The following is a 132,431-nucleotide window of genomic DNA, read 5'->3' on the forward strand; positions in this document are numbered from 1 at the left end:
GTTTTCTGGAGGGTGACATCTTTGAGTCTTCAGCACCAAAAACACTGATACCCCCCGACTTGGTCACAGGCCTTTTTTATACTGGAACGCGTCGCCACTGATTATCTTAACGTCTTATCAACTTCAGGACAGGCATGACACGTCGTGCAGGGGTACGTAACGGACTAAATCGAGCCAGTTCTTGCTTGGACAAATCCAGTAAACTTTGTAACATGCCCGATCTTTCATGGACTTTGATTTTGGGAGAAGGTACTTTGTGAGCAGCAGCCACTGCCACTAAATTGGAGGGTCCTGTCAATGGGGAAGTTCTTTTTGGGGTCATCAACGGAGAAGTTCTTGGTGTGATCAACGTCTCCAAGTACTCTTCAGTTCTGGGTGTCATCAACGGAGAAGTGAATGAACGTGAGGCTGCCAGAGACGCAGTCACCGTCGTGGCAGGTCGTGGTTTGCGAGTGTAAGGTTGCGTCCTGGCCGAAGTGCCTCTCTTGCGACTAGTTTTCTTCTGTGGACTTTTCTTTTTCTGGGGACTTTTTTCTGTTTCTTTTTCTGGGGGCTTCTTTTCTTTTTCCGGGGTGGTGTCTGGTAAGAGGAGGGTCCCGCCACTTGAGAAGCTCTCCTTGGGGACCTGGTCTTTTTCTTCTTCTTGGAGCTTCGTTTGACTTTTTTCTTGGGGAGAACTTTGGGGGCATTAGGATCCCATCTTAAGAGAGCGAATGATGACCCCTCCTAGAGTACCGCTCCCTCCAGGTTTCAAAATGATTTGTTTTTTGGTTTGAGTGTCGATGCGGGGATCGGCCAGTTGGGTCAAAGCGACTTTGTTTCGATCAAAAAAGCGTTTGGTTTGATGAGGAATCTGAATGATCCCTTGGAGTAATTGACGTGCTGTCACCGTGAACCATCGTAAGACTTCTTTGAGACTAGCTTCTAAGACACGAGCTCGTATTTGTGGATATTTTTCTCGACTGATGCCATACAAGGCACGAATCAGTTTGACGGGAAGATGCGACTGAAGGGACGTCATGTTGACGTTGTGTGAGACAGACGAAAAGGGTCTGAGGTTTTTATAGATTTTTTTGTGGAGTGAAATTAAGTCGAGGACGGAGACGTGTACAGGACAGGCCCTCCGTCTTGGCACCAGTGGGTACGAAATCGCAAATCATCGGGGGTCATAGGTTTCAAATCGACGAGTAAATAGGCGTGTGGAGTTTGAGTGGCATCGTCGTACGCCTGAGTCAGCCAAGGCGTTCCTAACTGTTTGGCTAAGACTTGCACTTGCGATTTATCTCGAGGGCTTTTGAACAAGACCACATAATGCGCATTGAGAATGATGGTGCGATGGGCTTTACTTTGTTGAAACAAATTTTGGGTGATGTAAACGACGCTGGCATTATGGTGATGCCCTTTGCGCGTGAACCACAGTTTAATTTCTTCTTCGTCTTCTCCTAACATGTCGTCAAAAATGACCAAATGGGTTTGACGGGAGTCAGAGACGATGCCGTCGTCTTCTTTAGGAATGCCTTCCACAAACACGATGGAATCGCCTTGACTTTCTCGCAAGAGGTTGTACGCCGATTGCCATTCTTTGTAACACCACACAATGCGTTGAGGTGGCCGATCGATCAAATGATGTTTATGTTCGATTATGTTTGACGAATATGGTTTTGCCTGAACCGCTAGGTCCAGCAATGAGTATGTTAAAGGGATGGCGAAGATACAAAGCCTCCCAGCTGGCACGATCTAAGTGTTCGTCGATGACTTTGACAGTAGAGGAAGAGGGAACAGAGACAGCAGAGGTAGCCATAGTGTTAGGAATGTCACTTGTGACACGAAAACAAACAAGACAAGAGTTTATATACTTTTTTTCAGGACACGTTTATTGAATGTTTTAAACATGAATACGAAAGACAAAAATACATAAAAGCCAAAGGCTTAAGTACAAGGATAAAAGGCACATGATAACCATCAACGTGGAATAAACACAAGTGTCTGTACAACATGTTTTGGGTAATGTTCTGACCAGTTCTATAGAGGGTAAGGTCACACAAGTGTTCTCCCGAAAGGGAACCTGTCCTGTGTGACGGGTTCTTCTGGCACCGTCACTAACAGTGGTTGAAAAGTAACTTTTTTCCTTGAACAACTCTCGTGCATACTGGGCCACTTCTTGGGTCCAAGCCTCAAAATCCCATTCTTTCCAGGCACGGACATCTGTCCAATGGGGGTAAAGTCACAAGCTACACATACATCGTCATACACGTCTTGGGTAGCTAAAAGTTGACGAATCTTTTTTTCCCGTAGAGGTCGAGAAGTGTCCAGATGAAAACGTAAGGCTTTGAGCAAAAGGAGTCTTTCGTGACCATTTAAGGCCATTGAGGTGGTAAGTACTGTTCGTAAAGAGTCCACAAAGAATCGGCTGGTAAACGAACCCCATGATGCATCATCAGTTGTAAAACGAGTTACCGAATTCATGTATTTCTTGTTGATGTAAAACGAATCCGTTGCAACTCTAACTGCAGTGTGAGGGAATCTATTTATCATCGATAGCAAATTGATGGAAACATAAGCTAGCGTTGAAGACCTTAAATGAGTATACTGAGGTGACTCGCCATCAGTATAACTTACAATTGTACCCAGCCGAGTTCCGTCAGATAAATAAGCTTTTTCTCGACTTACAAATATACCTCTCGCAGTATTCCGACAAACGCACAGGAAACGAATATTCGTCATTTACGTGTTCGTTTTGATGAGGGTTGGGTGACATGGACAGGAGTTTGCTCAGGGCTGGATGACATCAGTAGGGGGGTAGACGTGAAGGTGAACATCCACCTTTAAAACGAAACCCAGTAAAATGTCCAAGAGGACGAGCGGCATCGCTTTCGCATCCCTCAGGTTTGACACGCACAGCATCACTTTCCATGATAGGGGTAGTGAGAACAAAGTTCCCATGATGCTTTACGGCATCGCTAAGGTCACAACGTACAGCATCGTTCCCATCGCAAGGCTCACAATCGCACTCGTCTGCAAACTCCGTTACGCAATTACAATGGTAACCACATGGACAATTGCAGTTTCCTTCCGGACATTTTCCGTCGTAATGCCTGGGTCTTATCCATCCAATATTAGCCACACTAGAGGAAGATACAACTTTTTTACAATCCCCAAACTAGAACGATGTCTCTTTCAAAGTATTCATCTTGTTCGCTTGGTCGTCACAATGAACTATCGATCTTGACCATAGTCCCTTTTTATACTAGTCGCAATGCAGTCTCAAGCTTGTACATCGTTCCTTTTTTATGTTTTTTATGTCTAGTTTTGGAAGGTACCGTCTCTAAGGTGCCGTCATCATTGTACCGTAGTGCCATGGGTGGAAAGGCCATAGAAAGGTAAGGACAGTGCGGAGACCATCGAGTATGTTCCAGAATAGCTGAATCTTTGTAGATACATAGATCCATTCGTAACTTCAGTCCACAAGCGAAACACTGTACTTCGTATCCCAATTCTGACTCAGGTCCCTAGTAGACAAATCCTGTTCTTGCTAAAATATGCGAAGAAGGTAATCCTTTCCTATGCGTAGGCCATGCTTGAAACGTGTCCAATCGACGGGAACAATCACAATAGTCAGGCAAGAAAACCGGATAATGGTAGGATTTGAACTTGGAGTTCTCACTGGATTTCTCACTCGATTCTTGCTGTGGCGAAGTCATACTTCTGGTGGGTGGCTATCCTCTTATAACCAATGTTTTATACCGACATGTCCATACGGCAATGTAAAGTGATTGGGAAGCCGCACTCGCTTCTGGTACATGATTTGATAGACTTTTTCCAAGGGTCTACTGACGATGTGGTGAGTGGGTAAACGTACAATCTTGTTCGGTTGATAGGTGGTCACTTTAAAGTGTTCATCCTCTCCCGATTGCAAGGCTTGTTGACCACACGACTGGTACGATAGTTCAGAGTCAATCCTTTCACTTTACACTGCGTGTGCACTTCTCCTTGTGGGTCCCGGTATTCGTAACCGTAATTTTTTGGACCGCCACTGACGAAACTTAGAATCTTGTCGTCGGGATGCTCGTCTGTCCGGCTCCTAAACGGTCTCCTTCGATGTCAGGGTGCTGTTGAATCGGGTGATGGATGTAAATGCAACTGCCCGTGTCAAAGTACAGGACGCGTTCCCCTAACAGTTCTAAAGCTTCGTACAATTTTAAGCGAGCATGAGCTGTCACGTAAGCCGCAATGATGACATTTCCAAAAGGTCGTCTTGTACAAAGTCCAGATCTTCTTCGTAATTGACCAAGATCAAATCCTCGCGAACGACGTCCACGTGTTTCATGTATTTGGTTTTGTAGTGAATCATCTGAAAGTAGCGGGAAGGTTCTGTCAAATATTCCGTCTTGGGTAAACACGGGTGTTGTGCCATTTTACCCCACAAACAATTTAACATCACTTTGGCAAACGATCGCCTGCCTTCGTTTTTCTCGATGTGGTCTAAAGGGATGCCTTCTTGTTCATAGTATTTCTCTTTGAATGTCTTTTGGTCTTCGGGAGTGTGACACCAGGACGGATAGCCACTGGCTTCTTGCTTCAGTTTCAAAAAGGCATCCACGTAGTCTGCGAAAATGCCTTTCTGCGTGGGGTCACCCTTGTGGTATTGTTGTGTCTTGGGAAAGTGGCAAATTTCGTACACTTCTAACAGATGGTATCCCATGTCCAGAGCTTTGAACAATTCCACGCTGACCCACGTCCCCGTCAAGGTCCGTTCTTCCTGGGTGTGATGGCAAGGTTGATCTTGGTTGCAAGTTTCGGCACAAGTACGGCACAAAGGAAACATCAGTTTGCCTTGGCAATGGTGAGGTAACACGGGATGGTACAAGTCCGTGGGCGGCAAAACTTTACACTTGATCAGACCTTCGTATTGTCGAACGTTTTTCAGGTCGATGTGTTCCGTCAACAATTGTGGGTGCCCTACAGGAAAGCGACAATATTTGCACACGTAGGGATACAGCGAACACACGTCCAAGTATTTCATTTCTTCTCCTTTCTCTTCGTCGGCTTGGTACAGCAAACAGGTGGCATTGGTCCTTCCTCCATACAAACTATCCCTCGGGTTCAGCGGGTCCATGAACTGGTAACTTTCCACGAGGCGTTTAAACTCGGGATCGGTTTTCAAACGGTGATCGTATTCGTGTTCCCACATTTCCACCACTTGGTATCCTTCCTGTTCTAACTTTAGGCGTCGCTGACAAGTGGCCTGGTACAAGTCTTCCATGGTTCGTTGTAAAAACTGATTTTTAGTGTCACGGTCAGGGTAACAGACGGGACATCCGTGAAATAAGCAACTGTTAAACTCGTACACGATCTTGGGGTTTTCTAAGTCCCAGCCATCGACCGAATGCGTTCCGATGGTCTTTTCGCCCCCTCCGTTGCGGGCATGCTGAATCCACTTGTCTTCCTTGTCGCACAAGTAATGTAACCAGCGTAGGGCTTTGACCGAGTAATGACGTTTGACATAGTTGGTCGTTTGAGGACTGATGACAGCTACGGTGTTTTCAGGCATGAATCGTTGCCGGTACACTAAGGAACACGCTTTGGCAATGGTGCAAGCTTCTTTCAAAGGATCGACCCCTCCGTGTTCCATGAACAGTTCTCGAAATTTTCCACAGCAACGTCGTAAAATGTCCACGTCGGAACGACAATACTTTAACATTTCTTCCTGAAAGTCGAAAGGGTCGGAGGCGTGAGCCTGGTACCAAGCGTAGAAAGCTTCTCGTTGTTCGGTACGCATGTTGTCGGGGTCGTAATAGTGAGCCTCAGGTAAATGGGGTAGAACGGCGTGTTGATTGGTTTCCGTATTGAAAAAGTGTGGAAAGTACCCTTTAGCCATTTCTGTCATTCCAAACGTTTTAGGCATTCGGCTCAAAGGCATGACCAAGTAACTCATCGAATCTTTAAACTGTACTTGTCCCACTTGCATGAAAATGATTTTGGCTCCGTTCAAAGTCACTTTAGGACCCTCGGTGCCTTGTTCCGTATAGTATCTCAAAAGAAACTGTCCATCGTATCCGGAGAAATTGTGAGCCATCACCGTGGCATGACGATGACAATCTCCGTAACGTTCGATGTCCTCTTGGCTCCACGTCTTGTCGATGGGGTCTAAGACCCATTGGGCAAAATCGGCTAACGTGTTCGGTCCTCGAAAGATTTTTTCACGCCCTCCGGGAATCTTGCTGCAGTGAGGGCAATGACTGGAGATAGGTTCCTGAATGCACTTCTCGCACGCTCGATGAGCCACGCAGAAATTAGGAATGTGAATGTCGGTCTCTTGCATGCATTCGAAATCGAAAAAGATGAAATTGCCTTTCTTCTTGTGACCGTCCTCTTTCTCTGGTGGGGATTGGTATTTTTGCACGTAGCACTGGTGTTCCAAGTCCACGATGTGATGACAAATGTGACATTTTTTCTTTCCTTGACATACGTGTGCCTTGACATTATTGGCACGTAGGCCTTGTCCACACGTAGGGCACAATCTCAGGAGTTGACAAGCACATTTCTGCTGTGAACCTTGCGTCTTCAGATGTTGTTGGTAACAGGCAGGGCTGACAAACGTGCGCAGACAAGCAGGACAGTGTACTCTTTCTTGTCCTTCGCTCAGACAGGGTGGAGAGGCGAAACATCCTGAGCATTTCAATCCAGAATGTTTGTGTTGCTCTCGATTATTATAACCATGGTCACATTTCTCACAGTAATAACCGTATCCCAGGAATGCAGTGATACTGGTAATGGTATCGAAATGTTCATCGTGACAGTAGAGATGAATGTATTTTCCGTCCTTAAAGTCTTGGCCTCGAAACAACAGAGGCCCACGCACTTCTTGAGGGTGCACTTTCAAGGTGCAGCGTGGAGCTAGGACATCTTGCAATTTTTGCATTTCAGGAATGCCGCAGAGTGTGTCTTTGGATAGGTCAGCTTGTTGCAACAGGAGTTCTGCTTCATTTCGTTGTTTGGCTCGGTCGGATCGTTGAATAGTTTTCCAGGTTCTTTTCCATTCTACCGTGTCGTTCTTGTTGGCATAGGTTCGTCCCACCACGATGGCTCGGGCTAGACACATCTGGTCTTGAGAATTGTGAATTTGGACGAGGCTACGCTTAATGCTGCGAAGCTCGTTCACCAATAACATCTTTTTGCGTCCAGTCCCTTGAGGAGGAGAGACGTGGGTCATGTCCAGTGTGGCTTTTCCATCGGTGATGTCAAACTGGTCATTGGATTGTTGTACGTGTTGAATCTTGTCCATGACTTTGGAAGCAGTCAATTCTGCAGGGTTGCTAAACTCGATCCAAACAGGGGATTTCAAACCGTCGTGTTGTATGGAAAGTCTCAAGCGATCGTCTTCTTTGGGTTGACATTGTCGCTTGAGTGTGGTGAGCAAAGAATCCCACACCCCGGTGATGAACCTTTCTGCTTTCTCTAACGGTACGTCAGCCTTGAAATCTTTAAACTTCACTGTGTAGGTGTAAGCCGTGGTTCTAAATTTTCTAGAGGAGCGCTTTTCCGTCTCTCGAATGGAATAGTACTTTTCAGGGTTAACTAAGGGTGGTGAACTTTGTTTAGAGGGTTTGGATTCTGGTTCATTCATGTCCTCTTCAAAATCACTGGCATGAATTTGTGCCAAGACTTCAGCTCTGGTAGATCACGTTTCTGCCTCTTACTTTCTTCTTGTTTCTTCTCAAATGAATTGGATCGTTTCATCTTGTGTGAAAAACGTCAAATGACTAAAATTTAAACAGGATGGACTAATTTATAGTCATGGCAGACCAGCGTATATAAAAGGGTGTGTGTCTTGTCCTTTCACTATTCATTTCACTCTCTAACCGAGCACAACGATGGAAGAGACTAGCCAAATCGAACGTTTCATCAGAGCTTTGCGAGGGGTTATTAGAAAATTCTCTTCAGACCAGCCGACGGACTACTCTCCTTCCTTTCGAGATAAAAGTCAAGATACTTGCTATATCTGTCAGAAGAAAGGGCATTGGTCTTCAGAGTGTCCAGACCGTCAAAAAAGAAAAACAGGGGTTAAAAGAGACAAAAGTCAAGATACCTGTTATTATTGTCAAGAAAAAGGACATTGGTCTCCAGATTGCCCAAAAAAGAAACAAGAGGAGTCAGAAGAAAAGAAGGATTCTTCTTCAGAAGAGAGGGATTCTTCAGAGGAAGAAAGCAGCCAGGTAAAGAAAAAGAAACAGGAGAAGAAAGGAAGAAGGAAAGAAAGTGAAGAGGTAGAGGAGGAAAAGAATGTGACGGTGAAGAAATTTAAAAAACAGAGAGACTAAACAATGAGACAGAAGGAGTGTAAGAACTTTTTAAAGTGCTTTGTTGTGAATTGTGAATTGGATTGTAACTATTGATAAAAGAATAAATTAGCTATAAAAAGGTAAGTGTCTTTGAGTTTTGATTTTAAATAAGAAGCTACACTCACGCACTCATATACACGTACTATAGGGGTAAAATGGGGGTTTTTTTTGTTGATTTTTGAGTTATTGGCAATTGAAAGTCTATCTCTTTTCGAGAGAAGTGGGTGGCCCTGAAAAGGGCCTTTGGTTTTTGGTGTAGGGGTGAGTTTAAGCAATCAACTTTAACTGCCTTAAGCCTTTGCCACGGCCAAGGTCTACTTCTGGACTGCGTACTGTTGATGATGATGATTGGGTTGAAATCACTAAGGGTGGTACGGTAGGCTTAGTCACAGGGTTGACGTGTTTAGCTCGGGAAGGTCGTATTCTCTTCGGTCGTAATAAAGAAGTCTGATACATTTGTTTCAGACTTCTTAACTCCGCTAAAATGTCCAACAGTACCGTGACCGTTTGATTTTCATCCTCTTGTTTCTTTGCTGCTACTTCTTCTTGTTGTTGTTTTTTTTCTTACCTCTTCTTCTTGCTGCTGTTGCTGTAGGAGAAAAGCTTGTTCCGCTTCCTTTTGTCGTTGTATAAATTTCTCCAATTCTTCTTTCTGTCTCTGTCTAAAATTCTCCAATTGCGGTAATGAAGGTGACGAAGGTTCCGGAACAAATTCTTGCGAGGTAAGAAAATCCACAAAATCCCAATTTACCTCTTCTGAAATTAAGTCCGGGTTCCCTTGGGCGGTCTCCACTGCTGGTGCACCCCAATGGATCGTTTTCTGAGTTTCCGTCATGTTGAATCACTGTCGCATAGATTGACTACACACAGGCGCTAGCGAATCTATATAGACCACGTGACGACACAGACTGCTCTCTTCGGATTGGATGCGGGCTGACTGAATTTTGTAACGCGTGTTTGGATTGGTCAACAAACTCAATCCGTTTCAATCCTACCTCTACCTATAAATAAGTGCAGTTCACTGCATTGATTCACCTGTTCTCGGTGCCTCAAGATGTGGACCGATGTGCAATCTTCTACGCTTGTGTCTTCAATGATGTTCCGGACGGACATACCCATGTATGTCCGATCCAAGTGGACAGTTGTCCACAGGACAGACACTGTTCTGTCTCTCTTGCTCATTTTTCAAATTTGTCTTCAGTTTAGATATTACGACCCTTATAAGATTAAGAAGAAAATGAACGAGTTATATTACAATATTAGTGCTCATGGGATCTAAATATATTATAGGAGTACCATTATATTGAAAGAGATAGCCAGGGTAAACATACAATTAATTTAGTTGTTCCTGTCCCACTCAGTGAATATTTAAGTGAAGGAATAGCATCAGATTCTACTGACATTGGAGTGACAAATCTTCGGAATTCAGACATTATGAAAGATCTGGACCAGAAACATTCACATTTGCAAGAGCAAGAAAGAAATGAACGTAAACAGTTATTATTTGAATAGGAGCACCTATTTCCAGATGTCCCTACAAGGACAAACAGAATTTTCCATGATGTTGAAATTGTAAATTTAAAACCTGTTAAACAACACCTATACATGATGAACCCTCTTAAACAGGAAAACTTGAAAAAGGAAATTCGATATTGGCTGGAGAATGATTTTATAGAGCCTAATAAAAGTGACTTTAGTTCACCATGCATAATTTTTCCAAAACCAGATAAAACGTTCCGTATGTGTTCTGATTATTAGGAAGGTCAATTGTGTGACAAAAATAGATTCATTCCCATTACCAAGAATCAATGACTGTATTGATAAGATCGGAAATGCCAAGTATGTCACCAGCTTTGACCTTCTGAAAGGATTTTGGCAGATTCCACTAACGAAATGAGCAACGGAAATCTCGGCATTTATGATTCCAGATGGACTTTACCAATATAAAATAATTCCGTTTTGGATGAAGGGGTGGCCAAGTACATTTCAACGCCTCATGAATATAATTACCAGATGAATATGATGACATCATCTACAACGACACCTGGAAAGAACATTTAGCAACAATTCGGAAATTCTTTGACAGACTCACAGATGCATGTTTGACAATTAATTTTCTAAAAGTGAGCTCTGTCGTGCTAGTGTAACATTTCTAGGACACATCGTGGGACATGGACAAGTTAAACCTATAGATGCTAAGGTCAAGGCTATCTCTGAATAAACAGTGCATGTTAATAAAATGCAACTGATGCGATATTGGGTATGGCGGGATACTATTGAAAATTTTGTTCCAATTTTTCCATAATTGCTGAAACCCTGACAAATTTATTGAGTAAGAAAAACAAGTTCCACTGGACTGAAACATTTCAGGAGACTTTTGACAAGTTGAAAGCCACGCTTAATAGCGTGCCAGTTCTTACAGCTCCAAATTTCAGCCAATCTTTTAAATTGTCTGTTGATGCAAGTGATGTGAGAGTTTCTTTATCTTTGTTATTGTTTCTTCTGTAATTAAGAGATTACGATATTTGTATCCTCAAAACGTTATAAAGGTTTACATGATCATATATTTTTTTTTGAAGTTGGTGATCTATTGTCAAAACTTAAATGTTCACTTTCAGTATCATCAAATTCATTCACTTCAAACTCTTCACCACCTTTCGCCATTAAAAAAACCAACAATGTTATTTAGTTAGCTGAACAAAGAATTGATATTCGATCATGTGACGTTGTCCCTTCAGAACAAAGCTAGCCCTATAGGTGAGATTACGCTTCGCGATTTATCCATGACAATCGATTTATCCATGAAGCAAAAGAGTACAAAGTAGCAATAACAACTGAAAATACAAAATGATAACCGTAAAAGCTTGACTGTGTGTAAATGTGATTTGATTTTTAACGTAGCTTTAACAAATTTTCAGTCATATCGCTACGATGTCTCCAGTGTGCCAGTTTGTAGCGGTGTTTAGGAATGGGGCATCATGCCACATACATTTAGAACGATGCCCCACCTAGTCACATTATCATGACACCAGCCTGACCAGTCCTAATACTAACCTCTTAATGCTGAGCGCCAAGCGAGGCAGTTGCTAGTACCATTTTAACAAGTCTTTGGTATGACTAGACTGGGGTTCGAACCCGCGACTTCCCGCTTTGCCCACATGTGCAGTTTGAAAGCTTGACTGAATTGTTTTGTCATTGATACGTTGGCATCTTTGTTAGACAAAATTATTTCTTAGACAACTTGGTTAATTTACAAAATAAATTGAAAGATGCCTACATAACGGCCATTGTATTTGGGGTGGGGTGGGGATTGTATTAAAGGTAGGCTTGCCACTATTCGTGTTGAAAGATAGTTGCACAACATTTAAACGAGTATATTTCAACAAGACAACAGAAGGCTATGGGAAACATAATCTTCCAAAAAGAAAAAAGGATTAGCGTTTAAAATGTGTACATGTTGCTTTGTTCTTGGCACTTTATTCCTTTAACCATGTTCGTTAACATATTTAACATTACAAGAATATCTGACCTCCCATAACTACTTCCTTAAAAATATTTAGAGTATCCTTCAATCTGACCTCCCAAAACTACTATATTAAAAATGGTTAGATGATCGATCAAACTGATCTCCCTTAACTACTACCTTAAAAATGGTTAGAGGATCGATCAAACTGACCTCCCTTAACTACTACCTTAAAAATAGTTAGAGTATCGATCAATCTGACCTTCCATAACCACTACATTAAAAATGATTAGAGTATTGATCAATCTGACCTCCCTTAATAATGGTTAGAGTATTGATCAATCTGAACTCTATTAAAAATGGTTAGAGTATCGATCAATCTAACCTGCCAAAACTACTCCCTTTAAAATGGTTAGAGTATCGATCAATCTAACCTCCATTAAAATGGTTGGAATATCGATTAATCTGACCTCCCTTAAAATGGTTGGAGTATCGATCAATCAGACCTTCCTTAAAATGGTTGGAGTATCGATCAATTTGACCTCCCTTAAAATGGTTGGAGTATCGATCAATCAGACCTTCCTTAAAATGGTTGGAGTATCGATCAATCTGACTTCCCTTAAAATGGTTGGAGTATCGATCAATCTAACCTCCCTTAAAATGGTTGGAGTATCGATTAATCTGACCTCCCTTAAAATGGTTGGAGTATCGATCAATCTGACCTCCCTTAAAATGGTTGGAGTATCGATCAATCTGACCGCCCTTAAAATGGTTGGAGTATCAATCAATCTGACCGACCTTAAAATGGTTGGAGTATCGATTAATCTGAATGGAAAATGAATAGTTTGCAGATACTTAATCATGTTTCCTATTTTGACATTCATAGAAAATGCTTCGATTGTACGCAGATGTTGGAGACAGAAAGAGGGGCACACTTACTTTCTTCAGTATGCATGAGTTCCATACCTTTAATTACAAATGACACATATGAAATAAAAGATAACCGTACAAAAATAAGTTTTATGTTTAGTTTCAGTAGTGCTCCATGAACCTCCTTTCTTTCGCCTGTTTTTATACATTTTTCCTTCTTCCTGTCATTTTAATAACAATGTCCGCTCAAGACCCAAACACGTTGACATCGCCTTGTCAGTGATGATTATGACTGAAATGAAAAAAAAATTAAAAATAATTTTTTTTGCTGTTGCCGACAATGATCGAGTAATATTTAACCTGTCGTGGAACATGGATAGTGCAGTGCTTAAACATACTAACTATGCACTTCTATTGTACTGAGTTCAATTCTCGGTTTTGACTGGCAAGTGGTCGTCTGTCTGAGGTCAGTCTTTCTCGGGCCCTGAAAGATTCTCAGTATTCCATTGTCTTTCTTATAAAGTGTGTACGTTCATAGATTCTATTCAATTGCTTGAATTTTGCATCACTAATATAATTCTAGAAATTTAAATTTTGGACTAATTAAACCAGTTCAAATATAAATTCGCATCATTCAGTATGATCATTGCTGTGTTTTTATGTACTGATATTACAATTAAGACTCCTTGACTTGTAACACGTGTAAAAATTTATGTTATGAAAGATGCACCGTTGTATTTCTTGCTGCAATTAAAGTTTTTACTAATGTGTATGTTAGTTCCAATGCATTAGTTAATTACAAGAGAAATTTATTACTAGAATATGTCTAGTCACAATGGGAAAACAAAGGTCAAAGGTCAACATTACATTGGACGTTTTACGTTGAGAGCCGAACGATTTCAACCTTTACATTCTATAAAACAACCAAGCTTGTAGAATGGAATATAAGCAGATTTTCCCACATTACTCAAAACTTTGAATTTGAACAGGAAATTGTTGTTAAAGTTCCTCAAAAAATTAAAATCTGCAATTTTGATCTAAAATAATAATATGCATGCTCTTAGATTTTAATGATTAACAACGTATCAAACAGACACTGTGGAGTAAATCATTCTCGCTGTATGGTTTTATAAATATGTAATCTTGTTTGTTTTAAGTTTCTGGATCACACTGATACGGATTGCAAGCCTTGAGTTGTCCCAGATCAAATAATTACTGTTAACGCATTGCATTATGGGAACACAAAGAAACTAGAAATGTCGTCTGACGAATGAGACTGATCCAAGGAAATGAACGAATAATTTAACCCAGAACCCTAAAAATGGAATATATCATAGTTCTTCAGACACTGGAATGCTCAATTGATATAAAATAGTTTAGGAAACACATGAATATTGCAATACTTTAGTTACCGTGTAGATTTAAATTTGGCAAGGATTTTATCCATAGTTTCGATTCGGAGTTGACAGAGGGCACAATGAGTATTCGAAATACTACTAGGAAGGACACTAAAATGAGGATAAGGGCTTTCCCTGTAAGTTTGAAAATTGGGACCATTTAATGCATTTAAAATATGTCACTTGTAATTATATCTTTTTACAAAATTAGAAGACAAAGACGAGTCCTCCATCTTGAGTTGCAAGATCGCAATCGGAATATTAAATGCTTTTACTCGATCTTATTTTTAATTATTATCATTTTCTTTTTATATTCTCGAAGAATAGAGAAAAATGGGGAGAAAACAATCTTATGAGCATCATCAATACAGAGCAGAGGTCTCGCAAGGATTTTACAATTAGGAGTCCAGGACTCCTATTTGGTGAAAATAGGAGTTACATTAGCAAAAGTTGCAGTCCCCTCCCATAAGCATATTGGACATACCTGTTATGGCTAAATGTGCAGATGAGAAGAACCAGTGGTTGTCATTGAGCTTACTTTTCCAGATTCTTTACATCACTGATATATAGCTCATGTTTGTCCATTAGAATCGGACTGAGTTTTGTTAATTCAAGGAGAGACCTTATTCTAACACTAAGCCAGGCATCACACACTTTTGCACACTTGGCTACTGTTCCATCTAAACTATAATTTCTAGCAACTTTAGCACTCTTTTGAATTTTATTACAGCTTTTGTCAATTTGCCCTTTAACCCCAAAATAATTAAACAAATTTGCAAATGGCATTTTGTCTTAGTCTTGACATGCCTTGATTTCGAGGTCAAATGCACTACTTATTTAGCTACACTAGGAAATAAACAAGTTAATGAAAGCTAAAGACGTTCACTTGATGTACTTTTATAAAGACCACATGTACATTTCTCGGTCTTTATGCTTCTGAATTCAGTCGATGTAAATATCACCACATTTTCCCACCACTCAGCAGTTTAAGTCTTTGAACTTGCTGCCCAGCTATTGTGTCATGTTCTTTTGATGTACTCTTATTATGACATGTACGTCAGGGGGCCTTTAAGCCACTAAATTATGTCAATATAAATATCACACAGTTTTATCAACACATTTTCCCACTAAGCAGGTGATTGAAGCAGGACTGGCAAGCCTTTGAATTTGCCACCCAAATATTGTGTGTGTATAGAGGACTCCTGCACATGTGATTTTCTGCATTTGAGATATAAAAAATGGCATCCAAATACATGTATGCGTGATTAAGCCTTCCCCAGACTTCTGATGAGGATATTTGAAGAGCAAATTACAGTACACCAGTCATCACTGTAACTTGGCCCCATAGTATAAGATGTCTACACTGATATTCATATCGTTTGGATCTACATCTTAACCCTTTACCTCATACAAGCGTCTTTGGACACCTCTACACCATTCGCATGGAAGCACTTTTTGACGTCAGCTGTAAACATTTCTTGAACTGGTTTTCGTAGCGCCACCTTCGGGGAAAACCCCCCCATTAGATACTACATTCATTTCTGCGAATGATAAGTACGTCAGATCACATCGTCAGTGTTTATGCACTGGGTGATATCTACTATTTAAAGTAACTGGGTCGTAATCTCCACTCTTCAAAATGGCGGTCGCAGATTTCATTCAGTAATTACGAAGTTTTCACGATTAGAATCAAACTATGAAAGATTCAATAACTTGGGTAAAGGCTCTGATATTGATGTAGGCAGCAATTAGTTTTTATAAATTATCAGATTCAGACAAAAAACTTGTAAATTTCGAGTATGAGAAATGGCAGCTACATTGGTCACGCAGCCTCACTGACATGACATTGAACGAGTTCTCTCAAGTTTTCAAAACATAAAAAATTCTTCTGTGAAAATAATTACACAGCTTTGACAATCGGACTTTACTCTTAAATTTTTCCACATATAATGTGTACCAAAAATGTAAAATTGTTGTTAAACATAACATACACTACATTGCTTAGCAGTTCACAGGCAGGCCTATGCGTATGGTGTTGAAATGGTAACAGGTGATCTTAACTGGCTTGAAGCAGCTGTTCTGTTTTTTTAGTGCCATTTTCATATTTGTGCTTGTTGCCTGTTTTCATCTTCGTTATTGTGTTCATTATGTATTGGCTGTTAAATTTGTATGTGTTCCTTCATCTCCTTGTTTTGGAAATGAGAACAATTAGACTTTTTCTCAACTGTCTTGCTCCACTGTTTTTTAACAAACCACTATCACATGATACTCACCAGTCAACCCATTTATGCTACGATGGACCCTCATTAATTGCTTTAAATGATCACTCCTTGGCTCTCCACACTACATTGTGCTCTAGACTAAACGAACTGGGACTACATTCATCATTACTTAAATGTAAACAGTAGCAAAAAAAGAAACATTGTTTCAAAGCTGGCCGGCGTAGAACAGGAAGAAGAGTTCCAGTTATCTCCCTTATTTCGGCTCAACAATTTTAAAAAAATTTGACCATTAATTTAGATAACCTAATTCAAATCCCTATTAATTTGTCAACCTTTGTGTCGACTGTCCAAGAAATACCTCTGCGTATTGCATTATTCAATGCCCAGTCATTAGGACCACCGGAAAAGCGCACAGAAATAGTTAATTTTATCAGTGACCAGAATATTGACATCTTTTTCCTGACAGAAACATGGCTAAAAGCATCAGGCGATGAGCCCAAGTGTGCGGATCTAATTCTCGCAGAGGTGGAATTGCTGCCATCGCAAAGAACACCATGATAAAACGTCTTAACCACACCACATCATTCAATTTCGACCACACATCGTTTGAACTAGTCCAAACCACACTCACACTGGACCAAAGGTCAGACCATTTTTTCTGCCTATGCCACCCTCCTTCTAGTAGAAGAAACAAGCTGGCTGACTTTCTCTTTTTGGAGCAGTTTCAGAATCTCCTGGACTATGGAAATTTGATAGGTGGCAACCTGATTATTCTTGGAGATTTCAACTTTCACTTTGACTGTCCCAGAATTTCAGATACATCAAAACTCATAGATTCCATTAATGTTTTCAACCTCAAACAGTCATTTAACCAACCCACCCATAAACATGGTCACATTTTAAACTGGATTCTTCATAGATCTGATGATAACATTCTATGGTCCTCCCTGGTATCCCATGACTTTGCATCAAATCACCTATGCATTATATGCCATCTTGACATATCAGTCCCTAACCCTCCACCTTTATCTGCTACTAAGAGAAACCTCCATATGATAAATAGAACCGAACTAATGCACGACATCCAAGCTAACCTAACAACTTGCTTACCTCCTCTTGCAGAACAACTCGATAACTGCCTGCGTTCATTGCTTGACAAACATGCCCCAGCTACCAAGTGCAGAGTATCAATTCAAAAGTGTTCTCCATGGTATAGCAGTGTTAGGGACCAGCTTCACACTGCTAAAAGAGACCGCCGTAAAGCTGAGAGGTTCTGGCTTTCCACCGGACTCACTATTCATAAGCAAATCTATGAAGCCGCTAAGAAGAATGTCACAAATATAGTCCATGCAGCAAAATCAGCCCACTACACTACTAAGATCATGGAAAGCTCCAGCTGCAAAGAGCTCTTCGAGATTACTAACAAGCTAATGTCAAGGAACAAATCTACACCACTTCCAACTACCTTCTCTCCAGTCGACTTTCCGGACATGTTTGCAAATTTCTAACGTGACAAAGTACAAACCATTAGAGATAAACTTGACAACACAATTTTAATTGACTCGTTGTCACGATAGAGTTGGGATACAGAATTTGAGTGGCAACCATTAGCAGTATTTGAACCTGTCTCTATGGATTTCATACGTTCAGTCCTGATGAAGAGTGCACCAAAGTCATGTGAACTTGATCCAATTCCAGCATCACTGCTGCTTGAGTGCTTAGATCCAGTATTGCCTTCACTAACTGATGTTATTAATACCTCTCTCACATCTGGGGAATTCCCATCATTTTTCAAACCTGCCATTGTAAAGCCTCTGCTGAAGAAACCAACACTAGACCAGAACGATTTAAAGAACTACTGCCCAGTTTCTAATCGCCCATTCATATAAAAAAAAATCTGTTGTATGTTCGATCCCGGCAGAGTCATACCAAAGATTTACAAAAATGGTAATAACAGCTGCCTCGCTTGGCACTCAGCATTAAGAGGTTAGTGTTAGGACTGGTCGGCCTGGTGTCAGGATAATGTGACTAGGTGGGATGTCATGCTACATTTCTGCGGCATGATGCCCCAGTGCTAGACATCCCTATAAACTGCCATACTGCAGACGTCTTAGCGATATGACTGAAAAATTGTTAGAGCTACGTTAAAAAGTCCAAATCACACACACACATTTCTCTTTATGCCATGGTGAAAACTTTTGTGAAATGTGGATGTTTCTCATAGTATTTCCTTACATCCCCAGCAGTTTGTAACCCCCCCCCCCCCCAATTTTATAAATGAAAACCCTAAGTAATATTAACAATTCACAAAACAGTAATTTCATTCTTCATTTTGTAGCTTCTAACATGGAGCTCCTAATCTGTAATGAAAATAAGTTCTTGGTCCGGGCTGGCCAGCTTTACATTGGGAGACAGAAAGTTTATGTTACTGTGATTAGGCGGGTTTTTGGTGATTTTCTGCCAGGAAAAAATTTATTTAAAAAAGAAAGCAGTTTATATTTAAAATGTTTTTCTGTATTTTAAACACTTTACACTTTTAACCCTATTGATTTATTTTAAATGCATTTAACAGAACATTGGCAGCATTCACCTTGTAAAAGAAAATTTACTTCAACTTTGAGTGGTTTGTCTTCCTTAGGATTTTAGAAATTTACGTCCTTTCTTTGTCTTTTATATATCTTTATTTCTTGAATAGCTACATCAGTATTTTCAATGACATACCAGTTCCATGTGTTATGTGTATCGAATTTGTATTTTATTTCTTGACTTTTCCTAATGATTATTATGATATATACTGAAGTTCGCTGTGTACCTGACTTTGTAAGCAGCATAAGACATAGCTATTATTTCTCCCTGAGAATAGATTCAGTACTAGGATCATTATCAATGGCGGTAAACATGTTTATCTTAACCTGAGTCAGGGACTTTGGAATTCCCCAATGGGAAAACTTGATGTTTGCCAGATTCTTTATTATAATTGTACTAATATACCTTGTCTTTTTGACAACTTCTAATTTTCGAGAAATGAACTTGTGACCCTCATCTTGGTTCTGTTTTTGTGTCTTAGTTTTTTATATAATGTTGTTTACTTGAGAAATTACTCATTCCTGCTTTAACATCTTGAAGCAGGATCAGTCTTATTGTATTCAGATTTTCATTTGAGTGGAATTATATTTTCAAATTATTATTTTTCTGGAAAGACAGTCCTCAGTTATGATATTCTTGGATAGACACATTAATTTGGAATTAGAGTGGATTCAGACAAGAATATATTTGGATTATAATATTGTGATACATCAAAAGACTCTTAGCATATCACCACAACCCAGGCTATTGGCACATTGCCATGTTCAAGATTATAGGCACATCAACACGTTTATTATTGGAATACCACTGGAATTCAGTTGGAACTTTATATCTTTGGACTTGTGATAGAAATGATATGACTATTTGGGATTTAATTCATCATGCTGTAACTGTTTTTATATTTTCACTTTATTTTCTTGGGAAATATTTGTTGGATTTGACAAAACTTGTTGTTTTCACTCTTTTCTGATATTTAGTTTAAGACCAGAGTTAAAACACATATTGGACCTAACGTATTTTAATGAGCTCTGGCATTGGCTAGTTGATTTCACTTAATGTTTGAGCAATAACTCTTGCATCCTCAAAAGGGTACTTGTTATAACACAGTTTTAGCTAGCTTCATCTGTCAAAGTTCAGTATAGAATGAAATGGATCAGTGTCTTTGGCTTGCAAAGATGATTTGGAAAGTTGTATATGTCTTATGTGTGGAACATTGCAGGTTTGCTTTACATTGTTTGGTTAATCTTTGTTACTTATATGTTGTATTGCAGATGACTATGGATGAGAAGTATGTGGAAAACATCTGGGCCTTATTAAAAAATGCCATACAGGAAATTCAAAAGAAGAATAACAGTGGCCTCAGCTTTGAGGAATTATACAGAAATGCTTATACAATGGTTCTTCACAAACATGGAGAAAAATTGTACACAGGACTGCAGGAAGTTGTCACAGAGCATCTTATAAAGAAGGTACAATTTAGAAAAAAAGAATGTTGACAGATGAGGTGTTGGTATTAAAATGTTACCTGTATAACTGCTAAGATATTGACTTTTTCTAATCATTGTGCTAACAGATAGTATATGTAATTTTATAAGATCAGTTATCTTTAACATGGAACAAAATGAAAAAACCAGTGTATACTATAATTTCAAAATATTTAGGCATTATGACAGTTTTGATAAAGTTTTAAATATGGTGATTTCTTTTTTTTTTTTTAAGCCCAAAAAATAGAACTATGCTTTTATTATGAACAATTAAGGAAAGGGTAGGTACTATAATTTTCAACCCATACACATATCCAGATGAAACATATATAAGCAAAATGTACCCTTCTCTCTACCTTAATTATGTATTTTATTTTTTATCCAGGACTGCATAAAGGAAATTAACAATTAAATTGTTTATGATTTTCTTCTCAGAAGTGGAATGTACACCACTCCCTCGATAACTTGTGCCCTGATAACTCGTGAACCTGCTTATAATGCATGTGCGGGCATGGATCCCATTTTTTAAACCAGAAAATACCTCACCCACCTACCCACCCATTTATCCCTATTTACAGTGAACTTGAAGAAAATTGTGATCTGAATTGCTAACTGAAACGTTGATACATCGCTCGTTTTATGGTTTAAAAAATGGTAGGGAGGACCTGGAAATTTTAATCAACATTTTGAAATTATCAGCTTTATATAATGAGTCATATAATTGGTTACATTTTCTTTCCAAATGACTTTATTAATACACCATAATTAAAGATATTCAAGGAAATTTTGATCATTGAAAATGTCACTTATACCTAGCATAGGCAGTACATTAATATGTAAATGCCAATTAAATAATTTTTTTTAATTGAAATTTGTGCTTTACTTTCAAACTTTTAGTTCCTTTTATTTTTAATTATCATAAATGCAATGTGTATTTAAATGTAAAATGTGTCAGCTATGTCTGCAGGCATTTCTCTGAGAACCCAGTTAAGTTGCAACTGTATTTTGATAACTGACTTGTGGAAGTATTGGTTGTATTGTTGTACTGAATGAAAAGGTGACCTACTTTGTATTATTATCAGGGCCCTGAGTGGTCTAAAGTGTTCTCCGTTACGGATCACTGCCATCTCACCTGTCTGTGTGGGTTCGAGTCTCGGATTCTGCTAATGTGGGTATGTGAGAAGGCTTGCCAGTAGCTTCTTGTGGGTCGGTTTTTTCCGAAGATTTCCTGGTTTCTTCCTCCACCATTAATACTGGCTGCCATGTATAGCCTACCATGTGCTGCAAAATGGTGTTAAATCCTACAATAACAACAACAACTTTGTATTATCATGTCAGTTATGACTTTTGAATCAAATAGAGGATGTGGAATAAAAGAAAAGTCGAGGAGTCTGAGCATATGCAAATCCATCCTACTTAAAATTCTAGCTGTCCCGGTCGTGTGTCAGGTGAACTCACTTCATTTGATCACTGTTATAAATGTTATTATGTGTGTAACATAAACTACCTTAATTTAACCAACTCATTCATAATTGTAATCAAAGATAGCAAGGCAACCAAGCAAAATGAATACTTTGCAAAATAAAAAGCTTGGTTTTACAGATACGGACCATTGTGAGCAATCAAGTTTCCACTTAGAGATATCATCAAAGATGATAAGAAGTTCCAGTGTCACTTCCAATAAACTCATGACATGTACTAACTGAACAATACAAAATTTGAGTTTTGATGTAGACGATTGTCTCACAAAATAAATGTTGCTAGTTTTTGAAAAAAAGGAATCTTGTTTGGTTGTGTATCAACAGTTAGTCTAGTTTCCTGCTACTCAGACTCCTCGACTTGGCAGTGTACTATTAATTACCACTCCTGGAACCAGACTAATCAACAAAACAAAAAGCAGTGCCAGATATTTTTGCATCCACTTGATGATTGTTGAAACCAGTTGGAACGAACTTTCACATGTTGGACATTTTGAAAATAAATGTTATTTATACAGAATAACAAACAACTTCATTAGAAAAAGCTTGTTACACCATGCCCTTGATAACTCGCACCCTGATAACTTGTGAACACGCTTATAAAATACCCCAAAAATGTATCCCTGTTTGTTGAACTTGAAGAAAATTGTGATCAAAATTGGTAACAGAAGCTTTGATGTATCGCTTGTTTTATCGTTCAAAACGGTAGATAGGACCTGGAAATTTTAATCAACACTATGAAATGTCAAATTTAAAAATAGCTCATACAATTTTTTTACATTTTCTTTCCAAACGATATTCCTAGTACACCGCAATTAACAGTATGTAAGGAAATTTTGATCAATGAAAATGTCACTTATGCCGCGTGGAGGCAGTACTTTAATAAATAAAAATAAATTAAATTAAAAAAATTATCAATTGAAATTTCTGTTCTAGATCCATCTTTTAGTTCCTTTTAAGTGTAATCGTCATAAATACAATGTGTCCTCTTGTAATAAAACGTAAAATGCATCAATCTACCGTAACAGCTATGTCCGCGAGTGTTTCTCTGAGAACATAATTAAGTGATAACTGACTTGCGGAAGTATCTGTTTTATTGTTGCACTGATTTTAAAGCTGGCCTCCTTTGTATTATCACGTTAATTATGTCTTTTGAATAGAAAAAAAGGAGGTGGAATAAAAGAAAAGTTAAAAAGCACAATAATCGAACCAACTTAAAATCTAGCGACCTTGATCGTATGTCGGGTAAACTCACTTCATTTGATCAATCAAACACTGTAATAAACGTTATTGTGTCTGTAACAGAAACTACCTTAAATTCACAGACTCTTTCATAACTGTGATTCAAAATAACAAGGCAGCCAAGCAAAAAATGAATACTTCATAACATATAGAGCTTGGTTTCACAGATACGGACCATTGTGGGCAAGCGAGTTTCAGAGAATTCTTGAACTGGCATTTAGAGATATCCTCAGGGATGATAACCAATTTCATTATTACTTCCACTGAAATCATGACATTAACATTGTACTAACTGAACAATAAAAAATTGAGTTTCAGCGTAGACATGTCACGAAATAAATGTTGCATGTTTTTGAAGAAGAAAAAAAGAATCTTGTTTGGTGGTGTATCAACAGCTAGTCTGGTTCCCAAATTATGGACTACCGATTTGGCAAGATACTATTAAACACCATTACGGGAACCAGACTCATCCAGAAAACAAAAAGCAGTGACATAATACACAGATTTTTCACGTACATGTAATGGTTCAAACCAGTTGGAACGATCTTTCATATAATGGATATTTTGAAGATTTTTTTTTTTTTATTTAAACAGAATAACAACTTCATTAGAAAAAGCACGTTTTTAAAAATTATTATCAGCGTGATTGTAAAATGAGGATTTGGTCATTAAACAGCCCAGTTCCCTAATGCCCCCCCCCCCCCCCAGTTTTATCAATGTCAAAGCAATTTATTTTCTCAATTTTTGAAGGTCCCTCGGTAACTCGCACCTTGCTTATAGTGCGGTCTATGTTTGTGGACCCCATTGTGCGCGAGTCATCAAGGGAGAGGTGTATTAACAATTATGATTGACATTATTGTAAAATGAGGATTCAGTCATTAAACAGCCCTGTTTCCTAACCCAACCCCACCTGCAGTTTTCTCGAAGTATAGCTAAGAGGATTTTTTCAATTTTTGGAGGTTGATAACTCGTGTGCCCTTGCTTATAATGTGGATGCCGTTGTGCGCGAGTTATTGAGGAAGAGGTGTATATTGATATATTTTGCATTTCAGTGTGGTGTGCATAAATAACAGTCAGTGATATTGATTAAAGATGGTTTTTGTTTAGAAACAATGTATAAGCAGTGTATGTTTCCATTAACTTTGGTTAATTACCTCTGACACCTGCTTTGCTTTCACTTGAAATGATTCATGCATATATATGTTTAGTGCTGACTCAGATTCTTGCCAGAATCGTCATGCAAAAGACAATTTATTCATTTGTTGTCTATTTTCACACAAACAATGTAGTGAATACACTTTGTACATTAATGATAGAATGTTTTACTGTGTTTAGAGAAGAATTAAAAATGTTTAAAAGTCAGCAACAGAAGCTGTTTTGATTATGCATCATTCAGGGGATAAGCTTAGTTTATATTATTAATAATTAAAACCAAAATATTCCTTTTGATGATGATTGATCCTAAATTTTGATATTATTTCTATTAATTTTATAAGTGTGAGACAGAGTACAATAGCTGTACATTATACAACCTGTGAAGCACTTGTTCAGCATGTGCTATATAGCACGTTCTATTACTTCACTGACCCAGTATATCAGTTTTGAAATATTTATTGTGAAGATGAATGAACTGGCACTGCTTTCTTTTTATATATCAGATGGGTCTCCAAAATGGATGGCATGAAAAACAAGATTTACAGTAAAATGGATTAATTCAATTGTATTTGTTCTAGTGTGCAATGCCACCATACCAATGATCTTATTACTGACATAATTACTATGGTGTACCCAATTAGAAATCAATTGGAAATTAAGGATGATAAGTTATAAGCATTGTATCTTAACAAAGTTTGTGTTCTTGAGCCCTTGTACTTCAAATAAACTACTGTATTTGCTTGCCCACAAGTCAGTACTTTTCAGCTAGAAAATCTTGACTTTGTTTTATGATCCAAATTGACTTGTATTTGGATTGTCATTCAAAGCGTTCTATCATATTTCATATAATATTTTGTAAGTAAAAAAACATCTCCAAATGTGCGAGAAGTAATATGTATAAATAGTTATCAGTTTGGAAAAGAGATCATTTACAAAAATAGATAGGAGCCAATATTGAGAATGGTTTTAAAATATTGACATGATTGTCAGTATTGAGTTATTATGCTACGTCAGATGTAATTGTGCTAAAGTGACAGTCATTAGTAAATTTGGTTACATGTATGTGCATCAGAATAGACAAGTTCAGAAATGAATAACTATGACATAGACAGGTATTCCATCACATATTCCTTCTTACATCTCGTGATCAGATAAAATATACCCCAGTATGAGAGAGCAAGAGAGAAAGATTTCAGGATGATTGCAGTCTGTATTGTTTAGTTATCTGACAGTTGTGATCTTACTCATGTACATTGGCAATACTATGTTCCATTATGAATTAATACCACTGAGTAAACAATTCCATAAAGTTTTAGTTATGATATCCATTGTTCCAAGAACCACAATGCTTTGCAGTGTTATCTACATGTTAATTAAATATGCTAAACTGTGATCAGCTCATTCCAGAGCAAGATTCAGCAATCCTGATCAAATTAGTGAGGCTACTGATAGGTAAATGAAGCTACATGTACCAGTAGTGTATTGTGAATATGGTACTGTGTAATGTCAGGAAATGACAGGTGCTTGCTTTTTTAAGTTTCTTAACCATTGACACCTTTTGTACTTACTGATAGAACTGCAGCAATTTAAATTAACAACTAGCATGAGCAAAGATCAACACCAAATGCTGACTAACTACAGGAAGTGTATATGCACTGACTGATAAATGATAGTCTTATTTGATGGGAATGGACAGGTCATTGTACTTGCAAACAAAATTACACAGCATGCTAAATGGTCATTCCTGGGATTTAACCTAACTGGAGTTTATATGGATATAAATATTGTGAATCTTTAATCATTGAAACTGAAGGAGTATATTATGTATTTTAATAGTTTCCATTTATTGTTTAATTTGTTACCATTTTCTGTCTATGAATAAAGCTTTAGGTAAGCAAGGGCAGTAAGGTACAAAATATTATGAAGAGCTGAAATCTCTCATTGGGACATATTTCATTTTTAGATCATGAATTGCAAAAAGAAAAATGTCATGGAATACATATATCTTCCTCTCTCTCTCTCTCTCTCTCTCTCTCTCTCTCATCTAAACAAAACTGGAAAATACATTTTAGTACCAGTGATCCAATTTCCCTAGTATTGCATACAGTGATAATATTAATATTCAGGAAAGGGGAAGTTACTATAATTTCATTCCACACAGTATTGCTGATTTTATCCTATCTGTAGCTCAGGAAATTTCCAGGTCAACATCAGTAAATATAGCTGAAAATATCTAATTTATTTTAAATACTTCATGTGAAATGAATTAGGTACTTTTAGCTACATTTAATGATGTTGACCAGAAAATTTACTGAGTTCCATACAAGATCAAATTTGTGATGCTGTGTGGAAACAAAAAAGTTAAGCAAAGGTATCGATCTGGCCTTGTCTTATACTTGCATATACTTGTATATGGATGAAGGATGCAAAATTTGCAAATTTGGCTTAAACTCCACATGGACTTATTGGCTCAAAATATGATACGTCATATGACACTGTATTTCACGCATGTAAACATAGAACTAAACCTTGAAAAGATGTACACCACTTTTTTTATTAAAGTTAGAATGAAATATTGAACAGGAAAATCTTAAAAATGGCCAGAATGTTTTATATTTGCATCACTATGGAGTTACGCATAAGAAGAATTTATATACATTCATGTGTACATGTAACCGGCAGAGTGCATGCATATAATAATAATGAGGACTTTAAATAGCGCCTAATCTTTAGAAGCTCTAAGTGCTTTACAACATTAGACAACACCTATAAGATAAAAAAAAACATTTAATGATATGATTACAAAAACAAACACCATGAAATTAGAAAACATTACAAAAAACACGCTGAGAATATTTAAGGTAGGAAACATTATTAGGTCTTTAAGTTTGTTCTTGCAGTCAAAATAAGTGAATTTTGAGAGCACTCTTGAATGCGATCACTGTATCTTTGTGCGTAAGTTCAGTGGGCAATTCATTCCACGTTGCTGGGTCCTGGTATGCAAAAGAACGCTGTCCATTTGACTTTGTTTTCATAGTGGGAATAACGAGTACATGATTGTCAGAAGAGGAGCGTAAGTATCTTGCTTGTGTATACACATGGGTGAGGTCGGATAGGTATGTTAGACTAGAGTCACACAGTGAAACATAGCACAGAGAACAAATTTTGTGCTTAATTCTGGATCGAATGGATATCCAGTATAGGGTACAGAGCAGCGGGGAAGTGTGCTCTGATCGTGGTACTCTAAGTATGATCCGAGCAGCTGTGTTTTGAACTTTTTGAAGTTTCTGGAGCAGATATTGAGATGAACCAGACAGATTTGAGTTACAGTAGTCCAATCTTGAAAGTACTAATGAACACGCGAGTGTTTTAGTGGCATCAACTGAAAGATATTTTGCGAATGGAGCTGATGCGTCTCAGCTTAAGATATGCAGCCTTGCATATGTTCATGACGTGTTGGTGCATTGTGAGAGTACTGTCCAGAGTAACACCTATGTTTCGTGCTGATTGTGTGAATTTAATGTTGGTGTTGCTGATATTTATTGTTTGAGGTAAAAGATGTGAATGAGAAAGTCTTTCAGTTGTGATCCGAATGGCCTCAGTTTTATCATCATTCATCAGCAGCTTGTTACATGTCATCCATGATTTCACATCCAAAATGCATTTCTCTACACCTTGGATGATAGCATCAACTTCAGTTGGGTAGCTAGATTTGTATATTTGGGTGTCATCAGCGTACAATTGGTGAGACACTGGATGATGATCTATGACACTTGAGAGCGACTGAGTGTATAGCATGAAGGGAACAGGTCCATGTATGCACACAGAAAGAGTCCAGGTCCATTGAAACCTTTTAAAAAGAGGTTTACTCAACAATAAGGAGACATTTCTTCCAGTGGTTTGGTCCGCAATTGAACTATATGTTTATAATTTGATTTGGAAAAATGGGTCATCTATTATAGACTCTTTTTCTCCCAATTTTGATGATCCACATGTACATATACAATACACATACACATTTTAAGTAATAAAAGAAGACAGGTGTAGAACATTCAGAATCCAGCAGGTGAACACACCAGCAGAGATGCAAAAAATTGACCTTCAAAGGCTCCCTCCACTCAGTTTCTTTTTTTCAAATTTGAGCATTTTATTACTTCTCTCTCTCTCTCTCTCGCACAAAAGAATGGTCATGAGCAATGTTACGTGTTTAGGCTTGAATAAACAGTAACACAAGAAGAAAGAGTGAAAACAACAAGCTTTGTTGTTGTTGCTGTTGTAGGGTTTAACGCCATTTTTCAGCACACGATAGGCTATACATGGCGGCCAGTATTAATGGTGTGGGGAAGAACCCAAGAAAACCTCAGTAAGAAACACTGATCCACGAGAAGCTACTTGCAAGCTTTTTCACATACCCACATTAGCCGAATCCGAGACTCGAACCCACGCAGACAGAGGTGAGATGGCAGTGATCCATAACGGAGAGCGCATTAGACCTCTTGTCCACTCGGGGCCTCCAACAAGCTTTGAAAAATATAATAATTTATTTCCCTTTAAAAAATTCTGTAAAAATAAAAAAATATGAACTTGCGGTTTTAAGAATCAAGTCCCAAAAGTATTCCACTAATAAAATTGTTCGAGTCCTGACAAAGAATCCAAGATGGAAGACGATGACATGCTATAACTTGTAGTGTGTTGAAGTCTACAGTTTCTTGTAGAAACAAGAATTATCACTCTGGTTTTGGAAATCTGGATACATTTTTTTATAAGAGCTGTCTTTGTTCACGAATCTCACACGAGCACACATATTTTCCAGGTAAAAAGAATTAATCCTTTTGAATCCCAATAATTTGAAATGACTCCAAACATCACAAGTTACTTTCCACTGTAATAGCCCAACTGAGATTTTTTTCTCCAAAAGAAAGGTTATATCATATTCTAAAACACAGTTGCGAAATTGAAATGGGGGGGGTCACGTGATTGTGTTTATATCACGTACGCTTAACATGACCCTGATGAAAACCAAACATTTTACTGTGAGAAATAAACTTTAAAAAATTGTTTACATATTGAATCAAGTAGTCCCATCATGATCTCAACAACAAACAAATCATTTTAAAATAAAAATAGAACTTTTTTTACATGTTTCTGCTAATTTTGAATCAAGGTCAGGATCTAGGTCAACGCCTGGTGTTTACTAAAATGAACAGTCAAGGTCAAACTATTTTCTGGAAAGCTTATCATCTCCAGTTAATAAATTTACATTATAAATAGCATGTAATGAAAAATAGATAAAAATTAAAACTGACAAACAAATAATTAAATTGAAATATATATTAAATCAGATATAATTAAATCATATATAATTAAGAGCAAAATATTGTACTAGTCAGCACCGGGAAAGAGTCAAATGATATGCAGTAAGCTTGATATTGAGAAGTGTAAACAACCAGTTGAAGGAACATTATTTGTTTAAAAAACAATTGCTTTGTGTTATTTTTTTTGGCTAATTCAGATCTTTGGATAAATGATATGAGGAAAAACAGAAAGAAACAGTACAGAAAAACAAACTTAACATACAGAAAGAAATAATAAAAGAAAACTTATTTATACAAAAAAAGAAAAAAATTATGTTTCCACTGAGGCTCGAAATGCTGACTTACATTATTGTGTTAGCTAAAAACATCATATATTTTATCATTACATGAGTTTGATTCCGTAAATCCATAGCAGGCAAATTATTGTATATATGGAGCATGTTGCTATGTGGGGTTCTTTTGAGTTAGGCCAGTTTGGTCCTAAAATTTCTGTTTTGCCTTTAAAGAAAATATACATTTTTTTACACATGTCTTTGCATTACAAGTGGAGTAAAATTTATAACAGTAATATACCTCTTCAATAAATGCCTTTATAACTTTTGCATTGTTTTTTTTTTCTCGCTCAATTCAGTGTCAGCTGGAGACCAAAATCTATAGCTGACCTGCGCACCCTCCGTATTTAGTATGGGGGAAAATATTAAATACAGAAATACGACGTCATGAGCTAAATCCAATTTTGTGCAAGGTAAAATACGGAATTTTTTTATTTGGCAAGTATGGAAAAAAAGAAAGGAAAGAAGTGAGAAAATAAAGCCTCCATTAGTTGACTCTTATGACATGCAGAAGAGTGCTTCAAGCCTATTCCACATCCCAAAGCCTGCAGTGTGTGGTGGGGCAGATATGAAGTCATCAAGTATGAAGCCTCAATTAAAAATTAATTCAGTTTAACTGTATTTGTTACACATTTCTTGCAAATTGACAAAGGTCATGCCTAGAAAGTTCTTGCCTGATACAGGGCTTGATACAATTTTTTAATGATCATCTTGAAATTTTTATTTTTTTATTTGGGACAATTTAATATAAAGCCGAAACAATTCATTCTATCACATGCTTCTCAGCCCTTTTATCTTGCAGTCAGAGTCACAGTCATAGCAAATCGACACTAATGTTTTGGTTAAACTTTGTGCATGTGCATATATTTCTTAAAACCCTTGATAGGTTCTCCATACTTGGCATGGATCATTACAAAGCTAAGATGATTCATTCTCTCATTGCAATGTGTGTATGATAATATTTACAATTAATGGGTAATAGCTTTGTTTTTCATCATGTGACTGCTGTTTGCATTTGTCAATTGACCTTCTTATGCAGTCACAGTGAATACAAACAAAAACTCTGATTTTCTGCTGATTACATCAAATTCATGGTGACCCAAAACTCTTCATGTTTTCCTGATTCCTCTTGTTTTGAGACCAATTGTTTAGGGCTTATCTTTAAATTAGCTTACCTTCCACATCATACCTCAGGAACAAATGTAAAAGAAACCATGGATTTAAAACAAGTCATGACAGACACAGATTGGGAACAATTGACTGTCCAGTCACATCAGTATAAAGGGGTTATGAAAGAGAGATAAAGTAGTCACTGCTGCCTTTTGTTGTCCATTTCTTAATTGAAGATCTCATTTACTGACTTCATTAGTGTTGTGCTGATCACATGTAACACATACCTGACTTGTGCATACCTTATGAAGGGTAAACCTCAGCCTGAGTGCATACTTTGCCAGTTTCCACTGACAGTGGAACATATTCAGGTCAAGTTTATTAACTTACATCCTGTGAGACAGAAGTTTTTATGTGCATTGGATTAAGCAACTTAAGGATGAACTACCCAACAAAGTTATGGACTTTTTGAAGGCACAGGGTTTATATAACTAGTGAATGTTCTCCAGTTTTTTTTAAGTTTCATCAGGATTCAACAATGTGGCATTTCGCCATCAACTTGCTTTTTCTGATTGTGAATTTGAGAAAAAAAATCTTGTTATGCATTGTGTTGGACAGGAAATTTCATAAAAAGGTACAGAATTTTGCATCAGACATTGGCACAGCCTCATGTCTGTTGCAAAATTGTGATGTCTGGATGAAATTTAACTGTCCTGCAACAGAGCATATGAAGGATTTGAGAAAGATGATGATTTAATGAATGTGGAGGCATTTCCTCCCATCTGTTGGGGTTGTCTAGTTATCCTGGTCCTGGACTGGTTTTGTTACTCATCAGAGGGAATTAATTTGGTTCATTCATTTGTTCAACTAATCACTTTGTCTTGTCAGTGAGAGGTTTGTATAGCCCTTTGGTGCTGATGCAGCCATTCTTGCTACGTGTTAGTTCCTGTGAAAATTGTATTGACTAGACATATTATTGATCATCTGAGCAGTGTCAAATGATATCATTGTCTTTACATGGGGATTCGGCTAAATGGATAAAACATAATTGTAGAGAACTTTGTTTTCAAAAGGGGCATAAGCAAAGAATCAACTAAAAAAACTCTTTTGAATGTTTGGTTAGGTTACAAACACATTGTTTTCTGTATTGTAGATAAAGTTATTTTTGTAACACCAAGCATCGGACTGCCATACCATTTATATGTTGAATTAATGTCTGCTGGTGTATAATATTGAGAGTGTATATTTAATTCATATGGCATTATAGTTACCTACAGGGTTGACATAAGGACAGATTATTATATTGTCATAAGCAGCTTTGGAAAACAGATATTGTCATCGGACGGTATCTAAGTTTCCCAAAGCTGCTTATTGGGTTCTACAAAAGCCTAGTTGACTCCATTTGTATCAAATGGTATGAGATTCCAATCCATTGTTGGAGTCAAAAGTCCTCAAATACATCCTCTTCTTGAGAAGTGGTATCCATATAGTTTGGGTGCATAATCCAGTCTGATTTATTCAAATCATTGCTTTTCAGGTTCGATATGATGTCCTGGAGTCCTTGAACAACAATTTCCTGCAGACACTGAACAGCACTTGGAGTGATCATCAAACCTCCATGGTGATGATTAGAGACATCCTCATGTACATGGTGAGATATGCTCTGCCTAAGTTTCACTTCCTTGATTTAGTCTTGTGCTGACAATTATGCCAGATTTCTTATCTCCCGCATAATGCTATATTTGGGTTTAAGTCCATTGATGTCATAGTGTCCATTTAAAAAAATGAGATATTTTGATCAAATAAATATCACATGTTTTTAATTACATTTTAGATGCTTAATTATTAATTTTATCTTATACCTTATTGGGCTAAAAAGTTTTGTAATGGAAGGTCGTATGGGGCTAAATTGTTTGAGGAAAAGTGAATGCTGCATTCTACTTTTAAACTGTTGGTATTTTGATTAGGCTTGGTATTCTGCCTTTTCAGTATTTAAATTCTAAATACAGCTGAAAGAGGGACTGACCTTCATGCCGTACATTTTTGTCCATCTAGCATGTGCATAGAACTTGTATTAAACACCAAATATCATTTTTTAGTTCAGAATCACTTACCGGTACCTTCATTACACTTTTCCAACTTCAATAATCTCATATAGTTCATAACATCAAAAATCATTGTCATTGTCACTATCATCAGCAAGTATTTGCCAAGCGAAATGGACTGAAGATGAACAAAATCGGAATCAGCCGATTTGATATTCTAGGTAGCCATGTATTTTAAACAGAATTTGGAAAACTTCCTTGGTGTAAGGTTCAAACTGTTACAGAAAGCTTGTACCGGGACCAAATGTGCCAATCAAATTGAGTTTTAATAACCATTCATGTCAAGCCAAGAACCCTGATCGGTGTAGTTTTATATATGCAGCTTTAAACTGCTTGATGCCCACATTTCACCATGAGGTATAGCATAACACTGGAAATAACTGGCTAGGTTGAGAGAGCATCTCAAAACACTCACCGACACTTGATGTACATGTAAACAAATCACAGGGCAAGGTCATTTTTGCTTTCCTTACAAAACAAGGCAAAGTTTTCCGTTTTTAAGCAACTTAGTCAACCACTTCACCTGATAGCATGACCCCTTCAGTGGATGCAGTTGCTCACCAGTTTTTATGCCAGGGGATCTACTTATGGTATATATTATTTAAAATCACTCATTTGGGGTTATGCAGAGATCTTTCACTTGCAGAGAAAAAAAACCCCATAAAAGCTGGTAAAATATTTAATTTTAGAAAACAAGATGTATGCATTTTAATTTGGGGCCCTGAGTGGTCTAAAGTGCTGTCCGTTACGGATCGTTGCCATTTCACCTCTGTCTGCATGGGTTCGAGTCTCTGATTCGGCCAGAGTGGGTATGTGAGAAAGCTTGCCAGTAGCTTCTCGTGGGTTTGTGGTTCTTTCCGGGGTTTTCCTGGGTTCTTCCTCCACCATTAATAATGGCAGCCATGTATAGCCTATCATGTGCTGAAAAATGGCGTTAAACCACACAACACAAACACCAATACATTTTAATTTGGCTATTGACAAAAACAAATTAAGAAACATCAGGGATTAGAAAGCATGCTTTGTAATTTAAACTGAAGAATAATACAAAATAGCAGTACAACTTGCATTTCAATAGTTCTTGATCTATTTGAAGCCATATACAGATTATCTTGAAATCATATGCATGTAATTCCTGTACTCCCAGTTGTATTCCTGTGCTTGTTTCATGTCCCTGGTTGGGGCCATTGTGTCATGCTTTTTGATATATTAACTTCTTGAGTAATGACCTTTTGTTTCTTAAAACACAGTTCTTATTATTTTCTTCAGTTATAATGGCAAATCCTGCTATATTATACAGATTCAGCAAGTTAATTATACTTTAACATGAAAATAGAAACAGTTCCAACAGTATTACTTTTGTTTCATATTACATCTATATCTTATTAGCTTGATCAAGGAGATGCCTTGTTACCCTTTGCTAATTGTTGACTGTTTCAGATAAAGCTCCAATTTCACAGTTTAACATAAATTTCACCATTGTTACAATCTAATTAAATTTTAGAAGAAAGGAAATAATTTGTTAAAAGGCTGTCAGACTTGAATCATTTTTTGAAATTAAATGTTAGGTTTAAAATTTGTTCATATATTTAGTTTAGAAATAAGAGGTGCCACCCCTTAATTCACTCACCGAAGTTGCCTGTAAGTCTGTTCTTTTTTGGGAGTGTTCCAGAAGTAGTGATGTGATACATTCAACAGAGTTTGTAAATGATTAATAACAACATTTGCATGTGGCTGACAAATTGACTTGAGAGGGAATGAAGAGAGACAGGCCTTTTTTTTTTTTTAAAGTGGATCTGAGAAGAAAAGGCATGCATTAGATAAAAATATTGAATTTTGGTGATAAACTGGGTGCACTGGAATGCTTTGAATGGAGAACTTTTGCTGATGACAATCTGACGTAACAAGTTGTTAGCTTCTTATGTATACAATGTGGACATTATCAAATCTTGTATTCCAGCTTTCGACTGAAATTGGTTTACCCAACAGTGTCACTGATCAACATTGGATTAATTCATACACAAGTGAAAAATGGTTCAGTTTCTCAGTTCAAGGGAGAAATTACATGGTTTTAATGGAACCTAGCAATGTTTAGGACCAATGTCTTTCAAGATTCCGTGTTAAGATGATTTTGCATATATGACCATTTGCCCATAACAGTGGCATTGGGGCTTTAATAACTGGTTAGTTTTGTGCCAGTAGTATATATCTTGTCTTATTCAGTGCAGAAATTAATTTTTAAATTTCAGGATAGGGTTTATGTTCAACAAAACAGTGTGGACAATGTATACAACCTTGGTTTGAAAATCTTCAGAGATGAAGTAGTACGCCATCCAACTATCTGTGATCACCTGCGTCACACACTTCTAGACATGGTTGCCAAAGAAAGGAGAGGAGAAGTTGTGGACAGGTGAGACATTTACTTGTGCTATATTGTTTTTCATGCAATAGACAGATTAGTGTCTTGTTTTCTTCATTTATGCTTTGTAATTCCATGGTTCATTAAATGAATTTAGCATTGACCTGAAATTTTCATTGTCTCAGTTACACAAAAATACGACATGGATGATCTTTTATGCACTTACATTTAGTATAAGATTGCATTTTTTAAACCTTATGGCCACATTTTACAAGACCAGCTGCCTTTCTCCATTCTGAATGTTTTAATTGGGAGGGGGCAGCATTTTAACAAGCTTTGTTGGGGCTTTACTGGGGACTATTCTAGGATGGTAGCTAATTAACGAAACAAATCATGCCAAAAATTAATCTGAATGCACTAAAATTTGGCATAGTATGTTTTAGTTCTACTTTGATGACTTTATTTACCAACCCCCCACCCACCCCATTAAAAAATTTGCATTTTATCTTCTAGAAACACAAAAGTATTTGTTTCTGCTATTGTTACTAATGTTGATACCCTTTATTCTCTGCATACATGTATATCACTTAAAGATAAATAGATGATGGACAGGATTTGTTTAACATGTATGTTTGCATATGATTGCAGTCTTGAAAGAAAGCAAATTTCTTATGATTGATTTTAATGATACAAAACCCTGCTTTTGTTTTCTGAAAATGTTTCTGTTGTATTTTGCAGAGGAGCTGTTAAGAATGCATGTCAGATGCTGATGACCCTAGGCATAGATTCCAGAAATGTTTATTATGAAGATTTTGAAAGACCTTTCCTTGAGGAATCCAGAGACTTTTACAGGGTGATTTAACCGTTCTTTTTATGCCCAGTGCTCATGTGGAAGGGGCATACATGTTTCACACTTGTCTCTAAAATCTTATTGCCAATCCTATAAAGGTATTGCCAATTAATTTTTTTATGATGCCACATTTTGGAGCCAAATTACTGTCCTGAGAATTGCCTCTGTGTATTGGGAAATGTGTTGGTTTTCTCCAATCTTTGGGTGGATGGCTGATCCTGCTCCTTACTGTTTTTTGTCAGCAGTGTCATTGACATCAGCTGACTTACAGAGTTAAAAGCCACATGTTTCTGTTCCTTACACATAGAAGTGCCTGGCAGCAAGTTAAGTTTTCTCTTCCATATTATACACTGCTCTCAGATTGGTTCAGAAAAAGTGAAGGATTTATGTGAACTCTCAACATTTATCTAGGTGTTTCACTTGATGTAGAGCAAAGTTGCTTCTCCATTCTGTAGAAATAGGTAGAAGTGACAGGGTAAAGTGGGAGAAGTGAGATGAGGTTACTTATAATGGAAATAAGAGTTTGTCAGCAGTGAATGTTTATGTCAGTTCAGCAAGGGAAATAGTATAAAACAGAAAATACTCAAATACTTTAAGAAAATAGCACAAAAAAATGGCATGAATCAGAACACCTGATGCATAACTTTGTTAGCAACATAGATGGTCAACTCAAAATTAGGCAACTGTTCCTTGAAAAAAAGGTAACTACTTGTTGATGGTTCATTTCACATTGTTTTCATGTGAAGTGTTAGATATATTTATTAATCTCTTCATAGTTATTTGTTTCCAAATTAATTTAAAGACACAGAATTTTGTTTTGGGATTTAAAACCTTGTGATTTCACATTAGTGACAGGCAAAGTTTTACAGAAGAATGTTTTATGAAGATATTTGTAGTTAAAGACTAAAATGACCGATAGTTGGAGCATCTTGAAAAGACTCCCAGTATGCTTTGAATTGGGGCTTGCAACATTTGGGGTGACATTTATACCATGAAAAAAACTTGAAGGAAGATGGTTTAACTAAAATTTTCTAGGAATTTGTGCTTAGAAAGGCTAGACATAGTAGTTGTACTGTTCTCCATGGTTATCAGAGGCTGTCTTTTTTAAAGTTTGAAAAATCACTTTTAATACTGTGATGACTTTTCACATAGCGTCACCATGGAATATATGACATTAATTCATATACCTTTCATAAAATGCAAAAGGTATCATGTATTTGCAATATAATACAAGCAAGAATTGTAATTATGATCTCATTGGTTGACCTTGGAGAAGTTAATGTGTATTGTAACGTGTCTTGCTATCTGTGTGTTAAGGTCAACAACTTGCATGATTTTTAGCTCTACTGACAATTGTCCAGAAGAGCTAATGGAATGGCTTTTTGTTATCCACATTCTGTGTATTAGTTAAGACAAGTTTATTATCACTACACCTAAACACTGGGGAAGATTACCATGAAACGTTACACACACTTCTCATGGTCTAGTTAGTCCTAAAGTAAAATTAAGTTGATCTCACCTCAAAAATGGCTACCATATTGAAAATCATCTTGTCATTATTCCTTCCAAATGGAAAGTCATATTGACATAGGGTTTTTACTAAGGCTGCAAAAGGAGTCTAGTTGGTCCAGAATGAAAGTGATGTTGAGTAGGCATCTGATATGGTGACTGTCTTGAAAATCATGTTGCTCCTTCACTGGAATTGGTGGTCATATTGATATAAGATTTTCTCCAAAAGATTTTTATTATCTAAATGAACATGGTGCTTTGCAGACATCCATTATTGTTGCCATGGTGAACATGCTGAAAATCTTTAAACTAATTATTTTAATTGGATGGTCATATTAGCATGGGATTTTCACCAAATGTCTTTCAATGGTGTTTGGTATATCCTGAAGGAAAATGGTGCTGATCTTACTTCTAGTATCGTCACCACAGCATCCAGTTTGAAAATCTTATTACGAATATCAGAGATGGTTTCAGCACTTGGCAGTTGAAGGGAAGAAATAATTTTGTCTTGAATTCCGTGAAATTCTTTTTGTACACTTCAGAGGATGAAGAAGTGTAAGAATCCTTGTGTCTGTCCATCATTTTGACCAGCACACAATCTTGTTCATGTAACTAGACCTGCAGTTTTGATAGATTGCCTTAAAACTTGGTAAACATATGGTCATCACCTGATAATGCATATGTTAATAAATCACTTTTCTCTTGCAATTTCATTTATACGAGTTAATGCCCTTTTTGAATTGCAGCTGCATGTAGTATATAAAATATCTTGTGAATGAATCTGATTTCAGTTATCAATGGAGTGACACTAAATTTCGTAAACATGACGTCATTAAGCTAAAATGTGTTGTGGACAAATGTTTGTTCCTTAAGTTTTGTTAAAGTTATTGCCTTTTTTGTCCTGTAGCTTAATGCTTAGTATTACAACACGTTGTCTTGTCCTGGAAGTGTTAGCATATGGGATGTTTTTTATTCCAGTGTCATTCTGTCTGTCCATCCATCTGTCTCTTAGTGCAGGCTTGTTATCACTGCTATGCAAAGACTACTTAGAGAAGATTGTCATGAAACTGTACACACATTTCATCCCATGGTCTAGCTGGTCCTAAATGAAAATGGTGCTGCTTGGACATCCACTATGACTGCTACAGCGATCATCTTGAAAATTTTATTATGGCTACTCTTTCTGGATGGATGGTCATATCAGCATGGGGTTTTCATTGAAAGACTTATTATGAAATCACTTTGGTCCTAAATGAAAATGGTGACATCCATTATGGCCATCTTGAAACTGGTGTCAATCTGATATGGCCAGCGAAAGTCTATATTATGTTCATCAGAAGAAGATATTCCTGTTGACCAGTTATTGCACTTGCACTATTTTCAAGAGATGGGCCCATTTTAGACTCAGCTCCATTATCAGGTGTGAGTGGAAGGTCAGAGAGGTGGGGGTATATCACATCTACCAAACAAAGTTGTCCAGCATTCCTAAAATTAAATTCATTAAGTTGCATCACACCCTCAGCATTATTGTATATTTTACATATTATGTCCAAATTTCTAGCAGTGATTCTCCAGCAGTAGTAATTTATGCAACAGGGCCTATGCTTACACATGGCATATCACACATGGGCAGTAATGAAGTTGCAAAATTAACATCTCTTGATTTATTCTGATAAGGCATAAAGTCATTAAATTAATTATGCACTTTCTTCCTTATAATTGTGTACAGATTTGGATATTCTGCATGTTTTGAGAATTGAAGTACAGTGAAAGCCCCACTATAACATCATGGTCAGGGTGCACAGAGTACCCTTGTGTTATGTTATGTATTGTGCAATACTGCAATAAGTAATTTAACGGAATGAAAATTATGCATGCTTGTCCACTAAACTTTATAAATTGGGGGTTGTGTGCGGACGTAGATATATGAATTGGCACAAAGCTACATTCTTCAGTGGCACAGTTATCAAAAATCATTGCATATTAAATTATAAATAGTGAAAACATTAATTGCATATCTAAATTTTGATTTTTAGCAGAGAACTATGTGTTAGTGCACACGTGTAGCATGAATACCTAAAGTGTTGATACACCTACTCACTGATTTCATTGCATATATAAGAATGAATACATAGTAATCCCATCCTATCAGAAATATGCTCAAAGAAGTATATGTTTTAGTCATTTCAGCATAGATAACGATGTATCTGAGTTCATTGCATTAAAAAATATATATATAATGAGGAAACTTGAAGAAATTTTCCACAGGGTTCTCTGGGCTACCGAAATCTGTAATTTAAAAAAAAATTATGCAAACTTTTAATTTTGCATGCATGAACATTCCAGCAGTCAAGTCCTCGGTATGCTTGTTCTTTTGGCGAATGCCTCTTATTTGATCAGTTTGAAGAAATCAAGTTTCAGTTGTCTAGTGTGTGGGTTATAAAGCAGATGCCAGGTGCTTGTAAAGGGATTAGGTGACATTGCATAGGCAAGAACTTAGTACGTAAAAATATTAAGACACCTGTTAATTGTTTTGTCAGTCACAAGACAAATCACAATTATGTGTTTGACACCTCATTTGATAAGCATCACCCAAGACACTTGAAGTGATGATACTGTAAATCCTTCTGTGATGTTAGGAATGCTTGCATTTTATCATATGCCATATTTAGAAACTTAGTGCTGAGATTTTGAGACTTATTTTGTCTTTTGGAGAAATGTGCACATAACACCAAAAAGCTGCATGTTTTATGATGATTTATGTCAATAGCATGGGAGTACTTTTTTTTCAGACAATGAGTGTACATGTAGTGGTACTGTTAAGCATTACTACATATATCCATATATTGTTGGAGAAATAACTACTTCCAAGCTAATAGTCATAAAATGTCTTAAAACAAGCTTTTCTGGCATCATGCATTTATACTTTTGTTTTTGAGTAATTATAATTGTGAGACATGCTGACATTTCTCAGGCCAAGATAGGCTTATGCATGGCAGCTAGTAGGGGAAGAGTTGGAGGTATAACCCAGGAAAACCTCAGTAAGAAACACTGATCCATGGGAAGTTACTGGCAGCTTTCTCACTTAGACCCACATTGTCCAATCCCATGACTCGAATCCATGCCATCAGGGTTGAGAATGCATGATTGGTAAAGGCTGGCACCTTAAACGACTCAGTCACTTGGGGCCTTTGACAGAAAGTAGGTAATGTATCGGGTCATGATAAGAAAATGGAATACCTAAGAGACTGAGAGATTCTTTGAATGAATTGTTGTTGTTGTGGGGTTTAACGCCATTTTTCAATACACGAAATGCTATACATGGCAGCCATTATGAATGGTGAAGGAAGAATCCGGGGAAAACCCCGGAAAGAACCACCGACCCACGAGAAGCTACTGGCAAGCTTTCTCACATACCCACATTGGCTGAATCCGAGACTCGAACTGGCGCAGACAGAGGTGAGAAGGCAGTGATCCCTTGTGGAGAGCGCTTTAGACCACTTGGTTACTCGTGGCCCCCTTTGAATGAATCATAGTATATGACATTTGCCATCAGCCACAAGACCACAAAACAATGGGATATTATTAGCTCTGGCTACATCATGTCAAGACTAAACTACTAGATGATTACCATGAAACTTGACGCAAACATACATCCCACTGTCTATTTGGACTTAAATGAAAATGGTTCAGTATGGATTTACGATGTGGCCACCATACTTGAAAATCTTATCGCTACTTCTCCAGAATAATGTTCATATCAATATGGGGTTTTCACTGAAAGACTTCTTATGATATCTAGTTAGCCCTGCAAAATAATGATATCAGTCTGATGTCAAATATGGTCACTACAGCAGCCATGTTGAAAAGCTTGTTGCAACTCTTTCTGAGCATACAGTCAATGATCTAGAAGAAATGGTGCTTATCTGATACACATTATGGTTGCCATCTTGAAAATGTTTTTATTGTTACTGATTCTGAATGAATGGTCATATCTGAATGAAGTTTAACCTGAAAGACTTTTTTTAATGTCTGATTGGTCCTAATTAAAAATGGTATCAATCTGATGTCCAGCATGGCCACCACAGCAGCCAGCTTGAAAATCTTTTTTATTTATATTTCAGATTGAAAGGCAATTTCAGTATGGTTTTTTTCTTTTCTTAATACTAATTATGATGTTTAGTTATTCTAGAATGGAAATGTTGCCGCTTGCACATCCAAGATGGCCACCCAGTAGCCATTTTGAAATATTATTGCTACTCCTGCATGGATTGTCATATCAGCATGTTTTTTTTTTTTTTTTTATTAAATCACTTCTTACAATGTAGAGTTAGTCTTAAATGAAAATGACACCAGTATGCCTGCTACAACCTTCATTTTGACATATTGTTATTACTATTTCTTGATGAATAGTCTTATCATTATGGGTTTTTCACTAAAAGAATTCTTATGATAACTAGTTGGTTGTAATGAAATTGGTGCTGATTTGACTAATAATCTTAGTATCACTACTTCTAGATGACTCTTCAAATTGACCTTGTGCTTTCACCAAAAGACTTCTTATGATGTTTGGTTGGTACTGAATTGAAATGGTGCCAACTCTGATATCAAATATTGCCACCATGGTAACCATCTTGAAAATCTTGTTATTGTTACTCCTTCAAAGCAGAAAGTCATATCAACATGTTTCCACCAGAAGACTTCTTATAATGTCTTGTTGAGCCTAAACAATAATGGTACCAATCTGACATCCAGTATGCCCACATCAGCAGCTAATTTGAAAATCCGGCTTTTTCTGAAGAATATCAGAGATGGTTTCAGTACTCAATGGTTAAAAAGAAGAAATGGTCTTATGCTGAATTTCAGGAATTTTTTTCAGCCAGTAGAGCGTCAGTTTCTTTGAGGGACTGTTTAACATTATTCACTGAAAGAAAAATAGTGTAGTCTTCTTGATTTTTTAAAGCACATTCTTCCAGTTAAGTTAGAGTGAGTCAGCATTAAGTTTTATTTGTAAAGGCGGATAAATTTAGTAAAGAGGTAGTCGATTTGGGAATAATGGTCAGTGATAAAAATGACTGTAGATATGATGAGTCTAGTGAGCTAACTGGTAAATCCTACAAATGCCTAGACACAAGTAGAAAAGGAAGTGAAACTTTGTTTGAGAATTGGATTCCAGAATGGTGGAACCAAAGAATAAAAATGGGCACAAACACACATGCGAGAAATCTTTTGATTGCCTAAACATTTAAAAAAACGAGGACTATATAATGTTGGATGGGCATACAGTTGTAGACTTTGACATCTCCAAGACTGTTAGAGTATGTTTGGCTGCATCAAATGGGAGAATCTTCAATTAGTAAAGGTTGAGGGCAGTTGAGTCATACTGTAAAATGGACTACGTTATTATGATGTTGGTCTGTTATGACCACCCACTGTTTTAAATAAAGGGTGTCAGTTGGCTCTATTTGACTCAACCTGGCTGTAACACACTACAATAAAGATAAACACAAATGAAACTTGATGGCTTTATTATTGATGGTTTAATAATAATAATTACATTACAAACTGACAGTGACTAAATTGTCCTTGACATATGAAATTGTTCTAAATATTTTTCTAATTTGTGATTTGAATTAAAATCCAAGCAAACGTTGCCTTCTTACTAACCCTTGGTACTTATTTTTGCAGAAAGAGAGTCAGAAGTTTTTAGCAGAGAACAGTGCCTCAATGTACATAAAGAAAGTGGAAGCTCGGATAAATGAGGAGGCTGAAAGGGCAACGCACTATTTGGACAAAACTACAGAGGAGCCGATTGTTAAAGTATATATAAGAATAGATTTTCATCTTTCTTTTATTGCATCTTGGTGTGACAGCATTTGGCAGTTTTTTAATTAACATTTTAAGCAATTATTCTGTAAATCACTATTTCTTTTTTACATTAAATTTTATCAAATCTTTGATTCTGAATCAACCCTGGTGGAAGCTTGACATTGCTATCACTTTGGCATTCATATTCATGTTCATTCATCTGTCCACCATCCACACTCCATTTTCAAGTCAGTTTTTTTCTGTAAAATTTAGTTTGCTTGCAAAAGCTTCAGAACTTCTGTACTTGCTAAAAAAATTATTTGCAGCAGATATTATAGGATGGTTTTGAAGAAAAATATAGTATTTCTCGGAACCCTTTTTCTTCATGAAGTTAAGTATTATCTCACCATCAAGATATAATGGGGATATAGCATTTTGCCTTTATTTTCTTTGTTTATGTTTCTTTGTGTTTTGTTCCATAGTGCATCAAGATCTTGGATACTGTTTCACCTACATTAGAAAATGTTATGTGGATGCATATCATTAAGAGTAATTTGTCCATATAAAACCTCCATCACTGTGATCTCGGGGATCTAGAATAGGCCAGATGTGCACTTCTTTTCATTAGAGACGACTAATATAGGTGATCATTTTGCTCTTTTTCTATGATTACGTTGACAGTGAATAGGTCTTGGATGTTTTAATATAGGTTTATACCTAATTTGACTTGGGAGTGCCTCAGCTTACTCAGCACTAATACCCAGGATTTTGCAGATAAGTCATCAAACTGAATAAAACATACCTATAATTGTTATCCTTGAGTGACTTGTATTCAGGGTAACCTTTTAGCAATGGGATGCGTCATATGATGTTCTAGCTGAGAAGGTCTTGAATTTTTACTTGAAGGACTTGACCTCCTTCAGTTGGCATTATCTTTAGGTTTTGTGGATACCTAAATGTTCTCAGCACTGTGTAGCCAGGAATGTGCTGCTCTACCATTAAACTTGATACATACAGACAGATGTTGACTTTTTTCAGCCATTTTTTATTTCTTACTCTCATAGTATCTTGAACCCTGTTTTACCTACATCATTAAAATATTGGTATTTAAATGCATCTCAGCAAGAGTAACTTAGCCACATCAAAGCTAAGTCTCTGTGACCTAATTTCCACTCTAGTTATTTATGTCTTTTCAGCTGTTTGTTATGACATACACAATATCTTGGACCCTCTTTGACCTTCACTCAGGAAAATTGTTATGTGGATATATTTTAGGAAGAAAAACTCAATTTTTTTCAATCATATCAAAAGTAGGTCATTGTACCATAGTTTTAGGCTTGAGTTACTTTTCTTTTTCAGGCCATTTGTTGATTACAACCTCAGTATCTTGGACCCAAATACTCTTATCAAAATTGGTATGTGGAAGCATCTCAACAAGTAGTTGTACACAGTGTTCTGCTCTTATCAAGGTTTAGTTTTCTTAGGGGGGGTAAAGGTCGGGTTATAAAGACTATTAAGGAAACAATAGTTAAGAAGATGTTAAAGAAATTATAGTTCATCATGTTTTACTTTATTGCAGGTTCTAGAAGAAGAATTGATAAGCAAGCATATGAAGACAGTCGTAGAGGTATGTAGACCTATATGCCTGTATAGGGAATATTATAAATGTTTTTTATTTGCTGTGATGTATATCACTTTTTATTCCACAGCCATATTGTTACCCATGTCCAGCCATCAAGTCATGTCCTGCTTGTCTGTCATTATTGCATTCTACCTAAAAACTTCTGAAGAACAAGCTAGATTCCAACAAATATGGTGTAAGGTTTTATATTAAGAAGACCCACTTCAGTTTGACTTTACCATTTCTCCTACAAAATTTGAGTTGTGGTCATTGCCTGACTGAGAAATTTATATCAAATCAAGATTTAGTGGTAGTAATATAACACCTGCTACCATTATATTGCTTTCCTTTTCCATACTTTTTTTGCCCAGTTCAAGCTATTATTGAAAGAACATTACCCCAGTCTGACTCCTTGAGTCACAGCCAATATATTGAATACCATCCTTTTATTTATTGATGGTGTATGCATTACATGTTCCTAATTATTTGTACAGACTGAATGTTTATCTCCTGAATCCTTGTGTTATTTGAGTGCTGTCTGCATTCTTTTTCTACACATTAGTTTTTTGTGCCTTGCTTAGCAAGTGGTGCTTCACTAAATTCTTTATAAAAAAAAACTTTTCCTAGTTCTGGTGCAAGGATAAATGTTCTCTGCCTTTTTTCTTTTTCTTTTATGTTTATTTTTTTATCTTTGATAGCTTCTCATGTGGGCACAGCAACATGCACCCCACCTGCTTAGCATGCACTGGGTGTGCAAACACAGACATCTGTCCAATTTATTGTCTTTGGTCAGATCTTGATTGGATAAATCTGATGTGGGCATATCCATAGGATATTTGTCATTAGACTGGTCACTTGGCAGGGATCAGGTCAATATCTCTTCAGTGTTACTGTTTAATCCCAATAGGGATAGGAAGCCTAGTTGTATTCATCCAGCTATGGATAGGGATTGGATTAGCATCTCCCTTCTCCCCCCTTTTTTTGTTCTAGTTCTACAGAATGTGTTGACCCTCCTTTCCAGAATGTGTCTTTTATTCCTTTTTTGGTACCATGGCATGGATGTCCCTCACTGAAAGAGATTGTTCCTTCATGAGATTGAAGCCCATGTAATGAGGGCTATTGCTTCTTCTACGGCCTACCTAAATCACTTTTCATTTGAGGACATTATGAGAATCACGTTCTGGTGTATCACACTACCACTGCCCCTTTTATATTGATGATTGGCATATCAGAGCAAGGGCACATTTTCATTGGGCCCATTAGTAATGGTACAAAAAGTGGCCCAACCTGCTACCAGTATATACAACCATAAAGGTAAGTATAGCATCTTTATATCAGTTTTCTGAGGTCATCATCCTTTCAGAATGGTAAATTCATTATGTGGTAGTGGCAGGTAATGTATTACTGTTATTGTAAATGTTAGGGAGGTAAAACTAATTTGAATTATGTTACACTTACCTGCCACTATTGCAAAGATTCTATCTAACCTCACTGCTCTGATGTCATAAGAGTACTCTAGACCAAGTAAAAGAGGACTATTCTGTATGGGCCTATGACATCAGTGCAACTGGGACTGTGTTCCTTCTGTTCTAGTGTTCTAAAATATTCTATACTAATTGGAGGAGGGAATGTTTTTTAGCTTGGATGTGGGGACTTTTGTCTTGGAAAAGGTTAGCAATGTACTAGTGTTAGGTAAATATGATTAAAACAAGTTTTTTACCCAACCCCCAATCCCCCCAAAACCCCTAATATTTATTGACATGCTTGCCTGTAACTGTTATGAAGATTCCCTTCTGCCATCATGCTCTGGTGTCCTGCATGCTAGGTACACATTGAAGGAGAACGGTGTTTTGTATGTTGGCTCTGATTTAGGATTCAGACTGAGATTGTGTTCTGGCCCTCCAATACTATTTAAAGAAGGAAATAAGTAGCTTGGAATGGGGCACTAAGTGTTCCACAAAATATGAAAGCAGTGCAATAGTAGTGAGTAAGTATTATATAATAAAAATTATTTTACCCACCCCCAACCATTGTAGCTACATTTTCTACCATGGCACTCTTGGTGGCAGTATATGGACACATTTCTAGTAGCATACATAATTTTGAACTCTTTCTAGTCTGTCTTCTTATGTATTTAATGATTTCAGTAAACACGAAATATGGGTGAAAAAAACTGCAAAAGAATATTTTCTGTCTTACTCTTTCCATTCAGTTTGGAATCTTATTTATGCAAGAATTACATAGAGATTTTGAATAATGTTGCAACTTGTTTGTATCAAAACTTGTTCCAGTTATCACGTTTAATTAATTAAGATTTTAATTGGATCTGCTGAGGGCTTTTGGATTTAAATATGGGATTCATGTGGGGAAGGCAAATTGGTGCGAGCATGTCTCAGTTTTTAAATTTGTTGCAGGGGTACCATTGGATGAGAAAAATAACATTATTGGAAAACAAGTGCTGACCTGCACCTCTACAGAAAAAAAACCTTGTTTTTCCTCCTGCACCTAAAACTGAATGGAATAAGTTTGATAAGTTTTACATTTTTAAGTAATGTAATTTCAACTTTACTGTCATTACAGATGGAAAATTCCGGTGTTGTGCATATGCTAAAGAACAACAAAACAGATGGTAAGTTCATTTTCAGGGTATGATTTGCATGAAACAAACTAGTCTCTGGTTTAATGCTGAAGTAAAATTCTTAAGATTGAGAAACTGTTGATTTACGTTAACTAGCAATATTCTAATGTAAATCATAAACTTGATTATCATGTAGTTAGTGCAGTTTAATATTTTTGATATTACAGCATGTTAACAAACAACTTTATGATTCTGATTGGTCCAGATAAGTCCATGAAATTCTTGTGCAGATCTCACCTAAAAGTGTAATTAGCAACTATATTAACATTAACATGGCTTAAAAGTGTCAGCAACAAATGTCTCAACATTAACACAGCTGCTGCTACAATTTCACTTTAGTCTCTACATATTTATAAAACTGTTGGCTTGTGCTCAAGGTGTTAATTGTATGGTAGTCTTTTCTAAAAGATGCAAGAGTCAGTTGATTTATGAAGCTTTTAATCCCTGTCCATTTTTTTTACCACATTGAAAAATCCTTGAATTTGAGGGGTATCCTTGGAAACTCCTTGAAATTTAAGAAGTTCCTTTTATCCTTGAAATGTCCATGAATATATTGTAAAACAACAGTAATTTTGCCAGAACTCTTTGAATAAGAAGTCTAAAGTAATACAAAACATAACAAATATATCACTTTTTAATTAAAAAATTTTTAACACTCATTTTCCCCCAAAAAATGAATAATAAATAAAACGGGATTAGATGAGGTTGATCAAATGGCACAACACTGGCAGTTGCCAGATGGAGTAGTATCTGTCTCAAGTAGCACATAGCTAATCACATTTGCAGCTTAAGTGGATGACAGATTTAGTAAGGAATGAGATGTGTTGGTAATTCAGATTGGGAGCATGTCCCACTTTCCATACATAAAAATGTTCCTTGAAAATGAATGGAAGTATGAAAAACTCCATGGAAAAATGAAATCTCCAGGACTGTGTGAACTGTGTCTATTGCATGCTGTGAGTTTGCTTTTAATTAACTGCTGACAAATAAAGTTAAGTAATGAGATCAGTGTGTGAAACTTGCCATAAAATCCCACAAGCCCACAGTACCAGTAACCTGAAAATACTATGGGTTCTACCCATAACCAACTGGTCCTGCATTTCATCATACAAGAAGACAAAATGTAGTAAATGACTTAATGGTGAATTCAGGTAGACATGAATATCAGCCCTTAGTAAGTTTATTTATGTAATGAAATACGGAACATAAAGTCAAACACAGAATAAGATATTTATATCATGTTAGCTTTATTAAAATTCTACATAATTAAAGCATAACATGGCCACTATTTGATTAATGATGCCCACAGCCTAGCCGATCTAGATTTATATGCAACTCATCTAGAGACTGGTATCGGAATTAAAATCTAAATAAGAATCACAAACCTTATCTATTGACTTTTCATCAATCACTGTATCAGAACTAGACCCAGCCTCTAAAGACGTGCTTGTGGTATCCAACTTGCAGCTGTACTGCAGAAAGGAGTTTGGCATTGCATTGCAGGAACTGGAATTGATCAAAAGCATCCACATCAGCAGAATGCAGCTGAATACTTACAGTTTGTTGAGATCAGCATCATGAATGACGTACACATCTGTAGCTCAGTGAATTTTCACCTAAGCGTTTTGAAGTGTAAATAAACTTGCCTAATTAAAACATCTGCATCAACTTATTTTTTAAAAACTTATTTACATTTTTCCTTATTGTGTGTTTGTGATATAATTTATCTAATGAGTAGATCCTGTTTGTTTACCTATAGCATGCAATGGCTCCCACACATGCATTGTCATGTTTCACAAGTAAACTTTCCAAAACTTGGGGCAACATGATTAAGTGCATGTACACAGACCACTCTTTTTCATGATGTATTGAATGAATAGTGTTGCTCTGTATGTTGATACAAATAGTGTTCAAAGCATTCGTGCACAAAATGAATTAAGTACCTTTAGCTACATTATGAGAGGCTTGCGCTGAAATTCATTGAGCTACAGTCTCAGATATTATTCTCAATATTGAATTGAACAAAGTATAACAGTATTGTCTTGGTCTATGCAAGCATCCTGTTTCTATATTCCAAGTGAGTTCTGTAACCCAACTATCGCTTTTGTTTGATAGTAATGTAATCCATTTGAATAGTTCTTTTTTTTCCTGACTGTTTACTTTTTTGCCTCTTATAGCTTCCAGGGATCAAAAAACTCCACATGTTGACATTGGAAATTAGAATTAGCATGTGCGGCTTCAGATATCACATAGATGCAGAAGAGTCTTTGTTTTGAGTTACAAGCATTTAGTATACACAGATTACAGTTATTCATCTTCTCATTGCTCAGATTCATGAGCGGTCATAAGAAACAATTTACAGTTATTCATTTTTCATTTGGATTTTATTATTTCTGTTAGTAGCATAACAAATATAAAATTTCTAGATTAAATTTACTTGATATGCCTAAAAGTCCAGATGGACCAGCTACTCATTTTTTTGCCCCAATCCACCGTGAAATTGGCTGACATTGTACTGTAGGTCATTGTTAATTTCATATGCTGTATGAGATGTATCACTACTCTGAATAGAGACGGATGTATGCATGATGAATTTTGATCTTGTAGTATCTAAATTCATGCAGACTACTGTTGGTGTGTGGAGGTTGATGGGTGGGGGGCAGATAATTAGATCATCATTGATGCTAGAAAAATCAATCTGCATCCTGTGTGAGCTTATTCAAAACTGTTTGTGTAAGACCAACTGTCACTGTTGGTAAGGCAAACTATGGACTGGGGGGCTAAATTGCAGATTTGACATGGGGAAACTACTGATAGAAACATGTCATGAAAACAGATCTGCATTACGATTTTGTGGTAATTCTGTTCCTTTGTATTACTATATACTAAACATCCACACCATTTGCAGGTAAGAAATTGTATTTTTGTAGAACCCTTATTGCATTTGAATTCATGTTTCTTATTTTAATTATTCTTTGCAGATTTAGCATGCATGTACAAGTTACTAGTCCGAGTACCAAAGGGTCTAAAGACGATGTGTGATTGTATAAGTGGTTACTTGAGGGAGCAGGGCAAAGCCCTTGTAACAGAGGAAGGAGAGGAAGGAAAAAATGCTATCACCTACATACAGGTAAAAACTAGTCAATTTTGATTTAACTCTTTTTCATCACAACAATTTCAAGGTGATTTCACATGAATAGACTAACTTTTCTGGAGAGCATTTTCCACAGCATTATTTGCTGAATCTCTAAACTGTGATATTTACAATTATGTCATTATTGTTTTAATACCAGTTCATGCCATAGTAGGAGTATTGGGGATACATGTTTATTTTTTTATGTTCATGCTTCTCCCCTATGAAAGAGTTTTGAATTGCGGAGGAATAAGCATGAACTGACCTTTATCATCAGTTTTTATTACTTCATCGACCAAAGATGCAGATGGATATAGTGATAGTACTGTCCATCTGTTCATCCACATACATGGTGGTTTCTGTAATGCAACTTTAGTTTCTTATAGTATTTTGTATCTAAATCATTATTTTTGCCATACCCAAGGGTAGAGGCAGAAGTCTTGATTTTGGAACTGTTAGGTCCAAGCCTAATGTCACTGCTGAGATGGTTAGTTTACCTTTCTGAAGGAAGGCCAATTTCCTTAGTCTAATTTTCATCAAACTTCATAGGCTAGACTTGGCACAGCAGCTCCTGATTGGTTCCAAGTCAGAAAGAAAGGTAAAAGTAACTCAAGCTCACATTGTATTGGAGGGGGTGGGAGCTTCTGAACAAGTTCAGTTTGAAACTTCACAGGTAGTTTACACTTGGGCAGAGGTTCTCAGATTCATTGGTCAGTGGCAAGTGTCATGGCAGTTACAAGTGTAAGTCTTGGTTATACATGATTAGCCTACTTCAAGTTTACTGCACCCAGTTTATTAATAGTTGCATCACTTTTGACAATGGCAGCTCCTTTTTGAGTTGGCAAGTAATATATAATAGATCACTGGTTACTCTTCTTGAAATTGCACATATATGTTAATTTGACAACTGTAATGACTAAGGCACCAGTTCAGGTGGGGTTGGGAGGTTGGTGTGGTAGGTAATCAGCCATTCTTTTGATAGCTATTCTTACATTCACTGAATATTATCTTTTTTTTTTACCTTCTCTTGTTTTGCCAGTGTTCCTTTAAGTTTACATGGGTATTTTTTATCTGAATTTTACTCATGGGCTTGAGTTGAAAAGAATTGTAATTGGAGATCTTGTTTGTCAGAGCATGGGCACATGCTTCATTTTATGCTCTGACTCTTTATAACTAAAGGCAGAAATGTAAAAGTTTATGATATTATTTGGGGTTTGTGGCAAAATATGAACAATTGTCTGAATATTGGGATCCTCAACTGGTTGTAGTTTTTTGAATGGGGTGGGTGGGTATGTGTGGATATAATTGAGATGAGCACAGAAAGACATGTTTGTTGCTCAGATTTAATTTGCTTAGTTTTGCATTATGATTGCATTTACATATTCACACATGGTTTAACTGTTGACAATTTCAGAGTTTGTTAGACCTAAAAGACAGATTTGACCACTTTCTACACGAGTCTTTCAATGGTGATAAGGAATTCAAGAAGATGATATCCAGTGATTTCGAGTTTTTCATCAACTTGAACCCTAAGTCACCAGAATATTTGTCCCTTTTTATTGACGACAAGCTCAAGAAAGGAGTGAAAGGAGTAAGTCTTTAAAGCTTTTGTATAAAATTGTCATAGTATTCTAAATAGAGGAATGTTTGTTGCTACTATAAATATTTGATTATCAGTATAAAAATGTATGCTGAACTAAGACAAAATCCTAAAATGCAGATTTTTTTCTTCGTTTATTCTGATTGATAGAAAACAATATTTAAATGTGTATTTCACAAGATGTGCTTAGATTTGTTTGATTGTTTTCAGGTAGTATATAGCTACAAAGGAATAAATGCTGCTAGTACAAGCATTGAATTACTATCTTGGATTAATTATCTCTAAATTATTAACTCACCAAGGATTGATTGTAACCTATCTTCTTGTGCATTGTTTTTTTTCTTTTCACTTTTGCCTATTAGAACATTACAATAGGAAAGCTGAGAATACAAATCCATGCTTAATGCAAGAAACTTATTTATTTATTTATCGGACTCTCAATAGCTTGTTCCAGTATATAAATCTGACTAAAGAAATACATAATATTTCTAATAATTACATGAAAAATGTTTAGATTATTTAAAATCTTTGGAATTTTTAAGTAAACCTTCAATATCTCCATGCAAACACTTTCGTATTCACAAACACTTTTGTAACCATTTCCACTTGAAGTGATTGGTGTTGTTAATATTAATCTCTTGACATCTTACTTTAGGTGACTAAGACATATAATAATTTCACTGATCCCTCAATCACTTCATTTTTTGGACAAATACATCAGATTGCCTTTGAAGAAGAGAGCTGCATCATCATTGCCTTTGAAGGAGAGAGCTGCATCATCATTGCCTTTGAAGGAGAGAGCTGCTTCATCATTTTGCCTCCGGCAACCATTTAGCAAATTGTGTCATTTATGCTACTCTTGTCAAAAATGGTCTCATCCAGCCTTCAGCATGTATCCATTCTCTTTTACCAAATATATAGTTTGAGTTACTGATAGCATCAACAAACTGCAGTTTGCAAAAGTAGTAACCAAGTATAGAGCGACTGGTATGTCGGGTCCAGTTTATATCTCAAGGGAGGTAACTTGGATTTAGGAATGTTCTTAGCTCCTGTAGTACTGTTGTGTTTTCCCATCTGATTTTATGCAGATGAACCCACAAGACTGTATTGTCAATGCTTTGATTGTTATTATTATTATTTTATAATTATTATTGTTATTATTTTTTTCTTGTTGTTGCTGTTGTTATTATTATTATTATTATTTCAGATGACAGAACAGGAAATTGAAGGAGTGCTGGATAAGAGCATGGTCTTATTCAGATTCCTTCAGGAGAAGGATGTCTTTGAACGTTACTATAAACAACACCTTGCTAGGCGGCTGCTGCTGAACAAAAGTGTGTCTGATGACTCCGAGAAAAATATGATCTCAAAGTTGAAGGTCTATATACATTTACATTGTAAACATATCATAATTGTGTTCAGGTTGCAAAAGTCTTAATTATTCTTTTCGTAATATACAAACCAATCATTTTTAAACTTTAAGATGTCAGATATTGATGCCAATAGGGTGGTGAGGACTTAGACACATCATAATAAAGATGAAATCATTAGAAAGCTACAAATCTATCATCATGACTGTGTTCATATCTATTGACTGATCAAAGGATGTAGTGATTGAATTGTGGATTGATGTTGTAATTAGACTTGTTAAATGGTATATTTTGATTTTGGTTGTGTAATGCCATATCACACTTGCTGTCTGGTCACAAATTAAGTGATATCAGTTGCATTGAAACTTGAAGTTGTGTGCGTGTGAACTTTCTGTTCATGTGCAGTGTTTAGCAGAGAGAGTTTAAAATATTCAGTGAAAATTCCATATTCTGAATTGATGAAATTCTGGAAAATCCAAAGTTTGGAATGTAAGATGGACACAAGTACAGTATTCAGTCACTTCTAATGGTATAGTAAATAGAACAGAGTTTCTCTCTGTGAAAAACAGTATGTAGATAAAAAGGAACAAGTCAGCCCGACTGTAAATAGGTTAAAAATTGTGGCAAAAGTGAAGAAAAAAAGATACAGATATTTGTGAGGAAAACAAAGATTTTAGTTATTGGTTTTGGAAAAAAGGAAGGAATTCAAGTTCCAGGCATGGGAGGAATGGATACATTTATTCTCATTGGACCATGATTTTTACTTTGTACAGGTACATATTTGCTCACAGGAAGATGCAGTATGCTATTTTGAAAGTTTGCTACTTTCAGCAAATATCTTGTATATTTTTGCATGGTTGTCAAGGTTTTGTTAAATTGATGCTAGAATTTTTTGTAAGCATGTGTATGTGTTGGCATCTCTGTACTAGTTGTGCAAGAACATATTTGTTGGGTGGATGAGAGTTATCTTTACAATCATCTTCCAACACTTGTATTCTAATTGTTCCCACTGTCATATAACATCTTTTTTTTGTGTACCAGGACCCAGTTACATGAAATATATTGTCCTTTAGGACTACAGGAACAGACTCAAAGACGCAATATTGTTTCCTTAAATATTGTCAGCAAGTTTTTGTTTTATAATTTCATAGTGTTTGTTTTTTGTAATCTTGCTGTTGTATATATTTTTATACATTATCTATTATTGTAAAGTGCCTAGAGCTTCTACAGATTAGGCACTGAACTAAGTCCACATTATTATTATTATTATTATTATTATTATTATTATTATTATTATTATTGCTGTTATTGGATTTATGGGTATAGCAATAAACGTTTATGTCTAATTGTCCTTCTTTGATTAAATAGCTAGGCAGTATTTTGACTTCATTTGTCCTTGACTGTCAGAGGATGTATTTTTGTGTTTTTGATAAATCATTTAAGATGTGGAAATAACATTGCTTAAAACAAGTAAAGAGCTATGTCTTTTTCATTTTATGCCATACTTTGGAAAATAGTATGACCCATCATTATGTATGATGCTGTATCATTTCAGACTGAATGTGGCTGTCAGTTCACCACCAAGTTAGAGGGAATGTTTAAAGATATGACAGTATCCAATACATGTATGGATGAATTCAAGACTTTTGTTAACCAGGCAACTGTAAGTTTTCCTGTAATCAAGCAGTATTTCTGCATATGTTAATTCGCAAAAAAAAAAATTGAACTTTAGTTTGTTAAAAGTGGTCATTAATGGCTTGTTTTTTTTAGGCTGAATAATTTTGTGCTCACCTGGTCCAAGGCTAATTGAGCATATGGCATGACCCTGCATACAATGTCTGTTGTCATTCTGTCAGATCTTGCTTGTGAGCAGACTAGAGGCTTCATTTTTGAACAGACCTAGAGTAGACTTGGTATGCAGGTTTATATCACTAAGTTCTTGGATGAGTTTGATCATGAGCAACATCAGTCAAGGTTACCTTGCATCTGAGTGGTTAAACATGTCAAGAATCTAGGAGCCATGTGGACAGAGGTGAGATGTTGGTGATCTGTAAAGGCAAGCACCTTAGACCACATGGCTCCCATGACAACCATGCATAATAATAAGGTAGTCATGTATCTGATTGGTTGAGCTTGGGAACACTGGAGGCCATATTTCTGAACAACTTTTGACCACATCTCATATGTAAACTTGTACCAGTAAAGATGTCCGATGAGTGTGATTGTGTGTAACATCTGCACTTATTAATGATTAATTGGCTGAGCATGGTAGCACTATGATTTTTTCAGATTTTATAGATTATTATTGATAGCACTTTTGGGATGTCAAGAGGTTCATTTGTACTATGTTGATATAATGTATACATGTACAGTAGTGCAGTGCATACAGCCACATGCCAGTTAATATTAGAAAGCAATGGAAGTAGCTTATGATAAGTACTATATGAAACATCCCAACCTCAAGAACTAGACAACATCATGCCAGCCAAGATGGCTTTGTTCTGTCATGACTGAACTCCACCATATATCTCTGATCATAATGGGTCAGAACCACAATTGATGATACAGTATCAGCCACCAGAAGAATGAGCTTTGTCCTATTTCACAAACCCAGGTTATTCAGCATCATGCCCAGTTAAGTGCCTCAGTATCCAAGAGATGTCACTTCAGTTTGTTCTCAAGCCTGTACTGACTGACAGCTTTGAAGTCACTGTATCAAACTTTGGATGTTTTTTAAGTTAGTAAGCTATGCAGCAGTTAGCACCAGAGACATAAGCTTCAGCACCTTTATCCAAAATGATGAAACTTGCTCCCATGTTCCCACTTCATTATTATAAATTTCCTGATGCACAAAGACTCAGCCTTATGGGCTTTGACTGAAGAAGTTTTCCACCTACTGCCATCAGTGTTCTGTCTTCCTCCAACCTCTATAACAACTGCTTGGTCTAAGTTCTGGCATCAGTTGATTATTGATAAAAAGGAAGAATCTACTTTCAGATTACTTCTACGGTCTAGCAGAATTATTTACGTTGGCTCTTTATGTAGTCAATTACAAAAACCGATCAGCCAACACTTTTCTCATGAAGCTGCCATCCATCAAACTTAGTCAACCTTTTTTGTAAGTCCCACACAGCAGTTTTCCATTGTATATATACACAGCTGAACAAGATTTCACAGCTTTGGGGATGACAAAGCAATCCTCTGTACACATGGATTGGAAGTATTTTAATGAGAAACAGCAGTTGGTGTTCAATGCCATGGCCATGGACTCTATTTTGAATCTAGTGTCTATGGTGATCTTTTGATAGGCAATAAATGGTGTATCTTCTTCCACCCCAAATCCCACAGAACATGCATAGGAGTCTATTTCCAGAATGTCTCATATCTTAACAGAGCTACCCAACATACTTCAGCTAATGCCCTAACAGTAGCTATGAACTTAAAATAGACCATACTAAGGCCAAGCTATGCTCTCATTTTTTATCATCTAATTGACAAAATCTGCAAGCAAGCCACAGAGGAGACCAATTTCCCTTTCTCACAGTCTCAGTTATAGCAGAAGGATCATCAAGGCAATCAATAAAATGATTGCAGGGACACCCTTAGGACTCAAAATTCACTGGAAGCAGTCCGACCTACTCTACAATAGTCAAAAACCACAGTTCTTCCACAAAGAGAGGGCAATCATTTTTGCTGGTGTTTCTCTCCACGAGGGCTTCCCTATCTAAAAAAAATGCATTCATCGTTAATACACTCATATCACAGATCCCATTAGGGGGAAAGGGTCCACTGTTTTGCTGCCATGATGACCTGTGGACCCACCAATTGGTTCAGGGTTCCTTTGGCCAATCCAAGGTGGCAACATAAAACTACCTGGACTACATTCTTCAAAACATCAGGTGAGTTATATCTTGGAGCAAGACATGGTATCCCTTGTTACTCTTCTCAGCCTTGGTTTCATTGTCAACAAGGACAAATCTCACCTTATAATATTTCCACCTTTTTTCCTTCTATGTATGCAGTTCAACATTCAACACTAATTAAACAGAGTATGACTCAGGAACAATCTTTGAAAATCAGTACAGTGGTGGCTTTCTTGCTTATACAGGATGATCTACCCACCTGAGAATTTCTTCACCTGCTGTGTTTGCTCATTTTGTTCCTCTTAATCCTTGGTCACCTATTTATGCACCCATTACAAATGATTCTGTTGTTCAAATGTAGTCTGGGACTTTACCATTGGACTGACTTCTCAGCCTGCACAGATATGAGGTTCTGTCTCAGAAGATGGAACAACCTCACTTGGCTCACGTTATGTATACCTATGCAGTACAACCTCCAAAAATCACAATCTGTACGAATTTAAAGCACAGATGGCTTGGGGCACACCTTCTTCCATCATTCCAAGAAGCAATTGGAGCTTGGCTACTCATGATCATCATTTACATAACATTCTCAATATGAAAGCCAATTCAAAAGCTTTTCATTGTTGGCAGGAGAATTATGTAAGCTGGGAATTTTCATTCTGTCCAGTCAACTCTGGTGACTTATCTCAAGTGGCAAGGTGAAACCAAGTCCCAGACATTTGCCTTCTTGTTTGGGATTTTCTGAAGTGGCATCTTCAACAACAAATCCATATACAAGTTTGTCATATTTAAGGCCATCTAAACATATTATTGGACTCATCCCAGAGAATGAACTAATACAACTGGAATCATCTCTTCATCTCTAGTTTTTGCTCAGATATGTGCCCAAAGGAATCGACCAATGGTGAAGCCTTTGTGACAAAGTGGAATGCCAAACTCCCAACCTTTGTCTCACCTGTCCCAGATCCGAAGGTCTGGGCAGTCAGTGCTCTTTCAATATATGTGAATGGCCTGGACATTTACACATGCACTTACCCTCCATCACCTCTGAGTCTGAGGTGGTAAAGAAAGCAAGAGAATTGGGGTGTTGCCTAATCCTGGATTGCTCCACTCCAAAGGGAAAAATCATGGATCAGTGACCTTATCAGTCTTGCAACAGAAATGTCCTGACCACTCTGGTGGCCTAGTGGTTAGAGCATCTGCCTCAGATGCAGGACGTCGCAGGTTCAGACTCCAGCTGAGTCATGTCGAAGACTTATTAACAGCTGCCTCACTAGGCGCTCAGCATAGGTCTGGGCAGCCTGGTGTCAGGATAATATGACTGGGTGGCAATGAGGCCACAGTGCTAGACATAAATTGCCACACTGCAGACATTGTTGCGATATGACTGATTTTTTTTTAAAGGTACATTAAAAATCAAAATCACATGCACACAGAGGATTCTCCATGAATCAAGAAGCCTGAGGTACAGATGTTTCATTGCAACCCAGATTTAGCTGAAACCTGCACGTTTGGATCTTATTAAACAAACCCTCAGGAACAAACATTTTCTCACAACCAGTGGTGGGGCCCTAAACATTACAAGGATACAAATTCAAATGGAAATTCTTTACACAGTTGTGTGCCCAAGAACATGGCATGCCCCTGCAAGCATCAGTAGCTAACATCCTACTATGGCTTATTGATCAATCAAAGATTACTTTCCTCAATCATTGACACACTGCACCATCATCGAAGAGAAGATATTTGATGAAACAAAGACTTATCTGATCTTCAGTCCTATTTTTCATTACACATGTCAACTCTTTGCACAAAGTGGAATCTTCATGGATACTAACCTGGCTGAACAAGATACCATTTGATCCTCTCTCATCAGCCTCATTATTTCTTCTCTCATATTTGACCTGTTTTCTCACTGCATTAGTGAATGGCAGGTAGAATCGGTGAAAAACATGCTGTGTTAGTGGACCTGAACTACATGCAGTTCCAGTGAGTCATTATCACTCATAATGGCCCATTTTTATTACCAAGAACATGTTCCCATTCATGGAGAATCACCCTTTTGTAATGAAATTCCTGCCTACTCTGGACATTTCCTCACATGGTGATGTGGTGTTTAAGAAGGACTGAATCATTGCATCCTGGCATATCGTGACTCATCCTCAAAGAGGCAAAGGATGACATATCACATACAGTTTTGTCCTGGTTAAAGTGGGGTTTTCACTCCATACATTGGAAAACAACCCCAGACGAAATTAATTTGCTTCACATCTCTGCTTAAGTAGTTAGGGCAGTTGTCACAGATATCATATCGGAGATAAACTTATGAAGGATGAATTACTATAAATGCAAGAAGTGTAAGTATTTCTGAGTCACTGAAGAAACTTGTGAGATGTGATTGACCTGTGTAAAATATTCATCCTCCAATCCATATAGTGTATGCAATACTTGTTACAAGGGAGTATACTCCAACATTTTGCATAAACACATAAGCAAAGAGAAGAGAAGAGGTTGTGGTTCAGATCTTAGAACATATTTAGACTTCATCCTTGGTTGGAATCAGGGGAAAGCATCATTAAGGACACCATGATGGCTCCCACAGTCCCTGTGAAGATTATTTGTATAGTGCCAATGGCTACTAACACATTCATTGTCACAGACACTGTTACAATAGAAGCCAGCAATGCAGTGGTAGAATTCATTTGCGTCATCTTATCCAGGAAGCTATATGGGAAATTTACTGGCAAGTTGGAGAATAGAGGCAAATATCCACACACACCTCCTCCTTTTGTCAGCCAACTTACCACATGCCCAAGCATGTCCTTAGTACATCTGAGTTAATTACCATTTGCTAAACTCGTACCAACAGTCTTCTAACATCATGACTGCAAACCAGTACATCAAGCTAATCTGGATGACCTGGTTATGGGTATGTTGATAAGTGATATGAGACTTTCAACCAGACAGCTCTGTCTGGTTGACAACTCAGTCTGCAGTAGCCTTTTTTGGCCAACCTGGCCTGACACAGTTTGCTGACCTTTGACACCATGCCAGCTGTCTTGACTTTTCTCAGCACTCATCTAGGCCCAGCTACCTTCTAGATAAGTTGGGTCTGGCTTTGATGGCCTTTCTGATTGTCATTCCTCAACACTTGTGGAGATTATACAGCATTATCAAACAAGGAAGGCATACGGGGTCCCCGAGTGGTCTAAAGCATTCTCCATTATGGATCACTGCCATCTCACCTCTGTCTGCGTAGGTTCAAGTCACGGATTCAGCCAATGTGGGTATGTGAGAAAGCTTGCCAGTAGCTTCTCATGGGTCGGTGGTTCTTTCCGGGGTTTTCCCGGGTTCTTTCTCCACCATTAATACTGGCTGCCATGTATAGCCTATCGTGTGCTTAAAAATGGCATTAAACCCTACAACAACAGCAACAAGGAAGGCATACAAGGCAAGGATATGAAGAGGACAACCTCAGTTTGCCCACGCGCTCCAGCCTGGATTTGGAACAAATGGAATTTAGCATCATTTCAGGACAGAAATTCAATGTAGCCTTCCAAGCAACTGCCTTTAAGAATTCTGCAACAACAGATCTCATAAATTAATAGGTGCTTTTAGTGATAAAATTATAAACCCTGATAGTGCCAAAGCTTTCTTCTTGGCGACCCAGATGCTGGTAACATTCTCACCACATTGGTACTGATTCCACTTGTATGCATACTGCTTGGCTGTTCAGAGTTTGGCTAAGGATATCACTGCTATAAGTATGCCTTTACATGGTAAGATCAACAGACACACATTTAATATTAAAACTAAGCTGATTCTGAACATTATGGCTACTTATTGCAGGATTTGGATTCCATGAGCATTTCCAAATACCAGAAAAAAGCAGATAGTGATCACTCATAGAAGTCTACATGCCACATTGCCAGAGTTGTTAGTAGGGCTGCATATCATATAGTGGCTAATGCCCTTATGGCTTCCTGCAGTCTTGATCTTGGGAGAAATATATGAAAGAGCAGCTCTATTCTCTCTGCCTTGCAGTTTATCTCCTCAACGTTTGGTTGGCATTTTGAGGAGATTTGGAAGCAGGCTACACTGGAATTACCACTTCACATCTCCTTGCCTGCCAACTTCTTTCTTAGCCATGTCAGGAATCACTAATGGGACAATCTTTATCAAAAGGACAAGAAATTTTCCTCAGCAGCAACAGTCCTTTCACAGCCAAGCAGTTTTTAGGCAGACACAGGTGCCTCAATTTCTTAAGTAGGCCGGGGGGGGGGGGGGTACAAACTGAGTTTCTCTTCCCTTAAGCCTCCCAGTACAAGACAGCAACTTCCCATCCCTCTCACCAGCTGGCTACCATCTCAGTGGTTGACAGAATCCTGGTTTGGCAGACTTTGATCAGCCTCTTCCCAAGTATCAGTTGGGTGATCCAAGTCATTTTGATGGGATTGTGGGTCTTGTTTGTCTGGCCCCTACACCATTATCATCCTTTTTTTATGAAAGATGTTCCAAATGATCCCATGAAAGTGAATATTCACCTCAGGATGAGAACACAATATATAGGTACTCCAGTATAAGACAGTCTTCAATTGATGATTTTCATAACTATGTTTTTGTTTGAAAAACACCTGATCACAATAGGAAATAAACTATACTACCTCCAGAATCCAGCTCTCCCAAAAAGATGCAAATACAAAGGGAAGTAACTCTTCCAAGTAGCTTTCTCCATGTCTTTGCTGGGTGGCTACCAGTATACTGCATGTCTGATAGTTTAACATTGAACAAAAACAACAATAACAAGACACTCACATTTGTAGGAATGAATGAATTTAAGAGGCGGAAAAACAAGAGAACCAGTGTTAGTCAAGTGTTTTGGTCCAGTCCTGAAAAAATCCTTCTTTGTTATGCTCATTTTTCCCCACTTATCTCGACAGCTGTTAGATCAATTACCCCTTTTTATCAGGCTTAAGTTTCTGTCCAAAGTAACAAGCAGACCCGCTTAATTTGATGAAATGCGACTTTTAATGTCCATCTCAGACAGTTTTACAAGAAATGATCCAGCGTTTCCGCTATTACCGGTACCTCATACTGGCAAGGATAGAAAAAGTCTGTACAAGACCAAATTTTACTAGTACCAATGCGAATCAACTAATCTCGTCAATGCATGGTTTATCACTTGCATAGAGCGGAGAAATTTATCTTGTAAACAATACTTTAGAGTAATGAAATTGAATGAATGTATTTCTGACTTTTACAGAAACTGCATTCAAAATGGACATTATCACATGTCAACACCATGACAACATGGTTCATCCACACAGCATCCCAAATTTGATCTTATCTGTAACTCAGAAAATGATAAAGTTATCATTAAATGAAGCTAAAAATAACTAATTTGTTTTACACAATATATTTAAAATTAATTCGGTAATAGTTAGAGTGTTTCCGTGCTTGGTGCGAGTGTAAGTATTCAACTTCAGCATGTCTAGATCACGTGACTCGCAGTAATCTATAAATAGAAATATGCAAAATAACAACCCACCCCATCAGTACTTATTTAATAATTTGTATTGAACAAGAGTAAATAAAAGCACCAATAGTATTGTTAAAAAAAATCCATTGTGCCCAGTATCTAAAAGAAAATTAAGTTGTTGATTGCTGTGCCATGATTACATATCCATAAACGGAATGAAGCAGAAAGTGACTGATATGATTAACATCTATGAAACATCAAGAGGAGTACTTTCATTTACATTGTTTTTATCTTGAGTATCAAAGTCTTGCAGTCCATCAAACAGATTAGCCAGCTCTCATTCTGGTGCTTTGTTCTTGCCGATGGTCACTTATCAAAGTTGGGAGGGATATGGGACTACAACTGTGTGAATGGAATCAGTTGGCTTCTTACAGAATTTGATGCTGAGACAGTTAACTTAGACTTTAACACATTTTACGGTTTTTCGGTACATGAATACCGATGGCAACAGAGGCAAATTTTATTGGTAAAAACCATCATATACCAGTGTTATCCACAATATTGGTCAGTTACATTTTGCTGCTAGTTACAAGTCAACTCTAACAAAAGAAAATACTTTTTATTTTAAGCATAGTCCTACATGTACAGGTGCTTGAATTGGCCTAGATATTGGACAGCATGAGAAAATCATTGTCTTGCTGGGTCTATCAAAGGGATGAGACTATTCACAGGGAAATAAAAACAACTTTAAACCACTGATGTTGTTGTAGTTGTTGTTGTAGGGTTTACCACCATTTTTCAGCACACTATAGGCTATACATGGCGGCCAGTATTAGTGGTGGAGGAAGAACCCGTGAAAACCCCGGAAAGAACAGCTGACCCATGAAAAGCTACTGGCAAGCTTTCTCACATACCCACATTGGCCGAATCCGAGACTTGAACCCACGCAGACAGGTGAAATGGCAGTGATCCGTAATGGAGAGCACTTTAGACCACTTGGCCACTCGGGGCCCCGACATCGTTGTAGTAACTTAAGTGTTGTAAAAAATGTGACTTGTTACTTTATTATTTAAAAGACCTCCAATTTTTTTTTTGTTTAACCAAGCATGACTGAATTAATATTTTTATTGTGCATTAGAAATGCCATTTATCTTTAGAAACAAAATTCCTCATTTTTGGTACTTCGGATCCATAATCATTGTAATGCAGTAGATTTGTCAACTTAACCCTGATATCTCGGGACCCGGTTATGTTATTTGATACCCCTGTCGCAATCGAGATAACTGGGTTTGTAATGTAAAACTTTATTTTGTCGAATTAATTTATTCTAAAAATCTCATCCATTATTTCATGTCTTTAAAGATATATCTGATATTTCATGCTTACAAAAATGCAGAAAAAAATATCTTGGCAGTAAAGTTGTCTTAGCATAAATTCTCATTTTGACCAATTATTGATTTGTCACATTTGAAATTAATTGCCATGAAATCTGCCTTTGGTTGTTGAATGTGTTGTGCCATCTTCAAAGTATATCTGTAATCATGTAGGTCTTCAGTATTAAAAGTGGGTATGAATAATAAAAATCAAAGCATATTGAAATCTTTCATTTAGAGGAAGATTTAACTTGTCCTGAATATACTTTCAGCCTATGCATTTATTAGATTGCTGAATCAGTGACCATGATTTCAAACCCATGTAATCAAATTTGTTAATTTTATTTCTCTTTTAGGTAAATCTCTCAGGTGTAGATTTAGTTGTTCGGGTTCTGACCACTGGTTATTGGCCTACACAGTCTGCAGCCCCACAATGTAGTATACCAGCTGCTCCTAGACAAGCCTTTGAACAGTTTAGAAGGTAAGGAATACAATGAAGCACATCTATAAGGAACTGTAAGGAATAAGCTACATTTATAAAACATTAAAAAAAGAAGCAATTGTGGTGGAAAGTAGAATACTTACCTGGATGATTTTCAGAGTTTCTCTGCTACTGGGAAATCATGAAAAAGTCTGGAGGATTGATAGAAATTTTTCCCATCCGTGAAAAGTCCTTGAATTTATTTGGTAAATGTTTATGAAAGTTGGGAAAAACCAGGGAATTTTCAGCCACCACTGGATGACAATTATGTGATTGAGTCATAATTGAAATGATTGAGTTAAATGTATGGAATTTTGACCAGAATTTTCTGACATTGCAGTGTAGATTATTTGGGGGCTTGCCAGAAACATAAATGTATAGTCAGTCCAAACACTCATTCGATTGGATTTGTCTGGTTGACTGGTTTGTCCTCAGACAGCTCAATATCAGTATCTGTTCTTATGTAGAAAGTATAAAGACCAGTCTAGCATCACAACAAGCCAACATGCCTGTGGCACTTGATCTTGGAGAGTTTAAACAATAAATCACACAGTTTATCATTACAAGTTTTTGTTTTGATATCTAAAGTTATCAAAAATGTATTGTGGTAAAGCTTATTATTTGGTAGTCAAGGGAACATAGTATTAAACATTATTGTCAATAGTAATATTGGCCACAAGTTGCCTTTGTGGTGAATTTTACTTATAAACATTGGTAAATATGTAGAAATCTTCCAATTAGTGCAAAATTATTATATGATGTCTAGCTTGAAATATTGGTGTAGATTCATAAATAGGTCACAGGAGAAATGGGAGAAGTGTCCTCCCTTGTATGATACACTAGACCATACTGATTTAAAGAACTACTGCCCGGTTTCTAATCTCCCATTCATATAAAAAATCTTAGAAAAGGTTGTTCTATCCCAGCTTGTATCTCATCTGAATTCAAACAGTCTTTTTAGTAATGTACAATCTGCATATCGCCCTTGCCACAGTACTGAAACTACTCTTCTAAAAGTAGTTAATGACATTCTCTCTGTGTTGGATAACGGAAAGATTATAGTCCTCAACCTTCTTGATTTGTCTGCAGCATTTGACACAATAGACCATGATACATTACTTCATCGTCTCCAGCATGTATTTGGCATTCATGATATAGACTTACTGTGGTTCAAGTCCTACTTGGTCAGCAGGACACAAATTGTATCTGCAAATGGAATACACTCCAGCCCAGTTGATCTATGTTGTGGTGTTCCACAGGGGTCTGTACTTGATCTTGTTCTCTTCATTCTATACACTCAGTCGCTCTCAAGGGGCCCCGAGTGGTCCAAAGTGCTCACTGTTCCGGATCACTGCCATCTCGCCTCTGTCTGCATGGGTTCGAGTCCAAGGCTCAGCTAGTGTGGGTACGTGGGAAAGCCTACCAGTAATTTCTCGTGGGTCGGTGGTTCTTCCCTGGGTTTTCCAGGGTTCTTCCTCCACCAGTTATACTGGCTGCCATGTGTAGCCTATCTTGTGCTGAAAAATGGCGTTAAACCCTAGAACAACAACAGTTGCTCACAAGTGTCATAGATCATCATCCAGTGTCTCACCAATTGTACACTGATGATACCCAAATATACAAATCTAGCCACCCAACTGAAGTTGATGCTACCTTCCAAGGTGTAGAGAGGTGCATTTCTGATGTGAAATCACGGATGACATGTAACAAGCTGCAGATGAATGATGATAAAACTGAGGCCATTCTGATCACAGCACAAAGACTTTCTCATTCACATCCTTTACCTCAAACAATAAATATCAGCAACACCAACATTAAAATCACACAATCAGTACAAAATCTAGGTGTTACTCTGGACAGTCCTCTCACATTGCACCAACATGTCATGAACATATGCAAGGCTGCATATCTTGAGCTGAGACGCATCAGCTCAGTTCACAAATATCTTTCAGTTGATGCCACTAAAACACTTGTGTGTTCATTAGTACTTTCAAGACTGGACTATTGTAACTCAGTTCTGTCTGGTTCATCTCAATTTCTGCTCCAGAAACTTCAAAAAGGTCAAAACACAGCTGCTCGGATCATACTTAGACTGCCACGATCAGAGCACACCTCCCCGCTGCTCTGTACCCTACACTGGCTATCCATTCGATCCAGAATCAAGCACAAAATTTGTTCTCTGTGCTACCTTTCACTGTCAGACTTTAGTCCAACATACCTATCCGACCTTACTTACGCTGCTCTTCTGACAATTGCATACTCATTATACCCACTATGAAAACAAAGTCATATGGACAGTGTTCCTTTGCATACCAGAGCCCAGCAACATGGAATGAATTGCCCACTGAACTTAGACACAAAGACACAGTGAACCCATTCAAGAGTGCTCTCAAAATTCACTTATTTTGACTGCAAGAACAAACTTAAAGACCTAATAATGTTTCCTACCTTAAATATTCTTAGCATGTTTTTTTTTCTTTCTAATTTGATGGTGTTTGTTTTTGTAATCATATCATTATATGTTTTTTATCTTATAGGTGTTGTCTAATGTTGTAAAGCGCTTAGAGCTTCTAAAGATTAGGCGCTATACAAAGTATATTATTATCATATATTAGTAATATTTTATAAAACAATACAAGTCCCTATGACGAGTGGTCTAAAGCGCTCACCGTTCCGGATCACTGCCATCTCATCTCTGTCTGCGTGGGTTCGAGTCCAAGGCTCGGCTAGCGTGGGTACGTGGGAAAGCCTGCCAGTAGCTTCTCATGGGTCGGTGGTTCTTCCCTGGGTTTTCCAGGGTTCTTCCTCCACCAGTTATACTGGCCGCCATGTATAGCCTATCTTGTGCTGAAAAATGGCTTTAAACCCTAGATCAACAACAACAACAACAACAAGTCCCTATGAGTATCATTACAGGTTTTGGTGTCTGATTTATCATATTACAAACAGACAAATTAATTTTACAGAAAATTATGTCCTCTTTTACACAGTAGTATATAATTTTGAAAGTCTTTTTGTCAAAATTTAAATCAAGCTTTTGTACCTGAGCTTTTTTAAATGATAGATTTTTTAATCAAGTTGTATTGACTAGTTTAGTGTGTTTGAGAAATATCGTTAGTTTTAATTTTATTGGCACAGATCAGGGCTTCCATTCAATTGATATTTTATCGAGTCCCGAGGACCCCCACATTTGAATCGTATAAGGTCCTTACAAGATGTTAAATGGTCCCACTTAATAGTTTCTGCAGTAAGTTGTGTGTATATTTGTGTGCGTGTGTGTGAGAGAAAGAGAGAGGTCTCACTAGAATTTTGGTGACAATAGGAGTTCCACCAGCAAAAGTTGCAGTCCACTCCCACAAGCATGTTGGGCATACATGAAATGGATAAATGTTCATTATAATGCCAGGAATAAAGAGACACAAAACCGTGTCAGTTTTACTTATTTGTAAATATTTAAATATTCATGTATTAAAATTGATATCATGTCAGTTGACTTGGGAACATGCTACACAAAGTCGTTATTTATATGGTATTTAGATGGCATCTTAATTGCAGAACTGGATGATTGTGAATTTAATTTAAAATTTTGCAGTAAGCATTCATATGGTCAATCCCGAGTGCTGTATTACAATTACTCTCATATTCTTCTTGTAAAGTTTGTAAATCGGTGTTGATTTGTCCTTTTTCTCATCTGACATCTTTTGAAGTTTAGAAGATCCATCTACTCTAAAGATTTTCCATCATATAACTTCCACAAATCACACCTTAAAGAGTATTGCTTAAAATCTGGTGCCATTTTATATAAAACTGTAGACTGGTCTGCTACCTAATTTTATTATGAATATAATAAATCTCTGAGGATAAGTTCAGATTGATGAAACCTGTCTGTTTTCTTTTAATAGAAACAAGGAAAATTACGCGTTAGTGATGTTTTTAAAGCAGATATGCAAATTTATGAGTGGAATTAAAGAGATGATACTAAAAATAATAAACACAACTTTTTACTGATTTTGTATTTGTTAAATTTTTTAAATTTACCAAAACAGAATAATCCATTCACTGGAGAAAATAAAACGTAATTTGTTGAAAAAACGGCTTAATTATTACAACAAAAGCATAATGGCTGGCATGTATGCGTTTAACCCTCAAAATACTTATCCAGATTTGCAAACAGCATTTTGTCCAATTCTCTATGTGAAAGCAACAAATGGTAGTAATATTTGTTATCATCGGGTTTAGCTTCTAATTTAAACTGTATCCTTAGCACATTGTCCTTTCAATATCATGTGCACTATACTTATTTGGCTACACCCAGAAATAAACACAATGCATAATAAATGAGCATGACCTAAACAGACACTGTAGAAAATCCTTGAGACATCTCATCTGTTTTGAGAAACCTTGACCTTTTCTGCAAGATGGAAATTGACTTGGTTAGCAATTTTTATTGCGCCCTACAGAACTCTTCGGCCTGGGTTTTAGTGCATCATTTTTAATTTTATTGCTTCACTGACACACATTTGTGCATTATCAGAAGCACTGAAGATAATTTCAGAATTAAACTTTTTCCTTTATAATATAAGAGTAGTAGTTTTCATTTGTTGTATTGTTTTTTTTTAATGCTGAACTTAGACACAAAGACACAGTGATCCCATTCAAGAGTGCTCTCAAAACTCACATATTTTGACTGCATGAACAAACTTAAAGACCTAATAATGTTTCCTACCTTAAATATTTTCAGCATGTTTTTATGTTTTCTAATTGTATGGTGTTTGTTTTTGTGATCATATCATTTTATATATTTTTTTAAAAATGTTATAGGTGTTGTCTAATGTTGTAAAGCACTTAGAGCTTCTAAAGATTAGGTGCTATACAAAGTCCTCATTATTATTATTATTATTATTAATACTGTTATAGAAATGTTTGCTTTGTATATCATGTATATGGATTTCAAGTGGTACGTGTACCAGATCCTTGTATTTTGTTTTGAATTGCTGGTAAATAAAATGCTATGTCAGTTAATAGATATTCTACTTGAGACATTGCTATCTTTATTTGCAGATGATTGTTCTGATTTCTTTAGAATTAAAAGTTTGAAAGGAAAACAAAATTGATTAGGTGTTCGTTGGTATTCAGCCTTATTTGGAATTGTAACGACCTTGTGTTGTAAATGAAAAAAATGCTGTGTTGACTGGGCTGCTAAAGGTGATAAGTAAAATGTTGGTCAAGTGCTCTGCAATGGGAAGTGTATTTTTAAACAAAATTGCCTGAAGTGATATGCATATTGTATAAAGTAAGGCTTAAAGGAGACTAGAAATCAAAATTTTCCTTCTACGTATGTAATTCTCTACAGATTTTAATTCGACTGACATGTTTATAAATTAAATATCGTAAGCGGGTAGTGATTTTATTGCATGGAAGATACCACGATTCCGTAAATTGCCGAGTTTTTCCGAGTTTTAATGAGACGACAGATCACGTGGTACCGTGACGCAATACTAGCCAGTCCTCGAATACAAACATAAACATTGGCGAGCGAGGCAGACGGAAGGAGACCACATTTGGGTTGCACATTCAAAACTTGAATCTGCAGTCTGATATAATAGTTTATGTACTGTACTGGTCAGTGTTAAAAGAATTTGTTTAGGCACAGGCCCCGGGCAGGTGACTTAAATAAACTCAAGCCCTGACTGAAATTCCACAAGCCCGGACAGTTCATACCTGTCAACTCTCAAGCCGGGAGAAAAACCTCCTGATTTTGGGGGTATTTCCTCATCTACATCTCGATCTCGTAATATCTCTAAATTTTTCGCAGCGAAGTCCCGATAATTACATTATGTCTGTCAATTTTCATTTGTCAGAAGAAGAAAAAACCAACCCCAAACCGTTTATAAATAGATATAACGTATGCAATCCACAGTCTAAGCTGCCACACTGCAGACATCGTTGTGATATGACTGAAAAATTGTTAAAGCTACGTTAAAAATTCAAATCACACGCACACACGTCTAAATCCGGCACTGGACAAAATAATTAATATCACACAACATTTTTTTTCTTTTTTTTTCTTCTTCAGTAAATAGAACGTGAAAATTAAACATTATTCAAGTAAATTTCAGATGTTTTTAAACAACTACAACAGTACTATAGTATAACAAAATTAAAAGAATACAATTGTCACCAATTAGCTTAAATGAATGATCACTGTGAAATTTTCTCTGCAAACAAAAATTGCATCTCCATTTCCGCCAAAGAAACTCGGCCAGTTAACACATGACATTCCTCGACCGTATATGTAAAGTTTAATTACCATAATTAAATTAAAAGGAATAAAACAAAATATACCATGCAGTATATGTGGCCCTAAAGAACTAATTCTGAATAAATATTTTGTTCAGCAAACAGTGTTACATGCATTAAGACTTAAACCTGAAGTCCATGGCATCGTAAGTAACAACAAAATAGGCATCGTTTATTTTGGCAATCAATTGCTGGTGCTTACACACACACACACTGTCGAACAGGGTTTCTTTGAAGTATGTCCGAAGGGCAGTCCTTTTCACAAGATCAGTGCAAGGATGGAATATGTTCATCAGTCACATCGGCTTTATTGTGATGTGATGTGATTTTGATTTTTAACGTAGCTTTAACAATTTTTCAGTCATATCGCTACGATGTCTGCAATGTGGCAGTTTATAGTGATGTCTAGCACTGGGGCATCATGCCGCAGACATGTAGCATGATGTCCCACCCAGTCACATTATCCTGACACCAGGCCGACCAGTCCTAACACTAACCTCTTAATGCTGAACGCCAAGCGAGGCAGCTGTTAGTACGTATGACTCGGCCGGGGATCGAACCCACGACCTCCCGCATCCGAGGCGGACGCTCTAACCATTAGGCCACCGGCACGGTCACATCGGCTTTATTGTTTGCGTACTTAAATCAAAACTTTAGCTATTTTGCAATTTAGCCAGAGCTGACCAGAATATGCAAAATGGGCTTGTCCTGGGGGAATAATAAGGCGTATCAGATGGAGAAAAGGTACGTCCCATGGGCGCTCGCACATTGGGGCAAGGGGTTGGGTCAATAGTCCCCCCCCCCCCCAGTTTCTATTGTCAGCCATTTAATGTGAAACTTTGACCTCTTTTCTTTTAATCGCTGTTATTTAAACTGCCCAAGGAATAATTTTATATCAGTTCCAATCATTACAGATTACCGTTTATGCATACTACATGTATACAATGATTTTTTTTAAAAATTTGTAATTTTTATAAGATTACTGAAAATTGTGTTTTCTCGAAACACGACAGGTTTAGAATATTATTTTTGGCAAAGCCTCCATTTGATTAAAATCAAATCTAAATTTCACCTTGGACAGTATTGATTTGATTTAGATTGTGCCATGTTAAGGCATGCATGTCAACATCTTGAAAATACATTTACTAATTTCACCAGCGCGATCAAAGTTTCCTCAGGCAAACAATTTTTGTTTCGACAAGCCTGACGGGCACCTCATTTTGAATACAGGATGGGCCGGAACTAAAACCAGTGGGACCCAGGGTGTCGGGCTATCCGATTTATTTTTAGCACTGCTGGTGTAGATAAAAGATCTGTGAATTGATTGTTGCATTTTGTGGTCACTTACTCGGCCTTCTGCCTATTTTCGTAACTCGCACGTTCAACACTTTTCCCAGGATTTAAAATATTCAACGTTATGTCTGGAACAGAGCCAACTTTTTGTCTAAGCCTAGCGTTTGCGTATCCTTGAGCTGCCATTTTTTCAGAATCCCTGTCGTAACAGTTCTTTGAGAAATGTAACGAGCACATAGGGCTGTATGGTGTTGCTTTGAAATCGACTCGTCTGTAATAATGTATCCATTCTTTCAGTATGCCTTTATCTTTCGGAAAAGAAAAAAAAATGTTGTCCACTGGCTTTTCTTAATGTTTTATTACACCCGTAAGCAACGCAAAACGGTATTGTCTTTTACTCTGGCAACTCCCACTTGGGCTGCTGGAGTCGCTACTATGACGTCACATCCCGAAAGTAACCGAATAGGCGCGGAAATTTTGCATACGAGGTCACGGAAATTCAGCTCCTAGAAGAGAGGCCAATATTTTAATATTGGCATTTCGGTCGCAGATGATACTTCAGAATAAGGTTTACTGCTATAGTACCTTTATTATTATCCAATATTTCCATTGGTTTCTGGTCTCCTTTAATGATAAACAAAAAACTATATGATATGTTTGTTGAGATTTTTGGTAGCTGAAGTCACCTTAAGTCATGCTGTTAGTGGGAACATTATCATCGACTTAAGTACTAATGACAGTAATAGAAAATTAAGTAAAAAATTGGTATGTTTCTGGCCTGTTTCACCTAAAATCACTCTAAACAAGCAAATAATTGTTTGCAGAATATAGTATGAATGATGGGATCTGGCAGCTTTGCTAAAATATCTGTGCATTTTAGCCTAGCTCAGAGTTCTCTCCATCAGCATATATAATGACTGATGGAGCTAAAGTAACATCAGCTACATGAATGAATAAAAGTGCTTTGATGTCTCTTGACAAGAGTGAAAGGCATAATAAATATAGTTTAACAAAACATTTAAGAGCTTTTGTTTAAAAATGGAATAGTTACTTGATTCAGAAATTTTATGAACTCAACATACCATAATCAACATCTGTCCTAACTATATAAACATTTAATTATATGCTTTGAAATTATTTGTTCTTGAAAAAGTGCATAGAATTCACCGATGAAATATTCAGAGATGCTGCCTGTCTGTGGGTTTCTTGGAAAATAATCATCAGTCACAAACTTTTCAAAACCAATGGGGAAAGTTCACGCAAATTATTTGTGGTTCCAGCAATTTGTTGTACCCAATATGTACTGTTCTTTTTTTGTGTTGATTTTTATTAAAGACAAAAACTAAAATGAATGGGTTTTCAAATTATTTCTTGGTTGCCCATAATGTCAGTGACCTCATTCAAGAAATTGTAAGGTAGATTTAGTGTTTGAATACAAGCATCTTTATGATTGAAACCTGCTGTGATGTTTGCAGAAACTATCCAGGGATTTTGATTGAATTGTCTCTATAACAAACTGATCCATTGATCAGCTGTAACAGAATTTTATAGAGCATAACAGCAGTGAGTTTTCAAAGTTTTAAACGGAAGATAGCTGCTTTCTTTATGATAAGATTGTTTGCTACAGCCAATACTATAGAACAAGAGGAAAACACTTATGCTCTGACCTGAACTGAAGACATCACACAAACCCATGAAATCGAAATAGTTGGTGCCTCATCCACAGCAAGTGGAACCAGAGGCTGAGAAAAAGAGAAGAAGAGGAAACTAAATTCCAAGACATGTCTTTGATTACCTACTACTGGTTAAGGAAAGAACCCAAATGGAGGGATTCTGTGTTATCTGTTGAAAGTATACTAAAGAGAATCCATTCACTAATGATAATGGTTGCATACCCCTATCCTATGTTCTTCAAAACAATGGCATACAGCCTTGCAACAAATGTGATCCTGCAACAGTATATCCTAGTGACAACATGATCGAGTATTGGAAAAGATGTGTTCAAATATGAATACGAGTTGCCTAATTTAAATTGGACAAAATTGCAGTGGCTCTCTAATTACAAACAGCAAATTGTTAGAAGGGATTTAGTTCACAAAACAGAATTCACAACACTCTTAACATCAGAAATGGTAAATAAACTGATGAGTATTCAAATAAAATGGGGTTATATTGACCATTTCGCATTTTCAGATGCTTTGAAATTATATTGGGTATACAGATTCTTTATATATTTGTTGTCCAAGAAGTGATATAAAGTCATTAACGCTCATCTTAAATTAGATATGCATGTACCTTATAATAATATTGTTACTCATCAACTCCTATTCAGCATTGTTCCCTCTGATTTCCCTGACCCCCAACCCCTGGAGGTAGGTGTGGGGGACCTTCCTGCCAGAAGAAAATTCCTGGCAGCATCACTGAATATTTTAAGAACCATGTAGAACAATAGAATCAGATCACATATTTTGTATGTATAGGGATGTATTAAGAGGCCATGTTGAATGATGTTCTGTATGTATATTTCAGATTTTATCTAGCAAAACATAGTGGTCGACAGCTGTTCCTGCACCCCCAGTTAGGATCTGCCGACCTTCATGCAGTATTTTATGGTCCCAAAAAGGAGGATTCCTTAGACTCTATCGGTGCTAGTTCCTCTAAAGGGCCAAGAAAGCACATAATACAGGTGTCTACCTACCAAATGTGCATTCTTATGCTCTTCAACAACAGGGAGAAGTGGACCTATGAGGTTAGTATTGTTCTTTTCCTACTTTAACCAGTATCACAGGCTTTGGTGGCTTTAATTAGACTTTGTGTTAAACTTGTGGTATGTTAGTTTTTTTCACCTGGCATTGCCACAGGTGGGAGCATTGGTGTTGCAGGGATACATATTTAGCTCACAGGGCCTTCTGTCCAAATGAACTTATCATATGGCCTCATTGTCTTTTGTTCAGCATTTGTTTATCTCAAAAACCGCCAAATCAGTTTCAAACATAATTAGCACGGAGCATTTGGAATAAAGGCCTTTCAGGTTTATACAGATGATATCAATCCATTGACAAATATAGCTCTCATTACTCAAAATACAAACAAGTCCCAAAACAGCAGCTTTAAAATCACTGTTCAGAATTCTGGCTTGAAGACCTTTTAAATTTATACTGATCATGCCATTCTTCAATCAGACATAGCTGCTGCTACTGAAAACAAAACAATTACATCATCCATCAACATATCCTCTTTTCAACTTCTTCTCAAAAAGCACCAGTTTCAACAAAACTAGACATAGAGCATCCTGACATAAAGGCCTTTAAGATTTATGTGGATGATGTTAATCTGCCAATAGATATGCCCACCATTACTGAAAATGGAAAAACCTTTCATTATGATCTACTCAAAAACTGCTTACCACTCCGGTCGCCTAGTGGTTAGAGCATCCACCTCAGATACAGGAGGTCGTGGATTCGATCCCCGGCCATGTCATACCAAAATAGAAAAAAATTTCATTATGATCTTCTCAAAAAGTGCTTAACAAAATTTGATAGCATCCAGACTTAGAGGGCTTTAAGTTCTGCACAAATAATGCTGATCTCCCATCAAATAAAGCCACTGTTACTAGGTATTAAAAACTTGTCAAGGACTATTTCACAATAACCACTTAACAGAATCTGACAAAATGTCACAGAAGATATAGAGAGCTTTCAGTGATGCAGCTCTGCCATTGGCTAAACATTGAAATAAATTTGAAACAAAATCATCAGAAACTGTTCAGGGATGTAAGATTTAACCATTCAAGATATCCAGGAAATGCAGTTTTTGTTAAAAATGTATTGTTTTGTGCTCTGATTACTTAGAATTCAAGGAAAATGGTACAAAGGGTGACTAATCCACATTGAAAGTGCCTTCTACGAGTCCCAAGTATATTTTATTGGAACAGCCCTTGGCAGAATTCGCCCAAGTTTGATAGAAAGCAATCGGTTATTAAGGGCTTTCAAATTCATACAAATATACAAATCATATCTGTCAGCCATTGAATATAGCTGCCATTACTAAAGATGGATAACCCTCACTGATATTTTGAAAGGTACTGAAAAGATCTGGACCATTTTACAGAAAATATTCAGACATGAAAGGCCTTTAACTTTACACAAATGATGGATTGGTGAAAATTTGAAGTGATAATGGGGGGAGGCAGGTAGTAGGCGTTTGTGGAGCATGGGTAGATACACAATATAGGAGTAATGTCATGAAATACTAGTTGATGACAACATTTACAAGTTAAACCTAGACCTGTGTTGACTAAATTCACCAAGAAAAATGTAACCCTTTTTGATCAGTTGAATCATTCTTAAGGGTCTAATCAAATTGGCCTTAATAATAGCTGGTTTATTCTTCAAAGTGTTTGTTTGATTGGATAATATCCTTAAATGGGTAAATAAAATCAACTGTTGCATGCTTTTTTATGTCATTTGACATTGTATTTTCAAAAATGGCATTAAAGGGTAGATTGTGATTCAATTGCAGATTGATTAAGACTAGTTATGGCAAAAATATTAACAGGTGGAATGATCTTATGTTTGAAGAAATAGAAAAGGAAGCGCAAATTGGGTACCTAATTGGTCCCTGGACCCTCAGGCTGTTATCACTATTTCATTCTTTCAATTTTATGTCTGTAAATGATATGTGTGCCATTCCACTGTTCAAGTATGGCTCCATTACCAAATGTGGAAAAACATTTACACAACTTTATCAAATAACAATGCTGAACAGAATTTAACCTATACCAAGCATCTTGGCAAAAGGTCCAGTCATTACTGGACAAATGATGCTGATGTTCCATCAGATACATGAATAAAGAATAAGAAGGAAAAGAAACTGTGAACCAGTTGCTTTTAAAACATATGCAGTCACCGTCTTTGGAAGAAATTAGAAACCATTCTTCTGAACCAAATGTTTGGCCAGCTGCTCTTGTATTGACTATTAGACAATTCTCAACCAGGTGAGTTCATCTTGGTTCCTATATCATGCACTGAAAATGCTAGAATTAAATTGATGATATGCATCTCGGCTAGTACCATACCATAACAGTAAGAGAACCTAACTGTGGCCTTTGTTTCACCATTTACTGCTTTTGGTTAAGTTTTCTTGAGTTTTGGGTGTGCTAACTGTATGCTATCCTACCTAGAATTGTGAAAATTGGTGTGGGAATGCATATTGATAAGTTCTACACCCATATTGCATAAAAGAGGTCTCAGGGACCTGTGTTGCATGCATCATTGACTTTGTTGAAATTTTGTGTTTGTGGTGCACTGGGGATGGGCTGCATATGTGAGAATCATGAAACTTAATAATTGGATGCATCTCTGTTTGTACTATGCTCTTATGACCAAAGAGGGTCACTATAGCACATTTTACGCTTTGCACGCATAGGTTAAATTTAAATTATTTTAATTCTATTTAGTAATGGACAAACAATATTATGTAAACCTTGAAAAAAAATATTTTTATCCTGGAAAATACCTGGAAAATTTTCTTTACAAAATATTTGGGATCATTTATATATATATATATATATATATATATATATATATATATATATATATATATATATATATATATATATATATATATCTCCTAGCCTTACCAGTTGGCCCTTTCTAATCATAGCAGTTAGAAGTGGGTATAAATATGTTTATTCAGTAGTGAACTTTGCATGATAATGCCTGGCATTATATATTGTTATAGGTTTCCCTCAACAGCTTAACAGTGTATTGTATATGTGAATGAGTAGGAAGAAAATGAATGGGTTACATGCATTTCTTGTGAAGTTTGGGATGTGGTGGCTGATCCTGGTAATTACTATGCAAAAACTATCAATCTGATAGTGGTCATACTAGCAATCACTCCAAGGTTATTTGAAACCTGTTACTTCTGAGGAGGGACAATAATAATAGCTTCATAAGCAGATTTTAAGAACAGTAGTTTGAAGGATGAAAAAAAATTCTGGCTTTTGCAAGCACATTATTGTACTTATGTGGTAATATCATTGAAAATAATATTCTTCTTTATTTTATATCTTTTATGTCCTATCAAGGGTGCCATTATTTCACAGGTCCAGATCACTGTTGTTTGAATCTATTTTTTGCATGGTAATTAATGTTGACAACTGCTTTTGAACTACTGAAATCTTTCTTTTTTGTGTTTCTTTTTTCAAAGGAGGTTAAAAGTGAAACAGACATCCCAGAGAAAGATCTTATGAGGGCAATACAGTCCTTAGCAGTTGGAAAAATAGCTCAGAGAATTCTTCATAAGGAACCTAAAACTAAGGAAATTGGTAATGTTCACATTTGATCATGTTTATCCTGGACACTGTAATTTGTAATTAGTTGGATTGGTTCCACTCCACAGTTATCAAATACTTCTGAAAGAGGGACAGGTATAAGGTGAAACTGTTCATTTGAAACAAACACCAAGGAGAGAATTTGGACATTCCTCAGTGCTATGGCTGTAACTGAAATTTGTTTATAAGTGGTAGTGAAACAATATTCTATCTAAAGCAGACTACAGATCAATGTGGCTGCTTCCATATGCTTCAGAAATGGATTTGAACAAGTCCAAAGTACATTGACTGCAGTTATTAACATTTAGGAAAATGAATTTTGTCAAAGTAGATAATGCTAGTTTCAGAAAGTGCAATAAATGAATTATAGAATATAAGAGAAACCTAAAACTGTTATCACTTTGCTTTTTTCCAATTTACTTCCATTAAGTGAAAATGAAGAAGCCGTCTTTTGAGAAGTGCATATCTGAAATAAGACTATAATGTATACTCTTCATCCATTGTCGTCATACACCAAAGTAAAGGGAATGAAAATTGTTTTGAAAATACCTAATATATCCATGATCTTTTTTAAATAACCAGGACTGCTTGTGAGGAGAACAGTAAATTCTTTTTCTTACCAAATCATAACTTTTGCAAACTATGAAACTGGAGCAGAACCTTTTTAAGTTTCAGCGGAAGATAAAATGTATTTGGATTTAAATATACCAGCATATTGAACAAATTGACAGAACAGTCTGACATACAACTCAATGTTTTCCAGAATATGTCATTTTTATGTTCCTCCACAACAGTGGCATAGGCATGTTGTCTTAGCCTTCTCTGTCCATGGGCCACACCTTGGTTAAGTTTTTCAGTTAGGTTATTTTAGGTTTCAGACACAATGGTGGACCATCCCTGTCACATGAACACATCTCTAGGGCAGGAGTTTTAGTATGTTTATACAGTAGTCCCCCTCTTATAAGGCCACCCCTAATGCAGCAGGGAAGTCACCTTATAATGAGGGTGGCCTTTCTAGAGGGGGATGACAAATGTGAATAGTAAATACATATGAAGAAAGTCACAAGTACATTTAATTCTAAAACATTTAATATTTTCATTAAAATAACACATGCATGTTGTGAAATAAATGAAAAACAAACTGTTTTGTCCTTTTCAAAAGAATTTTATCAATAACCATTGATATAGTTTTAAAACTGTCTTTATAATTATGTTACAGATCACATCATCTGTCACTCTGTTAGTAACAGTCTAAAAAACAAACCAGTCTTGTCACAATTAAAAATATCCTTGCTGTCATATCCCCTGCATATATCATTTAGTCTTTTGTTCCAATCTTCGACAACTTCATTATTAACATCAGCTGATTCTCCACTAAGGACAGATCACTTAATATTGTATCGCACTTGAAATCTGTGCAACCATCCGTTACTTGCGGTAAAGTCGTCATATCGCAATTCAACTGACAAAATTGTTGCTTTTTCTTGTCATTCAAATCAGGATACAAACATCTCCTGGTTGAAACAATCTTCCTTTTTCGGTCCTTTTCACCTTCCCACTTCTGCAAAATTGTTTCCTTATCTTTCATGACACTGTTTATCTGAGGCTTCCCAACATTAGTTTTCTGCAAGGATCCTCGACCCCCACCCCCACCCAAACCTCTCGGTCAGTTGAATTACTTTCACTTTCTCTTCAAAACTGATAATTTTTCTTTTCCTCGATGACATGTTGATCTTTGTGCAGTAATTTATGTTGCCAACTACAATACTGATAAAACAATTTTTTATGCATCTAAACAAATTGCTGTGTGTTTTTAAAGGAAGTGATCTTGTCACGTGATTCGTTAGTCGCAGTCTGGTACCCTATTGTTTTTAAACATTTCTTTACACTAAGTGAGTGAAGCCAAAATGGCTTCGATATGTACCATTTAACATCACGCAGATTTGACCTCGCGGCCGTTAGGATTTGTAATTCTGACAATTATTGTCACTAGTATTAGCCACTAATTATCAAAGTGAACATTTTACTAAGGGAAGCCACAAAGACTATCAAACCATTTTCCTGCTGACTTGGGTATTGTACATCGATACTGCCACTTCTCAGCTGTTACTACTGTTCAATAATTGTAATCTTAACAATTATCAGAGTGACTAAACCAGACTTCTTATGATAACACAGCAGTATGGCTAATTGGATTACATGTTCTTACCCTTTTGTATGGATTAAAATTTGAGTCTTTCTCGGTTTTTATGGAACAAATTTGGCTTCTTGTGAGGCGTAAATGATATAATATTAACCTTAGTGGTACATGTACTTTACTCAACACTTCTTTCAGTAACGAAAACCTGACATCGGGAAACAGAAATCGGATTACTTAACACACATTATGAATAAAATACTGGTTCTAGATACATATTCAAATAAAATGCGGCCGCTTGTGAGGGGTAAATTTTATATTATTTCGCTAATATGCTGGTCGCGTTAGCCGGGTGGCCTTTCGCGAGGGGTACTTTTGAACACAAACTCATCGGTGCCAACGGATTCTGGCCGTAAGGAGCGGGTGGCTGCTGGTCAGGGGGGCTGTTCAAGAGGGGGACTACTGTAGTAAAGAAAAGTATCACAGTCTACATTCATTGGTTATATAAGGCTAGATGTGTGCTAGAAATTTCCAAGTAGTTACCATGTTATGACTTTAAACAATATTGACACACTTAATAGTTTACAGTCCTAAAGAATGTTATTATGAGTGTTTTGGGTTTAACTTCATTTTTCAGCACATGTCAGGCTATACATTGCAGCCAGTATATTTTGGTGGAGGAAGAACCACCTGTCCACAGGAAGCTACTGGCAAGCTTTCTCACAATCCTGCATTAGTCGAGCCGAGATGTCAGTGATCTGCAAAGGCGAGTGTCTTAGACCACTTAACCTTCTGAAACCCCTATTAACTGTTAACTACACATATGTACACCATCACTGAATCTTGGCCATTCTTCCTTCCTGGTTGGTCCTAAGCAATAGTTTGGAGTGGGTTTCATATCACCTATCCCTGTTTGGTGGGAAGGGGCGACTGAGGGGACTAACTTTGTACATATTCATTCTTGGTTATGTTGGTGTATTTAGATAAGGTTTTTTGCACACTGTATAAATATGGTTATACCTGGAATGTTGTAACCTGCTGAAGGGATGCATCTTGATGAGTATGTTACAGGGTTCGTACGGTCTTTGAAGGTCTTCGAGAGTTTGAGAAAAATGAGGTAGTATTTTGAAGGCCTTGAAAGTTTGGGAAAATTGAGCACATTACCCTGAGGTCTTTAAAAGTCTTTGAAAATTGAAATAAACCCAATTTCTTTCCATAATCACAAAATAAAATTGTCCAAGGTTGTTAGATTCAGTTGTATATAGTTGTTTTCCTGGTATCTTTCTTTTGATGACCTGTTAAGTTTCATTGCTGCCGCAAAAATAAATGATCATTTGTTTGGCCATCCAAGGTTGGCCTTGGCGGCAACTTCAATAACATATGCATTCTTCATCAAAGCAAGCCAGCTACACCCTTCATCAAAGGAAGCCAGCACCATAACTATTTTCAGCACTTTTTTGTTTTCTAATTTCCTCAGAATTATATGTGAGGCAGGAAGAGAAATAGAGTCTCGATGTGATTTAATATTGACTCAGTATTAAAAATTGGTGAAGTGATCCAATCAGATAATCATCCCTTGAAATGCTTCAGTAGAAAAGATGACAGCCTTGATGAAGTGTTTTGTTCCATCCTTTCCAAAAGAAAGGAATATGTTAAACTTTGGAATGTTCTCCAGAAAATGTTGTTGTCACATGGGCAGGCAACAGTGGAGAGTGGATTTTCTGTCAACATACAGGTATCTGTTGAGAATCTCAGCAGAGAAAGCCTCAGAGCTCAAAGGCTAATCATTGACAGACTGAGAAAAGCCGGTGGATCTTTGGAAATCATTACCAATGAAATAATGACTTATGCCTCCTCTGCAAGACATAAGTACCATGTCTATCTGGATAAGAAGAAAGCAGAGGAGGAGCATGAGGAGAAAATCAGAAAAGGAAAGAAACAGGAGTTAGCCGTGGATGAAGTGGAAGAACTTAAAGCCCAAAAGCTGCATCTTGAAGCCGACATTGCCAGCTTACATGCTTCCTCTGTTCAAAAGGCAGAAGAAGCAGAATTAAAGGAGTTGTTGTGCTTGTAACAGCGTCAAATGTTCTTAGGAGAAGAACAGAGGAAAAGATGACAGTGGTGGCTTCTCTTTCCAAAATGATTGAAGAGAAAAAACAGCAACTATAATAATGCATTTAAAGAAGTGCTGATGTCTGTTAAGAAAACGATTTATGTTGTATTAAATCTGATGCATAAGTTACATATTTCTGAAATAACAATGAATTTTAACCTATCTTCCACATCATTATAAAGCAATTTTAGGAAATTAATTTTAGTTTGAATTTCATCATTAAACAGTATTGTAGTATTTTGCATTCATTGTTTTCTCATAACCTGATTACAGAATGTTAGCAAAAATAGGTCTTGGAAATCTATATTTTTGGTCTTTGAAAGTTTGGGAAAGATCTTTGTATTTATGATTCAGAGTTCATTATGAACCCATTGTTCCTCTTGTCACAGACAGGTATATGTGTGTCCCACATTTCATGTTTCATTGACTTGGATGCAGTCTCATGCACTATTCATACCAGAAATAATCAAAAGATGATTCTATGAATTATGAATTTGTATTAGTATCACACCCTTACAAAAAAGTGGTCATAGTGACTCACAACATTTTACAGGCCTAGTTTAAATTTTTGTGTTCGCTTATGACCACATTGACTTTTATTATACATGTGACCATCAAATTTGTTGAGAGGATGCATCCTGATGTGTCATTGTGATCTATATTTATACCTCACAAAGTTTGGTTCAGTTTCATTATTTTTATTGTTCAATGATTGACTTGTTCAGCTAAATGATTGTATATGTCTCTCTTAGTACTGCACCCATACTAAATAGGAAATGGATGAAACATTTCACATTTTACTGTCTTAGATTAAGTATTTGCATTTAGTTTATGACTATATAGATTTTGACTATGTACATAATTTATAGAATCATGAAACATGTGGAGGGAATGTATCTTGAGGGGCACTACTCATTTGTTTCACTGTTAGGTCATTATGTGCTTCATTGGCTTGGGTTACATTTTGTGCTTGATGTTCATTTCTTAGGTTCTGTTTATACCAGAATCATTAACGTGATGATGATATACATCTACGTTACTGCCACACCCTTACAACAACTAAAGTAAATCATGACCTCAGTTTTATCTTTTACTGGCTTGGATTAAGTTTTGCATTTTGCTAATGACTTTATGAGTTTTGGGCATGTAATGTGCATACTATCCTACCCAGAATTGTGAAACTTGTTGAGCAGGTGCATTTAGATAAGTTCTACATCCATGTTGAAAAAAGAGATCTCTGTGTCCTATATTTATTGCATTAGTAACTTTGTTGAAATGTTTGTGTTCAGAGTTCATTTATTGGGTGCTGTTTGTGTTCCAGGCATGATACTTAATTATCAGGTGCATTTCTATTACTACTACACATTTACAACCTTAGAAGGTCAATGTGGCATACATTTTATGATTCACTGACATTGGTTAATTATTTGTGTTTGTGATAATTTTGATTTTTGATTTATTGTTGATGTTTTTGTCGTGGGTTAACACCATTTTCAGCACATGATTAGCTATTCATGGCAGCCGGTATAAGTGGTTGAGGAAGAACCTGGGAAGAAATACTGACCATGGAGAAGCTACTAGCAAGCTTTCTCACATACTTAAATTGGCCAGGCCAGGCCATAGACTCAAAGCCACACAGGTGAGATGACAGTGATTGTAAAGGTGAGCACTTTAGACCACTTGGTCATACAGGTATGCCAAGTAGATTTATCTATATATATATACTCCAAAGGTCCTATCAGACCAGTGCAGTTGGAAGTAATAATGACTGGACATTGTTTATGGTGATAGGTTACTCTCTCCAGGTTAGCAGTGTATTGTGTATATAAATGAGTATAGGAATTACATGTGTGGATTGCATGCTTTTATGTGAGACCTCACCTGTAGTAGCTAATCCAGGTAATTGCTGATGCATGAACTCTGTAATGTTGGCTGTCTCTCCAAGGTTACTCAAAGCCTGTGACTTGAACCAAGGAAAATGTGACTTTTTACAGGGTGAATAATGATAATGGCTTCTCATACATATTTTAAAAACAGTGACTGTTTAAAATAATAATACAAAAGACAACATAATCGCTGGTCTAATTAACTCATAATGATTATACCTCTACTTTTATATCATGGAAAAGAATTTATTTAATTATCATTTTGTCTTTTATCCCCAGTCACAGAAGGTAGGTAGGTGCATGAGTGGGTGTGACTAAGCAGGTGTGTAGGTTGGTGGTTTAACAGTATGTCAGCACATTACTAGCTATATCGTGCAAATTTAACGATGATAGGTTTATATTTAAAGAGATTAAAAAATGTAATGATAAAAATTGCATTAAAGACTTATAGTTTTTTAAAAAATAGGCCAGCGTTTCATTATTGGGTTTACTTTGGTCTGAATTTATTTTCTACATGGTGTTTTGAAGACTAGTAGAAGCTTGTAGAGGTGAGCTGTTTAAATTTTGATTAGTCTCTCCTTCATAAATGTAATTCTGTCACTTGGGAGAATAGCTGCTCTGCCTCACTATGGACTTTTTTTGTTCAAAATTGTGAGAATTACTTAAAAATTAAGTTTAATGTGCAAGGTGAGGGTTGAAAACTTGTATGATGATCCTATATCCTTATTTTCCTTGGATTTAAGATACCAGCATAAGATGTGTTGTTGACACCTATTTATGCATTTCATTTCAGAGCCAGACCATGTGTTTCTTGTGAATGATCAGTTCACATCCAAACTTTTCCGTGTTAAGATCCAGACAGGTCAGTGGGTCAGGGTTACTTGCAGACACAAACTTAAGGAATGACAAAAATACAGTCACACCTCCATGCCTCTACACACACACACACACACATTGTTTGAGTGAGAGAATTTGCCGTTTTTTCACAGCTCTCTTGCTGTGCCTTCACCGAAGTCCCTCTTGTTTTTATTATTTACACACACACCAGGCTCTGTTATCGAGGCAAGAAAAGTGGAAGCAGTGCTGAATATTTCAGCCTGTTTATTTAGAAGATAAAGTTTCATGCATCCTATTATTCTTTCCAAAAAATGAATGATGAGCAGGTTTGGGATTTAATCTTATCATTGGATCAACCCAGGTTGACCATCACTGTGTGTCCTTGGGCAAATCATGTTACTCCTGGTCCTGTGCCATAAAACACCCAAGTCAGACCAACCCAAAGCAACTAATTATGTTTGAAATTAAGAATTTAGTTTGTTCTCCATGTTCCTTCTTTATGACAGCAATACTGGAAATGTTGTAGTGAATAAAATTGTTCTAGTTAGATGGTAGAGGAATAAAGAGCACTGATTCAGCCATGTTCTGTGTGGTGATAGTTCAGGTCAGGTTGTAATTGCTGATCTTTGAGTATCCAGTTAATATTGCCCTTCAACATCTCTTGAGTAAACCTTGTTTTGAAAGACCAAACTACTGCAAACAAAATATGGTCTTTTAAGATTTTACTGTACTTTCTCCAATCAAAGCAACTTCAAGATTTTATAAGAAATACCTATAATGATACAAATAAGATCTTATTTGCACATAATTAGAGCCCCACATCAAGTGGGGGAGCCATTTAATAATCACCCATTCTGTCCTTCCATCTGTCCATTCATTCACGCTTATAACCAGTATAGCTCTGCGATCCTTGCACGTAATTAGATGCCATTTGGTTGGTGAATTAACTGTTATACACAGATGTCCGTTTTAAAGGTTTCAACCTTTCAGGGATGATTTTGAGTTATATCCCTTTCTTAAATTTCAAATCTCTACTAGAGCAGATCCTTGTAGCCTTCATAAATCGGGAATCATTAAACATATTCTGATTTAGTTTGGTGTGTATATTATCTCAGAAACCTAGATAAGCCTTTAATAGGTTTTGTCTCTTCAGGTGTGTTTTGGGACAAAAGTTTTGCTCTGTGTCAAGCAAAGTCTTGTCTTTACATGGGAAAAAATGTTGCTTGCAGTTAAATTAGCTCAAGAACCCATCAATGTATTCTGATGGAATTTGGTAAGAAGATTATCTCTTAGACCTAGATTTGCCTTTAATGTGCTTTGCCTTGAGTGCACCATTTACCTTCCAATGTCAGTCAGTTTATATCTTTACATTGCATGTTGTTTGTAATCAGTATAGCTCAAGAACTGTTAAACATAATGCTGTTTTTGTGAACATTTTTTGTTTAACAAAACCTACATGTCTTTTATGGATTTTCTCTTGCCTACTTCATTTTGGGCAAAGTTGTGGCCCTGTTGGACAGCTTCAAATCTTTACATGGGAGATGACTGTTGTGATGATTCATTGAAGGAGGTAGATTTTATGTATTTCACATCATCAGAAATCTAAGCATTTCATGTCATCATCTAGAGTAGTCTTGGCCCCTGAATGTCCATCTTCTAACTTTGGTTATCCAGCGTATGTTTTTCTGTTTAAAGCCCAAAGGAGTAAATAGTATTGAATGTGGCTTTGTGTGATACACCTGTTGCTAATAGCTCTATCGTTCATTTTCTTTTCAGTGGCAGCCACTAAAGGAGAGGAGGAACCTGAAAGGAAAGAGACAAGGACAAAAGTAGATGAGGACAGAAAACATGAATATCCTTTTTATATATCTGCCATAAGGTAGAGCATATCATGTAATGATGATCATCCATCCATCAGGTTCACTTTTGTGTTACACAAATAAATAATATGAGTTCTCCATTTGCTGTTGCTGAATGTTGTAAATAGCTTGAAGAGAAGAAGCCAATCAATTTCTGGTCACAGTCATTGACTGAACAAAATAAAATGGTTTCTGCATAATAACATTACAGCCCATAACCACACTTTTGTAAGTGGTTTGCCATTGTGGTAGGAAGAAGCCTATCAGGTTTGTGATCAAAGGTTATGGTCATTTGCTGACAAAAAATGCTTTCTGTACAAAATTTTCAGTTATGAACTCTACAAATAAAAATTTGTGGACCCAGTGCTATAAAAATCCAATAAAACGCTGCCTGTGGCCTCTCTAATTTCAGATCGGCCCCATCCTGCATTCTTGTTGAGGTGCTTATTGGGCTTGTTGGAAAAATTCTAATTTGCCTTAGGAACGTTGTTGTTCTGAGGTTGAACACCATTTTTCAGCACACAATAGGCTATACATGGCCGCCAGTATTAATGGTGGACGAAGAACCTGGGAAAACCCCAGAAAGAACCACTGACCCACAAGAAGCTACTGGCAAGCTTTCTCACATACCCACATTGGCTGAATCCTAGACTCGAACCCACACAGACAGAGGTGAGATGGCAGTGATCCGTAACGGAGAGCGCTTTAGACCACTCTGCCACTTGGGTCCCCTCCTAAGGAACTTTGATCTCACTAATGAAATCTGAAAATGTATTTTTAAGATGCTGACTTACCTGCCATAACACAGCACAATCCAAATTAGATCACCACTGTCCTATGTAACACTGAGATCTGATTTTAATCAGATTGAAGCATGGCATGTTATGCTAAAAATATGATTTTGTGCTCCCAAACCCTTTGGCTCTTGTAAAACTATCCCATGGGCAGTTCAAATAGTGACAATTAAAGACAAATAGGTCAGGTATAAACCACTATTTTACATATCACTCAGTTGGCTGAATGTACCTAGTGAGATGTGTTTGAAGGCTGCAGTGGGTGATCCCATTGTGCTGTTTTGCATAGGTATCATCAGGAAGTGGAACAACACATTGTAGTTAAATCAAGAGATGCTAGATGTGAGTACAAGAACAAAAATTATTACATATCATTGCCTTGAAGGAGAATGTTTAGTCCATATGTATTATATTTTTTACAAGTTTGTTAACAGCGGCAACATTTCTTTGAAGTTGGATTTTACTGCAGATATAGAAAATGCAAAGCATGATAATTTCACTTGATGGAATAGTGTTCAGGTGTAATTCATTTTTAAAGCCCAACTAAAATAAATTTCAGAACTCTTGATTGACCGAGTTTTACTTCTTTAAGCACGCCAGCCAAAAGAAACAGGAGGATGGAGAGGCTATTAATTCTTCGCACATACTGCAAACAACACATCAACATACGTCAGCTCAGAGAGAATCCAGCAGAGAAGTTTGAACACAGGGACCTTCTAGTCCCAAGTGAGTGTAATGATGAACACTAATGACACTTGTTTTTCCTTCAAACCCCTTTGAACCTGATTGAATTTATATTTGAATTGTAGCTATTGCAGTCTTGCATGGCTGTATTATGAAAGATGAAATTTTGAGCATGTGGAAACTGGAGCCCAGGCTAAGTGAATTTCAGTCAGGGTTTGTGAGTTTATTTAAGTCACCAATCCTGGGCCTGTACCTAAAAGAATTTTTCTTTGAGCAATGGTGGATGACTTAATGCTTTTTGTAAGCTTATTGATTTTGCATCAGAAGCCAGGGTCACTGATTGATAGGGGGAAAAATGGGTTTGCAGAATAACATTTATTTTGTAGAGTAAGTTTCTTGACCAGTTTGTTTGGATGACCTGTGTGTAGAGTAATTAATAAACTTTAAACTCTGGGGTCTAAAGATTAAAAGTCACAGCAAATAATGTGCAATACATGGTACTTTTGTTGTACTTTATTGAGACCTGGAACGCAGTGATATGGTGACTTGTACATATACAATTGAATTTCGACCAGACTTTGTATTTAGTTGCATTTCAGTAAACAAGTTGATAGTCAGCACTTGGATATAGTTTGGTTTTAAGTTTACTTGATTGTGAGCATGATGACACAAGTATGGATGGATATTTGTCAAGCCTAGTTTGTGAATATATTCAAAGAATGCCTTGAATGATGGTATTTCAATAACTTGGATTCCACCCCCCCTTAAAATATTAATTCCATTGTCCCATGGTATCCTCAGGATTTGAGTAGATGATGCAGGCCATATGACTGCTGAGTGCCTATTGTCCAAAGATTATGGTCAGCCTCAGTATAAGTGACACTCAGTATATTTCTGGATTTTGTGTGTTACATTTCATTGTTTGTAGGTTAATTTGTGCTGTCAATAAATTTATTGGATAATCCATTGGTTTTTGTGTGCAGAATCCTTGGTCTCCAATTTGGTACCTTCAAATTAAATGGATTGATAATGCCTTGATCACTGAGGGGCTTCCATTACAGTCTCCTCAGCAAGTCTCTAATTATTTGCCAGAATGTCATGTGCCATCTTGTAAACAAATGTGGCAGCACATGGGATCTTCATCATGGGAGTGCCCTGTGTTTATGTAAATGCAGAGTACCACAGGAGATTTGAACTGTACATTTGTTATTTAAGTTGGATTACACCAGATGACAATGCAACAACAATCAGTAGCTGGGAAAGTTTATAGCAGAAAGTGGACTTGGAACAATAAGGGGATAAAGGCTTTGTGATCAACATGCTCATTATTATAAGCAGCCATATGCCTGCTTGTTTGACATTGTGTCTGTAGAAGATGAGGACGGTACGGCTGCCAGAATGTCCAATGATGCAAATGGTAATGACAGCAATTCCGGAGAATGTTTTCAGAATGATTTACCTGCCTTCTGAAGAGAAATGAATGATTGATTACATATAATGATGATGCCAGTCAAACTGGCAACAATTAAGATTTCCACCGTTCCTTGATGCAGTTTTTCGCAAATGTGGAAAAAGTGGGCATAAATTTATTTCCAGCAGTAGTGCAATTTGTAAATTAGGGAAGAAGGCATGAATCACACCAGATAAGCCTTACGAACTGAAAAAAACGCTTGTGTCCAGCAGACAGAAAAAATTACCATGCCCAAGGTCAATCCAGAAGTGAGGGACAAATTAAAGAAAGAAACAAGATCAGACCTTCAGCAATAACATATGCAGAGTCTTCTAATCAAAGGCTTGATTTTTCTGGTATAAGCTGTGGACAAACTTTCAATTGCCAAGCTCACTAATGCTGAAAACTAGGATGTTTTAAATTGACTGCAGAGACTTTTCGAGCTTATGCTTTTTCTCTTATTGTGTTGTCTGTGCATAAGAGGGGGCTGTCAAAGTTAGACTTCATTAATAAGTACTAGTATGCCCCACTTCTTGTCAAAGATAGAAGTGATGCACAAAGGATTGGCTCAACAGTTGGTCACAACACCACACCCAGAAATTCAATAACAAAGGTAAGTTTTACTCCCCTAATTTCAATAATCAGATGCCTCAACCTAAGTTGCAGAAGTGGTCTGTTTTAAAGGATCACCAAAAGAGAATCATGAGGACAAGTAAGGTAAGCTAAGTTCAGTGAGCCACAGGTGATGCTATAATGCTTTAAGTACCAATTGAATTTTATGGGGTGGAGTGGTGTTCATCCAGTGACAAATCACTTGTGATGAGTTAGGGGAAAGACTGCCCACCTTTGTCTCTCCAAACTCAGACTCGGAAGCATGGGAAGTGGATGCATTGTCATCTTTGCTAGCCAAAGTTCTGATGTGATAACCCTATCTACATCTTGGCATATCAAGCAGATATTTCTGTGCTTCAGGTCTTTGAATTTCATTGGATGCGGCTGCAAGCCACCACATCCAATCAAAATTAGCTTGTTCAAATTAGAACCCTGTTTCTGCATGATCGAGACAAGGAAAGTACACTTGAATGGACTGAGAAATAAGCAATTTTCCACTGCTGGCCTGTGTTTGCACAAATACATTTCACTCAAATGCACCTATAATGGCTTCCCTCTGGTACATAGTCATGCTTTTGATGTTAAACTTCCATAGTGTCCCTTTTAGGTCAGTTACCCCCACCCTTTTCAGATGATGTACATGGCACCATGCTATTAGTTAGTTGGCATTGCATACTAAGGGAGGCAACTCATAAAATCCAATAGATGTCACTGGGACGATGCTCCAATATATCAATTTGATCTGCCAAAGTGTAGGTAGGATAATCATATCAGAACCTCTGCTAGCAAAGATGAGACATTGGCAGACAGGAGGGATTAAATTTAGGGGCAACACTCCTCCAGTTTTTCTGGTCACAAGAGTCATTAAGAAGAAAAGGGGTTAGACATGCAAACTGGTTCTGATCACTCTACTTAGATGGGATGATTCCTGGGTCATTGATCTAGCAGTAGATGCCCCTAGGAAAATCCTGGTAATGCCCAAGTCGCTGAAGTATCCCAGGATGCAGGTTTTCCATTTCAGTCTTGAGAGGATCACTCATGTAAGTAGGTTTTCTACTTTTAAAGCCATATGAGGGGAAAAAGATGATCTTTATTGGTTTGTGGGCCTACTGTGCAGCCCCTTAGTACTCTATTTCTTTTTTGTTCTGTTTCTTTGTTATTATTTTTTAAGGTATGCCTAACAAGATAAAAGATGTCAACATGCATGAATATTTAAAGAAATCGACAAGCAACCTATATAGGATACACAATGAGACAGTTGTGGAATGTGGTGACATTGCTTATATTGGAATCCTTTCTTGTTGAAGTCAGTGGCTTTTATACATATGGGCAATATATCTGCACATTCTCTCTGTCCATAAAAACAGACATCCAAATATCTCGACTCGTTTGGTCACAGGAAGGTTTTAAAAATACCTATTCAATAAATATAAGACACAAACTGGTGTTCTTACCCAAAATTAATTTTGTTTTTAAATTCACTCCCTTCATCTTGTTTAATGTTTTGAATTAGAGTATTTTAGTCATTTTGCATGTCTTGGGGCTGTTTTTGATGTAATGGTATTTAACTGATACTCCCGACTACATATTGTTTTAAATCCTATTTCTTTTTTGAAGAAAGAAAGAAAATTTGCCAGTGGAGAAATAAAATGTTATTTTCGTATTTTATAAGAATCAGTGACACTTTATGTCATGTCTGCATCATTATTATTCAATTTTTAACATACTTGCATATAGTTAACATTTAGTATTTAGTAGATTTAGTATTAGCACTTGTGTTCACTTATGATAGTTTTGCTGATTTACAGCACAATCTGCACCAACAATGTAAATACACTAATCCACCCTCATTACATAACTTCGGATGTCCCAACTGTTATCATTATTTGGTCTTTCAGTTAATTGCATTGGGCGAAGAAAGGGAAAGAAAATTGATATGCAGAACAGAAAAATTGAAGACAGTAAAGCTGCAGGGTCAAACTGTGAATCATTCACATTTTTATCCCAGACAAAAAATCCAAATAACTGACTGATGAAATTAAAATATATATGTAATGGATACCACTATGACGTTTATAAGAGGTTTGCAATGAATGTGCCCTTATTGAAATCATAACATATTGTCATAACTTACAAAAATGCCGATCCTCTGACAAAACAATATGTGCACCTCAAACTCAATGCCAATCTTTTGATGAATCAGATAGGATTCATTTAAAGCCTGACTGATTCTGTTGCAACAAAGAAGGATGAAAGAAAATGAAACAGAATGGAGTATAGGCCACAGAAGGAACTTCGAAGATTGAATATGATGATGGAAATTAGTCCTTGCAGAGGACAGAGGGTGAGAAGCTTTTCACAAGAATAAGAGGTTTTGACTTGTTTACTTAAGAGAGACAGTTCCACAGCCATTGTCATAAGAAATGTGTTCAAGATCCAGTCTGCCGGAGGAGTGAGCCAACCTCGATGTGAGCCAACCTCGATTGATTCTTTAATTAAGATAGCTGTGCAAGACCTAGACTGTACACTGGTGCTTGAAATGCACAAAATATATAGTGGCCAGACAGTGACTTTCACGGTAAAGGTAGTGAAGCAAGACAACTTCCCAAACCGTAGCATCATGTCTCAAGTGGGTCATGTGCTCTGACATTTCCCAAAATCAGACAATCTTCTTGAAGATTTCTGCTGATGACATTGTACCACCCCTGTGAGTTGTGCCATTAAATGCAACATTTTGATCTGAGATATCATTGAGGTTGTTGGCTGCAATGTGCTGTTGACATTCTCAAGCTTCTTGCTTTGTGATCTAGCAGCACAGCAAGGATAGAAATTAATCTTGTTGAACAGATGGCTGTTGCCCACCCTGTCACCAAATATTTAATGACAGCACAACTTTAAAAGATTTCACTGGATTTGACTGGAATTTTTTATTTCGTAAGGAAACAGCACCCATATTTTCACTGCCTTTTGCATAGGAGTGTTTCTTTCCTTAGCAAAGGACTCCATTGTACTTCCTCCAAAAAAGTAACTGTGGTAAAAGTTGGATGCTCATGATCCTATTACCCTATTCTCCTAACATGAATATATTTAGGTGATATATTCAATGTAGAAAAGATACTTTTGTAATTAGTGTTTCTTCCAAAAATATTTTACTCAGTCACATTATTATGAAGCCACCCCACACCTTCCCACAAATGCGAGCATCGTCATTGATGCTTCACTTGAGTTTAAACTAAAGTACATCTGATACATGGGATACCAGTGGTAGCATGAAGAGGTCATTATAATGGTGTCTTGAAAGAGCTCCCATAGATGCTGTTTTTATATTCTATATGTTATATAAATGGGAAAGATAAAACCTGTCTGTCATTATCAGAATTCTGGATTTGAGAGTTAGTTGAGATGATTTCCTAACAGAATTGTGTTCAGGTTGGCATTCTTGGAAAAACATATAGCACACTAAGTTTTCTTTTATTGTGGCAAAACAGTTAAGTGTACTGGCAGAAGGCATTTGTTAAAACTTGATGATTGGGTTGGTAAATCAATATTGACATTCATAACCATACTGAGTGACGAATTTACCATTTGTGGTACCAAACTAAGCACATCAAAACTGTCTCTCCAGGTTTGTGACACACTTTTAAAGATTTTTTCACTCTATATCTGACTTTCTTAAAACAATAGTTAATTTTTAATCAGATTTGCAAGAACATCTTGACAGATCATTATATGTTAAGTTTGCGTCTAAGGCAGCTTGTCTTGCTACAACATGGCTTTCATGGAAGTCAGGTTCAAAATCCATTCCTTGAATGAAAACAGCAATGGCAACAGCAGTAATTCATGCACAACATAAACAGTCTGGCTTTCACAGTTATCAAGCTATACATATAACTGCTTACCACATCAGTACTACTCATCTCTTGATACCATCATCACCAGTCTACTTTTGTAATATATTTCTAGTCAGTGGGTCTTATTAAAATTAACTGATACTTGCTTGAATGTTTTTATCAGTATCATGAGTGCACATTTTCACATTTATCCTTAACTTGTTTACGATTGAAGCTGCCATTGTACGAATAATGAAAGCAAGGAAGAAGCTCCAGCACAATGTACTAGTTGCAGAGGTACAATATATTTATTTATTATTTGCTATTTTTCTTCGTTTGTGTGTTCTCTGAGAATATGCTAATTTACTAAAGTGCTGAATTATAGAGGGAATTCTAAGTATTATATTTGATTTACTGCACTTGCTGAGTTTTAAAAAATTGAATGCTTTAATTTGAAATGTCTGTGACACCTGTTGTGAATAATATTTTGTCAAAGTATATTTTGTACCTTTTCTATAACACTATTAAATGGCTAAGAGAATTGGTGAAAAGTTTCAGAAAAAATTTGCTTTCAATTTCTCCTTTGAATACGTTTCCCAATCACATTACATTAGGAATATTAGCCTGCTACTTAGCAAATCCAGCCCTACTAAAAAGAAAACATATTATCCTGTCTATTTTTAGATAGGCAAAGGGCAGTCATTCTTGCCCATTACCTCCATTTGATACCAGTAGGTGTCACCAGTTTTTAGCTTCTCTGCTGTACAGACTATGTACAATTTATCCTCCAACAGTCCAACTGTTTTTGTGTTCTTATGGGCCCATTCAATGTTCATTTTGGATTTATTGTGTGGAATTACTGCAGGTTGTATGCGTTATTTCACAATTTCTACCAATTTTTGAATGATTTGTCACTTGTCGGAACTTTGTCTTGTAAGACCACCATCCCACCACGCTATCATTGACCTTATACAAGGTCATTACTTGTTAGCGTACCTCTGGCTTGATTCACTTCCTCCGTCAGTTACAGAGCTTTTATTAGCGAAATTCTGAAGTTTTGCTTCTTAATTATGCTTAGTTTGTTCACATTTCACACTGTTTTGATAGAATTTTGGTTTAATTATTAACTAATCATTGTGCATAACTTTATAAGGGCAATAGGTTCTGATAAAACACTTTCACTGATCTGTTAGTTATGACAATGTTTTTAGCAACCTAGTAATTTCAGCACATTACTAGTTTCTGCTTTAGTTGGTGTTATTTTTTGTCGTTTCAACAGAATGTAAATTTAAATGGTTTGTATGCAACTTTAGAGCATGACTATTGTTTTGATTTTACTATATATACACTGTTTCTGATAAGCAGCTTCTATAATATGTAGTAAGTGGAAGTAAGGGCTTCCATTTTAGGTGATACTGATTTGACAGTTTATGCCATTAGCTAGTTAGATACATACTAATTTGCTTATGTATGCTTTGTTTTCTCTTCTAGTGTTGCTTCAGGAGGAATGTTTGCTCAATGCATGAAATGCATGTTCACAGGGATCCTCCTTTTAGCATTGAATGGAAGGAAAGACTGAATTGGTCAAGGAAGACAACCTATGGTTTGTTGTTGGCAATACTGACTCATTGGCAGACCTGCCAACCATACTGAAAAAAATTGGAAAAATCCTGAATTTTGGATGTATCTTCCGATTTCCTGATTTTTAACTCCTCAAGAGAAAAAAATCTGTATTTATTTTACAAAAACATCATTTTCCATTTCCCTGTTTCTGTGTCTGGTATGTTTCTTAGTACTTTACCATATCTGGTTTGATTTCCAGTTTTCTTCTGCCAGTACGAAGAGATTGTCTCACAGTGTGGTTCTCTTGATCCAACCCCATCAAGAAATCAGAGCAATATAAAGGATAAATTTCTCAGCAAGAAGTGAAAAAAGAGGAAAAGGAAGTAACTGATGAATTTTCACCAGCAAAGAAAAAGAAATGGGATAAAAAAATATAGGAGTAATTGGAAGAAGCAGTTTGCTTTCTTTCATCCATCGACTCGCTGGGCTTATCATGCATTCTGCCAGTGTTGCTCACAGCATCTCTCAATACGATGTAGTGGGCCAGATACATTAATAAAAACAGTGCAAGCGTTGCAGATGTGTTGAAACAATCAATAGTATCATTTAATGACCTGGCCTTTTTCTCCAGCTGATTGGAAGGAATCAGCATTGATGGTCTGCATAGAAAGTTTTAGCTTTACCAAATCTACAATTTAGACGCAGAATTGAATGTGGAAAGAGCAGATCATCAGTCGGTTGCTCTCAGAAAAAAAAAGGATGGATCTGACCAACTGTTATTTCCAACCCAATACTTTCAATACCACATAGCAACAGCAGTGCTGAGAGAGCATTCTCAATGGTCAGAAAAAACATAACTAGCCTAAGAGCCAGCCTGTCAGCATCCACCCGGGAAGCTATTCTTGTTAGCAAATTTGGCACCCAAGAACAAATAAATGATGAGCTTTTGCAGAAATGCAAATCTGCAACATACAATGGACTGAAATAACAAAAGTAGACATCTTTATCATGATATATACACTTTACTCTTGTACCTCCTGATTTTTTACCCTGCCTCCTGATTTTTAATGGTGATTTTCCTGATTTTGATTTTTTTTCAATGTTGGTAGGTCTCCATTGAGGAGTATTCCCCAATTTTAGGCAACCCATGAGGTGCAAATCCCCCCACATGTCCAAGCATGGCCATCAGGCCTGTAAGTCCAGGTGCATGGGGTTTATGCTGGATCTGTTGGATCCAGCTGTTAATACTAATGCAGTCCTGCCAACTCTTGCGATTTTGCATAAGTCTTATGAAAATTACCCTTAAAATATGGACTTACGGCATACTAGCAAAAACTACGGAAAAATTATCATTGCCACAAAATCCAGATAATTGGTTCATCCTTGTTTTATTTGGATCCAGGTTTCATCTTAGAAATAATGAAATTGGTCAGTGAACTAGTTTAACTTTACAGCAACACCTCAGTTGCTTTAAATTGTACCTATTTGTTCATGTTAAGCGTCTGCATGATCAAACTGTTTATCATAGAGTTTTTAAAAACGGCATCCAGAAAATGATGGATGTTTTAGATGAAAGGGAAAATAATCTTCTAGAAAAGTGTTAATAATCGACACAGAAGAATAAAAAGGAGTATTAAGATTCTTGTGAATAAAAGTTGGAAAGGACACAATTACGTTTATTATACATCATTTGCCATTTTGAGTATGACTCGTGGCGGGAGATATGATTGCCGTCGTCATGTGAAATGAAAAAGAATTTCCAAGAATTATGTCAAGTTGAGAGATAGCAACAAGCCATTGAGCTGCATAGATTTTGGAACAAGAATTTGTGCAACTGTACTAGTGGTAAATAAAGTCTAAGCGTACTTTACAAACTTTTCAGTTGAACATTATGTTTATCGTCAATGCTTCAAACTTTTAATTACATTTTTCAGCTTTACAATAGCAGTTATTGATTTTTTGTTACACCTTACTGAAAACTGGTCAATCTTAGGAAAAATATCAACTGCCTTACCGAGATGGATTTGCAGGGTTGGCAGGTCTGCTAACATACCATTACCAGCCATCCAGTTGTTGAAATGATCCAGCCAGATAGCTCATACAGGGATCTTGGTGATAGATCTATCTAGCCATGCTATCATCATCATCATACTGTACCAGAGATTTCAATGAGAAATCTGTCTGTTCAGCCAGATCTTTTGGTGATGCCGATACCAGTGATTGCTGGACTGTCTTATATACCGACAGCATCCAGACTGGCCACACACCATTCCCACCTGATCCATTGGATCTAATGCATAGCAAAACCGCATCATTGCGAGCCATCCAGCCATTCCAACATGGGGACCTTTTTGTCAAATCGGTCCAGCCAACTATGATTTACAAGGATCTTAGTGATAAATCCATCACTCCAACCAAGCTATCGGCAACATGCCCTTTGTTTGACGGAGATTTCAGTGAGAAATCTGTTTACTAGCCAGGCCTTTAGAGTGACTGGTACTAGTGATAGCCAGACCGTCTTCTGTACCACCAGGTTCCAGGCCAACCATTCGATATGCAAACCAGTCGGCATTGCCGGTAGTGCTGGACTTCTGTATTGTTTGTTCACAAGGAAGAGCTAGTGACATTTTACTAGGGATGGAATCAAGTCATCATACCACCTGGTATGTCTTCCCTAGCTCTGCAAATAGACCCAGATAGGCCTTGACTCACAGTGTTTGCGATGGAACTCCTTCAAATCCACCATCCTTCACATCTTGCTCTGATCTGACCATGGAACAAACCGAAGTTAGCTTTCGAAAACCACAGTAAGGACAATTTCTTTTTTTGGATGTTGGCTACTTCAGAATGCCCCCACCCTTACCGCTACTTTAAAGAATCGGTAGATCTAGTTGAGGAGGAAGAAACGGACTTATGGCAACAGACCCCTTGAGAACTAATCTCCTGGCACTCGACTAGAATGTAGTAGCTGTTCATATGTGCGTTTGTATGTTTTTAGGGTGGACAGATCTGCTCTATGCCCATTAGAGCTTGTTTGGGATGTTGTTGCGACACCAAGCAATAGCCATGCTTGGAAGATGGCAGAGGTCAAGGACCAAGTCTGCTCAATATACTATGGCCAATTTTTTTACGGGTTTGGCCAGTCTACTCTTGATATGACATGTTGCATGGGTGTGATCCACATCGCTTTTACCTTATCATACCCTCCCTTTCTGGCTGACCCTGTTTGGGTCACCGTTGCTTTGTAGGAAGAACAGAGGAAGTTCAGAGGCAGGCAGGTCAGGTACTGCCCCTTCACCTTGCTGCTTAACCCACACAAGCATTTACAACCATTCAGTCCGCGTTAGTATGAAAGGATGTTCAACAGCCTCAAGATGGGATCTACACAGCACACATGCTCCAACATCAATCCCTATGATGCAATCATACAGCGCCAGTAAGAAACTGATTTTTGAGCTCACTGGACCTCCCTATTCCCTCAGAAGAGGTTGGGACTTGATCCAGGTCATTTGAAGGTTCTTTGGTTTCCATTCATCAACAATCCCCTCTCCCATAATCTTGAATACACCATCATATTGGGAGTCAGATGCCTATCAACAACAGGAGATACGGTTGCTCATCAACAAAGGCACTGGAGCTTGTGCAAAGGCCTCAGTCCCCAGCATTTTACTCACGGCTTTTCTTTTTCGGAAAGCAAACAGCAAGTTGAGGACCACCATCATCTGGAGTCGCCTCACCCAGTTGAAGATGGAGATGGCAAGGTCAATCCACCTCTCCTTTAGACAGAGCAAGTATGCTGTGAGTCTCGATATGACATGCGTATTTTCTCGTCCCTATTCACCCCCTCTCCTACACATTTATCCATTTCGCTTACCACGATACCATCTATCAATTCCCCATTCTTCCCTTTGGCCTCAACATCAGCCCCAGGTTTTGGCTCAAATTATTGATTGTGTCATCTTCCTGTTCCAGTCTGCTGCAGTGTATCTGGATGACATCTTCCAGAAACGCGTAAATTCTATTCTACTCTAAGGCAGGAACGATCTTTTTCTTCTTCTTGCTCATCTGGGCTTTCTAGTGAACTGGGAAAAGTCAGACCTCCATCCATCCCAGAACTTTGGCCATCTGGGTATAGAGTTCTTAACCAACTCAAATATGGTGTGGCTTTCTCTTGTTCGCATCACCGGAACTGTCGAACTCGTAGAGTCTGTTTCCAACAAGACTTAGATTTCATCAAGAGAGATTTGCAGCTCCTCAGTTTATTCGGTGTGGCAGTGGACCTGATCCTGCTCAGCCTCCTTTTTATGCATCCATTACAGATGTCATTGCTGACTCAGTGGCACCCTTTTTCAAGTTCCCTCAACCAGATCATCCTGATCATGCACAAGATTCAGTCATTCCTGTACCAGTGACACAGCCCAGGTTAGCTGACTAGGGGAATCCCACTGGAAAAACCCAAAGTGGGGAAAAAACGGTATGCACCAGCACCAGTGCGTACGGTTGGGGTGCCCACCTGTTGCCAGATTTCACTGCTGTCAGCAGCACATGGTAGCCAGGAGAGCAGCCTCTGTACATCAGCATCCTTGAAATGAAGGCTGTCACCAAGGCCTTTCACTTCTGTGAAGAATTGACTACCAGGCAAAATGGTCCTCATCATGTCTGACAACACAGTAGTGGTGACCTAATCTCCTCAAACGGGGGCACCAAATCACCCAAACTATTGAGTCCTGATTTGGAAGATTCTTCATTGGTCCTACACATTCCTGGCAGACTCACTGTCTTGGCCAACACTGTATCCAGGAGAGATGAAGCCCTTCACACAAAATGGTCTCTCTGCCCATTCACCCAGATCTGCAGCCTCTGGGGATGCTGATGATAAATCTTTTTGCGACAAGATGAAATCCCAAGTTGCCCACCTTCATCTCTCCAGTTCCAGACCCAGAAGCTTTGGCTATGGACACGCTGTCAACCACTTGGGAGGGGTTGTGGTCCTTTGCCTACTCCACCCCACAGTCCTGATACCAAGAATAATCCAGACGTTATGGAGTCAGAATTGCAAGATGATTCTGATAGCCCCTTTGAGGTGGGAAGTGTCCTGGGTCACCAATCTACTCGATCTAGCGATAGATCTACCCAGGAAGATCCTGGACAACCCGAATCTCCTTATGTAACTATGGTCAAGGGTGTTACATCCCAGCATGGACTGTCTTCTTCCACACACTTGGCTTTTATCAAGACAGCCTTGCTAGACAAACAATTATAACCTTTGACTGGGGAGAGCATCACAAGAGCAAGAAGGCCCTCCACTCCAAAGGCTTATAAGAGGAAGTGGCATGTGTTTAGGGACTGGTTCCAGGTCCATCACATCATCCCTTTACGTGTACAGTCCCTCGATGGGCCAACTTTTTCTCTGGCTCTTTGAGGAGAAACAGTTGGCCCCGATCGCTATCAAAGACCATCGATCAGTGTATTCGAACTCTTTTCGGCATCATGGCAGATGTGACATTGGGCATGATAAAGACCTTTCAGATCTTTTAACCAATTTTAATGTCCAGTGACCAAAATCCATAACATTGTTTCCCAAATGGAACTTGTCCTGGTGTCTAACATGGCTCAACTCAAGCAAGTTTGAGCCCATTGCCCATACTTTGCTAAGGTTTCTATCATAGATGGCATGTTTCCTGATAGCTTTGAGCTATATGCCCTTTCATTCAACCTGAACTATCTTCATTTCAGAACGGATGGTTTGTTAGTCCTCCTAACACAACAAGGCTTTGTAGCCAAAACCTGGTTACCATCCGTTAATAACCAGTGAGTTGTCATTCTTCCCCTCTCTAACATAGACAAGTCAAGAGCAGCAGCCATACAGCTTGAGATGCATAGAGTCAAGTCATGGCTTGTGCAGATGCCTCTTGCTCCCGGTGAAGGCCAGAAAACAGAACATACCCTTCAAGCTCTTGCTTCATGGCTAAATTGGTTTGTACACTTGGCATACTCTTAGATCGCACAAGATCATAGTCACCTCATGAAGATTACAGCTCATGAGATTAGAGCATCTCTGCAAGCCTCACTTTTGAATGCAGTGTTTCAGTATTGTAGAAGCTGTTGGCTGGCATGCAGACAACCTTCTCTAGTTTTGACCTTGGAGATTCATTATCGCAGAGGAAAAGTTTGGATCTGGTAGAGCTAGTGGCAATGGTAGGGCCAGTGGCAGCAGCACAGATGGCCACCAGACCCAACTAGGTCAATCTACACAGCCTCTTAACTTTGCTGGATTTACCAGTGAAAATTTTGGTAGGTGAGAAGATTTCAACTTTGTCTTCACTAACATATATAAGAGTCCCAGGTCAAGGGATCCCAAGCTGTGTTGCTTGTGCCATTAGGAGAATGGGTTATCTTTCATGTGGGGAACACGGCCACTCATCCCCAGAAGGATACCCAAGGTAGAGGTCAGATGCTCAGCAACCTCCCTCCACCTCTTGCTTATTCCCCTAATGTAATGTGATTGGGGAACATATTCAAAGGAGAATACAAATATTTAAATAAATTATTTCTCCAAGAAAAACCCTTTTAACTACCTTACTATGCAAGCATCTACATTAGCGTCTCACTCTGCTAAAAACTGGCAACACCTGTTAGTATCAAAGGGAGGTAATGGGCACAAGCTACTGCCCATTATAGACAGGATAAGATGTCATCTTTTAGTAGAGCTGGATTCATGAGGTAGCACACTAGTATTCCTAATACAATGTGATTGGATAAGTATTCTTGGAGAAACACAATTTGCTTACAAATTTGCTTTCTCTGTAAATATAGTTTACTTAATAACTGTTGCATTGTGTGATTTCATTCCTTGCTGAAAAAAGGTAACTGAACAACTGAAGAGCCGCTTTTTGCCAAGTCCTGTTGTGATAAAGAAACGAATAGAGGGACTGATAGAGAGGGATTATCTAGCACGCACCCCTGAGGATAGGTAAGTCACTATATATTTGCAGAATCTTTCTCTGACAAAATGCAAATTATGGTGGTATGTTAACATTCTCATTGTTATGTATGTAAACTATAACTTGACAATGCCATGATCTTTATTTTTAATCATGGGAATTTTTATAGCACCCTTTGTACCAACTTGCCTAAAGTATTACTGCAAGAGTGTATGCTAATGCAGAGGAAGTCCACATTATTTTCACTTAAGAAGTGTAAATAAGACAATGATGAAGAACGAAAGTTAAAATTTACAACAGAATTTTCATGATAATCTGTATTTTTCCCCATTATTTCCTTATATGCCCACCATAAAGCAGAACATTTTATTTTGTGATGTCCATCTCTCTATCTGTTGCCAGTTTTGTTTCTGTACAATGACTCTATTTGTCCACCATCTCTAATTCACCAAAGTTTGTGGAAGGCTTGCACTTTTGCATATCCCTTTAGATTTTGGTGTTAAAAGTTTGGAGGTCAAGGTCACTGACCAAATGAAGAAAAATGGTGTCTGCACAATAACTTTAGTTTTCCATCATCTACAGTTACCAATATTTGTGATTGGCTTGTACTTTGGCAAAGGAAGAAGCTTAATAATTTTGGGGCCAAAATTGTAAATGTTCAGAGTCACTGTGATTGAAAGAAAAAAAAAGTTTCTGGAGATTGACTTTGAGTTCCCCATTATCCTCAGGTACTAAATTGTGTGTAAATTGTGAACTTGGGATAAGGAAGAGCCATATTTATTTCAAGGACAAAATACCCGAGTCCAGGCTAAGTGATTGAAAACAAATGCGTTCCGCACAATAACAAATAACATGTTCTACATCACCAATCTGGACCCAACCTATTAATGGCTTCCACTTGCAGTAAGAAAGAAACCTATTGATTTTGGGGATGGGGTCACTGACTGGAAGATGAAAAGTGGTTTCTACACAACAGTTTAATTGTCCATATAGAGGACTATTAGGCGTGGGTTGGTCATATAATGTGCCATTCATGATACTCCTTTTATGCTAATAATAGTGTATCTCCTAAAAAAAAATTGTTGTTTTGATTTCAGTGGGTTTTTTTAGGCAATGTACGTATAAAAATGGAGTTTGTTTTTTCTTTACAGGAAAATGTATACGTATGTGGCATAGATCAGCTTTGCTTTATTCTGTCTCCATGGAAACTGGTTATAACTTTAATGCATCCTGCTAGGGAGGATAAAGAACACTATACAATACACCACCCTGTTCCACTTAGAAGGAGACAGTCGCTGGCGATGATAGCTTTCAGGAAGATGGCAATGAACTTTTTTAATTCTGAGTCATAGGCTATAACCTTCAGTTACCATACTGAAGGAGCCTTTACTTGAAAGCTATATTTTATGGAGAGTTGATACGACTGCATCCTTGGGGACATACTGAACTGTGTTGTTCACTGGTTTTGGGCTTTTTTATGAGAACTTATTTGTCAGTAGTAGTATTTTTTTAAGGTTTTGTAGAAGCCTCTAAGTACCTGTATATGATGAACTTGATATGTATTGGGGATAATATTTTAATGAAAGAAAAAGTAACAATAAAAGAGAACTTTTTGATGGTATTATCAGATTATCAATTTAAAAATTTCTTTGTAAGAAGTCTCATGGGACTTCATTAGTTCATTTACAAATGTTTAGGTAATATTTTTGTCTCAGAGAAAATCCTGGACAGAAATAATGTACTTCCATTTGGGAGGACACAAATTCTTGATACAAGATTCATACTTTTCCTAACAATATCATCTGTGTGAAAACAATTTTGTCTGTAAAATGGTTTGTCTGTCTATAGGCTTAGGTATGTCTGTATGCATGTTTGGGTATGTAGGTTTGTATGTCTTGAATGTATGGATGAATGGGTGTAAGTGCATATAGGTATGTGCTGGTAAAGGAGAGTTTGTGATGGTTTGGATTGCTGTTTGACTTACTTTATGAATACTAAATATAGTTTTCTACAACCCATATTAAATTGAGGAAAAATGTATTGGACCTGAAACCTTGTTTTGTATTTATCTTATCTGCCTGAACATTCTTAGAGAAATATGCATTTTGGCTTTTTTATATCTAATTCATTTTAACTAAAAAACTGCTTCCATTACTGCTACTGGGATTGCTCAGCATGCAGGGCATGTCTAACTTATAACATTTTGTTTTCTTTCAATTTTTTTTTTCTTTGTCTGCTACAACTATATGTTCACAGAATAATTGGTTTGTGTAGATTGCATTGAAAATTTTTCTTACACTTTCAGGTCAGTTTTCTTTGTAGTTTTCAGTGATTCATTCAAACCAAGGACAAAGAATGAAAAATGAACAAGTTAGACAATACATGTAAAGAAAATACTATAAATATGAAGTCAGTAAAGCAAAATTACCAGTTTCATTTCTCGTAGTTTTATAAATTTAAAAATTCTGATATAAACTTTATAATTTTTTCTGATTGATTTCTTTTTTAAGTTGAAGAGATTAATTGCATGTAAATTTTATTAAAAGGCAAATTGAATTCATACATTATGCGTGAATATTATAATTCCTACTATTTGTCATTTAATCAGCCATTTGACTGCCAAATAGCAATGCAAGCTTTTGGTTACTTATAACATGCAGAGTTTCTGACAGGGGTTACAACACACAAAAAATCTATTTCAATAATTGAAGCATGTCCCTCTTAATGTGATTAACAATGCATGCATAATTTAATGAAATTAAGAAGTTACTTTGCCCAGCATATTATTTAGTTTGCAATGCTCAGTTGGAAGCACATCAACAGAAGAACTGTAATGCAGACTGTAGAAGCAAATATTATTCTTTATACTGCATGATCAGATTTCCTGGTCCAGACTCAATTATACATAGTACATATGTTATGGTACATCATTAGACCAAAGTGTATTATTCAGATTAGGATATTCATTTTTACAGTAGTAACTTTGGTTGCTTTGAGACAAACCTGTCAGAGAGCAAATCATACACATATTTTCATCTCAACTAAGTTTAATATGTCCCCATGGGAGCTGGTCATTCAGCACTGGTTGCTACAATTCATCTTGTATGAAGTACTGTGCTGGTTGGATTACAGCAAGGAATGTAAACAAATGTGCTGGTTTAATATATATTATGGACAGGGCATTGAAACAAACAAAAAAAACATATAGGATAGGACTGTAGTTTGGTGAAAAATTAAGACAGAAAAATTGGAATTAATGTTTAAACCACTTCATTGTTTTGCCATACCTAGAGCGATGGCTGCTGTGTAATTTGACTGACATGTCAGAATGAATGGAAGCATGATTTATTTGTACACTAAAATACTACAATTAAAATACTGTACCATTTCTTATCTTGTGTTGTTTTTTCTTCCTTCTATCTTTATGTATTGAGCTGTGTAGAACCACATCCTTTACTAAATACCATCTGTTCTCACTCATAAGTTGGGGTTCAACTGCAAACAACACATACATTGATTTGCCATTGCAGAATGTGCTGGTAGATCAAGGTCAGTCTTGTTCTTCTGATTAGTTGTAACAATTGGCATGAAAATATCTTTCAGAATTGTTCCAGTGATGCAGTTCTATTATTAAATATGACCAACATTACTTAAAATAGGGAGCCTCGAGTGGCCGAATGGTCTAAAGCACTCTTCATTACGGTTTACTGCCATCTCACCTCTGTCTGCATGGGTTCAAGTCTTGGATTCGGCCAATGTGGGTATGTGAGAAAGCTTGCCAGTAGCTTCTCATGGGTCGTGGTTCTTTCCGGGGTTTTCCAGGGTTATTCCTCCACCATTAATACTGGCCACCATGTATAGCGTATCATGTGCTGAAAAATGGTGTTAAACCCTACAACAGCAACAACTAACAATAGAGAAGCCTTTAAACAGCAACTCTGTAAGTGCTGAACAGAATTTGACCAAATTTGACAGCATCCTGCATGAGATTCTGTCAGATTTGTTCAAATGATGCTAATTAGTTCATTTGAAAAACACATGGAAACAACTTCTAAAAAGAGCATGCAACAGAATTAGACCAATTTTGTCAGAAAACATCTTGGCAAGAAGCTCTTTTATATTTGTTAAAATGATATCAATCCACCATCAGATTTGGCTGTTATTAATGAAAAGAAAAGACATTTTAAATGACTTCTTTTTAAAATTTACTTGACTGATTTTGACAAAATAGCATAATAGTCTTTCAGAAGTGTTTTTCAGAGGGTACCAATACGCCATCAAGTACAGCTATCTTTACTAATAATAAAATTACTTTTTGAAATGACATCTCAGAAACTGTTAAACAGAATTTGATCAAATTTGACACTTTCTTGACATGAAGGTCATTCATATTTTTTCAAACGATGCCATTCTGCCACCAAATATGACCACCATTACTAAACAAAGACAAACCTAAAAATAGAGGGAATTTAACCAAATTTGATAGCATCCTTGGATAAAGGGCTTCCAAATTTTTACCAATGATGCCAATCTGCAATCCATTATAGCCGCAGTTACTGAAAACAGATACAGCTTTAAATGACTTCTCATTAAAAAATTAACCAGTTTTGACAAAACCATTCCAGTAATAAAGACTTTTAAAAAGTTATGCCAGTGCTGTTCATTTACCATGAAATATGCCACCATGACTAAGAATAGACCATCCTTCAACAACTTTTCAAAAACTACTCAACAGAATTTGGCTCTTGTACACAATACATTCTGGCATGAAGTGCTTTTAGGTTTCTATAAATAATGCCCATCTGTCATCAAATATGGCTGTGCTTACTAAAATTAGAAAAATCTTTAACAACTTCTAAAAAAACTTAACAGACCTTGGTAATATTTTACAGAAAGTAACATGGTAAGAATGCCTTAGATTTATGCAAATAATGGTATTGCACCATTTGATAGGCTACCATTGCTAAAAGTATTAAAATACCTGGTATTTACACAAATTATCTCAAGAAAAAGGTTGAACAGAATTTGACAAACATTGACTAAAATGTCCTAGCAATATGGGGCCTATCACTATTTTTTTTACAAGTGATACTGATGTACCATTGAATTTAGGCAAAGATACAAAAATGTGATTCCTTGAATTTTGTTTTCATAAAATATACTGTAATCAACTGTATTGGAAGAAGTTTGAACAGAAAGCATCCTACTGATCTGGTTTTTTGGTAGATAGTTTGTTCTGTGGGGTTTAACACCATTTTCAGCCCAGTATAGGCTATATGTTGTGGCCATTATATTTGGTGGAGGACAACCCCAGGACAAACCACTGACCACTGGGAAGCAACTGGCAAGCTTTCTCACATATCGACATTGGTTGAGCCAGACTCGAATGAACACAGACAGGTGAGATGCTTGAATGATTGGCCCCCTGTGAGAATCCATGATGTTTCAATTTCATTTGAACAAGTTATGAAAAATAAAATTATACACGTTAGGGATTATAATGAATGATTTATATAATGAATGATTTATAATTTAAACTAAAGAAAAATATAAACTTTCTAACAAGTAACACTTTAAGTTGATGATAATTTCATAATATAATTATATTTATAAGACTAATTTGTATTATGCAAGTTATTAGTATGCTGGACTCCTACACAAGAGTACCGAGTTTGATTCTTTGACTGGGAATGTTTGGTTGTCAAGTGTTTTTAGGCAAGACGCCTTTCGATGCTCACCAAAAACAAACTTAAATTTGTGGTATAACATCTTAAAGTGGACTTAGTCCAACCATCCAGAAATTAATTGTCTCTGCTGTACACCATGTAATTTTATTACCTAGGCAAAGAGCTGTGTGGGGAACTAACTTGATGCAAGGTAGCCTTAAGACTTAAAAATTAAAATTGTCTGAGGTACACACCAGAAAATGGAGATAAGTATAAGAATTTTTTTGCATATTATATTCAAGAAATAGATTTTGCTTGAAGAACATATATCTTATAAAATCCATATCCAAGTTGTTTCAGTTTATTTGTACTTTTGTTTTTTGGCAAGCACTTTATTTGTAATTCTTTAATATTATTAGGCAAATTTGATTAGTTACAAGGATTTTGACAGTTGGTAGTATTGCTATGTTATAGTGCCTCATATATATTTTGCTTATGTTGTCATATATGTATTATTCAGTATTTTAAGGCATTTTGTATATCCAGTGCCACTACTCATATTTTTTTAATTTATTTTTCTTCATATTAGCTTTTAATAAAAAGAAAACTACTCTAACCCAAAATGCATTCCTCCTCGTATGCTTCCAGATTTAATTATAAAGATCAAAGAAACCCATGACCTTTAAAAAAGACATTGTTGCTCCATACTTATCAGATGGTGGGACTCAATCCTTTTTGTCACATGCCCATCTTAACCACTGATGAGTGCAGATCTTCATGGTTTTAAATTATTACTCAAAGGCGTCACGGGAGGAAGGGCATACCAGGAATCCATGTTGAGTGCAGATTAATCTCCTTACTAGTGTCAAGGAAGTGTATATGCTTTAAGGGTTTGGCATTGAACAGTTTCTAAGTTATAAATAAGTTCCAAGTCTCCAGGGGCTGAGAGAAATCCAAGGGATGATGCTGGTTTTATAGTACAAGTCCACCTCACAATCAAGCAGAAGAAAAACTATTTTCAAATACTGCAGCATGAGTTTAGCTGGACGTTGTAGTTTCCCCCGTTTCTAACAACCTTGATTGAAGGGTTCTTAAATATGCCAATGTCACAAATAAATTTTCCCGAAAATCAAAGTAAGGTCCACACATTCATGAGTCTCTGATTTCATACTTGTATAGTTTTTCATGCATTAAATTGTTATGATTTATTAGTATGTAATTCTAAGCCATATATTGGTATTATATTCCATGTACTACAAAACAACCTAAGTCATGAGTCTCTGATTTCATACTTGTATAGTTTTTCATGCATTAAATTGTTATGATTTATTAGTATGTAATTCTAAGCCATATATTGGTATTATATTCCATGTACTACAAAACAACCTAAATGCCTAATATAGAATTATTCCTATTGCAAATTACTAAATATCTCTAAGTTAGAAGAAAGTGAGAAATTTGAAGGCCATTTTATGAAATTAATTCAAGCTACCATAAAGTCATAAGAATATGGTTAAGTATGTATGACTGTTGTATTTAATTATTTGGCCCTGAGGACAATCTTTCCAACACTGATTCCTCATAATGAAACACATGATAAAATTTAATAAATCTGTTGATGGAGACTTGCATAGAAAATAGGACATACCCAAGGTTCGTTGCACTACATGTATTTTATTCCACTATACGAGAAATGGTCCCAAAATTAAATTAACTGACTTGGACAGTAAAGGTGAACTTTATCAATTAGATAATCATTTTTAAATAGCTAAAGACTTCAAAGAACACAAGCGTTGCATTAGTGAAATGAAAAATTGATTTTGGAAGGAAATGCAGCAGAAAAGTTTTGTCATAATATTCGAATAAAGTTTATTGACAAGCATTTTTCTGCAGTCTTCAGTAATCAAATCTTAGACAATAATGTATGTATTAGCATTATAAAAAAAATCACTAGATGTTTCCAGGAAATGCAGCTACAGAGAAATATCATTAACTTAAAGTCTTACTGTCTCAAAATCATATAATGAGCTTATGAACAATAGAAAGATCCAATTTTTAAATGGCAGAAGTTGAAAGAAGGACATTAACCCACAAAGTTTCTCTTTCCTGATAAATTTGTGATTTTTTTTGTCTGTTCCATCAAGGATGCCAATAGATTCCAAAAGTTTGTAAACGTTATAACACTACTTGATAAGTTCTTAGAAGGACTTTTCCTACATAATATTGTGGCAAGCAGATTAGCAGTCATCTTCGTGGACATGCATTCTCCTAATTAATTGTTAGAACTACATAAAAAATCCAATTCACACACACATATACTCCCAATTAATTTAAATTTATACAATCCATCATAATGTCTGTCTCTTGCAGGACTTAGCAATTAAGCGAAAGAAATTGAAAATTTCGCATGAAATGTGAACAAATGTAACTTCTGTTCACCATATACTGAAAAGCACTGATTTTAATCTGAAAAAAAGTATAACAGTGATACAAGTTAACTTGAAAAGTACATTTTGGGGTTTCAAACATGATAATTTTTGTGATGTACAAAGAGATGTGTCGCATCTAATGTCAAAATAATGAAACAAGTTCATGAAACCTTCTATGAGTCAAATGCTAGCTAAACAACTGTTGTAGTTTGCCCACTGTGCAAACTATAGATTTTTTCAGGGGGATATAACAGGAAATTAATATCAGTTGCAAAAGGGATGTTTCTTTTCAGACAGAAAAACGAAAACAATATTGATAACTAAGTTTGACTATTTGTATGCAATGATGATGATATGCTTGTGTTTGTATAGATTCGAACAAAAAGAAAACAAAAAAAACAATAAATCGAACATGAACTAATCCTTTATAGAATCCATGAGGAAAACTAAGTTACAATGGGAAATAAGAGATTGTATTCCATGTACATTTTATTATGGCAGTCTTATCAGGTCTGTCAGCAGCACAGGTTCTACCACTATTCCATTCTCTTGTTTAAAAGAGTATATGTATATATATATATATATATATATATATATATATATATATATATATATATATATATATATATATATATATTTGTGCATTACCTGTAAAGAAAACATTTCAGTGAAATTGCACTGAAGTTTCCGTTGTAAATTTTATATGATTCATATGAAGATACTTCTAAACATCTACACCTAAAGGTTGATTAGGTTCAATTAGTTGCTTTCTCTTATATATTGTCAGGATTGCCAAAATCATTATTATTTACAGAATAATAGCATGCATTAATATGTACAAAATTGTGTGTGTGTGTGTGTGTGTGTGTGTATATATATATATATATATATATATATATATATATATATATATATATATATATATATATATATATATATATATATATAAAATGCTTTATTTATAGAGGGTGACTCATTAGTCAAGGACTAGTCTCCCTTGAGGTCCTCTAAGGAGAGTATAACAATGCATGTTATATGAAGATAGCAATAATTACTGTTTATTTTAACATGTTTAGTATTAAAATACAAAATTCCATTATCTATTAGAAGCAGATACATGCTCATGATATCTGTTCTTAAATACTCTTAATATTTTCAGCAGATTTTACATGTAGTGGAAGCTTGTTTCACATAACTGTATCAGAGTATTGGAGGTTCTTTTTAAATTGTTCTGTTCTTGGTTTTGGTGGTAGAAGGTTTCCATGTGATATTGATCTCAACTGGTATTGTGTTGACAAAGGCGTGAATAAGCCCAGAAGATACTCTGGTGCAGTTCCATGTAGACATTTATATAAAAGAACTGCCTTGTGAAAATCTATCCTGTCATATTGTGAACCATTTGAGTTCTGTAAATAATGCTTTTGAGGGATGATCAATAGATGCATCTAAAATTACTCATGCTGCTCGTTTCTGAGTTTATGAATCCTGTCAAGCTCAGATTTAGCACAGTTTCCCCATTTGAATAATAATCAATTGTTGGAAGAATATATGACTTGTAGTATAGATTTCGAGTTTCCACAGGTAAATATTTCTTGATTCTGCTGAGTAGGGCAATTTTGGATGATAGTGTTTACAAAGCTTATCAATATGGTCATTTCATAATAAATTATTATCCATGTTTGACATTTTCTAATGGATGATTATTTATTGCAAGAGATTGTTGCCTGATTTGTATAGCTTTTGTGATGTCCCCAAAATCATACATTTTGTTTTACCTTCATTAATTGCAATCCTATTTTGTTGTGCCCAGTTGTGGACTCTAATAAGGGCTGAGTTTTATCTCATTTGGATAACTTTAGTATCAGAACTAGATGTATACAAGGTTGCATCATCTGCAAACAAATCTGTATTTGTGGATTCATTATTTATTGGTAGATCATTGATATAGAAAAGGAGAAGTAGAGGGTCCAAAACCGAGCCTTAAGGACCCCTGAATGAATTGTGCTAGTTTGAGAGCTAATATTGCTAATGCTTACTTGTTGAGACCTTTGGTTTAGGTATGATCTAAACCAGTTTAAAGAAGGATTGTCAAACCTGTGACAGTTCAACTTTTGCAGCAGAATTTCATGATCAACAAGATCAAAGGCTTTCTTGAAGTCAAGAAAAACAATCCTAGTCATATGTCCATTATCCATTTCCTTCAGCCAAAGATCAGTTAATTTGGTAAGTTCTGTTTGGCACAAGTGGTACTTTCTAAATCCTGATTGCGCTTTATGAAGTAGAGAGTATGTTTCAAAACATTTAACGACCTGAATGGCTACATGCTTTTCAAATAATCTTGACAAAACAGGTAGAATTGATATTGGTCTGTAATTCCCTGGATCCTCCTTTTCTCCTTTCTTAAAAATAGGTGTAACCTTTGCACATTTCAGTGTTTCTGGAAAAACAATATATATAAACAATGCAAATTATATGGAGAGTAAGATATTCAAGTGCACAGAATCCAGCAAGGGATTGCATTTATTGGGGATTAACCATGATAATTATAAAGGAAATGGTCAATGAAACTATTAAACTAGTTTTTATAACTTGGTGGCGCTCACCAGATAATATGTACTTTTGAGAGAGTGACGTATGTAAGGTGAAGTAGTTCGCATTTAAAACATGCACAGTGGAGAGAACGTTTGCATACCTCTATGCTACATTAATGTAATGTGGATGATATTTCTTTTGGATATTGTACTTTTGGAAATTTTACATGATTTAAGCACACTGCTAACTAAAATGACTGCTCCCTTGTGTTAAAAAACAGTCTGAATTAGTCTAAAGTACACTATACATAGCAGCTATTAAAATAGGGAAAATGAATTTTGCCAGACTAGACAATACCAGCTTCTGAAAGTGCAATGAATGAATTACCAAATATATAAAATGTAAAAGAAGTTATCGGCTCTTTTTTATACAATTGACCTCTGAAGTTGAGGAAGTGAAAATGACCAAGTAGAGCTAGCACTTTTTTGAAAGGTGCACATTTGAAGTAAGGCCAAGCTGTATACTCTATAACCCATAGTACACCCATCAATCATACACCAAAATAAAGGGAATTAAAGGTTCTTTGCATTATACCTAAGATATACAAGGTCTTTTTTAAATAGCCAGTATAACCAGTGAGGAAAGCCAGGGACATTCTTTTTCTTTAAATTCCTAACCCTATGCAAAATGCGAAACTGTATAGCGCCACCTTGCCTAGGTGCTCTCAATTCTCACCAAGTCTTTGTCAAAGGCAGAATTGCACAAAAAATACAGAGAGAAACAAGACACCATAATAAACAAGAAACCACTGAGATGGAAACTTCATGATTCTAGATCTAATTGAAGTATTATTTCAAAATTGTGGATACTGTACCTTATAGGTTTGAACTCGAACAAAATAATGGCAATCTAGTTTGACCTGCAAAAGGATGAGCGAAAGCGCCGTCTATTAATCTGAAGTGTTTTAGCCATAAACTTTGTCCTGCAGTATTTGTTGTCTTTTTATTAACAATAACCACAACAATAGTACTAATTTTAACAAGAACTGTGTGCTTGCATGTTTGTGTGTGTAATTTGGATTTTTAATGTAGCCTTAACTTTTCAGTCATATCACTATGATGTCTGCATTGTGGCTGTTTATAGTGATGTCTAGCACTGGGGTATCAGGTTGCAGACATGTAGTATCATGTCCTACCCAGTCAGATTATGACACCAAGCCCAACAGTCCTAACTAACATTTTAATTCTGAGCCAAGTGAGGCAGCTGAATGTACCATTTTTATAAGTCTTTGATATGACTCGGCGAGGGGTTCAAACCTGCAACCTCCTGCATCTGAGGCAGACACTCAAACCACTTAGGCCACTGGAATGGTTGGTAAGTTAATTAATAAGAAAGTTAATAAACACATTTTTAGATTGAAGAGTTTGGCAATAAACATGATGATTTTCTCTTATTTTTATGGTCTTTATTTTGCAGTTATATGCCTGCCTGAAATCTTCCTGGTTTAAGGTACTTGACTAAGTGTTTTTAAGTGGCATATCTAGTAAGATTCCTTTTCTTTCTTGGTTTCAAACACCTCCAGTTGCAGTTGTGGACTGTGGCAGCTACCATATTGTTACTGAATGTATGGCTATGAATCCATATGGCTTAAATGAAAATGTATTCATTCTCTACAAGATTCAGTTCAAACATGATCTTACAACAATAAATCTCTTGGCAGATCGCAGATGCTATTTCAAACTGATTTTGGCCAATTGTTTTGAAAGTAAATATGCTTTTCTTCTTCAGCAAAGAAATACTTTGTTATTTCTGTAAACTTGTCCAAAATCATAGTCTGTGAATTGTAAATTATATTTTGTAGGCCTTCAGAACTGACAAAGGCTTTATGCTAGTGCTTAGTTGGAAATTCTTTTGGAGTCACTTTATCCACATTTTACAGTTTTAAGACAGCCCAAGGTTGATCAAAGCAGTTTTAATGCTACATACATGCTATTTTCTTTCACAATGTAGTCATAAATGAAAATAATTCAGTTTTGATCATTTACCAATTTACATATTTCTGGTTTTAGTCATAATTACCTCCTTTCTACCATTTAATAGGTTTTATTCAAGTAAAAATATTGAGTCTGAAATCTCTCTGAAAATGACAATGACCTGTGAGTATCAAAACATAAAGTTTTATTCAAAGCTTATTACATATAGTCATTAAAAATACTATATATACATGTAGTTTCAGTACAAATATTTCCAGCATTGTCCACCCTGATCATAATTTTCTCGATGTATCATTTATTATGCCATCTTCGGTCCTATTTTCCCTAACCAGAACAGTCAACCAAATGTCTTTGCATGTCATGACAATGTTGTTGCTATTCTTCGTAGCAAATTTCCATTTTTCAGCTAAATTCTAGGCTGTTACTTGTTGCTAATCGAATAATTACTTCTTCTGCAGGTAACTTAATATCTGCAGGTAACTTAATATCTGCAGGTAACTTAATATTTAAGGGCAACAAACTGTGATTCTGCCTCCAGTTGCTTTTACTGCCATATGAGCTACTTATTTATTTTTATTTCAGTTATTAAAACATTGTTCTCTTACAAATATTATTCAGCAGTATGCATACTGTAAATATTATGTTCCATACAAAAATCGTAAAGTGGTTTTCTTCTCATTTTTGTTTTGATCAATTTCTTTTTTTAAATTCTTCCATTCTAACACTTAATGCAAGACATGTCATTCCCATTTCCATGTGTAATTCAATTATGAATGTATGTATTTATTTTAGTTTATTTCTATCATTGTACCACTTACTGTCTTTTTTCCCCCAAAATAACTGTTTCAGTTTTTAATTAATCTTTCTAATTTATAAATTAGTGTTTCAATAAAGTTAAATCTTTATTCATGTTTTAATTCTTTGTGTAATTTGTCCAAATTACATTGCATGAGACAATTAAAAGCCCTCTGATTAACATATTCTTTTGAATCTTTGTGGGTTTGTTATTCCACCTCAGCATATAAGATTTAATCATGCTGTCATTCACATCCATTTTGTCCTTGGTTACCTGGTCATCTCTATTAAATCGTTCTTCTCCAGGGTATCAGTGTTAGCATTTATCTTGTTCTTGAAGTCGTTAATTTATAATTAACTGTCTTTCAGGTTTTGGAACATTTTCTTGGATATCATTATTGAATCGTCTTTGTAAATGTTGCATTTGTGTCTGCAAAGTTTCATAGTCAGCCACCATTTAAAAATAAATGTGTCCTTTTCTTTCTCTAAAGAATCTATCTCACTATTAATTGAGGGTTTGCTGAATTGGATTTCAAAAGATTGATGAATACTAGGACTGATTCTTGCACATCCATTCTTTCTCTTGCAATTTGCAAAGGTTTTTTTACTGTTGACAAGGCTCTTGGGCTCTCTGAATAATTTCTGAGTATAAAAAAATAAAAAGCAGTCATCTATGTGATTTTGTTAATCTGAGATTTTATTTTAACTGTTACATTGTTAATGTGTTCAATAGCAGTTTATTGTCAAGATTTTCTTTCATCCTTTGTTTTCTTTAAAATTATTACTATCCAACTCCTTATTCAAATAGTAACTTATTTCACATAAAAGTTACATTAGCCATGTCTGATTTATTACCAGATCTGAAATATTGGTTGTTTGGTTACTGTGTTTACATTATTGTTAACTGTCTGACAAAGTGTGGCACTTGTATCCTTTATTTGTGTCGCAGCATGCAAAAAAAAATTAAAATATCTCTCAGTAGCATCTTTTGGTATCATTTTCATTTGTATATTAATGATATATATAAATATTGGTCACTTTTCCATCTTCAATTATTATACTAATATTTAATCTGTGGTGTCCATCTGTAATTGTTTGTAATGATTTGGTCCAAATGAATGTGTAAATTGCCTGCATTTATTGGGGGGGGGGGGCAGGACTATTACATAAACTATCAGTGTCTGTACATGTCTGTATAGATCTCTACATATTCAGTCTTAACAATTTTAAATTGTAGTTTGTTATGTACACCATGTAATTGTTACTCAGAGTGATTTTAACTTCAAGATTGTTTTAAACATTCAATGTATATTCAGTCTTCGTTGTCAGCATTTTCACTTATTCCTTTCTTGTGTGAAATTGATTAGGAATTATTTCAGTCCTGATTTCAATTTAGTCATTGATGCAGTAACATGTGGGGCTTGTTTGAGTTCATCTGTATTATTGTTATACCAAATGAAAATGAGTGGCATCATCCGATAGCAGAATAATCTGCACGAATTCAGCGACTCCTTTTCACTTGGGTTACCATTAATACTAATGTAATAACAACACAGCATTTCAGAGACTGATAAAGAATCTGTGACAGTACAAGAAGACAGTTTAGAAAACAAAAAGATAATGTTGAGAGTAAGGGTTATGATCACGATTGTTCAACTGTAACATCTGCCAATGTGATTGTGCCTACACACCTGCAGAGCACAATAACACATCCAGTACACTTTGTTTCTGACATGACAAATTACTCAGACAAATGACATGACAATTTAGTAACAAACAAATTCAAACAAAACAATTTTAACTTGCTTTTGTTGAGTTAACGAAATTGATGTATTAAATGTAATCACAAGACAAAGGTACAGGGCTGCAGGTATTATGTTTGGAAATCTCTAGTCCATTATTCAGGTCACATAATAAGCAAGCGTGCCTTTGGCATATTTAGAACATTTTATATGAAATAAGCTTTTCTTGTACAGATACTTTGAGTATCTACTTTTACAGCATTTTTTACATTCACGAGTAATTTTTTGATATTTTGTATCTCTAATCTTGGTATATCCTTATATCCTTTATTGAAATAACATTTTAATCTATCTTTTACACAAACTTTGTATCACCGTATTTTATAGTTTCATTTTTCAGTTTATCTCTTCTGCAAGTTATCCTTTTGCAACTGATTGTATATCCAATACAAGTTGTCTCAGACACATTCATTTGCAACATTGCACTGTACCTTCAGCATACATGTGTCACAGAACATATTTGGTGAAAGGTGTCTAAAATATTGATTGTATCACTGATATGTGTAGCTTAATTTGAATTACTGCTAAATGTCAAATAAAAGTTTTCAAAAACTGGATGCTCAAAAAGTATATATCTACACATCATTAAAGGTGTTTTACATTTTTCTTCATCCATGTGGTGAAAAACACTTTAAAAGTTTGCCATAAAAATGCTTTGATGATTGTGTAGTTCACACAATTGCTATATGTTTTTCGAATAAACTTCACGAGAAGTTTAAATGCCCTCATAAATGCATTTACCTGAGTTTCATTATCCTTCATTTTCTTCTTGTATCTTGTTTCTAGTCATTTGTAAAGACAATGTATCTCCTGTGCAGATTTTTGTAGTATGAATCGACTTCACATTTTTAATATTTTGTTTTCATTTTTTTTCTGTTATTTCATTCATTACCCTGGTAAAACATAGTTTATATTGTAGTTGCCATATCATGTATGTACCACTTCTGCACTCAATTCTTTCATTTTCTATTCCATCTTGAATCAAATCTGTCGAATTCTTGCACTTTGTTATCTTTGAAAACTTTAAGTTTGCATGCTCCATGATACTGCTGTTTATGATCTGTTCCTCCTCTGTCATTTATTATTATGCTTCCAGCTCGTTTTCAACTATTAAACAAGTCATTATACCCTTTCCATTTCAAAACTACATACTTTTACCATTAATTCGTTTTTATGTTAATATTTTACATGTCTTGTTCTTCATATAGAGGTAACATTTGCTCAAAACAAAAATGTCTTCTCTGTCTCCACTGTTTAGATCTTCCAGTTTGTAGCCATCTAGTTCACATACAGTTAATTGCCTGATTTCAAACACTTAATTAGCAATGTTAGGAAAGTAACCTTTTCTAAATATTGATTATATTTCTAAATTCCGTTTCATATATTTTAAAATTAGGCATTTCATATGTATCAGTTTTAATATAACAATTATGTTCATCCATACTTAATCTATTTTCTTCCTTGCTTGCTTTAACTATAGTCAACATGGCTATATTTTTTATTTATGGCGAGTGTTATTGTATATTCTTTAACTAAATTTGGCAATACCTCAACCCATTTTCTGGTTTCATTTTGAGCTAAACTACTTCCAGATTTTAACGATTACCACTCCATTAAATATATCCACTATAGATGCTTTCTCTGTTTAAGCTAAGAAGTAAAGTTTTTCTCCTGCAAATTTGTGAACAGTTTGTTGTCTCCAATTATTTTCCTACATTAGCATGCCTCATTTCTGCTTTTTCCTGGTTGAATGTTACTGTAAAGGCATCGTGTATTTTTCACTTTTTTCGTGTTAACTTTTTTATGTCAGAGAAATTTCTAAGTAATGTAATTACAATATATTTATATCCATCATTATATTTTCATAGTCTTGCATATCAACAATGTTTGCCTGCCACTGGTCATCCACATGACTTAATTTAAGCTCTATTAAAGACAGTTCTTATGTAATATATAGGTCAATTATTCAATTAACCGTTCGTTTCATCAGCATATTTTATTTTATTTTGATATTTTGGGAAGCAATTAGACAAGCTGAGTCTTATTTTAAATATCTCAACTATTGTCTCCAATGGAAATATGTACTTTTAGGATGACATAAAAATATCTGGTGCATACGTCTGATAATTTGTACTCCAGTGTTATCACGAAGCGAATATAACACCCATCTACCATAGGCACTTTGTTTACTGGAATTTCCTTCTTTTCTTCCATCCTTTCAAACGTACGAATGATTTAAATTTTTTGTCTAAGTTGACAATTTCAAAGTTGGTTCACAGTTACTTTATATACCAAATGATCATGTGAAGTCTTAAATTTAACTTTGTTCTCCATACATTATATATCTTTTTATATTGAATGATTGTAGATTGTCGTTGTGAGGTTTACGAGATCAGCAAGATGTACTAAAATTTTATCTGAATACCAATTTTTGTTTCCCACATAAAACACTTAACGTATTCCTTGACCATGCCTTACTGTTTTCAACATCATGCTAGCAGGATGGGTGATACTTATCTTAATGTTATCGTCATTAACTGTCATCAGCAAATCAACATCTTCTCTAATGTAGTGCATTTTTATTATCTTTTCTGACATTTCAAATAAGCAAATCAACTTTTTGGTGTTTTCTTCTATGTTTTTTTTATGGTAACACAGTTAGCTTTATTCACTCTTTTATCCTATACAAACTTGAAGATAAATACGGATTGCCTTTTGACACCGACATAATTGCTTCATTTTAACCTAATTAAATGTGTATTTCACCTGTCTAAAACTCTTGCATTGAATACGGTGAAGCTCTGTGCAACAATCTGCGATGCGTACAAAAACAAAATCAAATTAGTTTTGTGGTGTGCATAGGTTATTCGGTTGATTAATTGTCTTTAGTTTAGTAAAGATTTTCAATATACCCTTAAATGGTGCTCTTCAGGTTATGTTTACTTTTGATTTGTGATGTAAGTACTATAGTTGGACCGCTGGGGAACATACTGGAATTAACATTAGTCCATATGTTTGCATTTTGGCCCTGTCTGGGGACACTAGGAAATTAAAATAGGATTCATCTTGTCCCCAGACTGTTGTATAAATTAAGAGACAGATGGACCTGTATGGGGACAAGTGGAATAGTTATATTCAAAATGTAAGACATTGTTTACTACGCCACATATACCGTCCAGCAGCAGCCTTTTATTATTATCGAACAAAAAACCTATACTATCCAGCAACCGTTGCTTGATTACAAGCCAACACACCACCTATTCTTTCCAACGAAAAGGGTATAATACATAATATCACACAAGAAGGATAGGATGAAAATGAAGTGGAATAAAATAGACACTCTCACACAAACATACCATACTATCATACAAGAATAGAAATTGTTTTTAGATAAACTACTATACAATCTTTCACATACAACAGAGGAGAATATGTACGAGGTTTTAAGTTTTAGTTGCTAAAAATAGACATTTACAAATAGTAGACGAACACTTATACATATACATAAAGTTTTGGCAAATTATTAATATCTCTCTAGAGATCTGGCTAGCTCTGAAAAAGGTCATCATGTTTCCTCCATTCCACTTCCCCAACACAGGCCGTACATCGTAGTACCCAGATGTCTTCATTTCTTTTCGTGGACACCAGGTGTCTAAAAGTAGGCTCACTGGTCTAGTTTTGCCACAGTCTTCCTTATAATCCTCCTCCCGCATACAATCTGGACGATCCATCAGCAAAATTTGACTTGGAGTTTTATCCAGTTTTTGTTGGGCTTGTCGAATTCCGTCTCTTTTCTCCTCCTCTCCTTTTCCACCTCTTGTATTTCCTTTTCCTCCGCCAATACTGCCCTGATTTTCTCTACTTCCTCATCCATCGCGTCTCTTACTAACTCAGCTTTCTTTTATCAAGGAGTTCGTCTCACTCATCAAATAGCGCCTATGAGGGTAGACATCCAGTTCTTGTACCCGGCCGATGAGGTTCTCCCCATTCTCCAATAAACTAACCACCTCTCTCAGCTTTCCCACTCGAAAGTACTAGATGACCATTCTTCTATAATACGAGTCGACGACAAGCAACACGATTGAACTTGAATTAAAGAAGTATATCGGCCATGCACAGCAGCAGCAGAGGGGGTGAACAGACCGAAACTAAAATAGTACTGAATAGACAAAAACAGTTTCGGTTTACTTATTTCGACGATAAACCTTTCCATGACGACCACAGAATAAAAAAAAAATATCCCTGAACGTCGAATAATTTCTCTCGGAGAGACTCTTCGACGACCGGGGAAATGCAATAACATCCGCGCGCTGACGTTCTTGGTTTACTTCAATAAATCTGAAACTATTCCCCCGCGGGTCGTCATTGACACGGTCGGTCGGTCCAGCCCCCCCCCCCCCCTCTGCTGCTCTACGAAATGAGTTTCCAAGGAAAAACATTTTTATGTTAGCGGAATTAAATCATTGACAAATAAATAATGGCAAATATTGGAGAAGCACATACGACTAGATTAGCTCGAGAACGTCTCGAAGCAATTCAGAAATTTCTTCCTGTCCGTGATAGTGTCAGACAAAAATTACAACTAAGACAGCAAGCACGGGAAGGCTTTGCAGAGACTACGGAGGAATTATTTAAACCCGTGACCAAAGCTACTGAAAAATCCGCAGCTGTTACCAAAGAGGCTTTAATAGAGCAAAGGAAAATTTTACAGGATATTTCAGCTGGACTTAAACCCCCGCCTCCACCCGATGAAGTTGTTGTGTCAGTACCTGCTGGTAAGCGAGTAACAGGGAGAATTACTGACCCCGCCAAAAGATTTACGCCGGATTATATTGAACTTCTTAAAAATGTACCAGAAGAGAAATTACCTGAGACAATACTGTTAGGATTGATTAGAAGAGATGTGTCTTTAAACCCAGAACACGGTTCTATGACAGATGATAATTTTATCAAATATTCGTATCGTATACGTGAAAATAAAAAACAAATCAGCAGGGACGATACAAAATACGATAGACTTGTAGATGCTATACGTAAACTTGAAATTCCACCATCGCAACCTCAAGAAGAAAAATCACCGTTGCAACACACAGAACGACAACAATATCCTTCACGGCGAAGAGCAATAGATCCTGACCTAACTCCGTTAAGTGAATACGAGGCTGCATCTGAAGGAAGTCCGCGGGGCCAAAAATTCAAACAAACTAGGTCGCCGATAATTAGCTTAACAACATCTTCTGAAAGTTTGCCTCAAGACATTTTATCCCCAAGAATTGTACCATCAACAGGGGAGGGTTTAGGATCCGGTTTTATTGCCTGCCCTAATAATATCATCGATGATGTATCACGGTTGGAAGTTCTCATCGGAGGAAGACGTGCCGGAAACAATTCTCCGGAAATTATAAATGAAGCCGCAGATATCTGTCAGAGACTATTTCAGCGTGGCATCATGGATATCAGCATCTACCGGGGGCTCATTGATGAACTCGCAGACGGTTACCACAGCGACTAATAATTAAATTTGCTAGCAAATTCAGTTAGATAAACAATAATTAAATAAAATGATACTACACGATTCTTTTCGCAGACCAAGAAGTGTCAGAGTAGTAAACTCACGATTACCAGTATACGAGGTTGTTTACGGAGATGGAGTCGGTGATGTTGTTAGGGATTTAGTCACAAGAATCGCTCCGAAAGCTGGACCGTTAGCAAAACAATTCGCGATGAAAGCCGCTGATGTTGTCAAGGATAAAGCCATTGGCACTGTTGGTAGTCTTGCCGGGAAAGCATTTCAATCAATCAAGGATCGACTAGCACAGCTGATACGAAAAAAAAACCCAGTCGAGAGGTTGGTGCCAGTAAAACTACCATCCACTGAAGCTATGCCGGCAAATGTTAGTAGCGTAGTAAATAAGGCCGTAAATCAGAAATTAGCTGAGATCGCAACAGCAGGAATTACCTCCAAAGCGTTGCAAGATAGTGTAACTGCTAATTTGATAGCTGGTAGTGGTTTCCGGTGACGATAACATTTTAATTAGATCATCACAAATAATAATAATGTTTGCACGAAAATCCAATGACGCGTTTGATATGTCCAAACCAGTACTTAAAGATGATTCTGTACGTGATTTTCAATATTATTCTTATGAAGCACGTGATCCTAACCAACGCGGAAGAATTGAACTACAGGTCCAGGATACAAGTAGATACTTCTTGCCCGCTGAGGCCTTCATCGAAGTTGAAGGTAGGCTTTTAAAGAATGATAACACTAACTACGGAATCGGCGACCGAGTTGGATTTGTTAACAACGGCATCATGGCGTTATTTAAATCCGCTATTTACATGATAGATGGAAAAGAAATTGAAACAATTCATGATAACGTCGACGTTGCCACAACAATTCTCGGGTTGGCGAGATACTCGGATGATTACACCAGATCAGCCGGACCATCAATGATGTTTGCAAAGGATATAACCGACAGCCCCGAGAACAGGAATGTAACAATGAATAATGCCGGTGACGCAGTTGCATCGATGAACGAAAATTTTAATTTGGGTTTTGCAACACGTAGATCGATGTTAAGTGGAGATGAAGAGTTCTCAGGTGTGATTCCATTGTCTCACATCTTTGGATTCTGCAGAGATGTCCACAAGGTCATATTCGGTGCCAAACACACAGTTGTACTTGTGCGAAAACCTGATGATAATGACTCTATCTGGCGAGATGCTGCTGTTGCCCCTGGTCAGGTAATACTAACTAAACTGTGGTTGTGGATGCCAGTGTTGTCTCCGTCAATCACCGAAGAACAACGACTGTTGTCTTTCATGGACACGGGCGGTAAATCACTGCTATCCTGGAAAACAACAACCACAGACGTTATTCAGGGTGATAATGGTGGGTTGTTTACATGGCATATATCATCGCAACAAGGAGTATCAGCACCACGACATATTTTCATTGCATTTCAATACCGTGCTAGAACAGATAGCCAGGAAAGAAATCCAATGGTATTTGATACACTTGGAGTTTCTGAAGTTTCGTTGAGAATAAATGGGCATCAGGAGCCATCTGAGGATATATTAATAGATTTCGAACATCATCGTGTCGCACGCGCGTATCATCGTCTGATGTCATTTATGGGGCGCGACCTTAATGTAGACACTGGCCTGCAAATATCACAGCGAGACTTTATGAGTTTATATCCGATTTATTACTTTTCGCTGGAACATCTTGATCTGGTTAAACAATCTGTTGTCGACCTACATTTCCGAGCTCGTGTAGGTGTTCCTGCTGGTGGTTACAGAGCGATTGCTGTCATACTCTCCGATAAAGCAATGCTGCTTGAAGGTGTTGGCGGACGAATGAGGGTCATCGACGCTCCAATCGAGAATATGTAACGCAATTAAAATCAAACTTAGGATATAATGTCATACAGTCATGTTAATGTCACCTTGACTTCCGGTCAAACGAAGAAATTGCAATCAAAGAACGCAAGCACGTGCGGGACATCAATAACACTAAAACGAGATCAGATTACTGGTGGTCCAAACAAATTGTCGTTGACTAATACTCAGCTTAAACATTTTAATAAGGCACTAACAGCAAAAACCGGTGTCCGACTTGATTTCTCTGCTGCAGCTATCAAGGACATGACTAAAACCGGTGGAATATTTCCTCTTCTCGCAGCAATACCGGCGTTGATTGCCGCGGCAGCACCAGCCGTAGCAAAAGCCGCAGCACTCGGTGCAGTTGGAACTGCAGCTGGAATGGCACTAAAAAAGGCAACGGGAAAAGGATACAAGAAAAAAAAGGGACGCGGTCTAAGACTACCAGGAACTCCACCATCATGGTATCCAAAAAAATTCTAACGCCGTTGAGCAATTTTGATTTACTCGATGCTGTTAAAAAATTGCGTGTAAAACATTTCAGAGGCGTATTTATGCGAGATCAATTACCGCAACGACCGAATAATCCAGAAACTGGCATTATCAATCTCGACAACAAAGATGGTCCGGGAACTCACTGGGTTGCTTACGCGATCGATCCACGTGGAATTATCTATTTTGATTCGTACGGTTTAGCACCGCCAGTTGAGTTTCTCAAGTATGTCAGCAGATTTTCTAATGTTCCAGTGTGGCAGTCGACGTTACCAACACAAACATTAATTGATCCGCCCATTTGTGGGAGGGAGGTTTTAAATGTTCTTGATGCAATCTCAAGAAATCCAGCAACTCCTCCTCATAAAGTAGTGTATGAATATACCGCATCGAGAAATGCTAGCATTTGAAAAACAGCAATAAGAATAATGGTGGATATTTACGGAAGACCTTTCACACGAGGAGGTAAACCAAGCACAGATGCTGATCTCTCAAAATATGCGACCAAAGATGAAGTCGATAATCTTTTGAATATAGCTGGAGTTGACCCAGATGAAGTTGCTATTTTCCAAGACAGGCAAGGAAAACTAAGAACGAGCAACATTAAGTGGAATGATATAATTCGCAGAGTTCTTGGAGCTACCAAGGATAACTTCGTTGCATTTAGTGATGGCGGCCGGATCAAGGACTCGAATATATCAATCGCAAGCATCAAAGACAGTATTGATAAAGGTGTTGATAAATGTGTGAAAAAAGCCGGTGACACGATGACAGGCGAACTCAGCATGAGCGGCAACAAAATAACCGCGTTAGCGAATCCCGAATCCGACCAGGATGCGTCAAACAAACAATACGTGGACATCGTCAACGGTAAACTAAATACGCTGCGTGCAGAGCATGATGTTCACGTGGGCGCGTTTACAAGATTTCGAAGAAACTTCGTAAAAACTGATGAGGTCGTGGATAAGTTCTTTGGGACTCCTCCAGTCGTCGATGTAAAACTCGCTGATGTAAAGACCGACATTAACACGATCAAACAAACACAGCAGGATATCGTATCGGGTATTCCTGATATCGTTAACAAAACCAGTTTGATTAAAGTTCCCACTGGAGTTACTCCGGGGCATATCACCAACATCGTATTCACGGTATCATCGGGATTCGCAACATGGTCACGACAAAATAACACTATCAAATATACAGCAACAGCCACCGGTGTTTACAGGTTGTCTGTGTTTTCAGCCGCTAAATTTGAAATCTTCACAACATATCCTTGGAGACATTCCACCGATAAGTATTCCGGGGTTTGCACTGTAATACTAAACAGCGGAACCGAGGAAACATTTATGCTTGAAGCCGAGGACGATAGTTTAACAGCAACATCTTACTGGTTTTGTTTGGAATTCGTCGCTGCAACGCCTCAATTGGTTACCGCGTAATTGAATAATGTCAACGACGCCAGATGCTCAACAATATCGATACAATCAAGTCCGTGAGTGGCAATCTGAGTTAAAAACTGTCATCGAAGTAACTAGTCAAAAAGTAAAAAAATACAAGCGCCGCATAACAGTGCTGGATATTATGGTTTATTCAGTATCTGCCGTTGTTGCATCTGCCGGAGCAATACTATCAGCGGTCACTCCGGTAACTGCAGCAGTCGCCGCCACGATCTGTGTTTCCGCGGCCACAACAACAGCTGGAGTTTTCGGCATCATAGCAAAAAAAATATCATCATGTGCTAACACAAAATTACACGATTACACGACAAAATTAAATACAGCCACGACCGCATATCAGAAATTATCATCGCTGATATCATCATCGTTAGACGTGCAAAGTAGCGACGCTACGATATCAGATTCTGAATTCAAACTAATGTCAGATGCGTACAATGACTATTTGAAAACTAAACAAATAAATAATGTCAATAGAACTGCTTCAACAAATAGTCACAAACACAACACCGGTAAGGACCACAATGATCTCAGTGTCCTCGACGACACCAGAATTCGGTATTAATTTTCGAACTCCAATTCCAGTGAGTGAAATCGCGTTAGCAAAGCTCAGTGTGTATCACAGCTGGCCCAATGTTAGGTCGGCATCATTTGGTGGTCTGCAGCCAAATAATTCATTCGTGTTCGGGAAAAGCAAAGCCGACTCCGGCGAACAGGGTGAACTTGACTGGAATACAATTACACTTCCCACTGGGAGTTATCAGATCGAAGAAATCAATAATGAGATACAACGCCAAATAAAACGAATCACCGGCAAGGAAGCCAAAATATCTATAACAGCTCATGAACCAACGCTGTCTGCGGTCATTGAAATCTCAACGCCAGGATACGCCGTGGATATTTATAACAGCTCAATCCGAACATTATTAGGATGGCCAAAGGCCCCCGAGGTTAAACCTCGTCCACCAAAACCTGAAAAATCGGATTTTATGACCTATAAAGAAGCACTACACGACCTCGAGTACAATTATTATTTACTCCTTGCAGATCAATTACTAGCAAGAAAAAGTACTTTAATGACCGATACTTGGAGTATAGAAGCTCCACGTGTTAAGGGGGGGCAGGAGCTCCGTGTTTACCGTCTAGATGATATAGAATCTGAATTATTTATTCCGATCAATCTAGTACATAAACAACAGGTACAACTCCTGCGAGTATATTTCCAAGATTATATTTCTGATTTAACAAGTCCGCGTGATAATATTATCACAACCATAGAAAAACTAAACAAACTCGCATCGGCCATGGAAACTATAAATCTAAGAATAATTCAGGCTTTACTGGATCTTAAAGACTATATCGATGATAATTATAGACAGATAGCCAGAGCAGATTTTGCAATTAAATATGGTATTCAAGTGAATGATATTTCAGATTTTAAATTTCCTGGATATAACGTGCCCGAGCTGAGAAAATCAGTCTCTGATCTCATCGATCAATCTTTCGAAGATATTCTTGCCGCGTACGAACGAATAAAACCACAACCTGTTATTCTCAAGCACGACAACAGTACAGCATCCGATGGCAGACACATCTCACCCGGGATCGTAAATATCACAGATGTTATTGCGGTCAATCTTGTATGTGACGTCATCGATGGCAGTTACAGCGCATCAGATACTACGACGGCACAACAGGGGTTTATCCTGTATACGTTCACACCAAGAGACCCCCCTGGTTTTCTGATTGTGCAAGAACCAATCAATCCGGTCTATCTACGGTGTCATAACCCGTGGTTGTCAACGATAAATTTCAAACTCACCGACCAGAGGGGGAATTTGTTGGACCTGCGTGACGAGACTGTTAGTATAAACTTACTGGTGAAGTCCTAAGTCAAGGGATCCATAATATTTATAATAGTTTTTTTTTCTGCACTGATCCATTTTCGTCATTTTATCGTGCAAATACCCTATCAAAACCAGCATAAGTTATCGTTGAAAGTGCTAGCACGCATTTAAAAAAAAACGGTTGTGTATAATGTATCAACCCGAGTACATTCATGCACGAGTTCATATTCATGATAAGCAAATTCTTTACGAGGCAATAAAAACCGCATTTCAAATACAGACATTCCCAGAACAGTATTTCCCCGTTAAAATAGTTATTGACGTGTATGGTGACGAAGACTTCTTGTTAACTCCGTCACAATTAACAGAGCTACAGCAAAATCATATGATCATAGTTTGGTGTCAACGAGAACAGATTATGAACTATTCTCATTCCTGTATTGATGTTGAAACGCTTAAGCAAATCCTGAAAATCTGAAAGCGCCCTTCACTTGAGAAACTCTTTGAGTTTCCAAGGGCAAAAAAAATAATACACTTTTTTTTTTACCCGTGGAAATGTGCTTTACACTCCAAGCGGGGGGGGGGGGCGCTAGCGTTCTCAGGTTCTACTTTCACTTTGTGCTGTGAGTCACACGCTATGCTAGGTTTATACTTCCTTGTCGGCCTCGTAGTCAGAAACACTAGTATTTTTGTCAGAAATGCAAGGCATTTCCGTGTCTAGATTCTTTATATAACCTTTTAACCGTCTCACCCTGGTGCTAATTAATTTTCGAGTCTCATACTCTTGTGACAATCCAAGACGAATCTTCTCAACTGCACGGCACAGTGGAATAAATTCAGATACCTGATTTTCAGTTATCCCGGCAAGTGATCTGTAAACACGATCTTGCAAACCCTTAATGAACCTATAACGAGCAGGGAGATTGTTCTTCCCCAAGCGTGATAGCTCATTCAAGGATTCAAAATCTGACATAATTGTTTCAGTGTCTAGTAAAATATTAAAACCTCGCTGTTGTAATTCTTTAATTTCAACAAGTATGGTATTTATATTTTCGTGATTCATATTATTATATATTTTTATATTTTTAATAGAAACACTTTGCATGAGAAACGCTAGCTTTCCAAAACAAAACGAGACAGTCGGAAACATTTATCCCCTGCAAGGGCCTAGATCGTCAAATAACGTTCTAGAACCCCACGAGGACTGCTTCCGACATGACAATACAACATGTAACACGAAACACTTTATCCCCTGCAAGAGCCTCTAGATCGTCAAATAACGTTCTATAGGCTCAAGAAGACGTGTTTAGTGAATTGACAAGGACAAACATATAACACGTAACTTATCCTAAGGACGGACCCCTCTGACTGCCAAGTGACTCAGAGGCACATTTATTTACAAGACGAGACAGCCCTGGCTTCTAGGATCGAGTTCTCTAGCAGGCCCGGCAAACATTTATTTGACAACACAAACAACCTTTACCTCTGATTCGAGTATCACAGCAAGCAAAGGTACAATGAACATGTAATCTTATCCTAAGAGACGGTACAGAACAGACAACCTTTACCTCTGATTCGAGTATGACAGCAAGTAAAGGCACAATGAACATGTAATCTTATCCTAACTTATCCTAAGACCTTATCCTATGACGACACAAACATACACAGGTGGGTCATTTTCTACGGTCAGCAGCAGAGCAAAACCATCCATTGAATCGACCATTGGATGGTGCACAAAAGACACCCGCCATTGGCGGATTAAATTTATGGTTTTGCTTGCGCGTGCTGACTTTCGATCGACCCAAAGGTCTTAGGGAGCGATTTCGTATATAACCCAACTGTTACTTGCGAGTTGGAAATTCGCTCTAGCAGTGGGCGGGACTTGTTTAAAATATTTTAATTGTATGTTTTCTTAAGCGCGGTCATATAACAAGCACAGAAGAGCAAAACAGTCGGATATATTCAGTAAAACGAGGATATTGTTTGTAAAAAAATATATATTCTACGGTAAATAAATGATTACATGTTATGAACTCGATAAAATATTTTATCAAGGTGGCTTTCTTAGGGGGAGCAAATCCTCTGACCAGCAACGACAACTCTGCAAAGCGTTACACACTCTCGGAGGAGTTATCGTCGTTTGTGTCAACGATAAGAGTTATATAACAGAATGAAATCTTCTGTTTGAGCTTCTTTGAAAATGCTGT

General features: G+C 36.8%; 1 protein-coding gene across 1 annotated transcript; it reads left to right on the forward strand.

Annotated features, from left to right (window-relative positions):
• Positions 1-13,909: 13,909 nt before the first annotated feature.
• Positions 13,910-107,215, forward strand: LOC149799887 (cullin-3-like). The gene is made up of 20 exons (XM_089959330.1): positions 13,910-14,209; positions 20,152-20,349; positions 32,534-32,647; positions 35,351-35,511; positions 36,199-36,313; positions 43,508-43,639; positions 45,207-45,254; positions 47,829-47,877; positions 50,868-51,016; positions 52,434-52,610; positions 53,827-53,997; positions 55,545-55,652; positions 65,064-65,188; positions 75,311-75,530; positions 78,995-79,112; positions 86,048-86,116; positions 87,868-87,943; positions 95,548-95,617; positions 103,750-103,856; positions 104,979-107,215. The coding sequence occupies exons 1-20, from the start codon at positions 14,153-14,155 to the stop codon at positions 105,001-105,003; spliced, it is 2,289 nt and encodes a 762-aa protein (XP_089815456.1). The 5' UTR covers positions 13,910-14,152; the 3' UTR covers positions 105,004-107,215.
• The last annotated feature ends 25,216 nt before the right edge of the window (positions 107,216-132,431 follow it).

This window comes from Sinohyriopsis cumingii, chromosome 5 (genome assembly GCF_028554795.1).
Source record: "Sinohyriopsis cumingii isolate HCF-2022 chromosome 5, ASM2855479v2, whole genome shotgun sequence".
NCBI lineage: Eukaryota > Metazoa > Mollusca > Bivalvia > Unionida > Unionidae > Sinohyriopsis > Sinohyriopsis cumingii.

Coding starts and splice junctions, on each gene's coding strand:
- LOC149799887 (XM_089959330.1), top strand. CDS start 14,153: ATGAGTATTCGAAATACTACTAGGAAGGACACTAAAATGAGGATAAGG. Junction 14,210..20,151: donor TGAGGATAAGGGCTTTCCCT/GTAAGTTTGAAA, acceptor GTTGTATTGCAG/ATGACTATGGATGAGAAGTA. Junction 86,117..87,867: donor CCGTGTTAAGATCCAGACAG/GTCAGTGGGTCA, acceptor TTTTCTTTTCAG/TGGCAGCCACTAAAGGAGAG.